At 40.6% G+C, this 110,591-nt stretch overlaps 1 protein-coding gene across 1 annotated transcript; it reads left to right on the forward strand.

Moving 5' to 3' along the window:
• Positions 1–43,482: 43,482 nt before the first annotated feature.
• PRMT3 (protein arginine methyltransferase 3) lies at positions 43,483–105,932 on the forward strand. The gene is made up of 16 exons (XM_084264055.1): positions 43,483–43,519; positions 43,624–43,747; positions 44,491–44,573; positions 45,842–45,891; positions 47,145–47,247; positions 48,837–48,990; positions 52,452–52,593; positions 55,665–55,730; positions 61,715–61,836; positions 65,100–65,199; positions 72,194–72,272; positions 77,285–77,472; positions 80,597–80,683; positions 92,648–92,698; positions 92,873–92,960; positions 105,252–105,932. Exons 1-16 carry the CDS (start codon positions 43,486–43,488, stop codon positions 105,359–105,361), a joined length of 1,581 nt encoding a protein of 526 aa, XP_084120181.1. The 5' UTR covers positions 43,483–43,485; the 3' UTR covers positions 105,362–105,932.
• Positions 105,933–110,591: the final 4,659 nt, after the last annotated feature.

Genomic DNA, 110,591 nt, shown 5'->3' on the forward strand with positions numbered 1-110,591 from the left:
AAAATCAGAGGCAGTGGCAGAGAAAGGTCAAAGGCAAAGGGCCTGTGGGGGTGAATGTGGTCAAGTAATAGGGGATGATAGGCAGAGGAGGCTGCGTGAATATATATGTGTGTGGAAACTTCTATTGGATTGCCTGTAAGTCTTTTCAGCTAGTTATGTTGATAGACCAGAGCTTTTTCTGGACCTTTATTGGTAACCCCCATATATACTACGTTAAATGAATATTATACATCATGCTGTACTGCACACTGAACGCTGTAGAGATTCACACGCTAAAACTTTAGACTTTTTATTCCTTGCAATGAAAATTCTTCTGCTTAAAGAAATAGTGACATAAGTAAGCTATGGTATTACTTGTTACAGTATTTATAGGCATACTGTTTTACTTCGGATTTGTGGTTTTGGGTGGCTAGTTAAACAGGATTCATGGTGAACTGGAATGGAAGCATGAGCAAAATCAGATACCACTGTTTGAATCACAAATCTGCTGATAGAGAATGAGGTTTCTGTGAAAGAGGGTTTTTGTCAAGACAGAGCAGACCCCGACATAAACGGCTTCAGAGAAACTACCTGATGTACAGTTCTGCTTTTCAATAGCAAGACACATACATTGAGCTGTAGTTACTTAGGATGTAGAGTCAGAAATATGGAACGAGATAATACATTTGATTAAATAAGTTACCCACCTTCTGTGAAACCAGGACTCACAATGGGTCTGCCTCTGTGGCAAATACGGTTTGTCTAACAAAGCCTTTCTTGGATAATTTGCATTAGCTTGTGCTGAAGTGTTTATCCCTAGTGATTTTTGGTGGCTCAAATACTGCAGGAGTGCTCTGATTACGCAGTAGCAAACTATATCTGAATGTCCAAACGAAAGCAGATGTTTAGCCACTCGCCTCGCATCTCATCCGAGAAAATAGTCAGGAATAGCTTTTAAAAATGAAAGCTTTTTGTGGCACAAATAAAGGCTGTCTGAGAACACGACAGAGTGAGAGTGTGAGTGCAGTTTGCAGTACTTGTATCAAAGAATATGAGTGTAACTGGTTGAAGAACATTCTTAAAATGCACGGAGCATATGTGTGTGGTCCATGAGATTCAAAGGGCTTTTTTTCAGGGCAGTAGTCACTGTTCTTTTTATTGCTTTAATAGTAAAATGAGAAACACTTAAATTGATAAATGAAAAGGAAAAAATAGTTGATACTTACCCACAGTAAAAATTATTTTAAAAGGCCATTTAATCAAAAGCATTCCTTTCAAAGTACTTTTGCACACAGTGAAAACCACACTTTGTAGTCATTATAATGGAAAGAAATTGGGTGCATGAGCAAGTAAATATTCTTTAAATTAAATTCTTGTATCACGTGTTTGATAAACTGAGTAGGAGAGGATTTATATCTCTGTAGTTGTAAGCCAACCTGGGGTTTGCAAGATTGCAATTCAGATTGTGAATAGACAGACAGGTAGATCTAAAAGCAGATTTGGAAATGGTTTTAAAATGTTTATCCTAACTGCAAGCTGGGACAAGTGAACCCTGGACACAGCCCATACTAGACACAGGTGTATTATATACTGTTGGCAATGACATCTTTCAGGTGGGAAATATTTACATTGCAGCCTGTGGGTTATTAAAAACCATATCCCATCCCCCATTAAATAAATGAATGCTGTCTACCTAATTACCTCTTAAGTGAAATCTTTATTTTGTTAATGCTTCAGTTGACTTGTTCAGGATTTTATCCTGTATGTGAGTAGCTCTAAGTTCTTTAAGTGAAAGACCATCTTTTCAGCTCAGCCTCAGGTGCTGCTGTGATAGACATTTTTTATGAAAAGATCTCAATCCAATCTAGTTCAGTAGGATCAGAGTTTACAGGCGGGAAATATGTTTGTGCTGATTTTTTGTGACTTTAATAGTATTTAAAAGTTTCTTAAACATCCTATGCAGGTTAAGGATCAAGTCTTCAGGATTAAACTTTCATGAAGTAAAGTAGAAAGGAATGTAGAAGTCCTTGAAGCCTGCCAGGCACAAGTTGCATATTCTGCAAAAAGGACAGAATATAGCCTTTATTTAAGCTACACTATGCAGCTTTTGTGCTTGCCCTTACACAGATGTATACAAAGAACATATGCGTGAAGGGTATAACAGTCCAAGGTTTGGCGCCTGGGGTGGTGAGTTCAGTTGTCCCTATTTCTGTTCTGTGATGCAGCAAAAGCTTTCTGGCCTGGAACTTGATGTAAATTGAGATAAATAAATCTACCTCTCCCTTCCTAAGGTTTGAATTTTGCCCTATGGTTCGCGTTTCCTAAATATAGAATCCAGTAGCGACAGGAATGGAGTGAGAAGAGGTGCAAGAAAAGGGCAGGGTCAGGAAGAGAAAGCAATGGGGATAAACACAAAGCTTTCACATTGCTGAGTTTAATTAAACACTGAAGCAACCTCTGCTTTCTTACCCTTAAGTCTTCCATCTTGATCCCCAGGCGAGTTTATTGGAACCTAGTCCATCACACACAGACAGCCCTCATATGTTAAAGAGGTGTCAAGTAACGACTTCTCCTAACTGCCTACCAGCCAAGGAGAACTAGGCTCTGCCAGGCCTCCTTCCCTCTGGAAGAAAAAGTGATGGATGTGGGGACACAAACATATGCATGCCTTCTGCATCCTGCTTTGTCGGCACTTGGCTCACTAATACAGTTCCTGGTGACTTCAGCATCCTTCAGTGAAGACCAAGGAAAGCTGTGAAATACAGAACTGAAAGATTTACTTACTTGTTTTTTCACTTGTGCATGCTGTGATGCAAGAGAAGTTACCAGTACAAAGGAATAGATAGGGACCTTATTACGTTGTTTCATCACATTATGACAATTAATATTTTTTTAAAGGACCTTCAGAAAATAGATGTATTTATCAGTTATCTGTGATGGATTCTAATGTGATACTGAGAAACTGCACTATGTTGACACTAAGAGACGAATCTCTTTTGACTTAGACATATCAAAATACATTGTGTTCCATATCATTCTTTTCAGGGCCACTCCAAGCCTTAGAAGAATCGCCACTTTTGGAGTCAAATCCAAGTAACATCTGCTCTATGCAACCAGTCAATATTGTGGAAAAGTTCAAAGAATGAAGATCATTAGTAGTGTCAGCTTTACAACCAGAAGGTAATGGCATTAAAGTGAGCAAGTATAATACCCAACAATACCAGGCTCATTAACCAGTGATTTATCATGATGAAAAGACCTGTTTAACCTTTAGTCTTCACATGCTTTCTGTTTTTAACAAAAAGACCTATTATTTCTACTTGTCAAGTGATAATTTGTGGGTTGTTAAAGGGATGTATTAAATTATACTTTAAACAATTATACACAATTACACAAATATTGCATTTGCAATGGGATAAGTTGAACCTAATATGATTTCTTCCCACCTTTTAATTTTGTTTATCCATTTGGGAAGTAAAATAAAGTCATTGTATATAGTAAGGATACCAGTATGTGACTTTTAAGCAAGTTAAATTGAGTTTGATATGTGTAGCAAGTGCCAATGTTGTTTCACAGAAGCAGCACAATCCACATTAAATATTTTGAGGGTTGTTTATACCAGTGCAAAAAGCTTGTTCTTGCCTTTGAATAAACAGGTGCATATAACTGCCTGTCCTGTAAAACTATTTTTCATGTATCCATATGCTGGGATGCTTCATTAATTAAATTCGTCTTGGAAAGGAAGCACTGTTTGTAATAGACAGCTTTTGACAGCTGTCTACAGCAGACCAGCCAACACACATATTCTGACTTACAATAAGCGTCTCTGAAGACATCAGTTCTGTCAAATTGTGCCAAACTGGAGGGTGACTTGTGATGTAGACAAACATCCATTGAAGACTGGCATGACCATGAGATTCAGTTCAGATCTAGGTTCAAATCTGATTTGTGATTCGGTTCAGATTTGCATTGCAGGTCACTAGGAGCACCGTGTCATCTCCTGTCTAGTTTCACATTTTTTCTATTTATCTATTTAGTTCTCTGTCTGTCTGAAGTATAACAAAAGGATAAAATTATAACTGATTTGGTAATTCTAGTATTTCTGCCGAAAGATTCTAGACACGCAAATTAACCTTCATGAGCAGATAAAATAGAATGACTGTGGTCTTTACACCTGTTTTTTACACCTACCTTTTGAATAACGTCCATAAAAAAATGCTGACATTTCATATACAAGTATGAGAAAAGACAGTCAGCATTTAAGAATTTAGTAAGAAAAAAAGATATTGTTAAATATGGCAGTAGAGAGATCATATTCGGTATTCAAAAGGAACAATCCACAAGGATTTTCTAATCTTTTTGTAGATTTTGTGATTTTTGCAGTTGGAAGGCAGTTTGATAATTTACAGATCATACAGTATTTGTGATGGAGTTCTCCTGGAATGGGTGTGCAATACTTTTGAAATTAACAGAGATGTAAGACATCTTCTTTCCCACAAGTTTTATTAACACATCTCATCTCTTATTGAGAAAATGACTAGATACGCTTTTTAAATTACAGATACTCTAGACCTATAAATCTCCCCAGATATCTTCTGCATAGATCTCTGTAGATACCCTTTTTCCTGCCTACCTACAATGCTAAAATATTTATCTCTGTTTCTTATATGTGTTATATGAATTTTGGGGGAAAACACTGAGAATGTTTCATTCTTGGTGCTAATGATCCTCATCTCCATGATCATTTCTAGGACAGGATAAACTTTGGATGTGCCATTGTTCACCAGTATTGCCACCTTGGTTGTCAAGAAAATATTTTAAATTCTTGCTGTGTTTGTTTTAATTGAAAATAAGCCATAGTGATCCCTATTTATTCAGCATTTTTGTTCATGTCGTGTAATATGTAACACAAGAGACTGACAATTACAGAGCATCCATGTCATCATCTTATATCCTGATGGTTTTAGTGCTTTCTTTAGAAGCCCTTCAAGAAAGGGTAGGACTGGAACCATGTCTTCAGAGTGAGTGACCTAACCACTAGGTTTCTTAAGGGACGCATGTCAGTTGAGATTTCTCTGAACATACTCTTTCCTTCTTTCTTTTTCTTCTTTCTTTTCTTCTTTTTCTTTTTGTAAATATATGCTTCATTATAAAGTATTTTGTTTCATCTTTGCATGCTTTTTGCTATTTTTATGCTTTGTTTTTGACCAAGAAGCTAAGAAACCCCCTAAATCTGACCTGTGCTTGTAATATCAGTTGAATTGAAAAGTCAATTACTTGCATGTTTGAGAGGATCAGGCTCTTAAACAGAACACAGTGCTTTTAGTAGGATTAATTCTCAGTACTTTCCCGATTATCTAGTAACAACTATGGATCTTTCCTTCTTTAGGCAGCAGCCAGTGATTTCTGTGGTTGCTGCAAGACTTGGCTGTTTTGGGTGAAATTCAGCCGTCGTAGCAGGTTCGCCATTGATACTACAGGAGCAGGGTCTCAGCTTTTGTCTTTCCACTGCAGTTTGATTGTGAGGGGGAGGGTAGGAAGACAGACAGGTCCCCGAAGGAAAAAACTGAGAAGCTAACCTTTCTATTTTATTTTACCACACAGTTCTAAGTTTTGAGTAATCAAATGCAAGATCTTTAAAGAGGAGAAAGGATCTCTATCTCTTGGTTTGCAGTTTTGCATGAATTTGAACGTTCGGCGTATTTTTTGCCTGTGGAAAAAACGTTGTGGTGCAAAATGTGAATATTCATAAACTTGCCATTTTCCTTGGATAAATGTGGGAAATACCCAAATCTTATGTCTGGCTTTGAAAAATATATTACCAATCTAGTTTGTGAATCCTTGCAGGTAGGAGGGGAAAAAAAAAAGCAAATGGGAAGACTTTGGTAGGTTCAATTTCTATTTGCAACTATTTGTAGCACTGTGGTGGTGAGAACAAATTAATTTCACAGCCATAACAAATATTTGCTCTGTCTGATATCTGTTTTGTGAGTTCCTAAATGTTCTCTCTCGTATGACTCAGACCATTTCAAAGGATGTCACCTCAGAGATAATTCAAGTGTACAAATGCTTTCCTACATCTGGGTTGAAATCTGCACCACTAAATCCTGCGAGGCAATACAGTGTATGAGATCAGAAGCAGCATGGTGCCTGTAGTAGGAGTGCTTAGAAATTGGAGTGTGGTTGAGGCATCATCTGGACTTTTCTTTCAGGATGTCTGTCCAGTTATATGGATTTTTAATTTGCAACACAGAAAAATAGATATTCTGTTCTTATTAAGAAAAAACATATAGGAGATTATTTTATATGGCTATTTTCTGTCTTAGTTGCTCTGATAAACTAAAATTGTACCATAAACAGTAGTAAAGGAAAATGACTAAAAGACCCCAGGAAAATTTAAAAAAAAAATTATGTATTGGAAAGATAAATTGTGCAACTGTTTTCCCAGAGAGCTTAAAAGCAGCACGGAAACCCTGAGTGAGGAAGCTCAGTGGCTAGGCACATTGCGTAGTGTATATCTACATACACATTAAAATGCACTCCGTCTCAGAACCGGCTTTCTCAACTCCCTCTACCCTGCCCCCCCCCCCCCCCCCCCCCCATTCTGTGCTGCCTAACAAAAGATTTTCAACAAAAGAAATTCTTCCTGGTTTGTAAAACAGTTGTGTAAAACTTGGACTGTAAAGCCACAGTTGACTGCTTTAATGTGGAACAGTTGGGAGGGTGGGGAATCGCTGGCAGGTTGGGACAGGACGCAGCAATGGTGCCCCTATTCTGCCGAGGGTCTACTTAGTCACACCACCTGCTCCCCCTATTCTTTCAAAGGCAAACCAGTCATGATAGTATGAACAGACGGATGTTTAGCCTCAATACCTTGGACACACGGCACCAGACGGAGCAAGGGGAGTTAAGAAAAGATAAATTAAGTGATCAATAAAGATAAGGGACCTGTTTAGCAGTAAATGGTGGGGACAGAGCAGACAGAACAAAGGGTGAACGTGTGTTAAATAATGCAAGTGCGTGTTTAGCTAAACTCAAACTTTTCAAATCCATGTATTGTTCCCCTAAAGGCCTTCCCCCCAACGCACCCCCACCCCCCAGTATTGGTTAACTGTGCGTTAGGTAGATGTAAAGTGTCTGTAGGCATACAGGGTCTCCCCAGTATAAGTCTCTTCGGAGTCAGTTGTGCTTTTTGGTACTTGGGTGGAGTGCAAGGAAAGGGATGAGAAAGGGGCCCGTGTCCAGAGTTGAATCAGGGATCTGTTTGCACCTCCCACCTTTGTGATGTAAGGTGAAGTATAGCAAGGAGCAATGAAGTTCTGATACAGAATAAGTAACAGTGCTTTGATAGCTGATTGACAGTTAAGTGATCCAAAGCCATGGGCTTATTTTAACCAGCTAGCACACTCTTCATCTCAAGGACACTCCTCTTGTTCTGTCGTTCTGCCTAGTATAGCAAAGGTCTTGACTTCAGGTTTAGACCTCTAAACCCTACTGCACTTTAATAAGAAGATATAAAAATCAACCTGTAGTGTTGCTTCCCCTTCAGTGCAAAATACCTTGCAGTTGAGTAGCTGCAGAAAAACTGTGTACTTTTATGAAGCAGTAGTATGCACCATAAAGAAGGTTCTTCCACCTGTTCACTGATGTAAATGATCATGACCAGCCCAAATGAGAGCTGATTTTTAATACGAATGTCTCCTGCTCTCCCCTAACGCCCCCAAAAGGCAGTGCTTCACAGGGTCACACAGATTCACAGAACAGTAGAGGTTTGAAAGGACCTCTAGAGATTATCTTGTCTGACCCCCCTGCTGCTAGAGAAGGATAACCTTGAGCAGGGTGCACAGGATCATTTCCAGGTGGGTTTTGGCTGTCACCAGAGAAGGAGACTCCAGAACTGATCCAGGCAACATGTTCCAGTGCTCTGTCACCTCCAAAGTAGTTTATCCTTATAATGAAATATTTTCTCTTTGGAAGATTCAGGGTTGAGGTAATTAAACCCATTACTGTGATAAAAGTGGTGGTGTGTCTTCCTGTGCCTCAACTACTCTGTGGTAGCAGCACACAAGGGAGAAGCTACTTGGTGTCTAGCAAGAGGGAACCCTAGAGAAAGTGTAGCCACAGAGGAAGGTGATATGGTGCATTGTAAGTTTATAGCTTTGCCAAGGCACCTTGTTCTTGTCCTTAGGCTACCGGTATCACCCAGGTAAGGGTGTCCTTTTCCTCACTCGGAAAAGGACACTGTAAGTACTACTAATCTTAGAATAGAATCGTTCAGTTGGAAGGAACCTAGAGTAATCGTGTAATCCAACTGCCTGAGTGTCAGCAATGTTTAGTGGACTAGGACCTTGTGGCTCTTCAGGCTCTCACATTCTTTAGTTCAAAGCCAAAGAATAAAATTACTTACCTGTTCCAGTCCATTAGGTTGATTAACTTTCTTTTCTGCTTCTTGTTGTCCTAATATGATCAAAGGCATTGTTGTTCTGTTTAAATGGATAATTGCCTGACCACAGTAAATAAATTCTCCTGATTGCACTTCATCTAGTAGATCATACATGTCCCATGGCCTCAGCTGCCATCCTTTCCATTATTTTGTGTACTTCTTGTGCAATGCTGAAACAACGATGCTGTACAATAAATAATAAAGTGCTGTGAGTTTTTAAGGTGTCACTCATCAAAATATATGGGATGTGAAAACTGAATTGTAGTGGTGCAATGGGGCACCAAATCTATTTTCATGTTATAAAGGTAGATAAAAGTCTGTTCCTTTTCATGAGGTAGACAAAAATGCAGATGACCTAGAAGTTACTGATATATAGACTTAAAGGACAGGGAGAAACAGCCAACTCAAAGAATTTAATCAGCCTTGGTGATGGTTTTAAGTGCAGCTGAGCCTCAGCTGTTCTCTCCAGTGCCATCCTGAACCAAAGCTTTGATTTTCCTTTTAGAGCTGAAATGATTCTCACCAAGTGTCCTCCACAGATGATCCTGTGCAGCTGTAGGGACTAGGGCAGTGGGAACCTGTTTCCTGAGGGAAGAGAGGCCAGCACAGCTGCATGGAGACAGCTGTTAGGGATGGGTGGTTCTCACTGCTATAGAGGTGCCCTCATCCTAGTATTTCATGTCATAACATACGCCTCCAGCCATCCTGCCTGTTCCACATCAAACCATTCGCAGAAAAACCCACCCTACAAGTCTGTGGCAATACTGGCTAGCCACATGGGACCTCTCCTATGCTCCAGATAGGGCTACTGCAGCCTTTCCCTGATGACCACATCAGGCAGTGCAGGCTCCAACGTGAGAAAGCTGTTTAAAGGCCCTGTATGGTGCAGGAACCCTTTATTCTCACTGTATATGGGTTTTATTGATCAAGAAAAATCCAGGAAGAGGATGGAAAATGAACCTTATGCCCATTTTAGATGTGAGCCACAGGCCACTGTGAAGATACCTGGCTTGTGTTATACAATAGAGATGGAAAAATAAATAAATACATGGAATTACTCTAACATCTGTGAGAGTTAACAGTTCTGGACCACTTTCCTTGATGCTGGTCCTTTGTCCTTATGCAGCTACACATTTTTCCCTCCTTACTGAGACATTGGAGCTTTCTCCTAATGTGTGTTTCTTGGTTGCTCATAATCCCAGGGCTCAGCTGTGTTTGGAGACCTGCCTAGGTCAGAGTTTGTAACAGTACTGCCCCACTTGGATTTTTAATGGTTTTTTTTAGGGGGTGGCAGTGGTGGTAAAGAAGGCATGAAACAGAGTGTGGAGTGAGAGGCATGAATGGCGTCTTGAAGTTGTCACATCCCACCAGGCAGGTAAACCAGGGAGATGCAGACTGGACCTCTTTGCGTTTTAAATTTCTCCTGAAAGAGGAGTCTAGGTGTGGCTGGACCCAATGCTTCTCTCAGACCTGTCTGTCCTACCCCAGCTGATGGGTACACGTAGACTTAACCTTTTCTACCTGCCATGGGGCTAGGTTAACCCTCACTTAGCTGATCTCTTAACAATCTCACACATGTGAGACTAGCTGCTATAACCCTGTGTGCAGCACTCAGGAGTAACAACAATTACCCAGGAGGTCCAAGCAAAGCACAAAAATGTGAGCAGGATTATAAACCTTGCAAACAAAACCACAGCACACAGTATATTGGGAGCGATGGATTACAATTGGTAAAATTTAGCGAAATGAGAAACACTGTTGTTCTTATGTGCCAAGAAAAAGGTTAGAAATTGAGAGAGATTGAGAAAAAGACAAAGAAAAGATATCACCACCCAGAGATCCAGCTTAGATCAGCACAGAGTTGTGGTTCTTGGATTTGGGGTGCACACCAGACATCCCAAATCTGCATCTTTTATGCTACCTGGCCCCACCCTTCTGAGGGGACATAGTGTGTCTTGTGCAGACTCCGTGTTGAGTTGTAGAGTGTTCTGGAAATGAGTCGGTGGGGAATGGGGGTCCCAGGGGGTCATTTGACCCCCCCGCCCAGGCTGATTGAGCAATGACCCCGTTTTTGCCAGAAAGCCTTCTGCCTCCGCAGGGCCCCACTCACCTGTCACTGTTCCTTATCGGATAAGGACAGGATCCTGTTTGTCGGGGTGGCTACTGAGTGCAGGGCTGCCCCATCAGGGACAGTGTCCAGAGGGCTCATCGAATGAGGATCCCACATGAGAACAAGGTCGGGTTTGTCAGGGTGGCTTTCTTGAGACCAGGATTCTACAGGCCCTCACGGCCTTTGGAGGATGGGGGCCCTCGTCCGCAACACGCCATCCTGCAGAGCCTCTGCAGGTTCTATTACCCTGCAAGACAGATTGCTTGAGTCAAACCACACATTCCGTTTCCCCAAATTGGTATTTGGAACAATACAGGTGTGCTGTTAGACCCCAGTGCCATGTTGCAGTAGTGCCTGGAAATGGGGTGGTAATGCTGGCTAGAAACAAAATAAATTGTCAAAGCTGGCAGAAATAAAAAATATTAGCAAATAACTTAATGCAGAATGTTGCCACTTTTAAACGTGATTTCAGTCTTCACACACAAGGGTTTGAAGTGAGGAGAAATTAAATTCCCTGCCCTAGTGCTGTATTTCTGTTCTTTCAGTATTTACAAGGAACATAATCTGTCGCGAAACCCAGGATCAGAAATTTCTGGAACAAGATTTCTTTCATGCTGTTGGGATGACTTAAATGGACAAATAGGCAACGACTCTCTGTGAGTCAGGATCTTCTCCTGATTTCAGAACTGGGCCCTGTTAAGTGTAAGCATATGATAAAGATTTCTTTTGGGTTCTCTTTCAGATCAGGAGGAGTGTTAAGTCTGAATGTACGCTGAGCAGAAGCGACTGGAAAGTGTTCTGCACAGGCAGTACTGCAGAAATGCTGCTGGCTGGCTGATGTCGTTTTATTAAGACCTGATCCTTGTGTGTACAGTGTGATTTCAGCAGCAGACAACCACTGTCTGCTTTGTGCAAAGGAACATAATCTAAACCACATACCCACAAACTCCATGAAACAGATCCCTGGCTTGGCAATTATCTCGATACATTCTGTGATTAATGATTTGCATCTGTGGGATTATCATTCATGAGCCTGGCAATAAAGCTGTTTATTTTTTATGAGCTATTTTATAATTCCAACTCCCAGAAGGGCATGGTACATTAGCGTTGGTACATCAGCTAAATGTGCGTGCAGCATCATAGGATGATTCAAACAAACAACTGGGAGCATTATTATGTGCTCTGGAATTTACCACAGTGCAGCCACAGCATGATTCATTTGTCAGCCTTCTCCTCCAGCTTATTGCAGTCATTTTAGGAGACTGTGGGTCTTTTTCCACATAAAGTCAACTTGATAGTAAGATGCATCCCTAAAATAATTATCCGTAATAAGAAGATACTCCAGAGTTACAACAAATTCTTAACAAAAAACGTGGGGTTGAAGAGGGCCTGAATTTGTTCACTTGGGACACAAACACCCTTGTTTCCCCCCAAGCAAACTGTTTAAATTAATGAAATGTCTGTGAAGTGTGTATTTTGGATTTCAGTTGTTATTTTCTGGAAAGACACAGCCCTAGGGGGAGCTGAGGGCTCTCCTCCAGTGACAAGACTATGGGACCCCTTGCTGTCTGTCCTCTGCATACCATGTCCTGTTCCTCAGGCTATTTCTGAAGCCATCAGGTACTTTTGCATTAATCTCTCTTACTAGAGCTCTCTATATTGTTCACAGCCTGCTGATTTAATTCTTCTACACTGCTACCTCACTTAGAAACAGAATAGCCCAGGTTAAAGGGACCTCTACTCCAAATTTTGATGGAAAAGGAAGCCTAAGCGAGATTATCTTGTACCTTCTCCAAATGCAGCTTGAAAACTGCCAGTGATGGGAACTTCTACCATGTCCCTGGGGAGGTTGTTCCAGTAACTTATTGTTCATAGTGTAAAAAATGTCTTATGTTGACATGAAACCTCTCCTAGTGCAACTTGTGCCCATTGCCCCTTGCCTTCTCCATGTGACTCCTTGCTAGGGAAGCACAAGTGCTTCTGTGCTTTTAGAGAGTTCAGCTATGGCAATCTAAACAAATCCCAGACTTCAAATCCTCAATCTTTCTTGGAGATGGATTAGTTCCTGATACAGCTGGACATGTAAGTGCAAGTGCCAGAAGCTGGAGGAGTGCAACTCTAGGAGAAAACTGGTGTGAGAGCTGAAATCATAGAATCATAGAATGGCATGGGTTGGAAGGGACCCCAAGGATCACAGAATTCCAACCCCCCTGCCTGGGGGGGTCTGGAGCTCCAGGTCTGGAGCTACACAAGGTTGCCCAGGGCTCCATCCAACCCGGCTTTGAACACCTCCAGGGATGGGGCATCCACCACCTCTCTGGGCAGCTTTTTCCAGCCCCTCACCACTCTCTCTGTAAAAAACTTCCCCTTAATATCTAATCTAAACCTTCCTTCCTTTAGTTTTAATCCATTCCCTCTTGTCCTGCCATTGTCTGCCCTTTTAAAAAGTTGAATCCCCTCCTGCTTATAAGCTTCCTTCAGGTACTGGGAGGCTGCAATGAGGTCCCCCTGCAGCCTTCTCTTCTCCAGGCTGAACAAGCCCAGCTGCCCCTGCCTCTCCTCGTAGGGGAGGTGCTCCAGCCCCTAATCATCTTCATGGCCTCCTCTGACCCCTCTCCAACAGTCCCACATCTTTCTCGTATTGGGGCCCCAGCTCTGGACACAGGACTCCAGATGGGGCCTCACGACAGCAGAGTAGAGAGGGACAATCCCCTCTCTGTCCCTGCTGCCACCCCTCTTCTGATGGAGCCCAGGATACCATTGGTCTTGGAGCTGCGAGAGCACACTGCTGGCTCATGTTAAGTTTGTCATCTACCAGAATCCCCAAGTCCTTCTCAGCAGGGCTGCTCTCAAGGAGGTTAGGTGGTTTAAAGCAGTGGGACCACAGTTGTCATTGGTGAGATCTGCTGGTTCTCTGTGGTCACTTATGAGCTCAATTGTAATGACAATTGCTTGAATCCAAATTCTCAGAAGACATTTCATCGAAGCTCTAGTCATCATCTTTGAAGCTGGATCCACTGGAATAGAAATGTCATGATCCAAGACTGGAGCCTAGGCCATGCAACCAGTAGACACAGAGTTGGGGGCCGTGTGAGTAGAGTTCACATGAGTAGGAGACCAAAGACTGTGGGATGTGATCCTGCAGGAGTCAAGGCCATGGGAGCTGAAGCTTAGGGAACAGAGGCCATGGGACTGAGTGCCACAGTATCAGAGGTCATGGAATACCAGAAGAGGACACATGAGTTGAGGTACTGGGAATGGAGACCACAGGACCAGATTCCACAGTGGTGGGAATGACATGAAACCAGAAGCCATGGAATGGGAGGACATGAGACTGGAGATTATGAGGGTGGAGTCTATAGGAGCTGAGGCCATGGTACATATATCTGATGGTTCATATTCTGCCATATAATCAGCTATAATTTAAGAGGTTGCATCACATCACTAAGAGCCATATAGAAATACCAGGTGTGATTTTGTAGGCAATGCTTTCTAAAAGCGTGGCACTTATTTCATGCTCTTTTTTGTCTACTCTAGTAAGACATATTAGCAAGCTAGCACTCTGACTGGCTCGTTTACAACATCACTTCTCTTGCACTGAGATGCTTAGACAGTAATTTGTAGTAAATGGTGAAAAGGTACCTGGGCATTTGCTCTTACATGAAGAAATGAGATGGGTATTTTCATTGAGAAGCCCTAAATGAATTCAGTGAATTCCTACTTCAATAGAGGAACACCAGTCTGGAAGGGCTAACTGCAACCACAGAATGTCTTTGCCATAGGCAAGCCTGTTTTGTAATCTTTTCTGGTTTTGCAGGAGACACGATGTGTCTGACTCTCCAGCTCTGCAAGGGCTGGCACAGCCTGACTGGCTCAAGAAGTATTCACCTTCTCAGCATTCATTCGGTTCTGGCAGCGAATCTGCTTGTTGGGGCTCTGTTATAAACCCAGACACAAAAGTAGATGGACTTAAAAGCACACATTCCTTGGGGAAATGAAAGGTAACACAGGAACTTCTGATTCCCCCTTGTCTTTTACAGGATTTCACCAGCAGAGGCACAGAGCAGACAGCACTTGATGAGCTGTTGAAACACCTAGAGCTCACCCCAGGACAGCCTCATTTCTCTTTGTCACTGGTCCTGGCAGAACATGAGTTTCTGGAAATGTAGCACAAAAGTGTGTTGTCCTTTCAGCAGTGGTTTCACCAGTGCTTTTTCATTAATGACCCATACTGCATGGTGGTGACTGGATTTCTCATAGCTGTGGGGGTGGATTGAGTGTAGAATTACCCTGCAGACAAAACTCATGGTTAGGGCCACTGTAGATGGCTCAGCTCTCATCAAGAGAGGAAAGTGGTTCCTTGCACAGGCTGGTTGTACCTTGCAGACCTTCCTGAAATTCCCACAAGGTCAAAGGCAGTCTGCCTGAATTCTCTCTTCCCAGCAGGGATGTGTGACTGCTGTGAGTGAGGAGACACACACAAAGAAGGAATATCATACATGATGCACTTTTTACACACCGAGGCAGTGGAGGGCAGTGAGTGGAGAAACTCAACTCCTTGGGCTATGGGAGTCTTTGTCAGTGCTATATTTCACACCACCCAGGTTAAGTGTTTGAAACCAAAGATTCAGCTCAGCTGTAGGAATATGAGGCTCTGCAGTTTCTGTGTTGTACTGTCACCCAAAAGTGACAGAGCTAGCATGCTTCCAGCTTATGTCACCTTCTATGGAACCATTCCAGTACTGAGGGCTTACACGCCTGGGAACAAAAGCTGCAGCTGGAGAGCTGCAGTTCCTGCCTAGATTTTAGCAACTCCATCAACAAGGCAGGTTGGTTGTGCCTATCCTTGCCTTCTAATGGCCTGAGAGAAACAAGATGCAAAGCTACTTTTGATGCACAGTGTCTCATACCCCTGAGCAGGTCAGTGCACAGCTCTCCACAAGCCTATACAAGTCAGGTATGGAACTGCAGAGTAAATGTCAGGCTGTCTCTAATTTAAACATTCCCCTTTGCATCCAATTAGAAACACAGCACAGACATCTTCCTTTATAAAGTTCAGGTGAAAAGCAATAAATGACTATAGCATCATTAAAATGCATGTAATTGAAGTGACCACACACGGAGTCAGTAATACAGATCCAGTGACTGCTTATTAAGCAGGTTCTGTTTCATTATATTTTTGTGCTGGTAAAACTGTCCAATAAGGAAAACCTGGAGTAACACAACACCAAATCACATATCATTCCTTAGCATTGCACTGCCACTACGCATTTGGTTGTTCTAAAATTTATTTCTTTGTAAAGACCAGGTTATTTTCGGTTTTCTCACATCTCTAACTAAAGGAACTTTTAGTTTCTCTTATTCCAGAAAGAGCTGCCACAGTTTAGGATAAAAACACAAAATAAAAAAGCACTTAAAAACAGATAGAGATTTTACTACCAAAATTCAAGGAAGTGTAATTAATAGAATGATGATGTTAAACTTTTGGGACAAAACCTTATTTAAAAAACTTGGAAAAACTATACTGCCTGTGGGTGTTGCTTCTATTGTTGTTGTATTTGAATAGTCCCATCTTCCACAGCTTCATTTACGTAGTCATCTTTCAAATGTTAAGCCATCCCAAACCAAAGAAAGCATTCTCCCAACTGCTGCTGAAATCATGTAGTCGTGTCAGAGTGTCTAAAATATAACCCCCACCCACCCCAAAAAATAAAACAGTGAGTCAATGTCTGTAGTGTGTAAGTTGTGGCTTCATGTCTTTGGCATCACGCTTTCCTGAGCTGTTTAGTATGTTTTTCTTCTTGCTGGCGCTGAAGGTGCATTGTTGGCAGTATGGGAGTGACAATCTTGCAAATTTATTTATTTAATTTCTTTTACATCGTTGGTCACACAGAGTGATTACTCCAGCTGTACAAATAATGTCGGAAATGGATTTTTTTTTTCATTTGAATTATGCAAGCCCAGCAAATACTCTCAACAATTGCTCCTTAAGTCAGTGAAATTTCAAGCCATTCAGTTTTCTTGTAAGGAGCTCAGGGCTTCTTTGATGATGAGGTTTGTTAAGCCCAAATGTGGAGAACTAATAAAATAATAAAAAGGCTCCAGAGGTGTTTATAGATTTCAATTATCTCTTGCTTTCTCTCCCAGGATTGGGCTAGGCAGGATTGTGCTGCCCTCAAGTAGTACTTGAGTCTAGGCTGCATTTTATGCTGGCTGTCTCCGAGGTTTCTTCTTTGTGGCTGAATCGCCTTAGCGTGGGTAGTGTACAGAGGCGCTAAGGGCTCGCCTAGACAAAGCCACCATGCTTCACAAAAGCAAAGGAGCAAAAGGAAGCAAAATTGAATCTCTAGCACCCAGCTCCTGGGCAAACAGACAAAACTAATGGATCCACTCTTGCTCCTCCCATCCAATTACTGTGATCCAGTAGAGAGAATATGGCAACATCGGTTCACACAAACTCTAATACTCTTAATCCCTTCCATACATATAAACCTCACATTCACCACCGTTACTTCATTATCGAGCCACCCAGGCAGCCGGAGCGTTGGAATGGACCCACCGGCTGCAAAAACCTGCCTCCTTCAGGTTTTAATCAGCTAATGAGGGATATGCAAATGCCAAGCTTATGGGATTATGCCTTGTCTAACAGTAGTCCTCCTCACAGTGATACAGTACTAATTAATACAGGTGTTAGTAAACTGGTTATTAAGCGCTGGCTAATTTAGGCCCATTCATGCTGGGATTGTGCTGGCAGCCCAGCCATTTGTACTGGTGTTTGTGGCCCAGTAGGAGATCTATTAGGGCTGTGGTGGGTCTGACACAAACTCCTCGCTGCTAGATATGAAGTTAATAAATCCGGTTGGCTTGGTCTTTAGCTGTACACAACAATCCATGCCCGAAATGGGGATTTCCCCCTCCAGCCCAGCTGCCTGGGAAATTGCCACAGGAGGGCAAAGGGGGGAGTTTAATTAACAGTTACTTAACATTTATACGATCTTTTCACATACTTTTGAATAAAACGTACAGCATGGTAATACGATTAACCTGTATTTTCACTTGCTCACAACTAGCCAATTCTTTCTTCTGTGAAAGAACACGCAGCCTAAAAGTATACAGCAAGAATAAAACACGCGGCTTCCAGGGATGAGGGCTGTCTCTGGGGCTTTGGCTGTTTCGATGGCTCAGTAGGATTTTTCTGATTTTTCATTTTTCTTACTTGGTGATGTTTACAGAGTTCCCTCCTCATGCAAGGAATTCTACACTGCAGTGCCCTTACTCGCCGTGTCAGTGGAGAGAAGTGGAGTGGCATCAGTAAGGTATTCATAGTCCAGGGCATGTGATATGAATGGTTTCTTAGCTGATACCCCCTCTATATGGCTGCCTAAAATGTCCTTAAGTATGGTTATTTCATGAACAGCAAACTGTAGCAATGCATTTTGAGAGGAGTGGGTTTTGTGGCCCACCCAGATTTACTGCTGACCCCCATATAATCAGGCAAGGTGAAGCTACCAGAGACATGTTGGAATGCAGTAACAGGAGAGCAGGTGTCTGTGAGAACAGGAGCTTGTAAGAAAAGCCATGAGATAAGAAACTGCAGGAATGTTAACAACTGCCTTACAAAGCAGCAACGTGACTGACTGTGTAGCCTTAACCAATTATTAACAACAGCAAGACACATGTAAGGAGGGTGAACGGAGCATCTAACCAATAGCAATGGAATGTAACTTGTGTACAGACATAGAAACCTATATAAGTTGTGTGTGTGTGTTTCAGTAAACGAGCTCAGCATTGACCACACTGATCCGAGTTGAGTCCTCAAAACTTCGTCTCCGGCAGCAAACATTCCATACAGCTATATATATGGTGGCAAGTCTGCAGCAATTTTCAGTCTTTCCCTGAAGGCCTTTGGTGCCAGCTTATCCAAGCCTATGGTAGCAATTAAGACAGGATTAGCAATTCATTTTAAAGATCTATGCTTTATGAACAGTGAGATCTAGAAGCAGAGCTGTTTCTGTGTATGGGAGACCCAGAATACAGTGGAAATCCACAAGTACCTCATCTGAGAAATGTCAAAATTAGAATAGAAGATGCCCAACAAATGACAGCTTTCATCTTTTCTAGTCAGCAGAGGAAAGGAGGTATTTTAAAGTAAATCTTAGTTTAAGGAACATTGGAGGATTTTGCAATAAAGGTGTGATGGGGGGGGGGGGGGGGTGGGGTGTTGATTTTATTACAATAGGAATGCCCCTGATTACTCTTTCCTTCATTTAAATATTACTTAAAATTCAAAGACCTCACTAGACTGTTGGGCTGTCCTAGTAACAGCCAGGTATTTGGGGCCCAGGTAGCTTTTAATGAGTTGAAAGCTTTGATTTCATCTTCCAAATGACCAAGCCAGAAAGGGTAAAGTGTTCGAAAGTGGGTCCACCAGTGTAAATACACAAAGCCTCCTAGATTTAATGCATACACATCTATTGTTCAGCTGTTTGCTTTGACTGACCCTAACTAAATGTGTGTCTTTAGAGGAAAGTTCTGCATCTGAACTTTTCTTGTGCCTTTCCACTTTAAGGTGTTTGAAAATCAAACACAGGTCCAAAATTTACAAATTTGGATCAGCAATCGATCTCTTGAACATTGGCATTTACATTAAGGTTGCTTTGCTCTCCTGGTCTGTAAAGTGGAACCTAAGGCGGCCCACACGTCTCCTTCAGGTTTTCTTGGGATAACTTGCTTGCCAAGTATAATGAATTTGCAAATGATGCACTGGATCTTGTATAAGCTGAAAAGGATGGCAAAAAGCCAGGCAGAGCAGAATGGTTTAAATGGGGTGTGTAGTTTTGGTTTCTTTATCATTATGACATCCTGCTCTTTGCTTGCCTCTAAAATAACCTGGAGGAAATGATAAGGAGAATTTGAATTGCATCCATTACAGCCCAGTGGAGTCCTGCCAGCAGAATGTAGCTGTGCTAGCTGTAGATTACAAAGGTACCACTGTCTATTTATCCTTATGCTTTATGTCTGCATGCTTCAAGTATTGAGAAAGTGAGGAAAGTTTATCAAGTTGGGACCTATTCAAAATCTCAGGAGCCAGAATCCCTGAATGTTCAGAAAGTACATAAAACCTCAGAAAGTTTAAGGAACTCTTTAGAACAAGGGGAAAAAAAGTATTTTTCTTTTAATTGATACTTCAGTGAAACAGCATCTCTGAATGTTGATGACACTGTTTTACTTGAGCGCTGAGGTGGTGAAGCACACTCAATCTATGGAATGCAACTCACCTAGACAAATGCAAATAACATGGCAGAAAAGAAGCTGTTTGGTCTGTTGGACAGAACTGATAAGGCATATTTAAATAAAAATGTCTGATTTGATGACAGCATTGGTAACAGTTGCCATAAGTGGGAACAAAAGAATTATCTAGGACTGTCTCTAGGACTGTAGTTACACATTTGCTGTGTGTTGGGGTTTTCTTTGGTTGGTTTTGGGGTTTTGGTTTTGGGTTTTTTTAACACAAGGAGAGTGCATGCATACTGCATCTAAGAAAACAGCTACTCCTTGATTTGGTCAAGAACTATGCAAACACAGTGTTAAAAAATGAACATGTGTGTGAATCAACGTCTGTGCTCCAGGAGGGAGAAACACATGGGCCATAAAAAAATGTATTGAGGGATGAAACTGTGACAGTAAACATTAAATTACAATTAAATTAAATTAAAACCCAACCCGTGCTGGTTTGCACTGGATGACAAAACCAGCTGCCAGGAGATGGGCTCTCAGCAGCGCACCGCTGGCACAGACGGACTGACTGAGTTTGTGAGGCTCTGAGACTGGTACAAGCAAAAGTGCCATCAGGCATGAAAAATGAAAGTTGACCTCTGTGTACCCAGTGGTGGTACTAGGATCTTCAGCAGCTGCCATTCTTGCATGCCAGTAGAATAAGTCTTAGAGCCTGAAAGAGAAAGGAATGTGTGCGTCAGCTTCTGCCCAGGGACTCTCATGAGTCTAACAGCAGTTTAATTTGCCAGGTGAGATGCCCTTCAAACACTATGCATCATTGAATTCTGCAGAAGTTGTGATCATTTCATCCTGCAAACACTCTTGGAAATCTACTGCTTTGGCTCTAAACGAGAAGCAGCATAATGGTACTGCTAGGGTTCATAGCAATTTTAAACAGGATCCTCTTCTAGATTTCAGGAAAATAAGTTTTTCAGCCCACTGCCTTACTTATGCTTTAGGTAACAGGTATCTCCTTCATCAGCCTTGAAGTAATTTTTTTTTTTTTTTTTTGCCAGTAGAAGTTGGTAGTCAGATGAATCATGCATCTGTTTTCAGGAAACCCACTGTAAAAAATTTCTTTTCCACTTCTGAAGAGTTAATAATAAGAAGCTTCACCATTATCGCTTTCATGAACCAAACTCCCTCAGAGTTTCAGTTTGAGTTTCAGATGCTGGGATCTATCTACAGCTTCTGGCTTTACAACAAGTAAATTTAAAATTATTTCATTAAAACAGCCGTATTCATAGAAAAACTAATCAATTTTTTGCCCTCCTTATATTCAAAGATAGTCCCTCTATGATACTAAAGAGAATACATTACTCCCAGGCTACCAGAATATCTTCAAGAACTTCTAATTTGTAGGACCATCAGCAAGCAATTGTACATTGTTTAAATCTTACGCTCTGCTCTCTAACACAGTAAAATATTTCTGACAAGATGAGATGACTAATCAAGAGATGGGGTTAAGATAACACTACAGATCCACACTATGAATTTAGTCTGAGCCAACTGAGTTCCATCCCAAGCTATGTCTCATGATGTGGCCTGTAAGCAGGTGGTAGTGGGTCTGTGGAGCAGCTGACCTGCTCTGGGATACTCTACACTTCCCCAACCTCCCCTGTGTTGTCTATACATTTTAAACCAGCAAGGATGTCTGAGTTCAATAGCTGGTGAATAGTTATAAATAAAATTAATCTATTTATTCATATAGTTATTTATCACTGAAACATTTCTATATGCAAAAGGAGTTTTCCATGTGACTGATGACTTCTTATTGCCACCAAAATTGGGAAATAAATTTCCAATCATTTCGGTGGGAGAAGGGTTTCACTTGTGGTTTCAATGGAATAGTTGGAAATACAGTTAAAGAGAAGGTGAGACCAAAATATATTGTAGCATTGATGGTATTTTCTAGTACGTATTACCAGAGGAAGGTGGCAACTCTGCATCCTTCATCGTAACTTGGTTTACAATGTCTCACAGCTCCTCTCAGCACAGAATCACAGAATCAGGTTGGAAAAGACCTTTGAAGATCATCAAGCTAAACCATAACCCTAAGTACCTCATCTACCCTTGTTTTAAACACATCCAGGGAAGGTGACTCAGCCCCTCCCTGGGCAGCCTGTGCCAGGCCCCAACAACTCTATCAGTAAAGAATTTTTTTCTAATATCTAATCAGATCCTGTCCCGGCACAGCTTGAGGCCATTTCCCCTTGTCCTATCTTCTGGCTGAAGAGACCATCGCCCACCTCTCTACAACCTCACTTCAGGTAGTTGTAGTTGGTGATAAGATCTCACCTCAGCCTCCTCTTCTCCAGACTAAACACTCCCAGCTCCCTCAGCACCTGCACTCTTGCAACCTAGATGCAAGATAACTGCTAAGTCTGACTTCTCTTACTCAAAGAGAACTTTGTGGCATGGTAGAATTATAGTTGCTGCTTTTTCAAGCAAATTTCATTATCTGTCTGCAACAGTTATATTCAGTGTCTTGGTTCCAGGCAGTCATTTTCGATTGCATAAAAATGTTACAGCATATGTCTGCATTACATGGATTTCTTTTTAGTTACATACATAAGGCCTACACCTAGGAATGGTTGCTGGTCACTCTGTTGCTCACAACTCTGTTGTGAGAAAGATCAGCTGTCAAAGACAGTTTATAACCTCTGGCCCCTGGCAAAGTAAACACAGCTTCTTTCTTAGGCACTCCTGAATCCTAAATTGTTTGCAATGTTTTCTGGAAAGAATTCTCAGTTCCCTGGCTGCTAAATGGGATCTCAAAATGGAAAAGAAAAAAAAAAAAAAGAAAAAAAGAAGCAGCACCATGAAAAGTAAGTTCGTTTGGATGGTTGTTTAAGGAATTATTTGCAAAGGGAAGAAGATGTGAGAAAATTACATCCAAAAGTTACCTTCAGAAAATCCTGAGGTCAAATAGCCTTAATGCTACTACTTGTGTATCTTTACAATGGGAATTTTAAGCGGATTCCTCCTGCATGGTAGTCCTTAGGGTTAAAGGTTAACAACTGACCAATTCCTTGGACAAGGTGTTATTTAAAATCAGGTACTTAAGGCATTTGCTAGAGGACTTAGCCATTATAGCTATTTGGAATCAGTGCATTTTCCAGCAGGGAAAGTATTTAGGGGAACAAAAAGAGTGAGGAGACAGGGAATTCCAGAAAGCCTGTCGCCATATAAACTAAAAACCACCATTAGAAGCTGAGTTTTCTCTACAGAAATCTGACAGTACCCAAATAAGTTGCATGGAAATAATGGTTGCTTGAAAGAGATGAGAGCCTTCTCTGCAAATAGTTTACCTTGGCTCTATTTAATCTCTGTTTTCAATGTACACACAGGTTTTCTCTTCCCATGTTGCTTTCCTTTGATGTAGCTATGCCTCTCAAGATCTGACTTCTCTTTTAGAGCTTGCAAAGTAAGTGGGAGTTTCACAGCCAGACCTGTATCAAAGGAAAAAGCTGTTGGAGGCTTCTGATCTTGCACTATTTGAAGCAATATCTCATCAGGGATTGGCATTTACTTGAAGGAATCCTGAGATAATAAAAACTCTCCAGATTGTAGTGTCCTATTTTAAAGAAGAGTTTACAGTGTAGGTGGTCAGAAATATTTATATTGTTTAAGCAGTGAGTACAGCTCTGGGGTCTCCTTTCTGATCTGGCTTGCAGAGTTTTATGGACAACAGGGCAATTTTGTTCATTGGATATGAAAATGTCCACAGCAGTTTTGAGCAGGATTTAGAGAAGAAAATATGGGCACTTCTACAGCTCTGTTTCTGGGTGGATAAAGGTAAACATAGTGGATTCCAGTAATGTGTTTACAAAATAGACACATTGGATTCCACTGCAGCCATGGTGGGAAGGTGTCCATTCTACTTAATCATGGCTAAATTGCTCGTTTTGTTCATGGAGATAAACATCTGGCGTCCTGCATTTTGGATTTTCTGTGGCAGGTCTATGCCACAGCCTCTTGGTGTGTAAAATAGCTTAAAATACAGGGAATTATAATGCTTAAATTAAAGGCATCATGTTTGTAAGGAAGAACAGGAAGTGCTATATTTAGGTGTATTTGGACAGAAAGCCATACTAGATAGCAAGGCAACACATACAGTTTTGGAGAACTGAATTTAGAATTAAGTGGATTCTTTCAGGTACTTGCTTTAACATATACTTGGAGGAATTTTGAAGTCCTGATCAAAACAGCCATGTCTCTAAACAGACTATAAGAAGAAGACTGGAGCTCAAGTATGATTCAAAGACTAACTAAACAATTACAGCTTTGTGCAGCTTTCCAAATATTTGAATTTGGGGTGGGAGGGGGTGGGGGGAGGGGGTGTGGGAGTGAGGTGTCTCAAGCTCTTCTCATTGTGAAAATTAAATTCTCAATATGCATTTCAATGAGACTCTTTAAACCTGCTTATGTCTTCTTACTGCGGATGGGGTATAAAATGATGTAACACCTGTCCTAGATTTGACACCTGGGAGATGGTATTTTCCCACTGGAGAAATAGTCAGCAGCCTTTGATTCCATCCAGTTTTTAAATGTGTGCTATTTTAAAAAGAATAATATAAAAAAAAAGCTAGAGGGCTTGTTTAAAAAAGAAATGAATTTCTGGCAGTACTACTTAAAAATATTTTGCAGAAGAGGACATTCAAACAAAGAAACAAAGGAAATGGTAGAGATGCAATTTACCCCAAGTCATTCATATATATATATATATCTCAAAACAATGCTGGAACTAGGAACAATAGTTGGATTTTACAATCTCTAACTTACTCCTTGTCTAAACAGTTATTAATGGTGTTGAACACAATCAGCGTGCCCAGTCTAACCAAGCACAGCAGAATAAGTAGAGGGAAGGTCTGTGGAGAAAAGATAAAAATAAACTTCATCTAACAAGCATAAATGCTTTATAACCTCTGAATTAGGACCCAGAGCTGGATACTGTAGCTCCCCAAACTTGGATGAAGGTTTGGACTCTATTATAGAAAAGGTTTTTAATCTATACTGTTATACAGAACTGCCATTTGGTGGAGGTTTATCTTGCTTTCTTGTAGCTGAAGAATGACCATCTAGAGGATAAAGAATTAAAACTAGTGGGTTTAAATGTCTTTTTACTACTTCAGTTATGAGGATGGTTTAGTGGGAATTGTGGCCTACAGGAAAGCCTGACAGGATCAGGTTAAGCAGAATTTCTTACAGAATGCAGCTAAAATTGTAAAAGGTCTAGTTTTCATCCAATGTAGTGGAAGGGTGATGGTTTTGCTTCAAAGAGATAATGGATATGAAATATTTTTTACTCAAGTGTTATTCCAGCCTTAACTGGGGTCTTAGGTAAAACACGGGAATTACAACCATTTTACCACCCTCCTAGAGGCAAATAGATCCCTGCAAGAGAAATCAGGATTGCACCACTCTTACTTGCCTTGCAGTGCGTTTCCTTTTGCTACAAGGTAGCTAGTTGTCAAGCCTGAGAGTGTGATTGGAGAAAGGGAAGGTGAAACTGGGTTTGCAGAGAGAGAAACGCCTCCTGTTGCCCGCTGGAGGGGAGAGGGATGTGTTGGGTTTTACCGATGTCTGTCATCTAAACACCCACTCCATTGATGAAATAGATGCCTTCCCAGATGAACTGCTCCACTCAAAATGTAATGTTACCTCTGTTGTGTATTTATGGTGATGAGGGTAGACAGGTAAGACAGAAATTGTTTCCTGTGTGCAGAAGACAAACTAGCAAAAAGTAAGAATTATGTCCCTGTTCTCATCTGAGTGAGATGCAAATACCACTGGCTCCAACTGAAATCTCCAGGGCTTTAATTTGTGTGAGTATCATCCAACATTCAGGTTTTACCTCTGCTTCAGATCATAGATTTATGTCCCAAAAACTGACAGGAGGAACAGCTCTGTAGTACACCAGCTCTATCAGGAGCAGTTGTGTCCTCCCCTCGTTAAGATGCCTGATATTAGGCACAGAGCATGGCCTTTCTCTTACTCTGACGCTTCAATCTAAACAGCAAATGAGAAGCCCTACAGCCACTTGCAGGGATGATCGAAGCGTGTAGCTGTGGAGGTAACACATCCAACCCAAACTTCAACACCGTGCGTACAGGCAACCTTGCTTGACATGCAGGTGCTCCTCTGATTTCTTCTAAACTGCTGTTGATGTTTTAAAGTGCTTAAACTCCATAAAAATTTTGGTAGGAGACCAGATCTTCCCAGTCCTAATCTTGTGGTCAGTGACATCAGCAAAGTCGTTTGTCACCTGTTGGGCCAGACAGGTACTTTGCCTACTCTCTCCGTTGTTCATCTATGTCATGAGAGGTGCTAAATCAAGTTGGGGATTTTTTCCTCCTTCACTCCCCTGTTATCAGCCAAAGCTACTAAAATTACATATTCTTTACTCCTCTCTAAGAAGATTACTAAACCAGCTGACCCAAACAGCAGTGGCACCAATTAGACATCATTCAAAATTAATAACTGCTATGATGATAACAAATCAAAAGATTGATTCTTCTGATGGGAGAATCTTTTTAATTAATTTAATCCTTGTTGAAAGATCAGCTGTGCACAGTCCTGCTCACCAGTGGGGCCCATTTGTCCCTGTCTGTCCCCGTCACCTAAAGCCAGTGAATATGATCAGTAGCCAGCACTTAGAGAACAATAAGAAACAGACTGTACTGTCAGGCTTCATTAAAGATCATCATTAGTATTCCAATTTGGAAACAGTCAATCTATCCTAACCTTTTACCGATTCTTTTTGGCTGCTTTTGTGAAGTTTGGTTCAGCTGCTAAATGTAAAAACGCTGCGCAGGCTGTTTGAAAACAGCAAGCTGGATCTCCCTGGTGCCTGTCAGGCTGCAGCTTAGGGACAAAGCTCAGGGGAAATACGAGTTACGCAACCGGGATCTAAACGATATCATGTGCAGCTGCTTATGATCTGAGCATTTATGGGCAATGAAACTTTCTTCAACTCGAAGCTTTAGCGATGATGAATGGAAATGGAATTGATATGGCACTTTCTTTCATCCCGCTGTTGAGATTTTGTTTGGTCCCGAGGGGGTTTTTGCAAAGCTGGCTGGCTGGCTGGGCTCTCCCGCTCCTCTCCAGCGTGGGCTGCAGAGGGCATTTTGAGCATGTTGATGAGGGAGATGGAATTTTAGATTTGTTTGCAGTTCGCTTTATCTTTTCTACTGAGGTCAGATTGCTTTGTTTGTTTGTTCTTGATTCTGGTGGCTGGAAGTAGTTATGGACAAATGGATTATAGGATTTTGGGGTATATTCCTGTACAGTCATCCCTTTATCTCGGTCATATCCTCTGGCTGCATAGGAGATGTATCATGGATGTTAGTTTTCAAAACGGCTTGTCTGCCAGGCAGTAATCTCATTATTTTAATATTCTTGACATTTATTTTTTGCTAGCCCTCACAGTTGTCCAACTAGCTTGCCGAAGATGGTGGGAGGGCATGGATGTTTCAGGAATGATCTGGTTGAAATACCAGAAATAAAAAACCTGTAACTTTAAATAATCTCTTATGGAAGTGCTTTAAGGAAAAAAAAAAGGAGGCTCTATGATGGTTTTTTTCTGATGTGTTCCTATGTATCAGGAGTGATTATACAGAGATTGCAAATAAAAGCAGAATTGGAACAGTGAAACAGGGAAGGAGTGAAAAATTAGCTTTCATTTTTTTATTTTTTGCAAAAAAAAAAAAAGAGCAGCATGCTCTCCAAATTTGATTAGTAATTTAAAAAGTTATAATTCCTGTAAGAGAACGACAAGAAACAAACAAAAAAGTCTGAGTTCATGCAGCCTTCTTGTAAAAGTTCAAATAACTTTTCTGTAGTTAAGTCCTGTTTTCTGAATGTTTTCATACAGTTCAGAAACCAACTTGGGGACAATTTTTTGCAATAACTTGTTGCTCATTGCATCATCAGGAAGATTTCTGCTATTTCATTCAATGAATAAGTGGGGGAGTTACAAACACAAGTTGGCAAACTGTCATCTATAAAGTTTTCCCAAACCAAACAAATAACAGGGAAAACACATTTTTTTTCTCACAGTGAGCTGCATTAATATGGAAGAAAAGAAAATCCTTTAGTAGATAATTGCAGCTGGAACGAATGTTAATGAAAAATCTGTGTGGACTTGATCAAATTTCCTCTACTTTTACACTTGGTATCTGGGAGGGTGGAGTGTGTATGGGGGAGGAAACCTCCAAAACTCAGAGGCATCATTAATTTTCTCTCTGAGAAAATATGAAAAATTAATTAGCTAAAAAAACCCACAATTTTGAGGTAAACAAGTTTCAAATGTTTTGAAGTATGTTTTTTGTAGTCTGTACGTCCCTGTATCATTTTCTCTTTGACAAGATGGTTTTAGTCAAAATTCAAAAGGAATTATAGATTTTATAGTACTTATTAATTGCAATGATATTGGATGAATAAGTACCTTGTAGATGACACGAATCAGCAGCACATATTGCAGCAGTGACCAACACATACATTGCTAGGAATGCAGATTAAACAATTCTGTCATTTCACTGTAGGATGTCAGCCTTTCAAGCTGCTAATATTCCATGATTCACAGAATCATCAGGGTTGGAAGGGACCTCCAGAGATCATCGAGTACAACCTCCCTGCCAAAGCAGGGTCTGGAATCTCTCCAGAGAAGGAGACTCTACACCCCCTGGGCAGCCTGTCCCAGGGCTCTGTCACCCTCACTGGGAAAAAGTTCTTCCCCTTGTTGGTGCGGAACTTCCTGTGCTCCACTTGAGGCCATTGCCCCTTGTCCTTTCAAGGGTCCTTCCATTTTAAAATATATTTATAGCTTTGCAGTCACTGCTTTGATTATTTTGTTGGTGTTGCACATGACAAACCTGTTACAAAGGGAAAGGCAGAGCAAGCTGCTCTGTACTTTTGAACCACTGCAACCAAGTTTCAAGGTACTGGCTCTGTAATGCTTCTCAGTTGTTTCTTAAAGCATCTATTTTTGAAGGCCATCTTCTCAATTTCAGTGATTTTATTTTTGAGGTTCTTGATCTTTGCAGTATTTATTTCACCGCTTCCAGCCATTTCACCCCTTTTACATGTCATGTACAACTTCATTGGAAAGTATGCCTTTGGAAGATGGTACTCACACTGTGTTACTACCTTGATATTGTTAACTTGATTCTTTTAGTGGGTATAGTATTTTTTGGAAGGACTTTATAAGAAAGTGGCCCCAGTGAAAGGCCCTCAGAGAGCTGTGTCTCCCTTCAATTCAATGCAAAGTGGTCTCAGGTTTCCACCCGTCCACACTGAAGACGCTGCTCATAGGAGCTGTTCAACCCTCCCTCCATGCCCTTGGCAGCCCCATCCCACTTCTCCTCCTTTACCGAAACATTTTAGCCATCTATTGAGGCAATGCAGAGGCCAACCTGTCTGATCCAGTTTTTGCAGGTTCAGTTTTCAGATTAATTAGTTTTTCACTCATATGGGAACATCTTAGGGTGTGGTAGGAACATGAAACCAGAAACAGAAGCAGGCTACTCCTCTTTTGTCAGAAACAAAACTATTATTACTACTACCTTACGAGGCATTTGTAAAGGTGATTATTCTACTAGCATGTCTTCTATTTATTTTTTTTTTTACCTGATTGAAACTACTTGAGTTATTTTTTTATCCGCCTTTGAAGAATCATCGTGTTGGTTCCTGCCGGAGATGAACCAAGGAACCAAAATGTTACCAAGTGTTACATGATTGTGTGATTTCTTTTGACACCAGCTTTAATAACTCAGTAAGCTGAATGTTGAAATGTAGTAAAAGTAAATGCAGAAATAGATGTCATGATACAATGCTGGTCACTAAGATATTAGCAGAAATGCTCACAGAATAATAGTATAAAATCATGGCCACAGATACCATCAGTGATTTCTAAACTTTCTGTGTATCTCTCTATGAGTATATATATATATTCCCGAGGAACAAAACCATCCGTGAAAGGGCTCAAACAGGAAAAAAAACAAGAAGTGCCACAATTGGATGATCGACAGAATTTAATGAAAACATATTCCTGATTAAGAAGCATTTCAGAATAAAATATTCTCCACTGATGTGGCTGCAACAGACTCTGTGAGATTTTGTGTGATGTCACTGCATCCTATGTGGTACTGTCGATAATCACCTGCCCCACGTAACCATATGCTCCCTAAACGTTTCTCAACACCATGGCATGTGACGGGATCTGGACCTTGAGCAGCGCTGGGGAGGTTTCAAAACCACCCCATTCCTCAGCTTCTGCAGACGGTAAGAACCTGGCTAAAGTCACTGTCCTGCAAACAGACTTCTGTTCACACCAAACCGCCTACTTCACCTCAGTATGCTGGGGGGAAAAAAGTGCTCACCCCTTCCACCCAAAGTGTTTGCACCAAACAGAGCAATCTCTATTGTCACAAACTACTCATTTACTTCAGTGACTGTCTTATTTGGGTGGTGTTAGTCATTTGCTGTGCGAGATGCCTTTCCACAAGGCTAGCTGGTTGGAAGAGCCGCTGTGTAATGAAGTCACTCAAGTAAACAGAATGTGACAGTAGAAATCTCACGGAGGAAATTTGGAGGAAGAGGATGACCCATCACAAGGGATCAGAACAAACACACTGAAAGAGTAACCTTTTTTTTTTAATGGTTATTCCTTTTACCAATTCCACACATTTTAAAATCTTGGGGCTACTGTTTCTGCCTCAAGTAAAATTGATGAGTTCAGATGACTTCGGAGATGTACAGGAGTTGGCATCCTAGCTAACTTTTTTTTGATGCCTTAGAGTCCAGAGGGTTGTTTATGTGTGCTACAGATAAATGCAGTGCGACAAATGGGTACGCTGGCACTTCCAGGGCAGGATGGAGCAACAAAGCTTGAAGAGACCGTGACAGGGAAAAACCAAAAGCCCTTCACTGATGGAAGAAACTGAAATCTATGAAACTAGAGCTTGCCTGAGGAAGTTTGCCACCTTTTCAGCGTAGTTTAGAAATTGCAGATTAGTTTTTTTGATGAATACCAGGATCCTTTATTCCCCTGTTGAAGATGACATTAAACCGTGGGCAGAACTTTTCATCTTCATTTCCAGTATGTCATTAATTCCATTAGTGATGAGGTTTCTCCCCCCCGCCCCCAGTTCAGCAGACTGTCATCCTCTACCACTGCCCTTTTTATCACAGATTTAAGGCCTTTTCTCAGGCTCTGCCTGCCATGGGTTACACTGTTGTTTTTAACTTGTTGAAAAAGGCCGAGAGACATGTAAGAAAGCAACTTGATTTATTTTAATCTCTAACCCAGGGTGGATTCCCTTTGCTATCAGTGAAAGGCCACTGCGTTAACCCCTCCTCACCGCAATCGGCATTCAGCCTGCTTGAGACAGGGTAATACCGACTGCAGCCTGGAAAGAGTAGGAAGAGCTTTATCTCACAGAAAGGTTGCTCAGTGCCTTTGGGAAGACCAGCTTCAGACCTGCTCAGTCTGCTTTTGAGTTCAGCTCAGGGAGGCCTGAGCATTTACAAATGGCAAGGGACTCCAGAGCAATCACAGGGGATTTCATCCCCAGTAGCACTGACAGAGCCACTTCCTTACACTTAGGGAGCATTTCCCATCTTGGTTTATTTGGGGATTTTTTTAAACTTTTTTTATCTCCCACCCTTTCCTCCTCCTTTTTGTTCTCCCCCCCCCCCCCTTTGTTCCCCCTTCTCCCATTTTTTCCCCTTTTTCTTTGACATTATAGATATTTGCTGTGCATGCGGAGGTTGAGGAAGTTTGTTGGTTTTTTTTTTAGTGTGACTACAGGGGGGTTCCCAGGTGCGATAACGAAGGAAAAGAGTGGATGAAAAAGAGGAAGAAAAGGAAATGGAGGCTTTGCTCGAACTTGGGCTGAGCTTGCTTTATGTTGACCATCTGCTTCGTAGATGTTTGAATCCAAATTAGAACTGCACTGCCCTCCTGCGTCCGCAGCAGGAAGAGCATATGTGAAAAGGAAAATGATGCAGGAAACATCCTCAGTACAGAGGAAGCATCTAGTTTTGTTCCATGAATGATAACATACAGAGTAAAATGATTCCCGTGCTTGGCTATGTGGAAGACCATACAGGTAAATTAATCTGCTTAGGGCAGATTCTGCTCTCAGTTTCATCCACAATATAGCAGAAAAATGAGAGAGTCCAATGTGGAGTGTTAGTTAAACTTGTTTTCCAATCTTGCATTCATTGCTTAAACATTTTGGAGGTTTTCCAAGACACTCTGCTTTTACAGGCAGCCAGTTCAGGCTCCAGAGAAGCCTTGTCTAAAGACTTCAGGGAAAATAACTTCTTTTCAGTTGGAGGAGACATGCAATGATCATCTAGTCTAGATTCAGGAATTTCTGGAAAGCAGAAAGGAAGGGCTTAGGCTGAAACCTCTGAAAGTCAGAATCTATATCAGAGATGTCCATGCAGCCTCCACATGGCCGCTGCCAGAGCTGGCAAGGACAGCCTGCAATGCGCTCTCCAGTACAGAGACATGCAACAGCCCAGAGGCTAATTTGAGGGGCTTGGTGGTGAAATGCTGGGTAGCAGCAGAGTGTGTTGCTGGATGCGCTGGCCTGCCAGTGGGTGAGCCCCTTCCCCCAGTCCAGCTTGCGGCCAAGCGGGCTCGCAGGCTCCTGGAGCAGCAATAGCTGTGACCTGTCCTGCCCCCCTGCCTCGCATGTCCGTGGTGGCTCCATCCATCTGCTAGTTCAGAAATGGTTCCCAAGCATTAGAAAAAATGTCTAGAGCAATCTTTTCATAAGAAAAACGACTCACTTTGAAATGGGAGTTGGCGTGCTTAAAAGGAAAGAGCTGCTAGCAAGAATAAATAGGTAGTATGGGAAAATCTATGTGAATATAGAAAGCTGTTGCTTGTTATGGAGTGCCCTCTGGTGCTGTATACAAATCAGGGGTTCACTGGTGGGTTACACACATTCTCATTTAAGTAGTTGAAGCCACACATTGAGTAGGACTTTCCTCCCTTTCTTATGTCAGTAAATCTTGGCAACATCTCTTCAAAATGAGTTGGTTCCTAGAAGGCAAGCACAGGGACCTGTTGCCACCAGAACAGAAATAAAGCATGCGAGTAATGAAAGCAGGGAACAGGATACTGAACACGGAGCTTTTTCCAGTGCTGCTGGTAAGGGATAAACAGGATGGCTGCTGGGGAGGGCAGATTTGGGATAAAATAGCAAAATACTGTTTCAATAGAGTTGCGCCGGGTTTGCTGTAATGGTAACACTGAAGTGGTATTACTCATTTCACACTTCTGAAGACAGAATCCTCATGCTTTTGCAATCACCTATTTCTTCTAGGGGACAAAAGTAGAAATAGTATTAATAGAAGAATTACTTATTGTCAGATATTTCTGAGTATGGAAGCCAAAAGTCAAAATAAGGCACTACCTTTCAAGCCACTGAGACTCAATTTAAATTTTATTGAATTACTATATATCCAGATAAACCTGCTTGGGAATTACATAACGTGTTGGCTCAAATTCTGTCCTGGATCTGGGTCATGATTTGGTCTTGAGCCTCTGAGTGTCATGTTGTTCAGTTTTGAGTTTTTAAAGTCGAGGAAACAGAATTTCGGGATACAAATGATACAGCCATTAAAGAAACCAAGTCATATCTACATAAAACCATGTTTATGAAACAAAAATACCCAATCAGTTAATAACTGCACTGCGCAACTGCTGTCTCCACATGCTCTGAATGTTGCCAAAGAAATGAAGCAGTGGTTTGGAGAACTTGAGCAAAGCTTGAGCAAAGCAGTGAATCTCCTTCCTGTTCATCTAACTTGGACAACAACTGCTGAGCATCTGCTTCGGCTTCCAGCTGTGTGAGTTGGCTACCACTCAAACAGCTCCAGTAAACAAGCTGGGTGACCTAAAATTGTACCAGTGTGTGAGCATCGATGAACACTAACATTCAGTTTGTAAAGGCAGGTGACCCCTAGCACCAAGTGAAATATTAGAGCAATTGCTCTAAACTGTTGCCATTTGTTATGATTCACAGGGATTATTCCTCTGGGGAAGGACTCTGGAATAACAGTGCACTCAACCTGACCACAAAAACCGTTACATTTGTATTAGCCAGTGGTTTCTTAGGAGCAGATCAATAAACAGAAGCAGGAGATGCAGAAGCTCCTATAGACCTATGGGAGTGAGTCCAGAGGAGGCCATGAAGATGATTGGAGGGCTGGAGCACCTGTGAGGTCAGGCTGAGGCAATTGGAGTTGTTTAGTCTGGAGAAAGCTCTTGGGAGACCGTAGAGCAATACTTTCAATACTTAAAGGGGGCTTGTAAGAAAGATGGGGACAGATGTTTTATCAAGGCCTGTAGCAATAGGACAAGGAATGACGGTTTTAAACTAAAACAGGGTTGATTCAGACCTGATAGAAGGAAGAAATGTTTTACAGTGAGGGTGTGGAACACTGTCACAGGTTGCCCAGAGAGGTGGTAGATGTCCCGTCCCTGGAAACATTCAAGGTCAGGTTGGATGGGCCTCTGAGAAAGCGGATCTAGTTGAAAATGTCTCTGCTTCTCAGAAGAGGGTTGGGCTAGGATGACCTGTAAAGGTCCCTTCCAACCCAAACCATGCTATCATTCTGTGATTCTAAGTCTTGTGGCATGGAGCTGTCTACACAAGGAGTTGTTGGTTCAGGCCCTCAGCTCTGCTGCTGCAGCATCTTCGCTGCGCATCCGGTGTAGAGTCCCCAATTTAGCACCTTCTGAAAAGAATCTTGTGTGTCCACCAAAACTTGTCTAAAGAATGGGAATCACTTTGAAATCATAATACTGCTCCAACACAAACCAAAATGCTTTAGTAGGTGCAGCCACTGTAGTCTTGACATACAGTCGAGGCTGTAACAAACACAGCAGTGTTTGCTGCAGTGCTTGCAAATTTGTATCTTCTGCCTTCCTGAATAAACTACGGCATTTATTATTTGTCCTGTAGAAAACATTGCATTAAAAGCAAAATATTATGGAACTTTTAAGTTTCTAAGCAAGAAGCATTAAGGCGAATTAAATAGTGTAGATCTTTGTGCTGCTCTAGATAAACTCCTTTAATACCCGAGTTGGCCTGGATAGACTGCTGCAGTCTGGTGTGGTGGATACAGCCAGACCGCCCAGAGCAAGAGCTTTGTCGGTCTTTAGCAAATCTTGATGATGATGATGATGGTTTTCTTACTGTGCCGTCAAACAAAATCCTTCAGGTTTTATTCCCTTGGTGTTTTTAGATGTTCAAGTCCTCCTTACAGAATGACTAGTTAAGATATCAATGGCATTGCCCCCCCATTACTACATAAAATTATTTCTGAAAAATCAGCAAACTCTTGTTTGGTTTCAAACAGTGCCTGCTGCTGCTGCACAATACAACAGCTGCAGGTTTTTGTTTTAAACAAGAACTTGGATTGTTGCTGTGCAGGACACCCAGTTTGAGAATTTGCTGAAACTTTGTAAAAAGCTTGACACAAAATACACATGGCTTTATCCTAGAATTCAAGAGCAGCAGAGAGTTGTTCAAATCTTGCACCAGAGATCATTTTATAAAGTTACTGTCATGGGCCTTAGGAACAAAAGAATTGTAAACTACAGTAAGTACTTACTATTGGGAGCAAGTATTACTTTTAATATTTTTTCTTGTTTATTCTTAATGTTAAGAAGATAAGCCTGAAAAATATTTTTCAACATTTTAGGCCCATTTTTACCACTGGCAAATGTAACGGGGTCATGTGAAATAGCCAAAGAGAGAGTAACAAAGTGCTGCTGCTTTATTCAGTTTGGTAGAAACTTGCCTGTTAGGTTTAAAATGTCTGAGATTTAAAATGTCAAGTTTTTCTGAAAATTATGAGTAGGTATAGTTTTGGTCAGTGTGCTCTAGTGTTTTGATGGATATTTTTGACAGGGTTACTTTCCTAATAGAACAAAAATGTTGAAAGATGAGTTTGAGGCGAATCCATGAAACACCTGAGTTTATATGAAAGAGCCATTTAATCACACAGTCATGGAATGGTTTGGGTTGGAAGGGACCTCAAAGCCCATCTAGTTCCACCCCCCTGCCACGCACAGGGACACCCTCCCAAAGCCCCCATCCAATCTGAACACTGCCAGTGAGGGAGCACCCACAGCTTCTTCGGGCAGCCTGTGCCAGTGGTTCCTGGGCGCTCCATACACTCAAGCATGTGCCTCCAAGTGCTGTCTGTCTGCCTCGACCTGGTCCCTTGTAGTACGTCTCATTAGTGAACTATAATTATATTGCCAGCTAGTGTGATCAACATCTCCAAGGCAAGGGCAGGCAGAGAGTAGGTGTGAGCCAGGATGGGTAAAGCCAAGAGGAAGTGAGTTTGTAATGCTGTTGCCCTTGCGCCTCACAGAAGATGTATCCACGACCTGATGTGCAACAAAGGGATCGTCAGAGTGTACCAGGCATGCCCGAGCGTTCTGTCTGTGACTTGGACATGAATAGTACATCGTTCAATAGTGCAACAGTTAGCTTTGTTAGCATTTTATATGTTGTAAATCAAAGAAGCTTACTGCTCTCTTTCACTCACTCCTCAGCCCCCCAGCCCACAGACTAAGCAAGAATTTACCATATTGCTGCAAAAGAAAAGGAAAGGCTCAGAAGCTCTCTTATTCTCAAGGTTCAAACTGATGGATAGAAAGCAGAGGAGTTAGGAAATCTGCTAAGGGTTTGGTGATGTAGGTTTGATGATGTTTAAACTGCAAAAGTTTGACATTTGTAAATGTCCAGTTAAAGGCAACATTAAATACAACAGAGCTCTTTTGCTTTTGTGGCTTTGCTTACTAGCTACAATGTCCCATATCAGAGTGGGAGGGTTGGGAGGAGAGGAGAAAATCCATCTGAAATTTAGCAGCTTAAAAAAAACCCAAAAAACCCCCAAACGTTTATAATCAGCTTGAGAGCTCAGTGGATTTGTGAAATCGTTTGGGATTAACAGGCTATTGATTGCTAATAAAACAATATTTAGCTTTGTCTGATGAACAGCAATGGAAAAAGGTGTGGGCACCTTGTCAAACAAGACCCATTGAGGACGGATGATGGGTTAAGTGTGAGGGTCTGAGTGGCAGCGTGGGTGCCCAGTCTTCAAGGAGAACTTGTCAGTTGTTAGTAAGGCTGGTGAAAGGAAGGACGCCAGCGCCTGATGGCTGGGGTAGTATTGATGCAAGTTAGCTGACTAATCAGATTGAAAAAGTCCCATGGTATTTATGTCACTTTAATTTTCATCAAACAATTGGAGACGACAGCACTCTATTAAGAAGAGGTTGATCCAGAACTAAAGCTAAATAAATTAGGGTCTCAGTTTAATCAAATTATCCCTCTACTGGCCTTGGATTAACTGAGGGAGACAGCGTCGGTCTAGGGACTTTTCATTGGCTGATTTATTTATTTTTTTTAAAGAAGCTGGTACAAAGAATGGGAGATTTAACACACATAGCTACTACTCATAATACCTCAAACAAGCACTTTTTAAAGAAGTGGGAATTAATATTTATCAGGAGAATTTGCGGTTTTACTGAGGGATATTTCAGTTTTGTTCAGTGAAATGAACTGAAAATGAGGCAAAAATCTGACAACAGAAAAGCTAAAATGAGACTACTTGTAACAGGCTGGGGCAAAATTCAAAACTACCCTGATGCTACTTAATGATTTCTTGTTTGTTGCAAAATAGATAGTTCAGTTTACCTGCTTTAAATTGTTTGCACACTTACATTTTGCTATTGTTTATTCACAATAGCAAATTGTTGCAGGGTAAGGCATTCTATTTTCCTCCTTCCTGCACTCTCTAGACTCCCTGGAGAAGCCTTTGGGGTAGCTAGATTGTCTCTGAGAATATAATTTTCCCAAGCTTCCTGGTATCTTCTCCTGCAAAGTGTTTTCATTAGAGGTTTACAGCAAGAGATACAATCTTTTCAATACCACTAACACAAAGAAATCCTGTGTTTATAGATCCTCCACAAGGATTTAACTGAGCTGCTGGAATTAATCTTTTGAAACCTTGAACTCCTGAAATATTCCAAATCTGAGCATTGTCAAAATAATTGTGTCTTTCCAGTTTTATGTATATATATATCATTTGCTGCAAGCAACTAACAATTCATCCCAGTTAGCTCTGAAATTTATTTCTGAGCAGTGCCATGCAATGGATACTGCCTTCCATCTTTGTTGGAAAACTAAAAATGATTTTCAAGAAAAGGGGTGTCAATGGATATGATCCCACACATGATTCTACTTTTTGATTTTTATCTCTTTCTCTGACTTTTAACTTGCTTTTTTTCTGCTCACTATCATCCATATTGTCATAATTTTCCCTAACTTTTGACTTAGAACAAAGAAATACTTGTATTTTTGTTACATTAGTCAAAGTGGAGACTGGTCCAGGCTGTGCTCTAATGCACATTGAGGTTAATCATTTACACTGTGTATGCAATGTCAGGATGACTGTCTTCTGTTGGTCTCTGAAATTCCACACTCACTTTCTGCTTGCATTTCAATTTTTAAAACGTTCTTATCAAGGCCTTGGAAACCTAGGCACTAAGTACTAGATTCCTTTAATAACTATGCAAACATGTGCTCATGCTCTTTTCATTTCCAATTTCCTATTTTTTTCTGCAGCTATGACATTGTTATTTCAGGCTCAAATAATTTGATCCTTTTTTTTCCTGGCACACTTCAAGTTTCCACTGTCTTCAGTCTTTTACTCCTTGTGAGTGCAGACCAGAGCTGGTTCTGGTGGACTAGAGTCTCAGATGCTCAGCCCTTCACAAGAAGGGCTTTAGTTTTTAAGTAACTAATCTAGGTGTTTCTATCCAGAGTTTGCCAAATGCTTAATAGCCACTCTTGCAATAGTGTTGCCGATATTTAAAAACATTGTCATAAATAGCTGCTTTTAAGGTTTTTTTTTCATGTACATCCTCCTCGTTCTGCTTGTTTGACTTATTTGCGTTTTCTTACTGTGAAAGAAAAGAGATGACATATTTTCATGGCAAAAGCATGATCTTCCAATGGGATAGAATTCATTTTGTAGTTTACAACCACTTACTCAAAATCTAGGGTTTTTTTTTTTCCCTGGAAAATTTTTCTATCTGTTTAATAACTGTGTAAAAACACAGATATAAAAGTCTGAAGTACTTACAGATGCTTTCTCAGTGAAAGCTGGTTTGCACTTAAGATGCTTGTGAGTACTTTTATCTGCATTTACCTTTCTGACATCAACAATGAAAGTGATTTTGTAAGCCCCTAAGGTTTTTGTTTGTTGGGTTTTTTTGTTTGTTTGTTTGGGTTTGTTTTTTTTTTTTGTTACATTATCTGATTGGAGTTATCTCAGTAGGATCTCAGTGGTCTGTAGCATTGGAACTTGTCCCAGGTTCCTCAAGCTGCTGCACGATGTACATTTTATGGAGACACTTCTGTAGGTGCCTAAATACCTTTTATTTCAAGGAAGCATCACTCCCTTTTCTGCCCTGTAGATTTGCCATGATTGCAGAGACTGGTTTTGCTCAGTCCTTCACTGAAAACAGCCACTCGCGCTATTTGTACCAACAGCACTGATCTTAATGCTAAAGCAGAGAAAACAGAGAAGGAAAGGGGGAGGGGGGGGAGTAGTGGTGAAGATTATCTATGTAACACACAGAGTCCCATACTTTGTAACATAACCCTAACCCTAGTTTCAGGGTGATCTTTTGTTAAAAACAAGCCAAAAAAACCCCCACACAAATCCTCCAATCAAACAAAACTTGTAAAATTAAAAAAAAATCCAAACAAACCAAAACTTGCCCCTGGTTAGACAAAAATGCTGTTTTGCAGCCTGTGCTTCTCTTTTGCAGCCCCTTGCAGCCCGTCTTCAGCTGCAGATCTCAAGCTGAAACCTAGTCCTACCCTCAGGATGAGCCCTACACGGGGTGCCCTGGGCTCTGCCCAGATGAACAGTATCTCAGCAGTCTTTGTTGAGAATTACATTAAGGGGAACATGGCCATCATTTTATGAAACTTTGAAACTGCCCGAGCATGTACATTCAGATGAGCAGTTCTGCTTTGCTATTACTCATTTTAGCTGATGGGCTTGGTTTTTTCTACAGCTTCATATGCTAACTGGCACTCAAATTTTCCAATTTATGTTTAATTTAAATCTTTCCAGGCTCTTAATTATTTTAATGGTGTTTAAATTCACCCTTCATCTGTGAGTGTAAAAAAGTTGTTAAGGACATCACTGGCATTTGTGATGTTTTACACACAGTGATGCCCTTCTGCAAAATGTGGGGTGTTTTGGGAGTGTCATTCTTTTCGCTTAGATGTAGCAGCCTGGGTCTAGCATCCAAGAAGCACAGTGTAAATTTTCAGACAATGTGGCCCTTCTACATAGAAAATGCTCTTGAAAAATTCCCTTTAGTCTTGATGTTCATGCTTCTTCCACGCCGTTGTCTGTTCTGCTGGAGTCCTTGAGTGGTTAAAACAGGAAAAAAAAAAAAACCAACCAAAAAATCTGACTACACGAATGGCTAAGAAATAACTGGCTGTCCTATGATAATTTCTTTGAACAGTTTCTGTATTTTTTCAAATACATTTTACAGAGGGTAAAGTTATAGCCATTTAATAACAGTTTGCTCCAAAATGTTTTGTTTGTTTCCTATACAATATCTATTAACATACTTTCTCTGCTTACATGCATACATACTTTTCTCTGTAGTCACACATGCTTAGAAATCCAGATGAAACAAAGCTCACAAACGCTATGGCGATACCGTGTTTTTTGGGCAGACACCCTCTAACAGCCTCCTCTGTGCTGTGTTTCCAGATCTGGAAGAAGGTTTGAAATGCAGTAAAAAAAAAAAAAATAAAAAAAAATTGTAGATGTTTGAAGTTTCTTCCCTTTGGCCCGGATTATGAAATAGTAATCCATTACATTGTAAATCTTCCTGTACCATGCAAATCCCTTTACAAGGATTAGGAGATTGTAACAAAGATGATCATATTTCAAGAGGTACTGGTCTAAATCACGCACTTCTGATGCAAGGGTTTCATACAGTCTTCACCCAACACATTATATACACTGACCCAAATGAACAGGTGCTTTACATTTATTGAGAACCTTAATTGAAGTAATAATAAGAAAGAAGATTGGGTTACAAGGCTGTGCAGCACATTCACTCCGTTGCTCTCCAAGCGGACTCAACAATAGTCGAGGGTGTGCAGTGGAGCAAAGACTACGCAATCAGTGACCCCTTGCCCCTTTGGTGGGGGAGAATTTCAGTAAAGCACAAAGAAGCTGCTGTTTCTGCTGTCGCTGCTATCAGCCTGGGCAGCTACTTCTAGAGCGGTGGCCGTTAAACCTATTTCTGTGATTCGTTGCTTGAGCAAGGGTGGAGGAAAAGCATGTTTTACCATTTTGCATCACTTCAGTTTCTTACATTAGACCAGACCCCATTTTCAGAGCATAAGGTGGAAGCATCTGACTTGCCTAGGTTTCTTCTGTACATCGAGGGTAGGCAGTGTTTGCCAGCATTTTGCACTAATTCTAATTCAGTGAGTAGTACTGAGTCACTATGTAAAGGGAAAAAAAAAATCCATGAGAAGCAATGGTTTACACCACTACGTAGTGTTTGCAGAACCAATGTGGTCTTGTCATACCTACAGATGTAATTCTGAGTGGGTACGGAATTTAAAGGCAAAACGCAAAATGGATTTTCTAAAGGCTTTTCTAAGGTTTCATATTTCCTACAGCGAATTTCCTTTTCCAAACCTGCCCTTCTGCCATTACCTATAACCCCTTTCCGCCCTTAGATGTTTTCATGTGGCTTTGGATTTGCCTGTGACTGGGCAAGCCTAATCTGTTTAATTAGTGGCTTACTTTGAAGCCTTCTGTGTTAGCTTTGAGCAATAGAAGGGTAACTGAAACGGACAATTAAGTTATGTGAGACAGATTTACAGGAACAGGTTACAAATCAGAGATTGTAATCCAGACAAGTCAGGCTTTAAGGTTTCCTTCTTGAATTCTGCATCCCTCTTTTTTTTTTCCTTATTGGTCAATTCAGATCTCTATACTTTCAGGTTCAGCGAAGACTACTGAATTTGCTCTCTACAAATGAGACTAGAATCTGACCCTTGGTACCACCCCTCTAGAAATGACCAAAAATTGCCCTGGTGATGATTAATGCTGGATACTTCAAGATTTTAACGTCGGGCTAGCTGTAGTTTGGTCCTGTGCCCTGTAGTTCTGGATCACTCTGGTAGTTTAGATTCCTTTTTCAAATTACTTGATGCATTGCAAAACCACGCTGTGATGTGGACCAAAACACAGGAAGCAGAGGTTTGGTAAATCAGCTTGTAAAGCACACGTTGGATCTCCTGCTTTGAAGTGCCAACGCAGTAACAAAGTTAGGCACCCCTAACTTTGCTAACCAAAGGGGTCAAGAAAAAAGGATTATTTTTAATCCTCTATGAATTTTTTATCAAAAAGTACAAGATGTTATTTTTTAAAATGACTGTAAGTCTTTGCGAGGCTGGATCATTTATTAATTTGACATACATAAATCCATGTATGATGCTTAGGAAGGTGCAGCTGTCTAACAGCAGCAACGAGATATGAGTTTTCTTGACTATGTAAAAAAAGAAGAGGCAGACTGTACCTGTGTTCAGTTGCGAGATGCTGCACAAATACTGTATTTAGCCATCTGATTCGGACCACTGCTAACAGGATGCACAGCATACCTTTGCTCTTGCAATTAGTCATATAATGTCGTCAGGGTAAAGGCAAAGCAGCATTTCATTATTTTTGGAAGTATTTGTAGTAGCACAGATGTGAACTTATACACTTTGAGGGTACAAATTGGAAAAAATCAAGCTCTGACATTTTCTCCACCATGTGCTACTTAGTATCCCCACACAATCCAGTGAAAAGGCACCACCTGGTTCTGAAGAGATGCAGGTTCCTGCCAGGCAAAAATGATGTGAGCAAATGAAGCAGGTTAGGTAATGTACTTAAAATGTCAAACACTATCTTCACGAGGCGATGAGTCTCAAGCTTTGTTTTTCCATGTTCTTTTTTTTAAGCCACTTCTAACTTCTGCATTTGAGTGAGACGGTCAGGTCGGAAAGTCTGTTGCTAAACTTAAGTCGATGTGCACCGATTAGTCCCTTGAACTCTCCCATCAGCAGTCACCCTCTTTGTACCAAACAGAAACCTGGCTGCCAGCTACCTGCAAGGCTCGCCAAGTACAATTCCAAGCACGAGCAACCTCTCCTATTTGAGGCCTGCTGAGGCCGTCAGCTGTTTATCTGCCGCCTGCCTGCATTTCGCCTCAGCCAGGTTGTCCGGCATTGGCGGCAGAAGCTGCCGGGTCGAGGGGTGCGCAGGTGGGAGCGGCGCTGAAGAGGCGGAGGCAGCAGCAGCCGCGGCCTAACCGCCCCACGGCTCGGCCCCCACAAAATGGCGGCGGCGGGCGCTTGGCGGGGCCGCCGCTCCGGACGTTTGAAAAATAACGGTTGGCGGTAACGCTGCTCCCCGTTACCGGAGGGCCCCGCCAGGGGGCGCGCTCCCGCCTTGGGCCCACCGCCTGGCTGACGTCGGCGGGAGGGGCGGGGCCGCCTCCCGGAAGCGGTGCACGTGGGGCGGTGGCGCGGCCATGGGGTCGCGGGCGGTAGGTGCCGCTCTCGCAGGTGGGTGTTTGGGCTGCCGCTCTCTTTCTCCCCCTCCCCTCCTCCCTCTTTCCGTGCCCCCTCCCCCGCCGGTCAGTAACTGTCCCTCCCTGTGGGCTCCGCAGGGGCCGGCGGGCCGCCCTCCGATGAGGAGATGCCCGAGCTGTCCGACGGCGAGGAGGCCTGGGAGGAAGAGGAGGAAGGCACCGCCACCGAGGGCCTGCGAGCCCGCTGCCTCTTCTGTGACAGGTGAGGAGGAGAGCCCGCGGTGCGCTTTCGCCGGCGCCTCCCCGCCCGGCCGAGGGACTCCTGAGGCGCGACCGGCGCCGCCGGCCCCCGGGAGGCGGGAGGGGTTGGGGTGCGAGCGCTCAAACTCGTCCCGCGGGAGGCAGCCGCGTCAGGAAAACAAACGGTGCGTAGCTTGTCACAGCGCTCTGTAGCTGCTTGATCTCGTGTACGGCCTTCCTAGAGCCAGAGGGCTGTTAGAGCCGCGCTAAGGGAGGGAGAGGTAACCTGGAAAGCGGGTAACTTGAGCTTAAAGGCAGGCAGAGGCAGTGTGAAAGTTCATCTGAGTTTTTTCTGCCCTCTTTCCCCATCGTCGGTAAATAGATGAGAACCTTCACTTTTATGCAGCAGATTAACTCGTATGCGTGCAGTTCTGAGGTTTCTGGTTTATCGTTGGTGCTCTCCAGCCGTTTTCCAGAGTTAACAGGGTCCGTGGTCCTGCCAAATGAAATTTTAGGGTTTATTATTAGTCTTTTGTTGCAAAGTGTTTTGCAGATAAGGCAGGAAGCTGCTTCGAGAGGTACACGAAGAACCAGGCACCCGTTTGTCCTTTTTCAAAAGCAGAGCCAGTGTGTTCTGAACAGGTTTATTGGCAGGTCAGAGCAGAGTATGCAAAACTTGTGGGAGTGTTACAAGATTTAAGCATATTTATATACTTGTAAGCATATAAAGCATATGTACACTGCGTATTTAATTGTTATTTACAGGTTATTTAGTTCTGCTGAAGATGTATTCTCCCACTGCAAAACAGAGCATCAATTTAATGTTTGTGATGAGATCAAGAAACATGGTAAGGTGGTTTTTTTTGTTATGAAAATCATTTCCTTCTGTGTATCAGCATCTCATTTACAATGGGTTGTGGAGCATAGCTTGTTCCTAGCTGATTTCCTGGCTGTCTTTGTGCTGGCCATTTCCCATATGCTTTATTTACTGGTAAAGCTCTCCCAGTAAGATTGATCTCTGCTGGCTTGTGCTGCTTCTCAACCACTGATCTGAGCCAGCCTGCTGTGTGCTGGTGTAAGAGCTGTTTACCTGACGTGTGGGAACTCCTGCCTGAGTAGCGACACTCTTGTGAGGCTCAAAAGCTTAGCAGAGACCAAAGTGGATGTCTCCAACAAGAGGTGAAGAAACTGGGCTGTACTGCTGGTGCCTTTTAAGGGGATGTTTGCAGCCTTGCCTTACGTTCTCACCAGTAATTATAGGAAGCTACGTCCTCCATTGTTTGATCTTTCCCAAGTGAAATGTAAGGTTGGCTTCCACTTGAAGCTACCGTCTACCTAGACCAGTATGGTGACAGAAGGAAGGTAAATACAGGAGGATGCATGTGAAGTGCATGGTGGCTTTGGTGGAGTTCAGTGAGTGCTTCGCTGTGGAGGAAAGCTGGAAAGCAGGGGAAAGGAAGCACTGCTGGAGAAATGCTATTTGAAGAGCATATATTAAAAAGGAGAGAGGGAGAAAGGTGTGGGAACCACGTGTATTGTTTAGAAATTTGCATGTAAGATCTGTTGTCTGTGTAAAATCCTTGTGAATGTAACTTGAGATATTCAGAGACCTCGCTGTTCTTGAGGAGAGTACGTAATTCTATTTAAACTGCTGTTGCTTCTGTGCAGTGTGGCAGTTTTAAATTGTGATATATTCTCAATGAGTAGGAGCAGTTTGTGTCTTATTCAGCAGAATGGTAAGATTATGAACTAAAGAGCACAAGGGGCTAAAAAGCTAGCAAGGTAACTAGTGTGAGATAAATAGGGCTGTCCTGCTGTGGTCGCTTGCCAAATGAATTGAAACTCTGTTTGCAAGCCACGGTACATCTGTTGTGTTTTTAATATGCAGCAAATGTATTTGACATGAGGGTGACAATTTCCTGGTTTGGTCCTGAAGAGAAGAAGAATGTAAATGGCAAACTTAAGATAGGAAGACTGCAGTAGGTTATGCTGTACACCCCAAGGGGAAGCTGGCCACTTCAACAAGTAATTAGTGTTCATATAATTATAAAATGCATGTGGGTTTTCTGTAACACAAGCTTGCGCTCTTATTTATTTTTTTTTCCTTTCTTTTCAGGACTTGATTTTTATGGATATGTTAAATTAATAAACTTCGTTAGATTAAAGGTAGGTATGCCATGTACTGCTTCCATAATCTGTCTGGAGAATGGGAAGTCAAGGTGCTGTGTGTTTAAATTGCCTTTTTTAAAAATAATTGTAGGAAACTTACATTTCTAGAAATTAGGAAATGTGGGCATTAAAACAGCTATTAATTGGTTTATTTAGATGTGAAGTTGTTTTCATTTTAAATATAAATAATAGGAGTTTTATTCTTTGTAGAAGAGGATGTTCAGACTTGCAAAAAGCCCATGCTATGTACTGTCATATTGTTTTACTAACTCATCTTGGCTTTTGACTCTGTTGCATTGGTCTAGTAATGATCTTGTTTCTTGGTAAGCAACATTTCTTGGTCCTCACATGCCTGTTGGTGCAAAAGACTCTTTAGCAAGGATAAGACCTGGCCAGATCCCTCCTGTACTGTTAGTAAGGACAAAACCTGATCCCTTAGGTCCCAGAAACTAAAATTAATCTGTGCTAAAATGATACCAGAAACAGGAAAGCTGATAGGAACCTGCAGTCTTAAGTTTTTGTGGATTCTGTGATTTTGAAGTATGTTCTGTGGTTGTTCTTTAAAAGTTTAGGTTTAGACTTAAAATCGTCTTATGTAGCGTAGCATTTCTGACTTAAATGTTCAAATATTTACTTAAATCCTCTGGTAGTTATTTAAGGCATAATTAGCTATGCAAAGTAAACACAGAAATTAAAAAAAAAAAACCCCGAAGTCCAGTATTTGACTTCTCCATTCCTGACAAAACATTAACAGATGCAAACAGGAGAGAAGATAGTGTTTCTGCATCTTGTCTGATCGGCACTGTTTGTGTAGAAACGCTGGTGTCTTGGCTTCATTGTTTAGCTGTGTCATAAGCTACAGGTCAGTCACAAACACCTGAGTAAGCTTGGTTCCTGACAGCAGTGTAATCCTGAAAGTTCCCTTCAATGTCTGTCTCTCAATACTGCTTGCATTGAATTCCTTGACCTTGCAGCTTTGGGGGCTTGGAGACCCAGACTAGCTCTCTGGTCACGATGCTTGTAGTCTCAGTATCCTAAGGTGCATAGTTGCTGCCAGAGCCAGGATAGAAGCCAGAAGTTAACTTCTTCTGTGTTCTCACTAGTCATGCTTTAAAGGATTGTCTTCCTCAGCCTTTCTGCAATGCCATGCTTATTTTGATAGGTGGAATAGTAGATGCTTTCCTTCTGTTGAATGGAATTGAAGGGCTGATGTTTTCAAAGAAACTTAGCTTATGTACTTTTCTGTCTAGAAACCAACAGCAGCATATTTGAGCTCACTCAGCAGCCCGCTGCCTTGGGAAGGAGAGGAATACCTGAAACCAGGGCTAGAAGATGATCTTCTACTTCAGTTTGGTAATTAACTGTGTTTTGGTGTTACTATGCTGCCTTGTGGGTCAAACGTGTTAGTGGCAGAATTCTTGTCATGCAAAGCATCATCACCATTATTCAGTTGACTTAGGTACACAAAAAAAGTCTTCATAATAGCTGAAGTTGATATTTGTACTATGTGGTATATGTTGTTTTTTAATGGCTGAGACTTCCATAGCCCCCTCATATTACCTGCATTCACTTAGTGTAAATATGACCACAGCAGAGGTGTTGTATGTAGTAATTAAGCAGGTGGAAGAGGCACACCACCCAAGCTTCATTGAAGATTTATGAAGCTTTTAAAGCTTCCAAAGGTAGGTATTTAAAATCAGATTCATTCATTCAAAAATATGTGCTATAACTAAGAGGCAAGTAATTTGCCTTGTTGACAATATCTTAATCTTTTATACAGGTTGTATTTTGACCAACTAAGTGTAAAGAACTGCTGCTGCATAGAAGAATTCTGCTTCTTTAGTGATTCTAGCAATCTGTGTGTCATAGCTCCTCTGCTCACCAAATGCCATTAAGAGAACTCAGTTTGGCTTTTGAATTTATTTTAGCTGCCTGTGATCCTCCCATATGGCACTTGACTGTACAATTTTCTTTAACCTAAACCATGAGGGAGTTGGGGCTTGTGGGTTTTTTCCTCTCCATACAGACTGGAATGCAGTTTTGCCCTTTTCTAAGTGTGCCCTGTCACATGATGGCAGAGATAATGTGTGCTAGAGGACCTTGGTTGTTCACTTCAGGGATTCATTTCACATTTCACTGCAACAGCTCTTGTCTAGTGCCCAAGCTATAGACTGCCAAGGTGCTTTGAGGTGCTGCTGCAGTTGCTTAAGGGTTATTGGGCTGATGAAATCTTAAATTTAAGTATCTGTGCTTTGTTTCGGTCTGACTGGCCAAGTAAAGTGGTCTTCCATGATTAAACATAATAGTTTATTTAACCGTTTTTTGCCCAGTAGTGACTTCTTGCGGCGTGGAAGAACACAGTAGCACTTTTTAAAATCCACTGACATGGGTTGAAATCACCAGCTAAATTTAGCAAGGGATGTGAATGGGACCCAGTCCCTTGTTTTGGTAGTTGAAAGCAATGTTTCATCTACAGATATTCTGCTTATGTCCGTCTCAATTTTGTGTGTTCATAAGCTTTATAAAGGCCTAAGGAATTGGTTTCAAAATTAAGAGTTACGGTCTACTTACTAAGAAGTTTAAAATTTATATACCTTCTTAACTTTTACTGTTGATATTAACGAACAGCCCTTTTGGTCTCAGAATAGCATAACTTGAAAAACAGAGCATGGGACGATGATTGATCTGAGCCAATAGCTTTTTTATCAATGTGAGCGCTGGTATTTAAAGAAATCTGAATTCTGGATTTACTTGCTTTTACTGAGTAGTATTGCGTTCTGGGGTTACACCTGCCAAATGCAGTGATGCTCCTTGTGAAGCAGGCTGTGCTGATATACCGCCCAAAGACAAAAATAGCAACACTGGAAACGTCAGGTGTAAGTTGCTGTGAATTGACACTTGACTGACAGCTGTTTTGGTTTTTTCCTTCCCTGCTTCATCAGATATAGAAGATCTTTGTGAACCTACCAATGTTTTGTGTTCTAATGGTTTGAATGATACCATGGTGCTCCTTGAACAATTAAAACACGCGGAACACAGAGCGAGGCTGGCAGAAGCAGCATTGGCTAGAGCACAAGATGACCTTCAAAAAATGAAGTAAGGTTTTTTTTTTTTAAATGAGGCTTGTTTGGTTTTTTGCATGTGTTTTAAGTGACAGGAGATGTTGATGTTTAAAGACCAATAGAAATTCAAAGAAGCGATCGAATGCTACTACATAATAAAGCTCATGACTTGTGTTGGGTTGTGGGTTTCACTTTTATCTTTTAAATTATTATTAAATATCGTGCAGATGATTAGTAAAAACTGTACCAAACCTGCACAAATTAAGAGCAAAGTATCCTTAGGAAAGCTAAATAAGCACATGGCTCAGAAACGTATATTCTGTTTCTGACCACTCTTTGCTTTTCACTTTTCTGTTAGTCCTTTAAATATGAATTTAAACATCGTGAGCATCTTCAGTGTAGAAGAGGGAGGTAATGACGATTTAAATATGGGACTCTCAGCATTTTGAGAGATGGTTCCAAACAATGATTGTTAGTAGAATCCAGTTACAATTTGTAGAAACCCTCAGTGAGATTAATAAACCGACTGTACAGTATCAGGAATGACTTCTGCTAGTAAGAATGTTCAGTGCATTGCAAACAGGAATTGGGGTATTCCTGTAACTGTACATGCCAAATCTTCTAAATGTACTTCTAAATCTTGAGATCTTCAAAATATGAATGAATGATGCTGATGGATAAAATGGGAATATAAACTTATTTATGGGGTCACATAGGATTTAAATGTGTATTTTCAAAGTCACGCTGGTTGGGTACTGAAGAGAAGTTGTGTTTAAGAGACTGAGAAAAGGAATTCATGTTCTTTTGTGGAAAAGTGAAGCAGCAAAAACCTTATGTAAAATACACTGAGGGTTTGTGGTATGTTTTGGGAGTACACACTGGATGTTATTAGTAAGTAAGTTTGCCAAAAAAAAATGCATGCATTTGCTCAGGTCCTATGAGCTGTGAGAAATGATGCATGTCAAAAGTAAATAGTTTTTGTCTTAAGCTGGGTTTAACTTTTGCAGGTTGTACTTCATAGAGTGTGGTACTTATCTAATACCTTGGTGTACATTATGCATTCATCATAAAGAACAGGAAACAGAGAAATTTCTCCTTCTACAAGGAAAGACTTTTTTCTCTATATATCATCTTGTCTTATTCCTGTTCCATTCTTTTTTGTTTAAAAGAAATAACTTTCTCAGCTCATCAGGTGGAATTTCCTTTCAGCTCTCAACTTCAGTCAGGCTTACGTAGATTTGCTTTTGAGGTTAGTGTATCAAATAATCTGTTAGAAAAGGAAACCTCTAATTCTTTTTTGTCAGTGCAGTCTCTTCAGCAGGGGTCAGCTGGCAGCAAAAATAGACAGATGTAGGTCTGATGAAGTAGCACAGTTTTAAATTATGAACAGATGAACTAGTTACATTGTAATAGCCTGCATGCTGTAATTGAGTAGTGATACTGATTGATGCTGGAAGTTACTCCATTGAAAGAGAACATGTTCTGGTGGTTCCTTTCAGGTGAATCTCTGCAAATGATAGCTTGGAAGCCTGAAGTGGAGCAAGAACAGTATACAGGATCTTTATGTACAGTAATCTATTTTTCTAATAGTTTTTGTCATGGAAATAGGTTTATACCAGTATGTAGCAGGCTGGCTGGCTGACTTCAACTTGTGGAGTAAAAAAAGCGATATACAGGAGCTTTTGTATGCTTTACATACCTACAAAGGTTTCTTAGGAGACTAACTGTAGCTTCTTTGAGTTACAACATGACTGCATTATGTAGATCTTGCTCTCCAAGATGTGGAAAAACTACTTTTAGGTTTTTTCATGGCTGCCTGTTGAGGATCAGTCATGCAGCTCCCTACAGATTATTGCCTTCTGAGCCCTGGAATAATAGTGTGAAGGAAACCAACTGGTTTACTGTGAAATAATTTCTATGGGAATGTTTTTTCCAAGTTTGCCAGTCTGAGTAGACTTACAGAAATTGGCATGTTTGGGATTGGACTAGATGATCTCCAGAGGTCCTTCCGATGTCTGCCATTCTGTGATTCTATAGTTATGAGAAATGAAGGGGATACAATACAAAGTCAAGTAGCTGGAGGCCTAGTGATCGCCCCTCGCCCTTCCCCATAACTGTTTTGTAAATTAAAACATCTTTAGCATAGATACAACTTATATTTAAGAGCATGGCTTGTATATCCTGATTTTTTTTTTCAATCTGTCCCCTGTTTAGAGATGGTGGCTTTTGGTTTTTTACTTACATTGTTTTTTTTCTTGATTAAAGAGACAAGAGGGCACTTCTGTTCCTAGAGCTTATTTGCTGCTTGTATTGCATGTGTAGACTGGAGGAACTATTGGATGGATACATCTTAAATAACTTTAAAATTTGGCTTAAACTTTAATAATTAGCAAAATGCTAATTATACCTAACTGTATGTCATGTAGTCTACTTCTTGTAAATTTAATTTTTATCGTTTTGATATTTATGAAAAATGAAAATGCAGGCTGCTGTGGGGAAGAGCAATCTCAAAAATGAAATGCAAACCTTACCTGTATGTCAGCAAGTGTAGGAGGTTTCTGATACTGACAGACTTATAAGAGTTCCTTAACACCTTCTCTTCTGCATCCAAACTAGTTAAGCAGAGAAATACTTGATGTGTTGGGAGTGAAATAGTGTTTATGGTTTTATTTTTCAGTAAGGGACTGAGACGTTACCTACAGCTTATATACATGAAATTCCTATTTAGGAAAGGACGATGGCTGTTAAAGGTGAGCTTTGGCTGCCTCTGAGAGTTCTAGAATGCAAACTTTGTTGATGATGGACTGTAGACCTTGGAGGAGTATTGTCAGGCCAAAACACATTTGCTTTTTCTCTTCAATGTGCGTATAGCACGAGCTGTTTGCTTGTCAACTTTTAATTGCGTTTTTGCGATAAATCCCTTGATTTCTGTGTGTTGTCATCAAAACTGCTGTGAGAAATAAAAATGTGCATATTAAAAAGGCAAGGCCATGGAGGAGGAAAAATAAGCAGCATAGAATTAAAGTAGTATACTGAATTTTAAGCTCTGTTTTGTTTCCCCCAAATACTTTGTTTTTAACGTACTTTCTTCTACCTTTCACTAATCGTACAGTATTGTGTGGCTTGTAGTTCTTGTGCTGTTGGTTGTATTGACTCTGTATCTGCCTCACACAGCCTAAAATACATACTGTTTTGACCACTGTGGTGCTAGCTTTAGTACCAGTGAGTGCAAAATAGAGAATTCCTCCTTAAAAATAGGTAGTTGCTGGTTGAAAGCAGAGGGTGGTCATTGCAGGAGGATGGATGGAGAGTGCCCCTGCAGCAGTCTGGAAGAGCCAGCAGAGGGAGGATGTGCATGCTTAAAGCTGGTCCCATTGTTGTCAAAGCCCCCGTGCAGCGTGGATTCCTGACATCTTTCAAGCCCCTTTGCCCCCCTCGCCTCCTTTTCGTGGTCCCATAAACGTGTCTCATGGGTGTATTTCACTTGTGTTACAGACAATTTGCGCAGGATTTTGTGCTGAGCACAGATGTCCGGAGCAGCTCGTCATCCAGTGCCATTGCAGACCTTCATGAGGATGAGGATGGTGTTTACTTCAGCTCCTATGGGCATTATGGGATACACGAGGAGATGCTAAAGGTTAGAAAGTCATCACAACCCCATCTTAGTAGGACTAAAGAGAAAAGACAGAATGAAGTGGGCTGTGTGCCCATAAATATGCTGCAGAGCAGCTGCATTTTTAACCCTTTCTATACATGATAGTCTTTTTCTAGGTATTGGGTTGAGAGATCTTTTTTCAATGTAGTTTGTTTATAAGAATTCTGTCTATGGGAAGCATTAGGAACATAAAATCATTTACTCCCCAGGTATGCTTGAAGATACGTTGCATTATTTGTGCCACAATGTTACTTTGCAAAAACCAGCCTTTTCCTGGGTCCTTAAAAGATAACAGATAGAACATGGTATAGACAGTGAATATTTGTTTTTAGTTGGTTTTCCTAACATTTTACACTTGCCAGGCAGAAGCATTTCTCAAATATTGTGAGTTCCTATTGCGCTAGGTAAACAGAAATTGTTGGTGTTTGTGCACAGCTCGTTTGAACAGCTGGAAAAATCTATGCCCCTTCTATGTGATAACCATTTTTTTTTATCTTTAAAACGCTTCAAAGGCAAACCTGTGTATGTCCTTTGAACTTAAAGAAACCCAACAAAGCTAACACAAGGCCTGACACCTTTTTAATTGACATGTAAATCAAAATCTCTTAATGCTTCCTTTCAGAGAAAGTATCATAGTTGTGAAAGTCATAAACAGTTTTATAATTTTAAGGCATAAATAAATTTCCTGCCTTACATAGAGATAGGATGTGGAGTTCTGGAGTGGCTTTGTCCATACAGGTAGCATATAAAGCTTCTCATCTGTAAATCATTTAGTGGTGCAAGCATAGAAATACACATGAATCTGTGTTAAGAGTAGTAGAAGGTTAATTTTAGGAGAGAATTTTACAGAAGCACAGAAATGCCTGCGCATGTAGGAGTTCCAAGATGCATAGTCCAAAGAAATATAATTTAAGCCTTTGGGATGAAATGATAGGAGTTTGGTTCTGCAGTTGAGTAAAGGTGTCATTTGAGATGATGTAGGCTATAGGATGAAGAAGCCTTTCTGTTTGCTAATGAAGTTTATCATTTCTGCATCTCTGCACAAAGAGATTGGTACAAGATCCTATTGTATTGGTTTCAGGGGGGGATGTCTGTCAGAATGCTTTTTAATGACATTTTCGGCTTTCCTGATTACAGGAAAACAAATTTTTCTCATGTGCATTGAATTTTTTCCTATTTGCTAGGCATTCACTCTGATGTTTGGGTTTTTAAAATTTTTTTCCTCATACCTTATATATGTAAATGGTTTGCCATACTGGAATTTTTAAGCAAGGAGATTTGCTTGCTAGATTTTACATCTGTGTCTGACACTGTTCAGTTGGGAAACCTTTTTCTTTTTTCTTATGCCTGGTAGTAATAGGATGAAGTTTCACTTTGTTTTTTTCTGTAAGTACTTCAGAGATGGGGGGGAGAGTATTTTTACTTTAGCCAAATGGGTAGCGTTCCCCAGGTTCTGTTGGTTTCTTTGCTCAAGAATTTCTTTGCTATCATCTTAATAAATTCCTTTAGCATTTTATTTAAGACCAAAACAAAAAAAAAAGCATTACACTGCAATGGTGAGAGGATGGGATTGATTAATAGAGACACCTGAAGTGCATGAGTGGCTTACTCGAGTAGCAGTTCATATAGTAGAGACAGCAGCTAGAATTGTATTGATTATGTTGGGGCAGTGCTGAGGGAGTGTGAGTGGGCTGGATGTAATGCTGGAAGCTTTCCAGCTGACTGATTCCCTGACTGATACAGAACCTTCTGATTATTTTTTTTAAACTATTTTTAGTCACTTCAGCAAATCCTATTATACTGCAATAGAGGTGAAGGACTAAAAATAGTTACTCTGAATATAACGTTATAGTAAACCATTATGACTTTAAAGGATCTCCATTTTTTAAATACATGTTAATTATGTATAGTTCTAAATTACAATTTTCTAAAGTCATCCCTAATTGTTTCTTTAGGGTTTGCAATAATCTTCATAACCCTAAGATCCATTTTTAAGTTTTTCAAGCCTCAGAATTTTATTTTTTTTATTTCAAGAGTTTTTAACACATCCTTTATTTTTAGTATCTGGGTTTGATCTTGCTTTTCTAATAAAAAACTTTGTTCGTTCTCACTAGAAAATTTCTTTAATTTCTGCATTGCTTCTAAAAATTCTTACCTCCCATAGTATAAAAATGTGAAGTGAAATATATGCAGCTGGATTTTATACTTCAGTATTAGACTTGTCTTTGCTGGATAAAAATTGGTAAAAAATTCTATTTTACTTTGCTCTAAAAGCAATTGAACTGTAACAGCAATTCCTAAATTTAACTGATGATGCACATTAAAAGAATAATTTTTTTTTAAAATAGTACCTTGCTGGCAGGTTGAGCTATGCTGCTGGCAGGTTGAGCTATGCTGCTAGCTGTCATATACTAAGATAGTCCAAATCTTTAGTTCAGTGCTTGAAAACATTGCAGCTGCTCAGTGTATGTTGTGTTACAGTTAGTTTATCGTATTGGGCTTTCACAGCCTGGTCTGTACAGCTTCCGTCATTAAGTTGTCCTCAGGTTTGCAAATAGGCGTCTTGTTCACAGATAGAAAAGGTTAATCTGATTCATAGTTTGGGATTTTTTTTTTGAAAGAATCTCTGTGTCATAGGAGTGTCAGAGTAAAATGATGCAAAACATTATAGGAGCTTTTAACTCGCATTTTTACTGTTGTGTGTAAGGTTGTTGTGTAAAGCTGATGCAGTATTGCCACTGTTACTGCTGTTCCTGGAAAGTGGTGAGGAGGTATTAAGAACTCTGAAACATCCAAAATCAAATGCAGCAGGTCAGGAAGGTGTAAGCTACTTATTTTTCCTCCAGAGGCTCAGATGGCTTCATTTGCAGACAGTAACTTGTAAAACAGTGTTGAATGGGAAGTGCTGAAATTGCAGAGCCCTTTTAAGTGCTGTAGCCACAGAAGGTCTTTAGGCGAAGGTAAAAAGCAAGTTTCTCAGCTTTTTTGACCAGTATGCTAGCAGCATGTAAGTACAAAATGTGAACAGTGTTTTTTTATTCTTTAAATCCTAGGATAAAGTGCGTACAGAAAGCTATCGTGACTTCATCTATCAAAACTCACATATCTTCAAGGACAAGGTAGGTGAAATAGCTCAGAAAATAAAAATTCCTGCACTATATGTTTTTCTCAAGTGGTAGAAATCCTTCAGGTTGGCGACTTTGTAGCTTTGGAAATGCAATGTTGTGCTGACAAGATTTGATTTAATGTACTCTGGCTTTAGTAGGTGGTAGAGTGCTATTTAACTGCTGGAGGGTGCAAAGTGCTGATAACAGAAGTGCTGATCGTTATTGTCATTGTTCCCTGTGCCATGTCAGGATGTTCATTAATTATGTTGGCGGGGTCAAGTTGAAATTTTCTTTTCCAGTATATTAAGTAAAATCTACATTAAGAATTTAAGTGAATTTCGGTTTGTGCCTGGTGCAGTAGAAATGCCTTAAAAACACTGTGTAATTAGAACTGGGGAAGAATTCATTTGTTGGATTAGTGTAGGTTTATTTCTTCAGACGACATCGTTGTTATTATTAGGGGACTTAGAACCAGGAGCTAGTATTTCACTTGGGGTGGGGAGAGATTGCACTGACATTTGTTTATGATCTTACTGTGGTTATGACCCCTATGCAGTAGTGATCCTCTTCTTGTCTTCTCTTTCTGCCAGCAATTTCTCATGAGTTTGTGTTCTTATTTGTGCTGTGCAACTGCCTGTTCCAGATTAATTTTCCTCTACATAATGCTTTTACCACTCAAGTGGTATATGGCCAGTTCTTAGCGCTAAACCAGGATGTCTAGGTTTATGGAAGGCAATCACTGTTGACTTGTTATTTTGGTTTTTAAGTGAGACTTTGTTAATAAGTGATAATACAAGGCTTCAAAACGATTGTAGAAGTAACAAAAGTACATCCCCATCTAATGATTGCTCAGGCAGAAATTGTGCTAGATAGTTTTGCCCTAGGTGGGAGGTATTTCAAGGTAGGTAGCGCCTGCTCTTTCTTTGTATGTTGTCTTTTGGCAACTACAGCAGAAAAATCCTAGAAAAAGAGTTTTCTTCCTCTTTTGATTCAATCCACTTAACAAGCTCGTTTGTACTAAACGTGTCTAAAGTCTTAAGCTGTAATGAGGGAACAAGCAAAGGTGGTATAGAATGCTGCCAGCTGCTTAAAAGATGTGGGTGACTGCATAGCCAGGTGGCTCATCCAACAAAGCAGAAAGATCAATAAAGGAAAGAAACTTTCTTGGGAGAAATTTGGTTTCACCGATGCCCTTGATATTGATGACTGCAGGTTTTCACAGGGTAAGACTGATATTAAATTACGTGAAATGTATGTCCTAGTGGAAATTTTCAGGCTCAGTTGTATTTCTTCCCTGCTGTGAAGACATAATGGTAACATTTGAAACAAAACATGGATGGTTATAGACAAGGTTGCTTCAACCCTGGCTGTGGATGCACTTGCTCAGGAATTGGCAGGAAATCTGTTTACTCTGTGTATTTTACTTCATGTGAAAGCATTCAACTTCTAATAAAAGCTGTCTATTATTGCAACATCTACAAACCACTTTCTGAACTCAGTGTTTTTAGGTCAAGATACCTCTTACCTCAGATTCACAGTGTATCCAAACCCATCGTGGTGTGTTGAAGTTGAATGGAAAGAAAGATTCTCAATTGCTTTGAGTTCCCAACAGTTTCTGTCCCTGTGACCACTGCTCCACTTCTGTGTCAGACCAGATCTTGATGTGGCTTTCACTTGGTATGCCATTATGGAGAATATGTGGTGTTTTTTCAGAGATCCAGCTTTGAAGTGACATCTGTTACTGTCTTGTGCTGAAGGAACTGTTGAGATGTTTAGCTTAATTCACTTATCATATGATGCTCTCAGAACCATATTAGTGAATCAAACTTCCAGCTGGAGGAAATAGACTGTCTTCCCTCAAAATTTGATTACAATTTTTTAAAAAAAAGCCTGATACTGTATTTCCTAGAATTTCCATATGGTGCTCCTCTCTAGAGAAGATAGATAGTGATGCTTTTTGTTGTTTCTGAAAGGAAACCTGTGAGTTGGGTTTGAAGGAACTTGATCTTAATTGATTTCCTTAAAGTTGATGCAAAATCTGCAGTATCCCAAAGAGGTGTGATTGCACAGTAAAAGATCATAACAGGATACCTAGGTGTGCTCGTCGGGGATACTTTATTCAGAACTGGCCAATATGAAAGCCTTTTTTTCAGCTTTCAAAGGAAAGTATTAAAACTTGATTGCATCCACTGTACTGGCTTTATTTTCAATCTGTCAGATGTAGTTGGGATGAGACTAGGACAGTTTAACTGACCCAGCAGGAGTAGTTAAGATGGCCTTACTGAGTAAAAGGGAGTGTGAGCCATTTTACAGCAAGAATATTGGTTAGAGCAGCACTGTTGCCATGCTTAGTTTTTGTTGTAGAAAGCTGAGGGCAGGCATCAGTGCGATGCTGGGGGGGGACAGGGGGACAAATTGCTAAACATTGTTCCTCCTATAGGTTCAGTGATGATATTAATTTAATTAGCCAAATTACCTGACTTTGTTTTTTCTGAATTTGAAGTATTTTTTTCTGTTACTAAAAGTAGAGTATCAGTTTTGATTAGACTGCGGAGAAGGACGTGATGCTGCAGTAGATTATGGTGCAGTCAAATCGCCAGTCCAGCTGCTCCAGATCTCTGGTGAGAGGCCATATGTGATCACTGCAAGAATGTGTTAGCTGTAGACCCTTGTCCTTAGGCTAATTGGTGATCATTCTGCTTGTCTTAATGTTCCTCAGATGTGTTTCAGCTTGTATATTTTCTCTCCTGTGCCTTTTTCTCCACCCCATCCTCTGCCTAAGGCTAGATGAGTTCCATCTGGGTTCTTAAGTGACCAGGGCAGCTGTCCAAAGTGGTGTCTGTTTTGATTTTTTTCCAATTTGTGGTGATTGCTCTCTCTCATACAACTGTATATCAAGATCGTTCTTTCACAGAGGTTTATTTTTGGCTCTGACTTCCAGCTTTCATGGCTCAGCAGCTTTGTTAACTACCCATAGGTGAAGTGTTAGAATAGATGATGTTGGGGGGCATGAGATGCCCCTCACAGCTGTGAGAAGGTTGATTTTTTTTTTTTCTATTCCTGTCTCCAGAAGACTTTACCCTAGGGATTTCTGTAGCCATTATATATTCATAGCTGACTTGCAAATGAGTTTTAGAATTGGAACGTAGTAGCAAACAAGTCAGACAAGTAACTTACTGCAATTTCTGTGGCCAGCCTCTACAGGAGATGCTGTAGGAGATGGATTGTGCTCATGTTTGTAGTCTGACTCCATTGTCAGTTGCTCTGTCAAGGCAGGTGGTGGTCAACTCTTCAGTCACTGCTTCCCAGTACATCACAGTGGAAGCTCACTTGCACTGTGCTGGTAAAGGTCATCGGCTATTTTTATTCCTGTTGGCTTCAGAATCATTGTCCTGTGTCCATCATCAGAACATAAAGAATTGTATGCAAGGAAAGGGAAGCAGGTCTGGTGTGCAAGGCGTTCAAGAACTTTCTTTGATACTGGTAGGTGAAATTTAGAGGTGCAGTTGGAAGTTTTTCTTCTGCCAAAGCAGGAATGCTCAATAACTCGTAGGTGAGAAAGTTTGGCAGTAGGGTGCATTATTGCCTTGAAATACGTTCTGAGATGGGGTTATCATTCTCAGGGGTGGGATTGATTGCTGAGTGATGTGAGGCCTCATTTGAAAAAATAGAAGTCATGAAGGTGGTGACAACAGCTTTTACAGTGTTAAATGCTGTGCTAAGGAGAAACAGGGAAATAGGTTAGTTTTCCTTTCCACTAAATGATTTCTACATCTAGTAATTCTGACTCAATATTCCTGTTGTCTTGTGCTTAGTAAGTTGTGCTTAGTCTCTTGTTTGGGTTTCTCTTATGGGAAAGGAAGTTTATCTTTCCATTTCCAAATGTTAATGCTCACATGCCACATGTGATATGAGTGGCTGTACCTAGTCTTAGGAAATGGCTCGAATTTTAGATTTCGTAATGTTTTTAGGTTTAGTGCTTAGAAGTTTTAAACAGCATTAGCAAAGCATAACTATATTGGGTAGAAATCTAACAATAAGACTGATGATCTGCCTGGTGCAATAGAATGCAGCCTCAGCAAACTTGCAGATGATGCAAAACTGGGAGGGGTGTCTGATACACTATGTGGTTGTGCTGCCATTCAGAACTTCCTGCAGGCTGGAGAAGTGGGCAGACGGGGAACCTGTGCACAGGGCTTGGAGCGTTCAGAGGACAATGCAAAATCCTGCAGAGGGCAGGGAAGAATAACCCCGTGCAACAGAGGCTGAGATCTGCTGCCTGTATGGGTAACTTGGGGGTCCTGGTTGACAACAAATTGACCATTAGTCAGCAACACACCGCCTTGTGACAAAGGCAGCCAACCAGCCTACTGGGCTGCATCACTAAGAATGTTTGTCACCAACAGGTCAGGAGAGGTGAACCTTCTCTTGTACCCCAGGGAGGTGAATGACAAAGGCAGCCAACCAGCCTACTGGGCTGCATCACTAAGAATGTTTGTCACCAACAGGTCAGGAGACGTGAACCTTCTCTTGTACCCCAGGGAGGTGAATTAGGAATGCTGTGCCCAGTCCTGGGTTCCCCAGTGCAAGAGTGAGATGAGTGTCCTGGAGTGACTTCAGTGAATGACCACAAAGATGATGGAGGCACTGGAGCATCTGTGATATAGGGAGAGGCTGAAGGAGCTGGGGTTGTTTTGTCTGGAGAAGAGAATGTTCGGGGGGGATCTGATTGGTGTATAGAGATGCCTGGTAGTGGGGGGAGTAAAGGACTTGGAGCCACATTTGTCTCAATGGTGCTCAAGAAGCAGTGGGCACAGATTGAACCCCACACAGTCACTACAGGAAACACTTTTTTTTACTGTCAGGACAACTGGACACCAGAGGTTGCCCACAGAAGTTGTGAAGTTTTCATCTTTGGAGATACCAGAAGCCATCTGAATGTGGTTCTGAGCAATCTGCTTTAGCTGATTCTGAGCGGGGGGTGGACAAAGTAATCTCTAGAGGTCCCTTTCTGTGATTCTGTGATTCTTTCAGTCTCAAATTTATTCTGTGAAAACATCAAGTGTAAAACTCACAGCTTGAAATTCTACTGTAAGACATCTAAGAGTAGAAGTGCTTAAGCTATTGAGACGTTTCTGACCATTAGAAAAAAATATACTGCGATTATGATGATACTGAGACCTGAACAAGGCTGCCAGGTAAAAATCTCTGCTTTATGAAGTTCACTGCCACTGGCAGCTCAGCTCTACTAAATAATATATTTAGTACTATTTTCTGAGCTTTATTTTAAAACTTTGCAGTCTTCCTTCAATAGGGAATATGTGAGATGTCAAACACAAGCATTTGTATGAGTCTTGTCACTGTGTTGAGTGTACCTTTTCAGAGTGTAGCAATGATGTTCATTCTTCTTTCATGAAAACTTATGGATCCCACTTTGCTTGATTTATTTTATCCTATTTCGATTATTTATAATGTTAAAAAGGAAATATTCCCATGTGTTAAAACTGTCAGTTACCCTTTTGAAATTCAGTCATCTTGAGCCATAGCTGGTTGAGGCACTGTGGCCATTTCTAGCAGAGGATTCATAAGTAAAGTTTCTGAATAGACTCTTAATGAGAAACTGCAGTTAGAATATATTTTTTTGGTGCTAAATTCAATTGGGATTAACTGATTAATATTGTTTAGTCTATAATTGCCTGCTTCTGTTCATGTAACCTTTTAGCTGTTGCCCAAGTACTTGTGATTGTTTCCTGTGTGATTGAGTTCAATTGTGTCTGGAGCTAGTCTGCTTCATGGGCTGTAGAAGGTAGCGAGTAGATGATGTTGAGTTAGAAATGTGGTTTGACTTTGGTATCTCTGAATGTAACAGTAATGTTTTATGCTACTGTTTGTTTCTACAGTTAGGACATGGTATCTCACTGATGCAGGAAGACATGTAAAAAAATCATGACAAGGGGAGTAGGATGTTTATTTTTACCTCCATTTGTTTGTTTCAGGTGGTTTTGGATGTTGGCTGTGGAACTGGAATACTTTCCATGTTTGCTGCCAAAGCAGGTGCAAAGAGAGTGATTGGAGTTGACCAGTCTGACATCATCTATCAGGCCATGGACATCATTAGGTAGGAAAAGTTCCAAGAAAAGTGTGGTACATACTGCTGTAATAAGTTACTAAAATGCTATTGCTAGTTAATGTTCATCTGTTACTCAGTGTGTTTTATTGAAAATCTTTCTCTGAAGAATTAACACAGGTTCAAAGGGTGCAATAGAGATCTTTGCTTCTCTAGGTAGGGATAATTAAACAGGATGTAGTTAAGGTGGGATTGTGGTGATTTAACCCTGGCTGGAGGCCAGATGCTCACCAAAGTCGCTCTGTCTCAGCTGGACAGAGGAGAAGATATATATTGAGAGGTTTAGGAGTGGAGATAAGGACAGGGAGAGATCATTCCACAATCAGTGTCACAGGCAAAACAGACTCAGCATGGAACAAGGGAAAGAAAATGCTCTAATTTATTTGTACTTTATTTGTAATTTTATTTTTTAATTTGTAGAGTCTGATATCCCTCTAAACAGCAGCCCTACCCTTTAGCATATCCCTAATTCAGCGCTCCCCTAATTCAGCATTATCCACGCACTTGCTAAGGGTGCATTCTGTCCGATTAGGTCACTAATAAAGGTGTTAATTGCTATCAGAACTACCACTGAACCCTGAGAAATACCTCTGGTACCTACCTACCAGTTAGACTTAGTAGTTTTCCTCTCACCTCTTGAACATCATGGTCCAGACAGCTTTCTGCTCATCTCCACTCCACACTTCACTGATTTGCCTGTAGGATACACTGTAGGAGACTGAGTAATGTAAAAGTGAAGCAATGCTCTCTGAAGACTTAAGAAGTGTTTCCTAGCATTAGGTAGGAGAAACGTTAGGTTAAAATGTATACTGCAGATAGCTGAGGTGTGTAGGGGGGTTTTTTGTTGTTTTTGTAAGACCCAACTGTGGAAAAGATAGCCAAGGTAACCACTGAGGAATTTGGGATTGATAGTTTTTATGTGGACTTAAATTGTGCAGAAATGTTGTCTGGGCAAGTGGTTTAGGTCAGATGCTGCTTCACGCATTGAAGATGCACCACTGTGCACGTGGATGCTCTAGAGGTGTTCTATTAAATAAATGCCTGTTTAAGGAGGTAAGTACTGTGTTAAACATTCAGTGCACGTTCAACCAAAATGCTTTTCTGGCATGAGAACTTCATCTCCAAAGAGAAGTTTTCCCAGGAGTCACTGATGTCTTCAGAGTGGTTTCAAATATGAAATGGTGTTTTATTTCTGATATACTAGATGGCAAACTTAGGACAGTTCATATCTTTCAACAAGTGCACAAGAAGTCCTTTATGTTATTTATACTTAGGAGGGTAGGAGTATCAGCCAACATGTATTCCCTTCAGTGAGGAGAACAGCAAGCCTTTGAGTGATGAATTGCCACTTGCACAACACAGTGAACCATCGCTAAGGCTACACGTATATAGAGAGATACCTTGTGCTATAAAAGGTTCAGTTCATACTAAAGTTTTCAGTTTGCATCACAACAATTTATATTTGTCTTTTTAAACATACTTTTCATAAAGGAATAAAACTGCCAAACTTGTAATGGAGTGACAAATATTTGCTGGAATGCTAAACAGCTCTGTGTAGCTTAAAAATGGCTATGGCACTGTGCTTCTGTCTGGGGTTCAAGGATGTGCTAGAGAGCTGCTGTCCCTCCCAGAATTCAAGTTCATTTCTAGCCTGCCGATTACTAGAAGCAGTGAAACCCACATGTGTAAATAAACTACAGAAAGTGGTCTGAGTGGTGTGACTCTTTTCTGAGGATGCAGAGTAAACTTATTTTGAACTAAATGCTTGCCTTTTATTCCTGCTGGGACTAGCTGTCCATAAAATTTCCAGTGCATGACTCAATAGTGGGTTTTTTTGTTGTCCATCACTTTTATGCTAGAATAGGAGGTTGAAGTATACTTCCTAAATAGCACCTCAGTGTGTAAACTACATTGGTTTGGCTTTTTTTTTTATACCATACAATTGAAAACAAGTATGTAACAAACTAGTCTTTTTTTTTTTTTTTTTTTCCCTCGCTTGTTTTAAATCATGTCCTTATGTCTGGCCATTTAGGAAGCTGTCCTTGTATCTCTTGTTGTCTGTCTTAATGTATTGCTGTGGGTGATAGCTCTTCTGAATTTTAATTCTCACTTGGAACTTCTGGGTTTACTTCTGTTTACAGCATTAAAAATTATACCAGTGAAGAACTACTCCTCAAACAGTAGACTGCCAAGTGTTTAATTCATCTTTCAAACAGCCCACATGTTCAAGTAGCCTTTTGACCCTTCCCTTCATTCTGATCTTTCTCTCATTGTCTTTTAGATGGAATTTTTAATGTGATTACTGGACTGCCTTGAAAGCCAGACAGAATGTAAGAGTAAGATATCAGGATAGGGAGGGAAAGAGGCAGAGATAAGAGTTGCAGTGGAAAGATACATTTCTTTGGTGGCAGTGCTTTTCTGCCCTCTGTAAGAATAGCCATGGCAATAATGGTATGTGCAAGAAAGACTCAAATGGTTTGCAAAGTAGATAAATACCAAGTTTCAAGCATTGACATGTTTAGTAACTTCACTGTTGTGCAGTTTTTGAAACACAAACTGTATTCACATCACAGTACCTTCCTCATTGCTAGGTGGTTGTACCATTGCTTACATATGAAGTAAATACCTGATTGCTGCAGCTACTAAACATGGCAGATGATTTTGGCCTAAATCACAGTGGGGAGGATGAGTTTATATTGTGGAATATCTGTAACACTGATCTAGAGGGAATGTTTGTTCTCAGTGACTTTGCAGCTAGTTCTGTGAAATAGAAAGCCAAGTCATGCAAAACAGCTTTGTAAGGAAGGTTAATTTCCTTTGCTGTCCTAGTGTGATGAGTAGGCTCTGATCACTGTGGACTTATGATAAGTAGGCTCTGGTCACTGTAGACTTATGCTGCAGGGGTTAAAGGAGGAGTACTGGATCAAGCAGATATAAGTAAAGAGGACCGTTATTTTAAATTATCCTCTTGTCTTTTTTTCTGGTTCCTGAAGCTTAGGCATTTGCATGCACAGCACATGGGAGGTATACAGATACACTGTGTGCCATCTTTGCCTGGCACTTAATCTGCAGCAATTTGTGGGTACTCTGAAACATTCCCTCTGAAATACAATTAAGAGGAGGAGTGTTACATTTTAGTGCTTTCTTGATAAGTTAAAAAGTTATTGGGGAAGAAATGCAAGATGCAGACATCAGCATATCTCTCAACAGTATAAACTGGAAGCATAAGCTAATCTTAATGTTGTGACTTGCAGATTGAATAAACTTGAAAATATCATTACGTTGGTCAAAGGAAGGATCGAAGAAGTAGATCTGCCGTTGGAAAAAGTGGATGTCATTATATCTGAATGGATGGTAAGGTGCATGAATATTTTTTTCAAAACATAATTATCTTCAGGAAATGTGTTGTTACATTTCATTTAAAAATGATTCTTTAAGTGATGCTTTTTTTAAAACAAAAACTTACTGTGCTTGCAAGACTGTTTTTGCCAGTGTGGGAGATGGGATGATGGTACTGATGATGTGATACTCGGATACAATTCCTGATCCCTCTTGTTCACACTTTGAAGTCAAGGGTCTCTACACTTGAACTGTTTTGGGTACAACCATATGTTTCTCTTACATAGTTAGCATGCAAATATATGTATGTCTGAATAAAACTATTGTAGATGCTCAGGTGAAAGTGAAGGAATAGAGAAAAAATTTGTTAGATGCCTAGCTGTTCTGATGAGTAAAATACTTGTAGCCTGCAAAGACACCTCAAGACTGCAGGGAAGGTGATGAGCATGTATCACTGGGAAAGCTGCCAACACTTGTAGGGCTTGTAAACACTGTTACTATTCATTGCTGGCTTTACTATAAGAATAAAATAACTGGTTTTAAAAGTACTTAATGATAATGGCCAGCAGGAAATGCAGTATAGTGTGTAAACCCGGCATTTCCTGCAGTCCATTGGATTTCAGCCCCGTTGCCTGTACTTTCTTTGATGTTCTTGCTGATGACTGTTATAAAGTTGTACTTATCAGCTGTTGATCCTAACAAACCTGTATGACAAGACCCAGTGCCAGGCTAAACTGCATAGCAACCAATAAGTCTTTTCACAGTCAACATGGTTTTACCAAGGGGAAGTCATGTTTTACTAACCTAATAGCCTTTTATGAGGATATAATCAGGTGGATGGATGATGGTAGGGCAGTAGATGTGGTCTACCTTGACCTCAGTAAGGCATTTGACACCATCTCCCACAGCATCTTCATGGCTAAACTGAGGAAGTGTGGTCTGGAAGGTTGAGGTGGATTGAGCGCTGGTTGAAGGGAAGAAGCCAGTGAGGTTTGATCAGTGGGACAGAATCTAGCTGGGGACCTGTATCTAGTGGAGCCCCTCAGGGGTCAGTAATGGGACCTGTGCTAATCAATATGTTTATTGATGACCTGGATGAGGAAATAAAGTGCACAGTCAGCAAGTTTGCTGATGACACAAAACCGGGGCGGGGGGAAGTGGCTGACCCCCCAGAGGGCTGTGTTGCCATTCAGCAAGACTTAGACAGTCTGGGCGGGGAGAAGTTGAATGAGGTTTAGCAAGAGCAAGTGTAGGGCCTTGCATCTGGGGAAGAACAACCCCAGGTACCAGTGTAGGTTGGGGAGTGGGCTGTTGGAGAGCAGTGTAGGTGAGAGGCATTTGGGGGTCCTGGTGGACAGCAGGATGACTATGTGCCAGTAATGTGCCAAGAACGCCGGTGGCCTGTTGGGGTGTATTAGAAGGGGGTTGGTTAATAGGTCAAGAGAGGTCCTTCTTGCCCACTACTCTGCCCTAGTGAAGGCTGTACCTAGAATATTGTGTCCAGTTCTGGGTCTCTCAGTTCAAGGACATAGAACTCCTTGAAAGAGCCCAGTGCAGGGCCACCAAGATGACTAAGGGAGTGGAACACCTTCCTTGCGAGGAGAGGCTGAGGGAGCTGGACCTCTTCAGCTTAGAGAAGGGGAAACTTTTTCACTCTGAGGGTGATAGGGCACTGGGACAGGCTGCCCAGAGAGGTTCTCTCCTTCTCTGGAGACATTCAAAACCCAACTGGATGTGTTCCTGTGTGATTTAGTCTGGGTGATCCTGCTCTGGCAGGGGTGTTGGACTAGATGATCTTTGGAGGTCCCTTCCAACTCCTAACGTTCTGTGATTCACTGTCAAAACTGTGGTAGGAAACATCCCTTGAGATTTTTTTTGTGGACTCATATCACACACCTTCAGAAAGCGTTGCAAAATACATGTTTCTTCATGCTCATTCTCTTTCTTTAGACTTAAAGAAACAATTCTTTTGTCCTTAAAATTTAAGCTCAATAAAGAAGACCTATTCAAAGTCAGAGTTTTTTGGGTTGAGGTTTGGGGTGTTTTTGGGGGTGTTGTCTATTTAGGGATGTGGAGTTTGGTTTGGGGGTGTGGGTTTTTTTTTTGGTTTGGGGCTTTTTTTGTGGGTTGGTTGTATTGGGGTTGGTTGGTTGGTTTTTTTAGAAACTGTCCTGCTATTGGTGGGAGTCTTTGGGAAGAGAGGTCATGTGTTCACTGTGTATCCATACATACGTAGGTAAAGATGAAAAAAAATTGTTTGCTTTAGGGTTTGGGGGTTGTTGTTCGCTTTTTATAGTACAGTAACAGTGTTACGATAAGTAATAAGCTTAATTTAGTGTTGAGCTCGTTATTTTCAGGTAAGGTTTAAGTCATTGGCTTAAACTAGTGGTTTAAAAATAGTGCATTATGGTTAGTGATTTCTGACAGTATAGTCACTTCACTGGAAGTGTAATTAGTCCTTTCAGGGAAGCATCTGATCAGTTAGCTAGTATGTGCACCATGAATAATGCTCCCCAAATCACACTTCTCATTCTGGATTTTTGTATTAAGATTTTGTCTTTTGTGCAGCTTGGGCACTTCAGGTCGTGTTCTAGTTGTGCCTCTAAGGTGAAGTAAAGGGTTTCAAAAAGCAGCTCATGTAAGAAATGAAGCATTGAATGTTCTATGTTTCCCATTTGTGTGCTAGTTTACCTTTTAATGTCATAATTATATAGCCACCGGCATTTCACTTAATTAGGTATTCTAAATATTTAGGAATAGTAGCATTTTTATAGGTTGCTGTAATACTGAGATAAAGAGGACAATGCTGTGGAAGTAAGATTGCTAGCTGGACAGTGTACGCACTGTTCCAACATTGTCCAGAGAGGAACATTATGTTTCCTAGATGCAAATGAAGATACCTTTTTGTCTGGCTTTCTGGTGTGAATTTGCTTCCCCCTTGACACTAACCAATGTGAAATCTTTAGTTAATATGTGAATGTGATTGAAAATATTGGAAATACAGAGCATGAGAGCAAAAAGGCATTCAGTGTGTCAAGCTTTCAGCTCTGTATTCAGAGAATCTGTGTGGACCAGCTAGAAAGTTCTAGTAGGAACCATTTCCTTTCTTTAAGGGAAATATGAAAAGTTGCAGTTCTGCTGAACAAACAAACTGCTTTTAGACTAGTAAACATCAAGCTCTTTTGGGGATCCATGGCTTTGCTGTGCTTCGTACAGAACAGTGCTTGAGACAGAGTACATGATAAGCTTTCTTATAGCTGTGATACGGAGTAGCATTTTGCTGCTCTCCACACAAGCAGGTATATTTGAAAATTCAGTGTTGTTCTTGCATCTTGATGCTTTTGAAAAGCTTAATCTCCTTTTCTCCCTGAAGAGTATGATGATGAATACTGAAGTGCTAATGTTAAAGAACTTCCTATGCTTACATTTTCACCTACTGGTAAAATATTTTTATGCAGTTGTGAATTACAATGAGAATTTGGAGTGCTGTACTGTGTTCAAATAATAGGAAAATTTATCAATGCAGGACATTAAGCCATCAGTTTTGTGAAACTTTTATAACTCAATTGCAAACAAAATACGGGATGTGTCAGTTATGTAGCCTTTTTCACATTCCTCTGGATTCAGATTTCTCAGTGGGGTCCTGCATTTTTGATAGCTGACTTCTTGGGTGGGCATGATATAGGACAGAGGTGTGCTCGAAGGGAAGAACTCCATATGGGATGAGGTTTAACAAGGCCAAGTGCAGAGTGCTGCACATGGGACATAACAACCCTGTGCAGTGCTACAGGCTTGGAGGAGACTGGCTGGAGAGCTGTCAGGCAGAGAAGGACCTGGGGGTGTTGGTTGACTGCAAAAGGCCATGTGCCCAGGTGGCCAGGAATGCCAATGGCATCCTGGCTCATATCAAAAATATTGTGTCCAGTAGGTCTGGGGAGGTGATTGTACCCCTGTACTCAGCATTGGTGAGGCCACACCTTGAGTGCTGTGTCCAGTTCTGGGCTCCTCACCATAAGAAGGACATTGAGGTCCTGGAGCGAGTCCAGAGAAGGGCAACCAGGCTGGTGAAGGGGCTGGAGGGCAAATCCTATGAGGAGCTGCTGAGGGAGCTGGGGATGTTTAGCCTGGAGAAGAAGAGGCTGAGGGGAGACCTTATTACCACCTACACTGACCTGACAGGAGGTTGTAGTGAAGTGGGTGATGGTCTCTTCAGCCAGGTGACAGGTGATAGGATGAGGGGAAATGGCCTCAAGCTGTGCCAGGGCAGGGACAGATTAGATATTAGAAAAAAATTTTTACTGATAGAGTTGTTGGGGCCTGGAACAGACGGCCCAGGGAGGGGCCTGAGTCACCTTCCCAGGATGTGTTTAACAGACGGGTAGATGAGGTGCTCAGGGATATGGTTCAGTATAGGACGGGAATGGTTGGACTTAATGATCTCTAAGGTCTTTTCCAACTTTGTGATTCTCTGATTCTGTGATTCATAGTGCTGTGCGTTTCTGTTTCTGTGGAAATCTGTTTCTGCATGTTGTTCTTCCGAGCTGGAGAGCCACCGTTTCATTTCCGTTCTGAAAATATGAAAATAAGGAACCGCGTGTTCGTTTTGAGAAAGGAATGTCCAGCTTTTTAGTAGCATAATATGGCACCATGGTAATTTAGATATGCTGTGTTTTCAGTGTGCCTTCAACAGAGAACCTGCCACCTTTTTATGTGTCTTTGTTTAGCCACCAGCAAGATGGAATTACTAATATTTGGCTCACAGGTTTGTATCCTAGAGATATCTTTGCAGTAATTAATTTCAAGGATGCTAATACAGTCTTAAGAAAAAACCCCACCCCCTGAACATCACTGGGGTGGAAGCAGGAGTGCCCCACAGCATCCTGGGGAAAAGGCATCAGGTATAAGTCTCTTCCTTGATGGCACCCCTACAGGTGAGGCAGTGGCCTGTGAAATTACATTCTGAATTACACCACAGCAAAATGCTTTGGTCGAAGTAATAAATGACTTGATTCAGCACCGTTGACGGTTTATGTAACTTACAGTAGCGCTGTAACAAATTGGGGGTGGGAGGGAAGAGGGGAGAGATAGAATTGTGAGAGAGGGGGAATGACCAGTGGTGCTGGTGTGGAAAGGTCCGGGAAAGGGTGCTGAGAATTTCCTTATATTTCTCATGATAAGGTGTGTCCTCCTGCAGTGGTAAATGCACTTGACAGGTCAGCATTGTAAGCAGGAAGAAATGTGAAGAGCTGATCCCTAAGAATTTCACTTGATAACTTTGACTGTTGGTGGTAACTAGTCTTAGGATACGTCCTTGAGGCCATGTACTTCCATGTACTGTGGAAGCAACTCATTTAGACTTAGGAAATTATTTTTTTTCATATGCCTTTGAATCAAACATACTCTGGTTTTAAAGCTATAAGATCAAAGAAAGAAAACTCTTATTCTGTTCTGTGCGTTCTCGCTTGCTGCAGGCATAAAAATTGTCTCTCCCTGATGCAGTTGGAACTCCTGGCCTCTTCAACAGTTTTGCAAGGCTTACTAAAAAATAATACTGCTTACAAAGCAGTAGTCTTCATTCTGGGATGTGTTCAAAGGACTTCATAACAGTTAAGCAGTGAAGTGGAAGAACAGGCAACGTTTGGAAGCAAAGTGTCTGGCAGAGCGCTGTCCTGTTTCCAGAGAAAACAGGTTGAAGAAAGGCCACTCTGATTATTTTCAAACTGTGCTCTTGTTGAATACAAAAATGTCACACTCAGGGTTTTCTAGTTTGGGTTTTAGTTCTGTATCTGAATTCTAAAATGTATGCTGGTATGATGTGTTTTAATTGCTTTAATGTCATCAGAAAGTGGATGTAGATGGATTGTGTTACAGTTTTCAACAGTAAGGGTCATACTCAAAATTGGAAGATAAGGGTGTAAAATCAGTTGGACAACAAAGGGCTACATCTATCTCAAAGTTGCAGTTCGCTTAAAAGCAGTTGAAACTGTTTTATATAAAATGCTCATTGTATGTGATGATTCTATGTATTTTTCTCACATGTTTAAGAAAAACTGTTTAAGAAAATGCCAGGCATGATTAATTTTACAAGTTACTCTAAACAACTAAAGCAGTATGACTAACCTGCAATAAAATTTATTCCAACACCAAAAAAACCCTATGCAAGCCTAGTTCTAGCTATTATCAGGAAGAATTTGTTTTCTGAAAGGGTTGTCAGGTGTTGGAATGGGCTGCCTGGGGAGGTGGTGGAGTCACCATCCCAGGTGGTATTTAAAAGGCATATAGATGAAGTGTTTAAGGACATCATCTAGAGGTGGACTAGGCAGCATTAGGCTGCGATTGGACTTGGTGATCTAAAGGGTCTCTTTCAACCCAAGTGACTCTGATTCTATTTTTTTCCTGAGAGATTTTTAAGTTCACATGCTGCTGAATGATGTTGAACATTTTGATAGGCCATGTCTTTGGTATGTGGCTTATTTCCACCTACCTGAGTGAGCATTGCGCTGGCTGGTACAGGGCATCAACAAGTTGGAAATGTGAAACAGCCAAGATGCATTCCATGTGGTGTTTTTCTGGCAATCATTTCAATGGTACTTACAGTTCTAAGTCAGAAGAGATTTTCTTTGGGTTTTTTTGTATGATGCCTCAGAGTCATTACTTAATAAGCAATACATACAGCATTTTACATGGTTTGAGATGAATGTAATTTCTTTTGATGTTGTAGGACTTTGTCAAGTTAATTGTTGGTGTAGATGGGTATTTATTCCCTATAATTCATTAATTGAGGAGGTGCTGGATAGCTGCTGTTTGGGAGATTAAAGATTATACTGTAACTAAAATTTTGAAGTGACAGTGCTATTGTTGAGAAATTCATTGGGGGTTGGCTCTTACTGAAGCGTGTGGGCATGTAAAGTTCTTAAACTGCAGTGATAATGCCTATTTGTAAAATGATTAAATAAGCTACGCAAGAAGCATAACGATTTTTAAATTCTTCCTCTCTTTCTATAAACAGGGTTATTTCCTTCTCTTTGAGTCAATGCTGGATTCTGTCATCTATGCAAAGGACAAGTACCTGGCAGAGGGAGGCTCAGGTTGGTGTGCATAATTCTTTTAATAAATTTAGCTCTGGGGGGGAAATGAAATGAACTCTGTTAGAATAAGCTATGCATGGATGAGAAAGTTGCCCGTCTAAATGAAGAATGTTTCCATTAGTATGAGCTTCCAGGCATTCATTTACTCTGTGGGTAATAGAATAACATTAGACAGGGTATCAAGGTCTCAAGTTAATGGGTGTTTTTAAGAAGAGAGGGGGTTATTTATTCTTAAGTACTGTCTAAATTTTTTCCTCCCTACTTTTTCCCCATGTGTGGGCATTTGTCTTCCCCTCTTGAAATCCCGATTTCTGCATAACTGCAAACAGAGTTTTATTCTGTAAGGTGTGATATTGTTCAAGTAAGCTACTGTGAATTAGGGGAAAAGTGGATGGGATGTTTCCTTGGAAGAAGAAAATTGTGTGAGGAGGGCATAGTTTCAAATACAAGAAAGCATGTGAAAGGACCAATTTGCATTGGTTTAGTTCAGGACATTTATTCAATCCTGGTGGGAATATACTGGTTTTCTTCCTGGTTGGAGGGTTGGGAAGTGACAGAATGAAACGGGTGTATTTTGAATTAGAGGGGATTTTTATGCTTAGATAGTGATGTGTTCAGCAGTGTTTCAGTGTCTGTAAATACATATTCCTGATGGGATACAGTTTTCAGCACGAGTTCTGCATGTGCTTTATTCCTTGTGCTTAATTCCATTGTCAGTATTGTATTTCATATTGACCTTTTCAATCAGAGTCGTCAGTCTGGAGGTTTTTTTTCCCCTTTTGTGCTAACCATGCACATAGTTAGTTTCACTACGCTGACTTAATGATTGGATTAATGACTCTGTAACAGTGCTGGCTGCAGTGCTTCCCTCTGGTTGTGACTGCAGCGAGCTTTTGTGTGCTACCCAGTGCAGCGGAAAAAAAGGGGGGGTTATGCAGTTGTTCAACGTGTGGTCACAAAGCTGAAGGCTCAAGTGAGAGATCACTGTTGGTGTGTTAAATATTTAGAAGCCACTTGAACAACATGACAGAATAAGAGCTTTTTTTGGTTTTAGTGATGTAGATTAATCCAGCCAGATCTGGAATGTGGTTGTGGTAAGCTTTATATAGATGTATGCTGATAATTTTCCATCACAATGTACTTACATTTGGGGGCATCCCTTAAAATTGTAAGAAAGCATTTTAAGTTTAGCTACTACCTCCAAAAGGTCCTGAAAAGGGATGGAAATTTGACCTCTATTGAAACCGCTATAGCATCTTGTTCTCGAGGCTCCACTTGTATTGTATGTGGGTTTGCTGCTGGCTTGTGCATCCTAAAGCTTCTTTTGAGAGCTCTACACAGGTTCTGCAGCACACATATCTCTGGTCTCAGAATGATCTCGGGCCCTCATGTGACTTCTCACAAAGCACACAGTGTTAGTCGCTGATCAGTATGGCCAGATTCTAAACAGAACGCTGTTTCCTTCAGATGCTCACAATGACTGCTCTTTGCCAGCCTGCATAGCAGGTAGATGGCTGTGAGATTTGTGCCAAAGCTGCTCAGCAGTCAGCTTAGCAAGACAGACACTTCTGCAGTGAGGATGAATAGCAGCAGAACTGTGGGCACATCCAAATTCAGATGAGCCAAAGCTGAGAGCTCCCTCTGAGGTGAAGTCTTAACGGAGAAACTCCTGAATCTACCATAAAGCTTTGTTTTTGTCTCAAGCCGCTTTGTACTATTGAGCCCAAGATCATTATTACAGGGACTGTTTGAAAGCTGAGAAAAGCCACAGGAGCAGCTGCAGTTTGGCCAAACATTTGAGTGATTGAGCTGGGAATAGAATCCAAATTTCTACATTTGTGTTCAGTCAGTCATATCGTCGTTACTTTAGCTTAGCCTTTTGGCATGCTGAAGTGGATTATGCCAAACTGTCTAGGGTAATGGGTACAGTATATAATAGCTTTATTCAGGAGCATAAAATCCTTGCTGCCCAGGACCCATCTGTTTGTTACTTGCTTGAATATAGATTTTTGTGTACGCTTGAGCGCAGTGCACACTGGTAAGGGGTGACACAGCTAAGGAAGGCATCATTTGAAATATAATACTATTAACTTGTTCACATCCAAATGATGGTGGTATTCACTGGAAATTATTTCTGTGTACCTGGAGGATTGCTGCTGCCTTTTACCCTTCAGTGTCCTGAAGTTTGTGAGGCATTGCGAGGGGATAAAGGATTTCCCATCGTATTCTGTTCACCACGTGAGCTGTTACTGGTGACAGATGACTTCTGGGCACTGAGTCGAGAAGGACACAGATGGTCAAAACGATGAATCTGTGAGAGCATTGAGGAGTAGGTGCTTTTGTCCAATCAGCATTTTGTTCATTTCACCTGTGAGGAGGAATAATTATTAAATTATAGGCTTAATCAGAAAAAAATGACGAGGCTGTCAGGATCTCACAGGGAGGTGTTACAGGGTTGCAGAAAGAACAGAGGATTTCCAGAGGGATGGAGGATAATGGGTGAAATGGCAAATGCAATTTTAAGCAGATGTTTCTAAACGTTTACAAAACTCTATGGTGTTTAGATGATTTAGGCTGATATTTAGATAACATGCTTACATGTCCAGTCAAACTTTAGTACAGCATATGCTGCTGGACATGGATGGCTTTGAAAATTTGGAATTAAATGCATTGCAGTGCCTGTGGCTTGTTAGTGGAACACAGAAATTTTTGTGTGTAAAGAGGCCTTGTGTACTTTTTTGTTTTGCTGCTATTGATAGGCTAAACTAACAATGGAGATTAGATTAGAACAACGTTAGTGGTTCCTTCTTTGCTTGTTCTTAAGCACTTTGTATAATCAATCATGAGTTCCACTGGATGTGTGAAAACATTTTAGAAAAAAAACCCTGTGATCCTATTCAAATATTTCATGCTTGATAGGTATGGTAAAATTTTTCTGTTAACAGAATGTCCCAGAAATGGGGGCTAGAAGGAAGGTTATTAAGGAGTTAATCACTTTTTGCAGTGGTTTTCATTTTCAGTATTGCTAGTACACTTCTGCAATGAATGTTCTGTAACTTTAGGTCTCTCTTCACCTCTCTTCTCAACACATTCCGTGCATCCTATGAAGAGCATTTTCCTGAAAAATATTCCCTCAAAGGCCATATTCACTAGCTCTTGTTGTCTGTTTCACGCTGTCTTGTAATTTTTGGAGTGTCAGTGGTGGCTCCTTTTGGTTTGAAGTGCTGGGAGGTAGTGCGGAATATAGTGCTGTAGTCACACTAGTGACCACAGTATGAAAGCTTAGAGAAATTGAAATACCTTATTGATGGCTCCAGAAACTACTTGCAAATACCCCTACTGCCAGATGTTGATTTTTCTGCATGTGTACCACCTGCCAAGAATGCTGGAACCAAATGATTTGTTTCAGACAAGATGGTTGGAAAACCTTCCTCCCTTGATCCTCATCAAACTGCCTTTTTACTGCTGAGTTAATTGTAGCCTGTTCCTGAAGAAACCTTCTGCTTTGAGTTCTTGATCTGCAAAGTAGGGGTGGTGATAGCTTAGCAATGGGATTGTAGTTTCAGCTTACTGGTATCTATTTATACTGTTTTAAGCAGTGAGAAAGTGAGAAAAATGAGCGTATTTTGTGTAAACCAGTCATTCCAAAAGTAAAGGTGATTGCTTGCATGAGCGTGCAATTCTCTCATATGGAGAAAGAAGAAGATTCTTTAGAGAAGACTCTTCTTTATCATTAATATGTTTAGGGTTATTTCCTTTAGGCTAAATCTATTCTCACTGTAGAAATCAATTGTCTAATTACAATTTGCTGATTCTGTTTTCAGTATTTTACAAAGCAAAAAAATCCTGCTTTTCTGACTTACCATGCTATAGCAATGATTTCCCATGCTCATTTTGATAAACTGCAATTTCAGGCAGGTGCTGAAGACAAAATTAATTTTACAGTTCACAAGATTCTGGTGAAGAAGAGAGAAACTTAGCTTCAGTTTTGCTACCACTGCCACATTCATGTATCAGTAAAAAATAAAACAAATATTTTTATTAACAATCATTTTGCTTTAAAGCCAGATCAGGAATTCAGCTCTAAAAAGAAACGTGGGAATTTCTTGTTGGAAAGAAACCTAGCTAAATGCAAATTGAGCTTCTCTTACTATTTGATAGTGCTGTGGACGGCCATACTCATAGCAGCTGTTCTTTGTGCCTTTCCCAGGCAGTAGTGGAGAGGGGCTGCCAAGAGATGGACTGGCTTTGCTATCAGCAGCCGTTAGAAAGACAGATGTCTGTCTTCCACTGTTATTTGGGAAAGCTGTAAGTAGATACGTGTTTAGAAGATACGTGTTGGAGAAGGGAGAGCACAAATGTGAAGAGTGTGAGAATGATAGCTGTCGTGCTAAAACTGGAGAGGGGACTGATGAGCACAGTCTCTTCTCTGTTGGGTTGCTTCCATACTCTTAAGGTGCCATTAGAAGAGTGTTTATTCATTTCCAGTACCCAGAAAGAATATTTTAGGTTGCAAGGCAAGTACCAGCCAGAACTGATAAGAAACAGGAGTAAAACTCTTGAGTAAGAGTATTTGCTCTTTTCTGGAAATAAGATTTCTTGTTATTGCAAAGCTCTCACCTGAATTTTCCTTTGAGTGTCTGCCTACAGTTATTTATTACATGTTTTAGTGCAGTGTCTGCGTAGGAGCCAGAATAGAATGTACCAAATTAGTGTCTTCAGATACCAAGTTACCAATCACTTCTGGCCAATGGGATTCAGCTACAGAGATAGCTTGGCATGAACAGAAAAAGCAGTTACCGGTTTGGTGTTGGGAAAATTAGAGACACCAGAACTTAGTCACTTCTGTGGATGAAATGGAGTCCAGAAAATAAAGTACCAGAACTGTCATGTCCAAAAGCTGAAAATAATTCTTGTATTTGTCCTTTTAAGATGTTAATCACTTCAAGAGAAAAGAGCAAGTCCTCTTTATGAGTGTCTAAAATAAAATTTCACTAATCTTTCTGTTGCAGTTTATCCTGACATTTGCACCATTAGTGTGGTAGCTGTGGGGGATATGAATAAGTATGTGGACAAGCTCCTTTTCTGGGAAGATGTATATGGCTTTGACATGTCTTGCATGAAGAAAGCTGTAATTCCAGAAGCTGTTGTGGAGGTGCTGGATCCAAACGCACTGATATCTACAGCCACTGTCATTAAGGTACCGTCCTAGAGCCGCCTTAAATTTTGAGTAGTAAAATTAAAAGTTTGGGTTTTAATACTTCCATACACACACTCTTTCACTCTTGCTCTTTTTCTCTGGCATCTTCAAAATTATACAAATGCAGTAATATTCTTGGTTTTAAGACTGTAAGACTTGGTTAAAAATAGCAATTAATACAAATCTGAGCTCTTAAAATAATTTTCCCTTGTTTACATTGTTCTGTTCTACATTTTCTTCTACCCAAACCCACATTTACTTGCATAACTGAAATTAAAGCTATGAGAAAAAAAACTAACCAAAAACCCCAACCAAAAAAAACCCTCTCCCACACTGGAATGTAGAGTCTATAGTAGGGACGCTTCTTCTCATCTTATGTATTTCTGTGTCAAGGTAGCTGGCTTTAAAGATCTTTCATTGCAGGAACATTTACTGTTGTCACTCATAGCCTCATCCAACAGAATGTCCATGACTGAAAGGGCAGTGGTATTTTCTGTTGTACTCAGTGAAACAATTTTATGCTTCCTTCACTGTGCTGTCTTCTTTTTATGGCAGCTTTGTGATGGGGAATAGGTGCTAAGTTGGTAGCGATTCATATGAGGGAATATTGACGTACTGAGATATAATGCCAGAACATTTAACTAGTTTGAAATTCTGACAGACTTCGTGGTTAGTAATAATTTGCACAGTTCAGATCAAATTGAGAAGACTATTATAAACCAAGATTTTTTTTTTGTCACAATGTTATTCTAATTATTGTTCATATAGTTACTTTTCTAGCATAAAACACTTCAGGCAGTAATATTACTGCCCTTCAGTGGGAACTAACATTTTAGTAAATAGGCTATTTCTATTTAATTGCATTCCTCTCCTATTTTTTACATAGAAGAAAATGGTTTTACATCACTGAACTTGACACCATTACTGAGGGTAGTTCCAGTTTCTTCCAGCATAGAAACTACTTATTGTGGTCAGTTGTCATCCTGCCCACAAAAGCAGTAGCAGGCATAGTACAGCTTTGTAGTAAGTATATCCTGATGCAAGTTACTCTTAAGCTTTTCTTGTATCTAATTTTATTACAGGGAAGATAAAAAATATGAAGCTTTTTAAATAATTGGGCATTCAAATGTAAGAAGAGCTTAGACTGGTATTTATTTATCTCATGTAACTACTTCAGCTTCTTTGTGCATCTCCTTTTTACTTCTGGACTCTTTATTCATAGATAAAGTTGTCATTATGGATGTCGATTACATTTTTTTTCTCTGAGCTTGTTTGACTAGACTCCCTCTAGAGTCAGTCAGTGAAACTAGTCAGTGAAATAAAATACCAGAGAACACCTATAGGGTTGTATGGCTTGAGGCATACAGGTGTTGTCTTTAAGTGTAAGGAGAGGGTAGTGGGATCAACTCAGATGTTGAATTAAGTTTTGAGATCTGTCGTTACAGGGAAGGCAGATACCTCCCGTAATGAATGAATGTGCACAAAACAGAGGTCAGGAATCCAAAGCTGTAACTGTTAAGCATCTGACCAGTTGGATTGTGTGATGAGTGAGGCATGGGCACTTTTCTCAGTCCCATTTTTTTCCAATGTTCTTGCATGTTCTGATGCAAGTGGGAGTGTAGTTGAGCGCTTCTGGCAAATAGGTCAGGCTTTGGGTACAGCAAATGAAGAACACACATGGTTGCATGGGTAAGTTGAGCTCTATCAGATTAAGCAAACAAATTAAAAAAAAAAAACAGCTGGGAAGTGTTGCTAGCAATAACAAAAGTTAAACTTGCCTGATGCAGTCTATACACTGATACTGTTTTAGAAGCAAAATTGTTAGCTGGTAAAAAGTACATAACCCGTTCTGTGATGAGCAGTTACTGTCGAGCTCGGGTGTATGTGCTTAGCAAAGTTTGTCATCGTGCAGTGTTTCTCATAACTCTTATGTTTAATGGGCTTATAGGGATCTGACCTTAGTACAGTCATGGTGTTAAAAATAACCTGCAATCAATGCATGTGTGTGTGTGCTGGAGTTACAGTACAAAGTAGTGAAATTAATGAGTTGAGCAAAAGTAGCGTTATAGGTAAATGGTTTTAATCAATAGCTATTCCACAGAACAAATGGATTGCATTTTTGAGGGAAAATTTTTAAATGTTCCAATTTATCATATGATTACTACAGAAGATGCTGTCGTGTGTTTGCTCAGATTTGCCGCTGCTTCTTTTGACTAGTTTATAATGTAAGTTTTCAGGAAGCAAAACACTCCTTAAAGGTGAGGCACCATCAGGAAATACTGATTAATAATGTATATGATATTTAATTTAGGCAGTATATGATGTTCTTAGATGACTATGTAAACTGAAGAACTTCATACAGTGAAAAAATACAGTGCGATTGTTAGGAACAGCTCAAAACTGAAGCTTAATGCTCTTCAAAAACTCTGATTTTTATATAGATATATAGAAATGTAAAAATAAGAAAGAAATGCAGGTTGCAATTTGTTTTGATGGTGGTGGTGTTATTCTGGTGCTGTTGTTTTCTCTTAATTGCTGAATAGAGAAGCAGGTCTTTCTCCTGTGTTGTATCATTCTGACACTTCACATACTGAACACCACGTGGCTGCACGGCCATTCAGAAGGACCTCCACAGCCTTGAGAAGTGGGCCAGTGGGGGCTGTGCAAAGGACTCCGGGCAACTGAAGGGCAATGCAGAATCCTACAGCTGAAGTGATTTGAGATATTACGGCCCTGTAAGCTAACTGCTTAGAGGTTCTAAGGTTCTAATCCAGGTTGTAAAATAACTGAGGATATCTGCATGGATACCTGTGAAAGCTACTTCATCTCAACAACGGGAAGCTGTCATCAAGAAACTTGCTTGAACAGAGTGACGTACCTAGTTCAAACCACTACTAGTCAAAGTGTCTGTTTACTTTGACATTTGAGGAGGAAGGATTTTAGGTGTTTTGTCAGTCTGCAGATAGGTCTAGGTGTCTTTTGAGTCTTTTTCTTTTGAAGAGCTGGATTAGTATTGCCCTATAAAAGTTGTCTTTTTATAGGATCAACTGAACATCATCCCAATATAGATCTCTATTTAAATTCAGCACTATCACTGACAGAATTCCACTATTCCTTTTGACAGCATATTGACTGTAATACTGCATCCACTTCAGACTTAGAATTCTCTTCAGATTTCACCCTGACTGCTACAAAGAGCATGAAGTGTACGGTAAGACAATTTTAGTTTCTTCATATACGGACTAATACTGCATTAATTAAGCTTCATTTGTCATCAGTCCCTGTTTTGAAACATTCATTTCTGCAGTACAGATGTGTAAAATGAGCACTTTTTGTGAAGAGAAATGGATGTAAAGCTCCAGCAATAGTGTTATGGTATAAGGAGGCAAGGTAAGGAGGATTAGCATTTGGGTGGTTCTGTTTTGTTCTCTAGCCCATGTTCTGAAATGAGAGCTTTCTGTTCAGTCATGTTGTTACTGATGTTCTCGAGAATGACACAGTCACTATTCTCAAAAGAGCTTTTCTGAGTTTAGTAAGAAGATTGAAAGACAAAATAGGGGAATGGTAAGAGTATAGCTCATGTAATAACGAACATATAGCAGCTTGTAGGGGAAACTCATTCTCAAACAGGGAGGCTTATGAACTTTACACATGAGGAGTGAGGGGAAATAAATACATAATTAGAATCTGAATCTCTTCAATCAGTGGTGGATAGCCAGGGGTTTTATTGTGTCTGTTTTACTGTCTGACAGTTAGTATTGTTAATTGATGTAAGTTAATATGACTTGCATTCAAAAGAACAATAGTTCTAGAAAGACTGTGGGGTTTGGTTGGAGGGGAGTTCCAATTGCAGCAGATGCCAACTTACTCATCTTAGTGTTACAGACTATGCTGCCATAAATTGAGTGACAGATCTCCAGCAAATCTGAGTCTGTGATCCCCCTTAGTTGAATATTGTCTGTCAGACACTAGTCAGTATGAAAAGAAAAAATATTCTTCAGTCTGAGCTTTAGAATTAAATGAAAACTCAGTACTAGTGCATCTTTCAAAGGCTTCTTTGAAGCTGTGCCTACGTAGTTGAGTATGAATTTACATAAATACACATTCATTTTGATGCTTTTTTCTTAGTCATTTAGTATCTGCTTGTTAATGAGAAAGCAGAGAAGCACTGATATTTTTATTAAAGAAAAATGTGCCCTGTTTTTTCTGCAAGTGCCCATGCAATACATTGTGTGATTGTGCTCCATTTTTTAAGTATAAGTCAATGAAGCTACCTAAGTATTCATGTAAGGGCACAAGTGACTTGTGAAATGAAGAAGTTAAGAATGTATTTTAAAGCTGAAACAAAGAAGGTGTTCCAACATGAACATTTCGCAATGTTGAGATGGTTACCTAAGTGAGGATACCTTTTTCCTTTGACTTGGTTATGATGCTCAGCTACCTTTCTTGGTTGCAATAGGAATGAAAAGGATTTTTTTTTAGGGTTACTTTTAGGCAGAGAGTTTGGAGAAATATGGGGTACAGATGAGAGTCTGGCTTAGTATTGTGTCCAGTTCTGGGCTCCTTGGTATGAAAAGGACCGGGATCTCCTGGAGAGAGTCCAGAGAAGGGCTACAAAGATGATTAAGGGCCTGGAGCATCTCCCCTGTGAGGAAAGGCTGAGTAAGTTGGGACTCTTCAGCCTTGAGAAGAGAAGACTAAGGGGGGACCTAATTAAAGTCTATAATTATCTGAAGCATGGGATGCAGGGGGAATCAGCTAGCCCCTTTCAGTGGTCTGTGGGGATAGGACAAGGGGCAATGGCTGCAAGTTGGAGCACAGGGAGTTCTGCACCAACGTGCAGAAAAACTTTTTCCCAGTGAGGGTGACAGAGCCCTGGGAGAGGCTGCCCAGGGGGGTGTGGAGTCTCCTTCTCTGGAGAGATTCAAGACCCACCTGGACGCCTATCTGAGTGATATGTCCTAGGGAGCTGCTTTGGCAGGGGGGTTGGACCCGATGATCTCTCGAGGTCCCTTCCAACCCCTGCAATTCTATGATTAGATGCAAGTAACACATTGCGTTTTTCAACACTAATAAGCAAAGGCAGGATGACCAGTCTCATGATTTACAGATCTTTATGATCACCATAATATGGGTTTATATTCAATATCAATTTTAAATGTCTTCTGTCTTATTAAAACATCTTCATCCAACTTGACAAAAGTTGTGTAAGGCTCTGGGATTTTGTAAATCTAAAATTTGTGTAGTAAGTGTGTTGTGATACTTCTGCTGGGAGGTTCGTGCTTAGTTGTAAGTCAGTCGTAGCACATCAGACTCGAGTCCAAAGGGATAATTCCATCGGTAGATAATTTTTAATATGTTGAGAAGTCTGCTACCACTGGTTTACTTGGCTTTTGTGTAAGAAGAGATTCAAGCTTCCTCTGATGCAAACATTGTGTTGCTGGATAATGTAAACAGTTTAACTGATAACAAAATCTTGGATACCCTCATAGAACAACACAATACCTGCTTTTGGACCGGTCTATGTGCCTGTTTGTGCTGCTGCATTTGCCACCACTTTTGCTCTAGGACAGGATACATAAGAATTTGCTGGTGCACTAAACTGACATTGTCCCACATACATATTTTAAGGCATAGTTACTAGCATGAGATGGTAGTTATGTACAAATACTTCATAATGATTTGTCATCAGCAGATTAAGGACACAGTAACCTCTTGGGTTTTATTAAATTAAATGTTTATATTTTATTGTTCATTCATGAAACAATAATCCTGGTTTTAGTTGTCATAGAATCACAGAATAATTCTAGTTGCCTCAGGGCAGGGTCAACTTTGATTTCAGACCAAGCTGCAGTGCAGCCCTTTCTTAATGTGGCCATTTTCAATTGATTACTTGAACAGAAATCTTTACAAAATCTTGACAACCTTTTTGATGTTGTGTAGAGTAAAATAACTTAGCTTGTAAACATAGTTTTCCCTAGCACTAGACCTTTACAATAGCTTCATTTCTGTTCCATGATACTGTGGTATCATTGACTTATAAATCAAGATGTACATTTGCATTTTATGATTCCAGGAGGAAGGAAGGGAAAGGGGGGAAGAGCCGTGCTTCTGAATTTTTGCAGTGAATCCAGGTTCTAAAAAATGATCTGAACTCTGTAAAGTATTTTGCACTTCATCATTTAGGTTTATTGACACTTTGAGTGAAATTTCCACTCTTTCTATGATGGATTGTAGAAGTTTAGTTAGGGGTTGACAGTTCATCCATCATATCAGGCTGCCTAACCTTGCAGTAAATGAACAGTAAAAGTCCATTATTTATATTGAGAATTTTTGAGGAGATGCTTTAAGATTGCAATTTGTCCTTTGAAAATAACATCTGATGTTTTTCTTGTTTGCATCATCTGTGTCTTGTTCTTCTGAACAAAAAGAGGAACCTGATTACATTTGCCCAGATTCTAGGTTTTTAGACTTGGTTCTTCTGATTTTTGTGTCTTTAAGTATGAACATTTAAAATCATTTTGCTTTATTTACAAAAGAAAAAAAGAAGGAAATCCATTCTTATATGCCAGCATGTGTCAGGGGAGGGAGTGGGGGGGGTTAGCTCACAACCTAAAGCTCATTTTAAAGGAGCCTTTTCTCAGCCCCTTCTGTGCCACCAAAGTGTAAAACCAGATTTGGTTCTTATTCCCAGTGCCACCAGCAACAGCAAAGCTAACTTCAGGCCAGTGTTACTGTCAGAACTCTGACTTTCTCTGTAAGCTGTCTGGCTTTAAAAACCAAACACGTAGAAAGCTTTGGTACGTGGTGATAATTTAGTTGTTTTGTGGATCCTCTTGCAGATGAACTGGTAGGTTATGCTGCATCATCGGGTTCTGGGTAGTGGGTTGTCATGCTGCTTCTTTCCAAAGCACTGCATGGGTGCAGAGTAATGTGTGGTAGATTGTTCTTACATGGAAATGGCAGCACAGAAAGCATTGCTGAATGTATTCTTGCAAAAGCATAGCACTGATGAGAAGAAATTTAGCAAGTACTCAGAGCAAGGAGTCCAGTTAGAGAATGCAGCATAATGATCATCACTGAAGAGCTAAACTTTGATCTGGCGACTCTGGAAGCATCAGCCATGTTTGGGTCTGTTGCTTCCTACCATCAACCTGTTGGCATGTCTGTGGTGAAAGGACAGTGAGTAATGAAAGCTGTTAGGAATCTAAGGCGTAATGCAGTTTTTACCAACTCATTACCACACTTCCTTCAATTGTGACTTGGAACACCCCCAAGGACCCCTCAGGCAGGAGAGGCGACACTTCTCATTTCTGTGGCAAGACGTTAAATACCTTTGAAATGTGACCTTAGTTTTTTTCCTCAGTATCTTTTTTTTTTCCCTTTAGTAGATACTGTTTGAAATTCTGTGGGTTTTTTTCAGTCTCAATAGAGAAGTTAACCTCTTCTTGATTTACCCATATTTTATTTCTGTTCTTGTAAATGGTTTCTGTGGGTAAGTTTTGCTTAGGAGACAGTTTTTCCTGGTTTTTGCCTTGAAGGAGCAGCAGAAAGATTAGTCCCTCAAGTGTAATATTAACTTTTGGGACTTGCCACCCAGCCACCTCTTTCTCATCCTTTGATTTTATTTTTAACCCTCTGTTTTGCTTTGTCACCTTTTAATATAAACATTTTACTTCCTGAAAACTGATAATGCAAGTGCTGAAATACCTATTTCTGTTCTTTCTGGATATTATCCCTGTTCTTCCTCTCAGAAGGCCTTGTTGCTGATGTCTTGGCTAATTTTCTGTTTGTATGATAGTGCTATGTAATTGTTGTAGAGGTGGTTTGAAAACCATGCAGTTCAGTAGGCGCACTCTCTTGTTTGTAAGTAAATGGACCAAGTCAGGACATAAATGCCCAGACTTAGCAATGAGCTGGTGAGGAACAGAAAAATGATGCTGTTCCCAGAACCTAGGAGCCCAGTATGAATTGTAAAATACCTGACTTGTCTGTCCTTCCACCTGCAAATTATTTTAAATTACTCTTACACTGTTGTATGATTAAAAAAAAATCAACCTAGCAGAGTATTAAGCATGCTCTTAACAGATCAGCCTCATGTCTCACTGTAGGCACATTTAAAGTGTATTGCAGATGATCCTGTAATACTTCCTATACACATTATGTATGTTACGCAGCATATCACAGACCATTAGGAGCTGGAAGGGAGCTCCAAAGATCATCTAGTCCAAACCCCCTGCCAGAGCAGGATCACTTAAACTAAGTCTCGCAGGAACGTGTCCAGGTGGGTTCTGAATGTCTCCAGAGAAGCAGACTCTACAACCTCTCTGGGCAGCCTGACCTAGTGCTTTGTATCCTTTGCTCCATATCCTTAAAAAAATACTGAATGCTTCAAATAGGCTTTTTGTGCAGGTGTTCAAGCCATTAGATAACTCTTCAAGCAAAGAAGTCGTAATAAACCTGAGAAATATGGAAACATTGAGCAATGATAAATAATTAAAAGTGGTGCTTAGTTTTTCAGGAGGGTATTTTTTGCAGGTGAGGGGCAAGTCAAGGCTTTTCTCAGAGCACTATTCTTTCTATTGATTTTTTTTCTTCCTCTTTTTCCTGTTACCACCAAGTAGAATCTTTTAGGGTTAAGTTTGTTTATTATTGGTTTAGCTTTCAAAGATTGATGGTTTTCAAAGCACGAAGCAGTTGCATAGAATCATTATATGAAATTGTTTCACAGTACTTTTAGTGTGACTTGGTTTCAGTCTTACAAAAATTATGGCCAAAAATAAATTTAATTAGCTGCAAAAGTGTGTTTTCCTGGTAAAGAGCTAGGGTTTGTCACTGCTGATTTTAATGAGACATCTGGCTATTATCAGTTAGTAGATGCTGCTAGGAAAATATTCCATTAATTGTATTCTAAGTTGATCACTGTGTGAGCTTTTGAGATAAAATATAATGGTGATTACCCTCAATGTAGAAATCAATTGACAAAGTTTCTCTTTTGTTTGCAAGCGTTTCCCCTGTGACTCCATCAAGGTTGATCTTTCCTAGCTGAATAACAATATCCCCTGGGAAGAAAATGGCAGTATCTCTTCATTGCTCCCAAGAGATCTTGTCAAAGAGCGGGGAATGTGTATAAAAAGTGGGAGGGAGGAAGAGGGTAAGAGAAGGATAATGAACCAGAGGACGTGACTGATGTATTAAAACCTTTAGGAGGAAAGAGGAAATTGAGTTGACTGGAGGAAATTATTTAGACAAATAATTTTGTTTGTTAAAATTTTCTGACATATTAGTTTTGTTTCTTAATGTCCATTTTTCTTCCACATGTGAGGCAAGAGTAAGTGTTAGCATAGAAGTCTTCAGTTCCAACCTTAGGTGATAAACTATTTTTTTTATTATTATTTTTAAGCTAAAAGTTGGCAATCTGGCTTTGGGTACCATAGCTAAACAAGGCTTGAATGCCCCATTTCTCTTTAAATGAAAGACTATCACTTTTGAAGCAAAATTTATCCTTGTGATTTATTTATTTATTGGTAGCTCCCTCTGCAGTGATCTCCAGACTCTTATTCTTTTAAAAACACAGAATTGTTGGATTTTAATAGCCAGGGGTTTCTTTTCCCTGTGATAAAAACGCAGCAACTCTGCTGCATGGATGACAAACATTCCGTCTCCATGCTTGGATAAACTCCATCAAAAGCACATTATCTCCCACTTCTGTGGCCAGCTGTCTAATTGTATTTGTTGTAGCCACTCACTGTTGGAACATGATACTGGTGAAGAGCAGGAATGATAAATTACTCACTGTAGGTGATAGCGATGATGATAATTTTTAATTTCCTTGTTCCTAAGTGAATTGGTAAGGTTGCCTTTATGAGCTCTCATAAGGAGTCAAGCAGTGTCATTTGTTTTATCCTGTTAAAATTCTGCATGTACAGCCAGCCATTTTCTTCAGGAAAAAAAAAGCTGTAGTATTCAGATACACTTGAATTAAAATTTCTCTCTTCCCATTTCAGCGAAGAACTGTATAAATAATATATACTAACATTCACCTATCACATTAATATCACCTTAAGCTTTAATATACATACCTGGTACATATTATGTGAATAAATGGAGGAAAAATAGGCTTAAAATAATTTACCTTGGAGAGAAGAAAAATGTTGAAGACAAGTGAATCTTAATGGGAGGATGTGTTTTATTTATGTATGTTTTCATACATTTGCATGAAGAGCTTAGCAACCCTCAGTAGTGGATGTAGATCTTAAAGGCACTTTATGGGAACTTCATCAAAACCTGGATTTGAAAAATCAGGGAGAAGTTAGGCTGCTGTTGTAACTTCAGGAATATTTTATTCTTAGTTGAGTGAGCTCTTTGACCTTTATAGGATGATGCTTTGCAGTCTCAGTACTGTCCATCTCTTCCTAAAAATTTCTTTAGTTCTTTATTTAACCATCTTCTTTCCCTGCATAAATATGGAGATTTTGTTCAGAGCTTGGAGTTTTGGACCTGATAGCTCTGCTTTTTCTTCTGGCAATTTATTTGAGAACAAGAATAATATTTCTGCAATGTTTCCCAATATTTAACATCAGTTGAGGCTAGAGCATGTGTCAGGCTAGAGTTGCAGTTATTTATTACCAGTTTAGAAGTCATTATTTTTGTTTTCCACTTTCATGGTATTCAAGAGACTGGCACTTGAAAGATTCTGCCAGAGAAGGTTTAAGTTCTTGCAGATTAGTCGTTGGTGAAGTTGTAAATAAGCTGTCAAAAGTGGAGCAAAAAGATGAGAACTGCAGTGGAAGAAATAACTTACGATGCTTAAAAACCAACCCAAAAAACCCCAACCCAAACACACACAAGGGAGTAGTTGTAAAACATCATCTAGAATTTATGGGAGCATTATTTGCTTGTTCCTTTTCTTTATTTCAGTGCCTGGTAAAAAAGATGCCACCTCTAATAAAAACCTGGCCAGCCTCATATTCCATTTCCATATGCTTGTATCTGTGATTGTTTAGAGCATGCCACTTGTGATTTTTTTATTTTCCTTATTTTGCTTTTAGCCACCATGTGTTAAATTTTACAAGAAAGGAGGACTTAATCTTCCTTCAAGCTGTAAACACTGGAACTATCTTCCTTTTATAGTGCTGCATATTTAATAGAAGCTTCTCATTGACTGCTACAGCTACTGCAATTTGTGACAGTGTTCAAAAGTGAATTGAAAGGAAAATGTGTTTAACTCTTTTAGAGGATTGTTTCACTGAAATGTATAGAAATACAACAGAGAAATATCGTGCAATTAAACATAAAACAACCAAGTATTTAATAAACCCAGAAAGCTGAGATGTAAGAGGCAATAAAAATTCCTAAAAAAAGATAACCAAAAGCACTATTGTATAGTTAGTTGTTTATTATCACATATTTCAACTTTAATTTGTGTGGGGTTTTTTAGATTTGAGAGAACTTGGTTTTGAATGCACAGGACTAGTGGTTGTAGATAAAATTGTAGAAAACATCATCTGTGTGTACTTCTGCCTTTTCTTTTTCACCAACACATTGATGTGGGGTCCCAGATCCCGTGATACAAAGCTTATGCTAACATACCTTAAGGAGGTGGTGGGAGTTGCTAAGGGCTTTTTTAGCACTTGCATTTGGGAGTGTTGAAATAGGCTTCCCTAGTGCAGTCAGGTATTTTAGTTTTTCGTGGAAGTCCTCCTATGGCTTCGTGTAGAAGCAGAAATTAGGCTTTATGTAAAGCTTTTCATAAAACATTAAGAGGAGAAATAACTAGAACTGTGTTACAGCTTTGAGTTCTCCAGTACTTTGTCAGTGAGTGAAGAAATCTTGCCTAATACGCAGTCTAAACCTCCCATGGTGCCGCATCCTCTTGTCCTATCTTGGAGGAAGAGACCAACACCCACCTTGCTACAGCCTCCTATCAGGTAGTTAGATAGTGATCAGGTCTCCCATCAGCTTCCTTTTCTCAAGGCTAAGCCGAAACACAGTACTCTAGGTGTAGCCAAGTACAGAGGGACAATTGCTGCCCTGGTCCTGCTGGCCATGCTATTTCAGGTACAAGCCAGGATTGAACATTTTTATTTTCTGTTCTGGCTCAACAATTATTTTAGTGTCAATATTGAAAAATATATATCCATTTTAGAACTTAACAGATGCTTTAATGGATCAATGTATAAGATTTACCTGTAGTCCCTTGAACTCTGTAATCCTTGGAGCTCTGCTTAAGGTGGTCTTTGTGTAATAATTACAGTTACTACCCCTTGAGGTAGATAGTCAACATCAGTGTTTCGGGTTGGTTGTAAGGGAAACCATTGATAGTGTAAGGAATAAGGTGGTTTATCCTATTTATTTAGAGAAAATGTGAAAGCAGGGGGCTGCTGCTTTGCTTGTAACCACGGTTTCTTTTCAGCCTGAACTTGATTGCCAAAAATTGCTAATTTGGGGATGTTTTCTGAGGGTTACATGTAAGGTGCTTCTGTTACTACTTGCTACCAAGCGTATAAATAATTATATCCATCTTAGCAGTGGTACACCTGCTTGACCCTTTAGCTTTCTGGTCCAAAACATAGCTCGATTGTCTTATTTTCTCTGGAAGCTGATTTTTATTTTTTTTTCCTCCTTTCAATTCTTAATATATTTTTGTTGTCACAACCTTGTTTTCCTTTCTCTGATAATCCTATCCTAGTTTTTATTTCTAAGCATATCAACGGTATTGACTTGATGACTGAAAAATATGTTTATGGCTTAAGAGATCTCTGACTAATGTCCAGAAAAGATTGTGCATCAAGAGAAGTAGCATGATGGGTCAATAAAACTTTGTCAAAACCTTCTTGGCGTAGACTCAAAAAGGGATATCAGAAGCACGACTGTAATTCACTTGGAAATGAGTGTCTCAGTATTGAGTGATAGGACTTAGAATCGTAGAATTGTCTGGGTTGGAAGGAACCCCAAGGATCACGAAGTTCCAATCCCCCTGCCACAGGCAGGACCACCAACCTCCAGGTCTGGAGCTACACAAGGTTGCTCAGGGCCCCATCAAACCTGGCCTTGAACACCTTCAGGGATAGGGCATCCACCCTCATTCTGAGCAGCCTGTTCCAGCCCCTCACCACTCTTTCTGTAAAAAAAGTTCCCCCTAATATCCAATTTAAACCTCCCCTCCTTCATCTTCAATCCATCCCCCTTGTCCTGCCATTGTCTGCCCTTTTAAAAACCTGATTCCCCTCCTGTTTCTCTGCTCCCCTCAGGGACTGGAAGGCTGCAATGAGGTCCCCCTGCAGCCTTCTCTTCTCCAGGCTGAACAAGCCCAGCTCCCTCAGCCTTTCTTTGTAGGGGAGGTGCTCCAGCCCTCAAATCATCTTTGTGGCCTCCTCTGACCCCTCTCCAACAGTCCCACATCTTTCTTGTATTGGGGGCCCCAGCTCTGGATACAGGACTCCACATGGGGCCTCACGAGGGCAGAGTAGAGAGGGACAATCCCCTCCCTGACCCTGCTGCCACCCCTCTTCTGATGGAGCCCAGGATACCATTGGCCTTGCGAGCTGCGAGAGCACACTGCTGGTGGAAGAGTGGAAGAGTCAGCTTCCCACATCTGATGCTCATTTGTCACAAAGGTTCCTCGGTGTTTCCTTGGTTCCTTCTCTAAGAATATTTCCCCACATTGCCAGGCTTCTCTGGAGTGCCCTGAGTTGAAAAGCTGACGTGGATGCTTTAGTGTAGGCTTTTTTCCTTAGCACATTACGTTCTCTACCATGATGGTGAAATCTGTTCTGGATTTAGGCTAGAGAGGAAAAATACCGGAATGGTTTAGCTATTATTCAGGTGGCTTCTTTTGTAATGATCCTGTGCCATTCGTTACCCTAGTTTTGCCTGTTTGCAAAATTGTCTTCACAGTCTCTCTCTGAGCTAGTATGAAGAGCATGCAACAGAACTTGTCCTCTGTAACTATTCTCACCAACCAGTTTCCTAGACTTTTTTTCTAGCCTAGAGTAGGAACAAACAAGTGGTGCTCTGAGGGGAAGGTTGTGATCAGTCATGGGCAATGAGTTTTCATGCAGTGGGCTTGGCATCGTTGAATCGGTACATATCTTGTTTGAATGTACTATAGCTGACATGGGAAGAACACCTTCCTGCTGTCACACAAGAATCTCCAGCTACTGCAGTTAGTCACTTCAAAGCTTTGTTCTGGGTCAGTTCTTCAGGCTGACAGAGAATAAAACCTACCTTGGGCCTGCTGATGTGCTTTAGCCTTTTTGGAGGAGACATGAGAAAAGAAAGGTGAGCATGGACAGGATTTCAGCAATGAAACTGTGGAGTTGATTGTCTTTTATTAGCATCTTCCAGATCTTTATTTGAATTCTTTGAATTTCTGGGACTCTCAGAAGGCACTTTTTTGTCAAAAAAAAGCAGGACAGCATTAGAAGGCTGTGTAACCAATAGAGTCAGTGTGCCAGTTTGTGTATGGACATTTTGTATTTCTTTTCCTCTTCAAGCTGGAAGAAAAGTCCCACTAATGAATTGTGCATTGAAGAGAAAGGCTTTTTGAGATGAGGAGTAAGATGATAGAAGGGACAGAAGATGTGTTCTAAGGAATCCAATGGAGAATTATTATTAGAAATCATTAACTGCTGGAAAAGCCATAAAGTGTTTGTGAATCTTTTTTTCCTTATCTTTGTGTGTAGGAGGACAAGAAAAATATGCCTGCCTGGTTATTCTCTGCTGCTGCTCACAGGGAGCTTTTGTGGAGAATAGTATTAAGCCTTCGAAGAGCAAATAGGTCACACAAAACTCCTCATGCTGTGTATTTAGTGAGGGTTGTGAAGCCACAGATGACAAGGACTGAATTTTATGCTGTTGGGTTTGCACATCTTGAAAGGCTGCTTTCTTAGGTGTAATTCCAGACTAAAACTTGTATGTGGTAAAACAAGGATTACAGTGGGTTACTTTATTCTTGAATAAAGCAAGATTATAATGACAGCTTTTTTTTCTTTTAGGATTGCTAGCATTCTTTTGTTTGGGAATTTCTAGCATGCTTGAAAGCATAAATCTAAACTTGTTCCTGTTGTTAAATGCTTGAAAAGGAGGAAAAATCCCAGCAAATGGAATATATTAATGATACACTTTTTCTTGAGTGTCACTATTATTATTTTATCATATTTGTATTTTATAGGCAGTTGCTGGTTATTTTGATATATTTTTTGAGAAGAACTGTCACAAAAAGGTGAGTATTTGGGATTACACACTTTTAAAATGTTTTGGAGAGATGGGGGAGTTGTATTTTGTAGCACCTCACAGTGTTTGGCAGCAAGGCTATTTTGCTGTTTGGTAATTGATTGATGCGTTGTGATATCAAAAATGTTGTTCTTAATCAAACTCTTGAACTCTTCTATTGCAGGTCTTGTTTTCAACTGGTCCCCAGTGTACCAAAACACACTGGAAACAGACAGTTTTTCTCCTGGAGAAACCAATTCCTGTAGAAGCAGGTATATTTAAACTTAGTTGTGGTGCAACAATGGTTGTTTTGCATTGCTGTTACTAAACTTAATTCTTAAAGTATTTAAGAATGATGTAAGTTAAAAAGAACTAGTAAATCATTCAGCTGCTGTTAAATAAATGTTTTGGTCTAAGCAAAGCACTGAGAAATACCTGTCTGTAGTCTACAAAATCATATGTAAAAATACATGCAAATATGTATGTACTTATGTATATGTAAGTTGGCATATGTCTGATACTTACTTAGCTCCATACAGTAGTTTTGCTGAGAGAACCTCTGTATCAAAATATTTTGATGCAGAAAAATCTAAGACCAGACAACTGCTATTAAAGTTGTTTTAATTTTAACATTACCAGTGGGTTTTAAGCATCATATTTGTCAAGTGATTGCACAGGAATTTTTCTAGCACTCCTGAACTATGCTGTATTTGTTAAATGAATCATGAACATATGGATGGGTGTTATACCTGGCACTGCAGGATTACTCTGTAAATTGAAAACAACTTCAAAGAATACACTGCCATGGACTTTGTTCACTGATGTATGGAGTAAGTTATTTTGATACACTATAAATCTTTATAAAATGGGTAAGTATCATCATATGTTTCACCTTGAATTTGACACAAGTAAAAAGGCTTCTGTTGTCATCAGGGTAACCCAACATTAAGATGATAGATGGTTAAAGTAAGGTTTTAAAGGCTAAAGTGATGTTTGCTAGTGTCATTTTGAATTAGTTCTATTTGGTAAGTCTTGAAAACGCATTTCTGCACAAGCAGTCCTTGCTTTATAAACACAGGAAGAGGATGGGCATGCAAGTGTAACATGTATAAGACTTGCTCTTTTCTTCCTGTAGAACTACACTTTATTTCAGACTCTCCTAGTCCCTTTATAATCAAAGGAAATAGAATAGTTAGAATTTTATGCTGGGTTTTTGTTTTTGTTTGTTTCGACCACTTAACCACTAGATATTTATTCACCACTGCTGAACTCTTACGCAGTGGGGAATTAGTCATCTTTGAGGGACATTTTTCTGTACAGACTAGTGGGACCAAGGGAAGAACCTCACAATAGGACTTCTTTCTGCTGGTCAGTTAATAAATTTGTGGTAGTACATGCCCCCAACCTGAATGGTTTATAAATAGACCAGACGTGGGGAGAAAATGTACAAAACCCTATGGCTGCTGTAAAAGAAACTGAGGTCAAGAGACTTATAGGTACTATAAAGTACAGAGGTAGATGGAATACTGAATGTGCAATGGTGAAAGCAGCGAATTAAAGCACTGTTGCAGTTGTTCCTTCTAGCTCTCAGCCATGACAGTGTTTTACTAGGAGCTCATTTCCTAAAGCCACTATGATAAATGTTATCTGACAAATAATTCCTGCCAGGCTTTGACTTTATATTCTTAAATATTTTTTATTTGCATGTTTTTAGGTCCTGTTGTTTCTGGGGATGCACGTATGCATTGGTGTGTTCGTGCTTGACATGTGTTCTGTTGAGCCTCTTCACTAGAAAAGGCTGGCTAAGGTCTCCTTGCTGCAACTCATTAAACTTCAATGTCAAAGAATGTGAAGTGAAATTTTTTGAAGTGCAATGACATTTGTTGGAATATGCACATTATTTAATATTACATAGATCATTTGACATTTACCGAATGTGTGAAATTACTGGGAGGTGTGTCTGGCTCTAGAATTCTCATCTAGGTGCAGTGACTTTCTGAAGACAGCTGCAGAAACAGTGTGCTTTGAAGCAGTGAACACAACCTAGTTGACCTTCATGATCACTTTTGCTGTAACTTCTTCTTTTTTCTTTAGTAGCTGGTAGTTCTCACAGTGATTCCCCAACAAGTCTTGCTACAGCTGTGCTTCTCTTTCCTACCTGTCTCCTCCTCTTTGTAATTAAGTCCCCCTTTCCCATCCTTTTACCCATTCTGTTTTTATATCATATAAAAATTACCACTTAATCTAGGATCTCTACCTGTCATTGCTAGTGTTAGGGAATGTTCTGACAAACTTCTAATGTCATTTCCTTTTCCTTTGTAATTTTTGTGGGATACTTGGTCATGGATGATATCAGGGCAGAAGGTGTTTCCTAATACTTACATAGTAATGTTGCTTAATTGAGGGTGGGGGTTTTTTATTATTCTCTCTGACTTTGATCTTTCTCCTTCATTTTTTTGTGTCTCCAAATGGACTTTTCTCAGTGTAAATTAACCAAAGAAAAACATTAACTGTATTAGTTTAAACACTCTTGCATCATTTGAAGGATTCAGCTGTTATGTCCATCTCTGTTTACAAATATTCATCAGTCCTCTATATAAATGCCTAGAACAAGAAATGTATATATGGCACAAGGAGACAGAGCAAAAAAAGTCCCACTTGTGACTAGATGTATTCATTGAGTCAGGACAAGGCCTTGATAAATATTGGGGAATAAATAGAATTAATGATTTGAGTCTTGCAATAATCTGACCAGTATACCCATGGTGGCATTTGCTTTCAGTTTTTAATATGTTATGAAATAGAAATTTGGTGGTATAAAATGCATTTAAAATGTTTCTCTGTTTTGAAACCATCTTTCAGACTGGGCAGTGTGCTTCTTTGTCCGTTGGAGAAAACCCCCTAAGATGGTTCCCTCAGATTTCTATTTCTGAGTAAAATAGTGAATCTCTGTTGGATGCTTTGTAGCTTTCGCAGATGTGCTCGATGTGGTTATAAAGCACTGGTTGTATGTGGATTTGCCCTGTAAAAGAGGTTAAGCTTACAGAGATCTGAGCCTGATGGGTATTTACCAGGGAAAGGCTGCTTTATGCCATGGCAAAATCATTTTGTTCTGCAGTGTGAGCTAACTAATGTTCTCAGCTGTGTGATGCCAGGTTTTTCATTGTAAAAACACATCTATTTTTTCAGCCAGAAAAAAAAAGACTGGATGTTTTGATCTCCAATGATGAGAGAGTCAGGCCATTCCAAACCAAAGGATGGGACTTGCAACTGATGCCCCCTCCTCTGCCCTTTGTGCCGCAGCCTGCACTAGGCCTGCAGTGTTTGCAAACTCTCTGGGGTGAAATGGAAGAGGTTTAAGCTAGTTCCAGAGATCTGGGGACTCAGGCATTAAAAGTTGCTCCTAATGAATCCTTCTGATGTGCTGAGGAATTTCCACTCGATACCTAACTGCAGTAGCCAGCTTTGTGTATAGTTTTAATGGATAGTTTCTCTTGATATGGTTTGGATTCAATGTCTTGAGTGGGTGATATTATCTTACTACTCATGTATTCTGAAAACCTAGTTTTTCTCCTCACAGTCCTTGAGGAGAGACTTGAAGCTGGTGTACAGTGAAGTGAAACAAAATAGCATCAGCGTGTTGGATATGCTTTAACTGCTTAGGAAGCAGTAAAATAAAAGAAACTGGGAAAATAAGCCAGATATTCTATTGGTAGAAATACTGTGTTTTCTCAGTCAAAAGTGTATTGTATTGTAGACTCCCTGCAGAGTACAAGGCTTCACTTAGCAGCCCTTGTAATAGCTTGAAAATGTCTTTATTTTGAAAATTGAATTTGAGATGCCAAAGCAGTATCTTTTTCTTATTAATGGTCCAAACATAAGTATTTTACTTTTGTTGTTTGTTGAAATATTCCTGCTAAGCTTCACAGCCAAATACTGTATACAGAATATCATTCTCATTTGGTTGTGTCAAGCATTTACTAAATAAAGGCTTACAAAAATTATTTTAAAGGGCTCACAGACTCTTCAGTAACATTGCATTAAGTTAAAGCCCAGATCTCTATGCGAGCAAATTCTATTAGCAATAAACCAGCATATTGTGTTCTTGATATTGCCTTGCAGTGGAAATAAAACCTTGATTTGTTTTTCTGTGGTGCTAAAAGGGGCTAGCACAGCAAAACTGAAGTACAACTCACATGACTAAGCCCCTGTAAAATCCTTGATTATCTTTAACTCCCCAGTCTCCATAATTGAGTAGCTGTTTGTAAATTTAGAAACTGAAAGAAAAAATGTTTATTTGTCTACCTAGAGAGCTTTGTTACAAGCAGGAAAACAACACTGGCACAATTAATCTGTCTGAATGTTTTGATCTTGTACTGAAATACTTGAATATTGTGCATCCCAGTTGGATAATTTGGTTTCTAATTGAGTTTTTAGTGTCTGTTTTGCCTGTCCACAGCTGCAGCATGGTGTCTATAGAATGCTGTCACTTACTTACAAGGAATACCTCCAAAAAGGATGCTTGCTTTTAAAATCTAGTAGTTGTTAAAACGAAGATTTTGAGGTCACACTAAATTTTGAATGCCTTAAGCTGTATTTTTCCAAAGCTGCAAGCTTGAAATTATCCTGCTGGCTCTTCAGTGCGTGTTTCGGGCACTAAATGGAGATAATCTCTTCCTATGGCTGTTTTATCTCATTGAAAGGTAACAGAAGTTCTGTGCCTTGACAGGAGAACTTGAATGGATTTCTTGTGCTTCTCTCTCTTTGGCCCTTTTTGCAAGCTCTGCGACTGCAAGGGGATATGGCTCATACACCAGCGACAGCCTAGCTTCCTCAGAATTTTGGAGGACTCTGTAGCTGGCCTAACAGTTCCCTGTGGCAAATATTGCTGGTATTTGAGCTGTCTTGGGAATCTCTGTTATCTTAGGCAGCCGTACATACAAGTCTGCCTTGTCTTAATTGCCTGTGTAGACTTCTTTGCAGCAGCCTTGCTCATATTTTGTTGTGGGGAGTTGAAAGATGCCAATTTAGTACAAAAACTCTTCAGAGAATATACTCAGTGAATGAAAGGAAAAGGCAGAACCTCAACATAGTTTCAGAATAGGCTGAATCACAGAATCACAAGGTTGGAAAAGACCTTTAAGATCACAAGGTACAACCATTCCCATCCTATATTGAACCATATCCCTGAGCACCTCATCTACCCTTTTTTTAAACACATCCAGGGAAGGTGACTCAGCCCCCTCCCTGGGCAGCCTGTTCTAGGCCCCAACAACTCTACCAGTAAAAATTTTTTTCTAATATCTAACCTGTCCCTGCTCTGGCACAGCTTGAGGCCATTTCCCCTTGTCCTATCACCTGTCACCTGGCTGAAGAGACCATCACCCACTTCACTACAACCTCCCTTCAGTTAGTTGTAGGTGGTGATAAGGTCTCCCCTCAGCCTCTTCTTCTCCAGGCTAAACATCCCCAGCTCCCTCAGCTGTTCCTCATAGGATTTGCCCTCCAGCTCCTTCCCCAGCCTGGTTGCCCTTCTCCGGACTCGCTGCAGGACCTCGATGTCCTTCTTATGGTGAGGAGCCCAGAACTGGACACAGCACTCAAGGTGTGGCCTCACCAATGCCAAGTACAGGGGCACAATCACCTCCTCAGACCTACTGGCCACACTATTTTTGATATGAGCCAGGATGCCATTGGCCTTCTGGGCCACCTGGGCACACTGCTGGCTCATATTCAGCCTGCAGTCACCCAACACCCCCAGGTCCTTCTCTTCCTGACAGCTCTCCAGCCAGTCTCCCCCAAGCCTGTAGTGCTGCATGGGGTTGTTATGTCCCATGTGCAGCACTCTACACTTGGCCATGTTAAACCTCATCCCGTTGGTCTCAGCCCATCAGTCCAGTGTGTTCAGATCCCTCTGAAGAGCCTCCCTACCCTCAGGCAGATCAACACTTCCTCCCAGCTTAGTGTCATCTACAATAGCTGAAGAGTTGATAAACAGCTGCTTAGCTCTTTGAAGTAACCAGCTGGTGGAAGAAGGGTGTCACAGATCAGATGGATAATGCTGAAAGGCAGTGGTTATTGCTCAGTACAGAAACTGCTCGTTGGTGCTCCTTATGTGGTGAATTTGGTCAGATAAGTGGCCAAATGGGAGGTCTGTGTGCAGCTGCAGGTCCCTGTGGTGGTTGATGATGAATGGCGGGATTAAGGGTACGTTACAGAGTTTAAGAGAAATGCTGCTGGTCCCACCACAAATGGTTTCTCTCTCTCCGTGTTCTTGTTTTTGTTTTCAGAAGATCAATGGAATATGGAAACAGCTTTCTAGACGACTCTTCCAGAGTAATGCAAAAGACTTGCTTTTGTCAGTTGTGTGGTAGACCTCAGTCTGGCATATAAGGTAGCAGGTTCTGCTAGTCTCAACTGGAGTGGAAAACTAGATAGCGTTTAAATTGTCAGCCTCAGGCAAGGACAATCTTACTGTGAAGAGCAGTGTCGGAGCTTACTGTTGTGTAACTGTGATGGCACCTATGACACCACTTAGAAGCTTGTGGCTATTGCAGTGTAGGGGATTTGTAAAGATACTTCTCACCAGCAGCTCAGTAGCTAAGGTGTCTTTGGCCCAAATCCACTGCAGTTTGCTAGCAGCTGTCTTTGAAACAATTCCAGTGAGATCTTTTGTAATGTTCTTAAATTGCAGGGATCAGAATAGGGAGTGCTTTGAGTGCAATGCTCTGAATTATCTCACTGTTCATTTCATAAAGCTCTTCCACGGGAAGAGAAGAAGGAAGCCTGAAAGATTTTGGTTGCTGGCTACCTTCAGTAACTCAGTATTTTCATAATTGGAGAGGGAGGGGACACCAAGTTGTATTGAAAGTCAAGGTAGTTCTTCACGTTGCAAGTTCCTTGCCGTGGCTCATTTTGAGCTTTAAATGGATGTTATGGATATCTGTGCAGGAAACTGCATAAAATCTTGGGGTTTGGTCAAATCCTTTCAGGTTAATCAAGTTACAGACTGAAGAAACATGTTTGGTTGGGCCTGAACGCTGTTGGTGGTCAGGCTCTTGCACTGAGAGCCATCTTGGCTCACAAACTGCAGGCTTGCTCCATGTATTACTGTGTTGCACAGGCATAAGTGGGAGGTGCAATTGCTTTTTCACTCAGAGTAAGAGAACCAAAATAAACTGTTGTGGTTGTTCAGAGCACACGTACAGCGTGTACACCATATAATCACGCCTGTGTATTTGGCAGCGTGGACTGAGGGATCCATTTTTCCCTCTGCTAGCAAGATTGTGCAGCGCAATGCTGAATTGTTTTGGGATTTTCACAGAACCATAGGGGTTGTAAGGGACCTCATTGGGTCCAACCCCCTGCCAAAGCAAGGTCCCTAGGACAGGTCACACAGGTCTGTGTCCAGAGAGGGCTTGAACATCTCCAGAGAAGGAGACTCCACACCCCCCTGGGCAGGCCGTCCCAGGGCTCTGTCACCCTCACTGGGAAAAAGTTCTTCCCCATAATGGTGCAGAACTTCCTGTGCTCCAATTTGAGGCCACTGCCCCTTGTCCTGTCTCCACAGACCACTGAGAAGAGGCTGGCCATTTCCCCCTGTGTCCCACACTTCAGATATTTATAAACATTAATAAGGTGCCCTCTTAGTCTTCTTTTCTCAAGGCTGAACCAGTCCCAGGTCACTCAGCCTTTCCTCATAGGGGAGATGCTCCAGGCCCTTAATCACCTTCATAGCCTCCACTGGACTCTTTCCAGGAGATCCCTGTCATTTTTATATCAGGGAGCCCAGAACTGGATGCAATACTCCAGGTGGGACCTGACCAGGGCAGAGTAGAGGGGGAGGATCACCTCCTTTGGCCTTTTGGTTGTGATTTTTTTCTCTTTGGGAAAAATTTCAGGACTCCCCAAGGGATAATAAAAATGCAGGAGGGAGGTGGTAATGGATTCAGTTTTGTCCTAATCAAACTGCAATGGCACTGTGCGGTTTACTTGCATTCAACTGAGCGTGATAAGAGCAAGGTGATGCAGCTGAGTCCCGGAGACTGGTTCCTCCAGGCAGCTCACAGGACAGGAGAATGGTGAAAAAACATCAGTCATTTTCTATCTGCATGACATTGATTAATGGTTCAGAACTGCCTTTCTGTTACTTGGTTGCGCTGCTGTTGTTTGCTTCGGCTCTCAGAAGCGACTGTTTAGAAAGGCAGATGTAATACTGTATAGGAAATAGCTGAGAAAAATGGAATGTTTTGTTTCATTAACCACCTTTGCAGACAGAATCTGAGGGTTCTGTTCTATCAAGTCAGCTAGAATTCATGGAATTAAATCTAATTTTTACTTCATTTCTTGTTTTGTACTAATGTTTTAAATGGCAAGATTGAAGTATGGGTTAATTTAAATAATGGAATGTTAGTTCTTGGAGGCTCTTTAGTCTTTCTGAATGTGTTAAAAGTTGTTGTCATAGGATGACATCAAATAATTCATTTTGCAGCAGTTCTAAAAATCTGTGTGTTCAAACTAGATTAAATTTCCTAGCTGGAGAGAAGCTACAATGCTCTTTTTTTTCCTTACCTTGTCCTTCCATGGGCAAATTTCTCTCTGTTTAAATACTCTGTGACACCATTTTTGTAATTCTTGGTAAAATTGTGTCAGTCATTTGTGCCCTAATAGTAAAGCTGCACAGGAACTGAAGTGGGATCTCCAACTAACTCCTTTTTTTTTTTTTTTTTTTAGATTACAAAGTTATCAAAGAATACAGGGATTTTTTTATCTTTTGTACCACAGTAATTCTCTTGGAAAAGCTTTCTTTCAATGCTTATACTGGAGCCTTTGACAGAATGTCCTGCATCTTTTTTAACGTGGATCTTGTGTTAGTTGAGCGTGGATGCAACTGAAAATTGTGCCAAATGGAGAATTCTAAAAATCTTAGTGAATTTGACAGGCTTAGTTTTTCTACACGCTCTTTCTCTTTGTTTTTGCAATAAGAATATTGAAAATTCCAGCTTATTTATGGAATGTAAACAATGACTTTTAAAGTCACAGTAAGAAGTGAACAGTTGGGAAATTCTTTGGATCCAGTGAGAGAGAAAAGTATTAACAGCGGATGTGGCTGGTGTGAGGGATGAAGGTGAGTGGGACAAGGGAGGCCTAACAGAAGGCAGAGAGTTTCCGGCTCTGGATGGCCATCATAGAATAGCATGGTTGTGAGGGACCCCAAGGATCACAGAGCTCCAACCCCCCTGCCACAGGCAGGGACACCAACCTCCAGGCCTGGAGCTACACAAGGATGCCCAGGGCCCCATCCAACCTGGCCTTGAACACCCTCAGGGAGGGGGCACCCACCACCTCTCTGGGTAGCCTGTTCCAGCACCTCACCACTCTTTCTGTAAAAAACTTTCCCCTCATAACTAATCTAAACCTTGCTTCCTTCAGCTTCAATCCATCCCCCTTGTCCTGCCATTGTCTGCCCTTTTAAAAAGTTGATTCCCCTCCTGTTTCTCTGCTCCCTTCAGGCACTGGAAGGCTGCAATGAGGTCCCCCCGCAGCCTTCTCCTCTCCAGGCTGAACAAGCCAAGCTCCCCCAGCCTCTCTTCGTAGGGGAGGTGCTCCAGCCCTCTGATCATCTTCGTGGCCTCCTCTGACCACTCTCCAACAGTTCTACATCTTTCTTGTATTGGGGCCCCAGATCTGGACACAGGACTCCAGATGGGGCCATCGTGCCCTCTTATAATGTGTTCAGTAGAAATACATGTTTAGATACAGCTCTTGTGGTTTTAAAAGGAAGGTATGAAGTGGCTCAGTGAATGAGCTCACTAAATATTTACAAATACAACTTAAATTTACAAATATAACATGGGTCTTATTAAGGATGGAAAGTAAACTGGTATTAGTTTTTTATCTAGCAATTGCAAGCAGCAACCTTCACAAAAGCACAGTGAAATTTAAAAGGTATCCCCTTGGTAAGCTCATTAAAATGAAGACTAAAAAGTCTTAAAGGTTTTTTTATTTTTTCTAACATAAATAAGGTGTTACTTTACAAAACTTTACACACTGATTTAAAAATTAAATATGCCTTCTGCCTCTCTGCAGTCCATGCCTTCAAATAAAATATCAAGCACTAACCTGGAGGTATTTGGGTTTGGCTTCTGCGTTGTATCTCCAGCTCTTTTCAAAATCATGAAGTAGCTGTGATTGTATGTGACAAGTCTGAAATAGCTCCTGCGCTAATCAGAGTTTGAAGCAATCTCTGATGCACAATACATACAGTTCAAAAAACATACAGATCTCCTAGTTTACACTTAAAGGGATGCTGATACCTTCTGGCTTCAGGCCTTCATATATGGAATCCATTCTTCACCATACACACATCAATTTTAAGCGTGTACAGAAATACTTCAAGCACAGATGTTTTAAAAGTCGTCTTTTCATGTGTAATATTAGATATTCAGTCATGTAGGTCCATATCAACAACAACAAAAAAATGCATTTGCAAAGAAGTTTACATCTTTTTTTTTTTTCCTCTTTCCATGAAAAAAGTCATGAGACTAATTATTCAAGTACTAGGTTAACAGAGACACACTAATTTTGGACATTTATTAACCTTTCCCCAGTATGTAGTGGGGATGATACAGCCCAAACGTCAGGTGTTTTATGATTTAGGAAAATTTATGACACTCAACCCCATACCTTTGCTCTGGAAGGATCTGAGGGTTTTGGTACCCCCTTGTTTTCCCAGTTGGGTACACAAGTCTTGGAAGAATCTTATGGCACTGGCCAGAGAACACAGAATTTGCAGGTGTATTGTTGGGGTGTGGGATGGGAGCTGGAGGGAGCAGATGAAAGCTAATAAGAAAATAATTTTAATATCCTCCTGTACCACTACCTCAGTAAATTGGTGCTTAATACTCAACAATATGAATATTGTTAATTAAAAGAGCTCCATAAATATCTGGAAATCAAGAACCTTGTTGAAAGCTTAATCTTAAAGAAGTGCTTTTTAAATAAAGCTTTCAAGTAAGCAAACGGTAAACCCTGTGGCTAGTTGGATTTCAGTTTGTGTGCTTTTTTGTCATGGATACAAATTTGTAAGTCTGTCTTGGAATTTATGTAGCATGAGTCAGTTCATGGAGCTCTTAGAACCTGCAAAATAGTTTTCTGATAGCTTCTTGTAAGGATCATAGTTGGGGGGCCGGAGCTGGGGGGGAGGTTGGGATCAATGTGCCTGTAGAGAAATGGACTCATTGTCCCTTTGTTTAGTCCTGTATTGAGTTGCTGGGTGTTGCATAGCTGTATAGGCTTTTCAGATCTTACCCATTGAGTATGTTTGCACGACAGTAAAATGGACTGTTAGATTGTGAAATTGGATTTACAGAGCCACAAATAATCTGTTATCTTGTGTGTGAAAAATAAAACTTCTCTTAGGATACACAAGTTCCTAAGCTGGCACAGCAGGTTTCATTTTTCTCTGCATTTATTTCAGAAACTAAGCATACTTTTACAAGCTAGAAGGGACCTTTGAATTATGCAAGGAATAAATATGGAAAAACTTGACGTGCTGTGGAACTGTATCTGCTGTTGGAATGGAACCAGGCTTAATCAACAAGGCTAGGACAAAAGGTTAGATAGGGATTTCCCTAGGAGGAAAGCTTTTCCTTAAGTTTAGTAACACTGGAAGTGAGAGCTGTGCCTCTACCTTGGGGCACCGTGTCTCTCAACTCTTCCCTTCTGTGTCGCAGTGTTCTTTCTGGTTTTAGCAAAAGCCCATACATGCCAAGTGGTATTGTCAAGAAAGCCTGATAGTTTGTAAAGCAAAGTATTACCTCAGAGCTTAAATGAAATGCAGTGCAAATAGGAATCACGTGGTGTGTGCATTGGGAAGCACTGTGGTTACTTGGTTTTATTCAGAGTTCATGGTAGTGATGCATTTAGATCAGAGCTTGGCAAAGGAATAATTCAATATTAAGTTTTAGGGTATAGTGATTTTGCTTTTTCATACTTATGTGTTACTGCTAACTTTGCTTACTTCCTGGTCAGAAATCTATGCTCAAGAATTTAAAGATGTTGTATATCACTTCATGAAAAAACGAGTTAATATTTGTAATTGGGGCAGGGGGCAACTAGTACCATGATGCTTGGTAGCTGTCCAACAGAAACTTGTGTGTGCCTGGAAATGCTAAGCAGTGACGGGCAGATCCACCTCAACCAGAGACATGTTCTGTAATGATTCAATGAAATGAAGCAATACACTGTGTTTGTTCTATCACAAGTAAAAAAGTAGCATATCATCAGCTCTTTGGTGGGGGGGGTCATCTGATAAGTAAAGCGTCCATCAGACATAACTCAGCAACTCACAAGGTTGAACTGCAGTCAGCTGGACTTAACATTTGTTGTCAAGGTGGTTGGTTAGGACACCTTTGAAAACACCAAGGAACCTTTGTAGATTTGTTTAATTCTGATGAATTTGGAACAGCTGCTCATGCAGTGTAAGGGTGTGCATGCACCTTGGCTGTTACTGTGCGTGATTCAGGAATGTAAGAGTAGTAATTTCCTGTTTGCTTTTGCAGGAGAGGCCCTGAGAGGAAAGATCACAGTCCGGAAAAACAGAAAGGATCCACGGTCCCTCTTGATAACGCTTTCAGTGAAGGACATGCAGCAGACCTACAGCCTTCAGTGAAAACACTGTGCATATGACTTTGGGAAATACCAAATTCAAATGGTAGATTTAACTGTTGATAACTGTCAATATCCAAAAGCTTGTAAGCCCTTGGATTTCTCTATGTAAACACACACACAAGAGTACAAAAAGCTGGTCTAGAATTGAGAGTACTGTTTGGATGCTTTTGCAGTGGGATGAGGAGACTGACAAAATCTGATTCTGCTGTCTTTCACATGATGTGGGGAAGGTAAGAAAGATGGGTTTGGGTTACATGAGACGACTAGCTGAGAAAAATCAAATTAAAGTCTTGCTGTGAGGAACAATAAACACGATCTCTCTATTGCCTTATTTTCCAACTGGCAAAATCCCTGTGCAATTGTATTTTATTTTTGTTTTAGGAAAGACGGATCTAAATGATGTGCCAGTGCACCTCAGCAGTAGCTGGAAAATCCCAGTTGGAATAAGTTGTGATTCCAACTTGAAGACTGAAGCAACAAAGACTTTATTTTTATTACACTTCTATAATTAAAAAGTTGTATCACACTTCAATTACATTTATCCAAATAAATGAACCGAGGATGTTATATAACACGGTTGCCGGTTTCCTTGTTTCCTATGTAATGGGAAATTCTTCTTTTTATCCAGTGCTGGTTTGCTCATTTGTGGCTGCAGTTTTTTCTGTACTAGCCTGTTGCAGCATGGGTGGAGGGAAGCATGTGTTCTTGTGTATTTTAGCAGCTTTAGGAAAGATGCTGTGAACAAATAGCAGCACTTGCTGCAACAGTCGTTTTGGTTTGGCTGCTTGTGGGAGCAGGCACTGAACCGCCAAGGATTGGTGGGCTGCTTGTGATGTTTAAAGTGCAGTAGGGTTGGAACTAAGTGCAGTGCTGTGCAGTTTATGTTCATCCATTGTACACCTATGTTTGTCATGTCCAAGAGCTCTGAAGTACGTTGGATGTACACAAGTTCTTAACTCTAATCCGATCGTTAACCTTTCTCTCTTGGAATATGCTCAACTATCAGTTGTCAATCTTTAGTCATGCTTAAGTAATTTACGTTATGCTTAGCCCAAGGCCAGAGGTGTCAAGATTGGCTAGTGATTCATAAGAGTGCTGTTAATACTCAGATAAATCTGAAGGTTGACCTACCTTCTCCTGCTTGCAAATCTGTTCCCAGAGTCTGTGTACTGAAGACAAGTAACCCTACCAGAACAAAGTATGGATGCTCACAGCTCCTCTTCTCATTTAGATGCTCAACTACAGGGTTTCCCCCCTTTCTATGACCTGTTGCTTACTTAATCTTCATTGTCTTCTGCAGTGCTTTTAAATGTTTAGCTAGCTAAGCTGTAAAACTACTAGGCTGTACTCATCAGAGAGCAGCTTAGCAAGACGGCTGAGAGCAGCTAAGCAAACTTGGAAGCTCCTGGTCCTTCATTACTGAGTATCTCTTCAGTGTGCGTCATGCTGTGGTCTCTAATGAGCGTGCTTTTGTTTGACCCTCTAAATTCTGTCCTGTGGGGTGTGCTGTAATGAGACAGATCCAGGTTCTGTGATCCAGATAAAAACAAAGCCTCTGCTACAAATAGCTCTGCAGAGGATTTGGAAGGCTGGTTTGTGAAATACAGCTGCTAACTGGAAAAGGTAGGCTGCTAGTAAGACTGCTTTTCCTTTCAGGGATGTTTCTCTCCTATCTGTTTAACAGTGCCTGTAACTTCCTATAGTAATGCCTCTTAACATTTTCTGCCACAGGTTTAAATTAATTGAAGAAAGAATTGCAGAAATATATATTGACCAAGGTTAGTAGAATGTCACAGCTTAGGTATGACTTTCTGGAAGAAGTAGGAAGAACTTGCAGCCTCAAGGGAGGAGTTGGAAGATTGAGTTGGAAGGGGAGCTGGAAGATTGAGAGACTAAACCAAAGGCTTTTAGAACACTGAAGTGATGATGATCATATTTTAAGAAGCCATGGTTTTTGGAGTACAATTTGCTACTGCTTTCAAAACACTGATTAACTTGCATGATAACAGCATTTAAGAGTTTTCAAAGGTAACCAGAAGTGAAATCATGGGTGTATCTCTCAGTGCACAGACTTGGGAAGAAATGCCAAAGAGACTTTCTGCTTATACAGACATTGGCAGACACGTGAATCGGGACAGCCAGTTAAAGGGCAAACATTGTGTTGCCTGAGAAGGCAAGGGAAAGCAGAAGAACTAGCATGGGAGTTTTACTGCCACAGGTCAATTTGTAGAAGGGCTTATGTCATCAAATGGGTTTAAGAACCAGTCAGCTTAAGTTACGTTTATATAGTTGGACTGGAACCGGTAGATGGTTCAGTTTCCAGGTGTGTAGTAAAAGAGTTCAGACACACCCCATTTGATATTTTTACCTTGTATGAAATTTGTAGGTAGATAATTAACTTCACAGTGAAAAGCAGTATTTTTTTTAAATGGTATTGTTGAGCAGCAAAGATGGAATGGACAGGGAGAAACCTTTCTGCTAGCTAGGTACTGTGCATGCAGAAGCTCAGCTTTGTTAATAGAGTATTTCAAAAGCTTGTGCATCCTCATTAAGTGAAGTCTGTTCCCTCCTGTCCACCACCAAGCTTTGAATTTTTATCTACTTGGCTAATTCCCAATATATCAAAATATGAAACAAATTTTATTTATCTCCCTTTCTGAATAGCAAGAGCATTGTTGGGTTTCTTTGACTTGCTGAAGGTTCCAGTTCTCTCTGGCCGTCTCCATGATAAATGGAAAAGACTCATCCCATGGAAAAACTGTGCCATGAAACAATCAACTTAGAGATTTATAACATTTCTATTGCTGTTCCTGTAACAATTAGCCAAAGTAAAATAAAAGACGCTTAATGACAGCAATAACAAATTAAAGAGGAATAAAGCTTACTCAACATGTTAATTCTATTTTCCACTTGGGTACTTCTCAAAACATCAGTGGAAACTGAGTGGGAGCAAATATGTCCCATGGAAAACAAACAAACTAAAGTTAGCATTTCACAAGTGAGAGCTACAACCCAAATAAAATTGTCCTCCTTGGGTTCAGTTGGCAGATGAGAAAACAACCCTTCCCTACATGGTATTTGAGAGGCTTTTCAAATGTGTTTATTTTTCTTCCAGAGAGTGCCAGGCAAAGCTAAGGATGCCCAGTTTCTCATGGGTTTTTCTTTTTTCTTACAACTCTAGCACCTTAAGGCATGTTACAGGCTATAAAAATAAGGGATAGATTTTTCCAGTGTGACTTGCATTAACTGGGAGAGATCACATCTGTACACAATAGCAGTGTGAATAACAAGGATGTGGATGATTCGAGTGGTTAGATACCCACTTGTGGGAAACTTCCACTGGTGACAACTCATCTCATGGGCATGATGCCACATTACCAGGTACAACCTGTGCCATGTATGCTTCTCTCAGTATCATCGTGCCTGGTTTAAATTGGTTTTCCACTTGAGCAGGTGATACTCATAGTATGTATTTAATGACTTAGATTTATAAAAGAGAAAGTGGACACTTTTCATCCAGTACTGTGCAAACAAAATAATATGTTTGCCTTGCTGGTTAGTACCATCACTCTCCAGTGCTGCTGCTTGCAGTACTTGTGCAGTGGAAAGTCAGTCTTGCTAAGAATTACCAACTCATACTGCCTTATATTTCCCTGAGCATTGCAGTCTGCTTGAAGGAAAGAATGAGGTACAGGGTGGTAGGAGACACATTGGAGAGCTAAGGTCCTGGGGAGCATGTACTACAAAGAGAGCTCACTTGAAGGAGTGTTGATCCAGTTTGGGTAATGATGCTTTAGGTAATTAAGCCTGAAATACAAGTGCGATTCAGTAAGTAGAATTGAACTTTGATTATATCTTCTGATGGGTTATGCAAAGAGAAGGGCACTGAAGGGGGGGGAATTTCTTAGTAATATTGACTTCTGTCACAACACCAGACGTTCTTGAAACAATGTCTACTCAACTGGAAAATTGGATGTGAGGAGGAGGACTCCTCTGTAACTGGGGTGTTAAAGGTGCCCTGTACTGCTGCTGGCTTGTGAGTTAATATGAAGCCTTTCACTGAGAAGATAAAGCAGTAGGGAACTCGTGTCTCTTGGCTTGTGGTAATACATGCATTGGTGTTAATTTTGGAAGCATTATGTTTTCAGAGCATTTGCAGCTGTTGCATCTACGTAGACCCCAAAACAGATTTTTGCAAATGATGGCCAAGATCAGCAGGGAACACACTGCCATGTGAGGGAGGTGGCAGGAGTATAGTCTCATGGAATTATCTATCTGCCAGGAAAAGTTAATGCTGTTAGCAAAGGTGGATGTTGAGGAAAAAATGACAATCTGCTCCTTTAACTATCCAACCATTCAGCTGTGATTTTTAGTGATTTTAATTTTTTTTAGTGATTTTAATCTTCTGTTGCTCTGCTAAAACTGAGATACATTTTTTGACAAGTTTGCTTTTCTGAAAAGTCCAAGTGAAGACCCTTTTGTCATGTCTTGAGTGGAAGAGAGTTTGATTGTTTTCCATAAAACAGACTTCCTGAATACTGTTTCTTCATAACAACTTGAGGTATGTTTTGATATTTAAAAGGTGTCATGCTTTTTCTCCTCTCCCTGTATTAAAGAACCCCCACAGGCAAATGACATGTGCTATCAGGGTGGTAGTAAAGTCTCAAATTTTCATGGGACTCAGATTGCCTTTTAATCCATTATTTGGATGAAATTGAGTGGAGCTAGTGAGCCTGCTTTGGCAGGGGGGTTGGACCCGGTGATCTCTCGAGGTCCCTTCCAACCCCTACGATTCTGTGAGTCTGTGAAACCCAGGTATAACATCTGGCTAAGGAATATATGGTGGAGTTAGGGTTGTGGTTCAGCCCATCCCTTAATGGAATTTCATGTTTCTCACACACAACTTATTTTTTCGAATCAGATGTTTCATGCCTGACTTACTCATCCAGATGACAGTTAATTACTTCAGGAGTAATTGAGACATTATTGAAGGAAGTGGGTAAGAGAGCTGTCAACGGGAAAGCCTGAGGAGAGGGAACACTGTCGGGTCTTGTAGTCTGTCCGTGTAGGTGCTGCCTGAAACCCTTGCTTCAGCCAGTGCAGGAAGCAAGCAATGCCTGAGCTGTTACAGTGGTTTTCTGTGCATGTAGATTTATTCCTTGACAGTCTACAGAGCTGGAAAAGGCTTTTGATAAATTTAGAGGGGTGTTTAGTGGGGTTTTGATAAAACA

Source organism: Gallinula chloropus (assembly GCF_964237585.1).
Source record: "Gallinula chloropus genome assembly, chromosome: 4".
Lineage (NCBI taxonomy): Eukaryota > Metazoa > Chordata > Aves > Gruiformes > Rallidae > Gallinula > Gallinula chloropus.

Bases quoted from the DNA above. Each gene is read 5' to 3' on its own strand.
- PRMT3 (XM_084264055.1), top strand. From the start codon at position 43,486: ATGGGGTCGCGGGCGGTAGGTGCCGCTCTCGCAG. The intron at 43,520-43,623 runs GTGGGTGTTTGG...TGGGCTCCGCAG, and splicing joins GGTAGGTGCCGCTCTCGCAG to GGGCCGGCGGGCCGCCCTCC. The intron at 92,961-105,251 runs GTATATTTAAAC...TTGCTTTTGCAG, and splicing joins ACCAATTCCTGTAGAAGCAG to GAGAGGCCCTGAGAGGAAAG.